The 140,295-nt window shown below is 31.1% G+C and overlaps 20 protein-coding genes and 1 non-coding gene across 33 annotated transcripts; 10 read left to right on the plus strand and 11 right to left on the minus strand.

The window, feature by feature from the left end:
- The first annotated feature begins 7,307 nt into the window (after positions 1-7,307).
- Positions 7,308-7,962, plus strand: LOC126657777 (uncharacterized). The gene has a single exon (XM_050352550.2). It carries the CDS (start codon positions 7,509-7,511, stop codon positions 7,941-7,943), a length of 435 nt encoding a protein of 144 aa, XP_050208507.1. The 5' UTR covers positions 7,308-7,508; the 3' UTR covers positions 7,944-7,962.
- Positions 7,963-11,605: 3,643 nt separating this feature from the next.
- LOC126654636 (uncharacterized) lies at positions 11,606-12,679 on the plus strand. The gene has a single exon (XM_050348565.1). It carries the CDS (start codon positions 11,938-11,940, stop codon positions 12,433-12,435), a length of 498 nt encoding a protein of 165 aa, XP_050204522.1. The 5' UTR covers positions 11,606-11,937; the 3' UTR covers positions 12,436-12,679.
- Positions 12,680-19,791: 7,112 nt separating this feature from the next.
- Positions 19,792-23,925, plus strand: LOC126655899 (mannan endo-1,4-beta-mannosidase 2-like). 4 transcript variants are annotated; one of them, XM_050350249.2, is made up of 6 exons: positions 19,792-19,862; positions 20,384-20,765; positions 21,644-21,841; positions 22,359-22,481; positions 22,930-23,141; positions 23,257-23,925. In XM_050350249.2, exons 1-6 carry the CDS (start codon positions 19,819-19,821, stop codon positions 23,660-23,662), a joined length of 1,365 nt encoding a protein of 454 aa, XP_050206206.1. In that variant the 5' UTR covers positions 19,792-19,818; the 3' UTR covers positions 23,663-23,925. The 4 variants fall into 4 exon arrangements, with proteins under 4 accessions (XP_050206206.1, XP_050206208.1, XP_050206207.1 ...); XM_050350251.2 differs by lacking the exon at positions 19,792-19,862 and adding an exon at positions 19,933-20,284; XM_050350250.2 differs by lacking the exon at positions 19,792-19,862 and adding an exon at positions 19,933-20,212.
- Positions 23,926-24,256: 331 nt separating this feature from the next.
- On the minus strand, positions 24,257-25,151 carry LOC126654584 (uncharacterized). The gene has a single exon (XM_050348499.2). The coding sequence runs from the start codon at positions 25,083-25,085 to the stop codon at positions 24,423-24,425; it is 663 nt and encodes a 220-aa protein (XP_050204456.1). The 5' UTR covers positions 25,086-25,151; the 3' UTR covers positions 24,257-24,422.
- Positions 25,152-26,041: 890 nt separating this feature from the next.
- LOC126656502 (putative ubiquitin-conjugating enzyme E2 38) lies at positions 26,042-29,238 on the plus strand. Of its 3 annotated transcripts, XM_050351081.2 has the most exons (7): positions 26,042-26,215; positions 26,467-26,569; positions 26,663-27,271; positions 27,383-27,452; positions 27,546-27,685; positions 27,766-28,077; positions 28,683-29,238. In XM_050351081.2, the coding sequence occupies exons 2-7, from the start codon at positions 26,486-26,488 to the stop codon at positions 28,932-28,934; spliced, it is 1,467 nt and encodes a 488-aa protein (XP_050207038.1). In that variant the 5' UTR covers positions 26,042-26,215; positions 26,467-26,485; the 3' UTR covers positions 28,935-29,238. The 3 variants fall into 3 exon arrangements, with proteins under 3 accessions (XP_050207038.1, XP_055959649.1, XP_050207040.1); XM_056103674.1 differs by lacking the exon at positions 26,042-26,215 and having other exon boundaries at positions 26,252-26,569; XM_050351083.2 differs by lacking the exon at positions 26,042-26,215 and having other exon boundaries at positions 26,478-26,569; positions 26,668-27,271.
- A 978-nt stretch (positions 29,239-30,216) lies between these two features.
- On the minus strand, positions 30,217-45,975 carry LOC126655399 (two pore calcium channel protein 1). Its single transcript, XM_050349579.2, has 24 exons — positions 45,717-45,975; positions 45,488-45,631; positions 45,280-45,390; positions 44,232-44,327; positions 44,017-44,147; positions 43,608-43,668; positions 43,202-43,368; positions 41,745-41,850; positions 41,497-41,574; positions 40,075-40,136; positions 39,572-39,644; positions 37,975-38,040; positions 37,736-37,879; positions 37,462-37,519; positions 36,512-36,619; positions 34,759-34,822; positions 33,655-33,823; positions 33,023-33,087; positions 32,695-32,785; positions 31,870-31,956; positions 31,569-31,640; positions 30,835-30,869; positions 30,644-30,746; positions 30,217-30,491 (listed from the first exon to the last, which is right to left on the minus strand). Exons 1-23 carry the CDS (start codon positions 45,864-45,866, stop codon positions 30,662-30,664), a joined length of 2,223 nt encoding a protein of 740 aa, XP_050205536.1. The 5' UTR covers positions 45,867-45,975; the 3' UTR covers positions 30,217-30,491; positions 30,644-30,661.
- A 3,139-nt stretch (positions 45,976-49,114) lies between these two features.
- On the minus strand, positions 49,115-57,340 carry LOC126657436 (callose synthase 12). 2 transcript variants are annotated; one of them, XM_050352123.2, is made up of 2 exons: positions 51,851-57,340; positions 49,115-49,555 (listed from the first exon to the last, which is right to left on the minus strand). In XM_050352123.2, the coding sequence occupies exon 1, from the start codon at positions 57,170-57,172 to the stop codon at positions 51,857-51,859; it is 5,316 nt and encodes a 1,771-aa protein (XP_050208080.1). In that variant the 5' UTR covers positions 57,173-57,340; the 3' UTR covers positions 49,115-49,555; positions 51,851-51,856. The 2 variants fall into 2 exon arrangements, with proteins under 2 accessions (XP_050208080.1, XP_050208081.1); XM_050352124.2 differs by having other exon boundaries at positions 49,115-49,575.
- LOC126658954 (small nucleolar RNA J33) lies at positions 54,139-54,219 on the minus strand. The gene has a single exon (XR_007634519.1). It is a non-coding gene; the product is annotated as a small nucleolar RNA J33 (small nucleolar RNA).
- Positions 57,341-62,595: 5,255 nt separating the features above from the next.
- On the minus strand, positions 62,596-66,262 carry LOC126655880 (uncharacterized). 2 transcript variants are annotated; one of them, XM_050350220.2, is made up of 3 exons: positions 65,978-66,262; positions 64,654-64,944; positions 62,596-64,084 (listed from the first exon to the last, which is right to left on the minus strand). In XM_050350220.2, exons 1-3 carry the CDS (start codon positions 66,128-66,130, stop codon positions 62,927-62,929), a joined length of 1,602 nt encoding a protein of 533 aa, XP_050206177.1. In that variant the 5' UTR covers positions 66,131-66,262; the 3' UTR covers positions 62,596-62,926. The 2 variants fall into 2 exon arrangements, with proteins under 2 accessions (XP_050206177.1, XP_050206179.1); XM_050350222.2 differs by having other exon boundaries at positions 64,654-64,941; positions 65,978-66,261.
- A 2,483-nt stretch (positions 66,263-68,745) lies between these two features.
- Positions 68,746-70,665, minus strand: LOC126656257 (CASP-like protein 1C1). The gene is made up of 3 exons (XM_050350773.2): positions 70,319-70,665; positions 70,127-70,229; positions 68,746-69,112 (listed from the first exon to the last, which is right to left on the minus strand). The coding sequence occupies exons 1-3, from the start codon at positions 70,471-70,473 to the stop codon at positions 68,879-68,881; spliced, it is 492 nt and encodes a 163-aa protein (XP_050206730.1). The 5' UTR covers positions 70,474-70,665; the 3' UTR covers positions 68,746-68,878.
- Positions 70,666-71,729: 1,064 nt separating this feature from the next.
- Positions 71,730-72,821, plus strand: LOC126655573 (uncharacterized). The gene is made up of 2 exons (XM_050349806.2): positions 71,730-72,248; positions 72,725-72,821. The coding sequence occupies exons 1-2, from the start codon at positions 72,019-72,021 to the stop codon at positions 72,819-72,821; spliced, it is 327 nt and encodes a 108-aa protein (XP_050205763.1). The 5' UTR covers positions 71,730-72,018.
- LOC126655110 (uncharacterized) lies at positions 72,815-77,371 on the plus strand. 2 transcript variants are annotated; one of them, XM_050349110.2, is made up of 12 exons: positions 72,815-73,582; positions 73,797-74,078; positions 74,174-74,680; positions 74,760-74,903; positions 75,004-75,096; positions 75,173-75,352; positions 75,495-75,704; positions 75,775-75,828; positions 75,961-76,151; positions 76,233-76,356; positions 76,435-76,958; positions 77,055-77,371. In XM_050349110.2, the coding sequence occupies exons 1-12, from the start codon at positions 72,875-72,877 to the stop codon at positions 77,275-77,277; spliced, it is 3,240 nt and encodes a 1,079-aa protein (XP_050205067.1). In that variant the 5' UTR covers positions 72,815-72,874; the 3' UTR covers positions 77,278-77,371. The 2 variants fall into 2 exon arrangements, with proteins under 2 accessions (XP_050205067.1, XP_050205068.1); XM_050349111.2 differs by having other exon boundaries at positions 75,498-75,704.
- Positions 77,372-78,489: 1,118 nt separating this feature from the next.
- On the minus strand, positions 78,490-80,945 carry LOC126655577 (uncharacterized). Its single transcript, XM_050349808.1, has 2 exons — positions 79,281-80,945; positions 78,490-78,915 (listed from the first exon to the last, which is right to left on the minus strand). The coding sequence occupies exons 1-2, from the start codon at positions 80,943-80,945 to the stop codon at positions 78,490-78,492; spliced, it is 2,091 nt and encodes a 696-aa protein (XP_050205765.1).
- A 4,089-nt stretch (positions 80,946-85,034) lies between these two features.
- Positions 85,035-87,882, plus strand: LOC126656216 (zinc finger protein GAI-ASSOCIATED FACTOR 1-like). Of its 2 annotated transcripts, XR_007633177.2 has the most exons (5): positions 85,035-85,382; positions 85,501-85,897; positions 85,980-86,209; positions 86,654-87,552; positions 87,636-87,882. XR_007633177.2 is itself a non-coding variant. In XM_050350730.2 (4 exons), the coding sequence occupies exons 1-4, from the start codon at positions 85,238-85,240 to the stop codon at positions 87,433-87,435; spliced, it is 1,554 nt and encodes a 517-aa protein (XP_050206687.1). In that variant the 5' UTR covers positions 85,035-85,237; the 3' UTR covers positions 87,436-87,882. The 2 variants fall into 2 exon arrangements, 1 of the variants encoding a protein (XP_050206687.1); XM_050350730.2 differs by having other exon boundaries at positions 86,654-87,882.
- Positions 87,883-91,412: 3,530 nt separating this feature from the next.
- Positions 91,413-94,278, plus strand: LOC126655719 (probable protein phosphatase 2C 55). The gene is made up of 5 exons (XM_050349984.2): positions 91,413-91,513; positions 91,623-92,181; positions 92,507-92,813; positions 93,371-93,520; positions 93,852-94,278. The coding sequence occupies exons 2-5, from the start codon at positions 91,691-91,693 to the stop codon at positions 94,137-94,139; spliced, it is 1,236 nt and encodes a 411-aa protein (XP_050205941.1). The 5' UTR covers positions 91,413-91,513; positions 91,623-91,690; the 3' UTR covers positions 94,140-94,278.
- A 70-nt stretch (positions 94,279-94,348) lies between these two features.
- On the minus strand, positions 94,349-98,620 carry LOC126655717 (vicilin-like seed storage protein At2g18540). The gene is made up of 4 exons (XM_050349982.2): positions 98,316-98,620; positions 96,769-96,947; positions 96,008-96,403; positions 94,349-95,604 (listed from the first exon to the last, which is right to left on the minus strand). The coding sequence occupies exons 1-4, from the start codon at positions 98,581-98,583 to the stop codon at positions 94,582-94,584; spliced, it is 1,866 nt and encodes a 621-aa protein (XP_050205939.1). The 5' UTR covers positions 98,584-98,620; the 3' UTR covers positions 94,349-94,581.
- Positions 98,621-114,614: 15,994 nt separating this feature from the next.
- LOC126655718 (scarecrow-like protein 15) lies at positions 114,615-116,620 on the plus strand. The gene has a single exon (XM_050349983.2). It carries the CDS (start codon positions 114,756-114,758, stop codon positions 116,349-116,351), a length of 1,596 nt encoding a protein of 531 aa, XP_050205940.1. The 5' UTR covers positions 114,615-114,755; the 3' UTR covers positions 116,352-116,620.
- Positions 116,621-118,643: 2,023 nt separating this feature from the next.
- Positions 118,644-120,590, plus strand: LOC126655724 (HVA22-like protein k). The gene is made up of 8 exons (XM_050349992.2): positions 118,644-118,801; positions 119,034-119,092; positions 119,244-119,341; positions 119,460-119,511; positions 119,750-119,813; positions 119,902-119,997; positions 120,207-120,279; positions 120,370-120,590. Exons 1-8 carry the CDS (start codon positions 118,769-118,771, stop codon positions 120,468-120,470), a joined length of 576 nt encoding a protein of 191 aa, XP_050205949.1. The 5' UTR covers positions 118,644-118,768; the 3' UTR covers positions 120,471-120,590.
- A 124-nt stretch (positions 120,591-120,714) lies between these two features.
- On the minus strand, positions 120,715-124,779 carry LOC126655722 (G-box-binding factor 1). 4 transcript variants are annotated; one of them, XM_050349990.2, is made up of 12 exons: positions 124,457-124,779; positions 123,159-123,208; positions 123,008-123,055; positions 122,836-122,925; positions 122,631-122,720; positions 122,371-122,528; positions 122,185-122,242; positions 121,908-121,956; positions 121,635-121,705; positions 121,387-121,464; positions 121,181-121,306; positions 120,715-121,065 (listed from the first exon to the last, which is right to left on the minus strand). In XM_050349990.2, exons 1-12 carry the CDS (start codon positions 124,470-124,472, stop codon positions 120,964-120,966), a joined length of 936 nt encoding a protein of 311 aa, XP_050205947.1. In that variant the 5' UTR covers positions 124,473-124,779; the 3' UTR covers positions 120,715-120,963. The 4 variants fall into 4 exon arrangements, with proteins under 4 accessions (XP_050205947.1, XP_050205943.1, XP_055962445.1 ...); XM_050349986.2 differs by having other exon boundaries at positions 121,635-121,822; XM_056106470.1 differs by having other exon boundaries at positions 121,635-121,822; positions 123,159-123,300; positions 124,457-124,776.
- A 1,156-nt stretch (positions 124,780-125,935) lies between these two features.
- Positions 125,936-131,082, minus strand: LOC126655721 (serine/threonine/tyrosine-protein kinase HT1). Its single transcript, XM_050349985.2, has 6 exons — positions 130,782-131,082; positions 128,551-128,683; positions 127,748-127,943; positions 127,158-127,279; positions 126,743-126,901; positions 125,936-126,531 (listed from the first exon to the last, which is right to left on the minus strand). Exons 1-6 carry the CDS (start codon positions 130,943-130,945, stop codon positions 126,235-126,237), a joined length of 1,071 nt encoding a protein of 356 aa, XP_050205942.1. The 5' UTR covers positions 130,946-131,082; the 3' UTR covers positions 125,936-126,234.
- Positions 131,083-137,795: 6,713 nt separating this feature from the next.
- Positions 137,796-139,841, minus strand: LOC126655723 (homeobox-leucine zipper protein ATHB-40). The gene is made up of 3 exons (XM_050349991.2): positions 139,681-139,841; positions 139,068-139,375; positions 137,796-138,147 (listed from the first exon to the last, which is right to left on the minus strand). The coding sequence occupies exons 1-3, from the start codon at positions 139,778-139,780 to the stop codon at positions 137,926-137,928; spliced, it is 630 nt and encodes a 209-aa protein (XP_050205948.1). The 5' UTR covers positions 139,781-139,841; the 3' UTR covers positions 137,796-137,925.
- Between the last annotated feature and the right edge of the window lie 454 nt (positions 139,842-140,295).

Below are 140,295 nucleotides of genomic sequence, written 5' to 3' on the forward strand. Positions count from 1 at the left end.
AATTGGCGCTTCAGTATTAAAGTCTATTTTTTTTTATAACCTTCATTAATTAAGAACATCGGAGCTTAAGGTTGAGTATTTTGGTAAACTATCAGCTGTACTATCTGTTTCTGTTTTTGTTTTTGGGTTAAAACTGAACTATTTGTTAATTACAAATATAAAAGGCTTAATTTCTTAAAAAAACCCCACCTTGCACTTTTTTTTCGTTTATACCCTGCTCTTGTAAAAACACCATTTGTACTCAATTTTGGGTTTTTATGTTTCATCCCTACCCAAAAGCATTAAATTGTACTCTTTTCATTTAGAAAAGAGTTAAAACATACTTTTTTCTATTTTTAAAAATACAAATCAATCCTTAAACTTAAAAAATGATCAAATATATCCAAATAATTAATTAATTTTTTTAATTATATAAAATAATAAAAAAATTAAAAAAATTATTATTATTTTTAATTTTTTTGTCAGAAATATTTTTTAAAAAAATAAAAAAAAATTAAAAAAATAAACAAAAAATTCGGAATTATTTTTTAAAAAAATTAAAAAAAATTATTATTATTTTTAATTTTTTGAAGAAGATGGTATTTTTATACTATTAATAACTTTAATATCTAATTAGTATATAAGTTAAAAATGAAGGATTGTTTTAAACTCTTTTTCAAATGAAATGAGTACAATTTAATGCTTTTGGGTAGAGATGAAACATAAAAACTCAAAATTGGGTATAAATGGTGTTTTTAAAGTTCAGGGTATAGACGAAAAAAAAATGCAAGGTGGGGGTTTTTTAAGAAATTAAGCCAATATAAAATGTAAAGTAAGTTTGGTAAATTAGACAATAACGATTTACAGTTTAAGATAACAGTCCAAAATACAACGTGGTCTCTGATATGAAATTAAATTTTAAATTTATTAATCTATTTTAGTAAGTAAAATGTTTTCTAAACAAATAACATAATTCAACTAAATAATTGGAAATTAATTCAATTGAAAAAAAAAAGAATTTGATTGACTAAAAATTAATTCTATTTACGCCGACTAGTCAAGTGCATATTGATTTTAAATCTAATAAGTGGCGGAACTATTCACATGCGGGTCCGTGAGCCCACCAGATGATGGTAATTATAACTTTTTTTTTACAAAAAAAGTCTTAGTTTGAAGTTCTGCTTTGATTGATATGAAAATTCGCGGTAAATTTTTCCGACATTTTGCCGTTATTGACAATATTTTCTCAATATACTAAGTAAAAGGTTAATAATTGATGAATAAAGGGAAAATCATTTGAATGTGCATTTATTTGTAATATTTTGCAGTTAATATTTTTCTTATTGTGTATATTATTTGATGAAATGCAAGTGCATGCAAAACATCATAATTAAGTGCTTGCTTTTCAACCTAACCTCTCATCCCCACTAATAGGGATAGGAATTAACAAGGTAGGTCGGTAGAAAGTTGGAACCAAGCCATTATAATCTTTAGCATATCATTTTTAAGCATTGGATTTTAGAGTACTTTGAACAATTGGTAATGGACCTTCATCAATATTATTATATAAAAAATAATTGAACCTACCGATCAGTTATAACTCAAATAGTAAAAATACATTACAACAAAAGCAGTTTATTTTTTTACAATAGTACTTTTCTATGCCTGTAGTACATGAAATATAGAGAAATGGAAGGATTGCAATAGTATATATTTAAGCCTAATACTAAAAAAAAATCCAAAATTCATTTTGCTATCGACTAAATCAATTGCGACGATTTTAGTTCAATTTAAAAAAATTATAGTAATTGTAGCTTGATTTTATTAATTATTTAATTTGATATGTTTTTATTTGGTAATTTAATTATGGGCCAAACGTATAAAAAATACTTGAATTTTTTCAGAAAGAGCACATAAGCCTCTACAGTTCTTTATTGGCCCCTTGAGTTCTTATTGTTTTTAAATGTTGCAAAGAAATCCTTTGATTTTTTTTTGTTTGGAAAGAGCATGTAAAATCTTCTAGTTTATTTTTTGACACTTAACCCCTCACATTTTTAGTTATATTTATGATTTTTTAAAATGCGTTGGTTCATTTGTACCATTTAAAATCATTAAGGGCTTAAATGGCCAAACAGAATTAGAAACATTTACATGATCTTTTTGAATAATTTGAAGGATTTTCCGTACCTTCTACATTAATTATGAGTTGAAAAGAAATTATAGAACGCACACTTTAAATTTTAAAGAGAAAGTTTTAAGTAATTATTTAAAATTCTATTGTATTCTCACAGTTTTACATGCATGGCTTCTAAAAGAAAAATCTTGTATACATCATATCACATATTTAATTACATAATTTACAAGATTGTTATTAATTTTTAAAATTAGATTAAAATTACATAATTAAGTTTTTAGCTAGAATTATAAAAAAAAATTATATTTTATATTCATTGGGTCCATACATTTTATAGATTTTTTATACCTTGTTCCCACTTTGAGTGGAATACAAAGAGTGCGGTCCATCAATTGGAAATCCAAAATTATAATAATGCAGAAGGCATAAGAAATATAATAATTGACCCAAACTTAATCTTAAATTTTTTAATTGTATTGGTTTTGTAATTTCCAAAGCTACTATGTAAGTATGCCCTTCTTATAGTATTATTTTTTAGGCCTGCAATGCTATACATTCATTTTAAAGTTTAGTACTTCAATTTTGTCATCTTGACCATTTTCATGTCCTTTTTTTCTATCAAAATATTTTATTAGATGATAATTTAGTTCATGAATAATGGACACATTCCACTGTCATATATCTGTATCTAATTTATAGAGTCATGTATTAAAAAATGGATTCTATATATGTATCTAATTTATAGTATTCATTTGAATGATTCTCATTTATTATTAACCGGCATGTATATATGTTGTTTTATACAATGATGTGGACAGTCAAATACTTAAAAAATAGTCATCAACATCAATCTATATTTTATTAGCATTTAATTTAATAATATTTTTTGAAATATCAAAGAAATTAATAATTTTCTCTTAAAGATTTATAGTGTATATTGTCTGAAGATAAATAAAGGTAGAAGGCACAAAAAATTATTTAAGTTATTCAAAGAAAGTGTGTGAAATACTTAAAAAATAGTCATCAACATCAATGTATATTTTCTTAGCATTTAAATTAATAATACTTTTTGAAATATTAAAAAAATTAGTAATTTTCTTTAAAGATGTATGATGTATATGCGCACCATCTGAAGATAAATGGAAGTAGAAGGCACAAAAAGATCATTTGAATTATCTAAATTAAGTACATAAATCTTTTTAGTTTTTTAGTTATTTGGACCTTCAATTTTTTTAAAAGGTACAAATAAACTTCTATACTTGAAAAAAAAATCACCGAAATAATTAAAAATATGTCAAACAAAATAAACTAACAAGAGTTTATTGCTATTTTTAAAAATTAAAAAGTTATTTTAATGTTTAAAATGTTGATAGTTCAAATGGTTAAGAAAAAATTAGGAAGATTCGAATAATTTAAAATATATTTTTTATTATCTTTGGATATTAATTAAGTGAATGAAACCAATTTAAAAGTGAGAAATTGTTTACTCAACTTTCTAGCATTGAACATTATTACCAATTGTAAGTAGGCCTAATACCTCAAAAAATTCCGACTTTTTATGTAATACCCCAAAATATTTTAAGATAATTACGTCGTGCCACGTGTCGTGATTTCCGATAAATTAAATTAAGGAGGATTTAATTTAATTATATCGGGAATTTAGAATAAATTTTAATAATTTAATTAGCGGGATTTGGGGATTTGACTTCAGAAATTACTATAAAATAATTTATAAATCCCGTAATGGATTTTATTTCACCAAAGTCCGCGAAATAATTTATAGTATTTATGGTAAAAAATTTAAATCGATCGGAGATAGTTTAAAATTTGGACGCGAATAGGTTATGGGCTAAATTGAAACTTTTGAAAAGTTTCAAGGACGAAAGTGCAAATTAGCCAGGTTATATATCATTTCCTTCAGATGAAGGAATCACCAGATTCTTCTTCTTCTTCTTCGTTCATTTCTTTCAAACGGCGATAACGTACGGTTCGTCGCGCGATTTCCGTTTCTCGTCCGTTTCCGACGTTCTATAACTCCAAACGATCGTATTTCGACGGGTAATTACGGTAAGCTTGACGTTTTACCGTTTCGTTGATTATATTTTGAGTTATATCGATTTAAAGTTTTAGGCCACGAAAAGATTTTATCGTTTATTTGATTATAGGATCGTATTTGGGTGTTTTGAAGTTAGAAATAGCGTTTTGGATACGTTTTGAGCGTTTTGGCGCGTTGAAGCTCGTCGGAAATCGATTCCCGGACAAAAACTCGTGGCTGTGCGTCGCACAGCAGGACTGTGCGAACGCACAGTCAGGTGACCGTGCGAACGCACAGTCAGGTGACCGTGCGAACGCACAGTCATGGACTGTGCGAACGCACAGTCTGCTAGGACTGTGCGAACGCACAGTCACACCGTGCAGACGCACAGTCCCCTGTGCGATCGCACAAGCAGACGTGCGTACGCACAATGTTTTCGCCAATCGACCTGGTTTTTCGAGAAAATTATATACACGCATATCGAAATTTGAAATGGATTAGTAATTGATTAATGTGAGACATTAATCTAATGAGGTTAAAGGAAAATTGAGTTAAAAGTGATATTTTATCCATAAACGAGTTTGATACCGTTTATCGGGATAATCACATGAGAGGCACGACGGTTAATGAGAGTTCAGTGTGTCGAGTCTCGAGTCTAGAGTCAATCTTAGAATAGGATTCTAATACAAGTGAAATGTTTTGAAATTGTTTTAGATCCAGCGAGGCAAGAAGGAGCTGGACCAGGAGCTCGGGAAGCTTGACGTTTCTAAAGCCCCGACGTATTTTTGGATAAGCGTTTTCAGTGAGTTTATACGATTTGCTTTTGAAGTATTTATTCAAGCAACTATTTTATATTGCTTTCTATATGAATTGCACATATGCTTGATTTGAAACCAGTATTGATCTGATGGAACGTGCTACCTATTGAGCGGCAATAGGACTGTGTGATCACCAGTTTTGATTTGATACAGCTGTGAATACGATTAAGTACATGAATTCTGAAGGTAGATGTATGATTGTGATACGAGAGTGAACTCGGTTACAGTGTAACCTGAGCCCCGTATCTAGTGGGTTAGACCCACCACTGGGATTAAGAGAATTGTCGCGAATGACGTGGTAGAGTGTGAATACTCCCGGGTCGGACTATTGGATAAGTTTTCCTCTGAGTATATACGGTTAACATATTCGAGGATTAGGGTTTCAATCGGATCCTGTACTTGGCTGCATATGATTGATTACGGTTTTATGTTTTATTTAAATACTTATTAGTAAATGTATGAACTCACTCAGTATATCCCAATATACTGACCCCTCACAGATTTCCTTTCAGGATAAAGACGCTTTGAGGCAACGGACTTCTATCCTACTTCCAGAAGTCTGTATTTTTGAGTATGTAAAGAAACAGTACTTTACTCTTAGAGCTGCAGTAGATAAGTATTTTGTCAGTCAGTTTGTATGTAAAGTTTTCTGTAAATATTACTTTAACGTTTTAAAGTTTTAAACGTTTTACGCTTGCTGCGTTATATATTTTGTGACTGCCAGAGGATATGTGTGCCTGGCATGTGTGCTTCTGCATGACACGTGTTTACTTATGTCATGCATGACGTTTATGTTTCGCGAAAAATTATTTTACGTTTTTAGGCTTGCTACCGGTTTCGGAGCAATCACTCCCATTCCCTAGCGCCGGTCTCGGCCCTGAGATTGGGTCGTGACATTTTAGTCCTTTTTCAATTCTACCCTGACGTTGAAAACCGGTCAATTTTATCCTATTTCGTATTTTCTCGTTTCAATTGTACCCTGATTTTTTATTTTTTCACAATTTTTTTATTTAAATGATGAATCATTTTATTAACTAAGTTTAAAGATAAAATTAAATTTATTTCCATCCAAAAAGGTACATATAAGTCTTTTATTTTTAAAAACTAACTAAAAACCATAATTAAATTAAAACTAATTTAAATTCTTAATTAATTTAACTAAATCTAAATAAATTTTCAACATATACAATTAATATATGCTAGATATGGAGAAAGTTTTTAAATTTTTTCCAAACGAAAAAAACGTCAATTTAATATTTAAGGGTACAATTGAAACACAAAAATGTAAAATAGAGTAAAATTGATCAATTTTTAACATTAAGATAGAATTGAAAAGGGATTAAAAGATCGGGGTTTTTTAGGCATTAGGCCTTGTAATTAATTTACATATTCAAATTTTCATCGATTTGCTTACATGGGTTTGAGGTTTTTTAATTAAAATAGTAACCTCAACTCAACTCAATTTCAAGCACAAAGTTTTTCTTATCATTCACTCCACCACTAAGTTGTAATCATGGCATGATTTTTGTATTGAAGCCATTATATTAGTGGACAAAAACAAAGGATTCTGAAAACAGTGGACGGGAAAATTAATATAAGTAATATGGAAGCAAGTCCAATAATGTTGCATGATTACATTTTATATTGTAAATTCCTTTGAATTCAGCAATGATTATTATGATAAATCATTAATCTGAACTTTTATCAGATAGAATTGTATAAATAAAAAAAAAATTCTATCATAAATTTAATAAATTTGCATATTTAAAATTCTAATTTAATTTTTCTAATATATGTCCTTTTTTTCCTATTAATTTAAGACATCATATTGTTACACAAATAGATAGTTTTTTTCTTTATTCTCTCGTCAAACGGAGCTAAAAAAAGTTCATCCTTTAGTTTCTTTTTTTATTTTCACCATCGATCATTTCTCTCAGGTAATAAAATGGTGGTTTACGGTCTAGGTCGGACACATTCATTTTTCTGGATGTATAATAATTACATGTTGAATAAAATACATAAAAATTATAAATTTATTTTGTAATTCTCTCCTTTTTCTATAGTGATATATTCTTAAACTCGTTATTAGTGTAATACGATCTAATGAAAAATTTATATGAAAAAATAATACGTCGTAAAAGAAAAAAAAACAAAAAAAAACACGCATAAAGTTCGAATTAAACCAAGTTCAATTGATACTAAGAACTATTGTATTAATTCAATTCAGTTCGGTTATTCGGTTTGGTTAATGTTTATTTTTGGCTACTCATAGCAGTAAGAGCTAATAGTAGTTTTGTTGACATCCCAAATAGCAGACAAAACCAAAGATTAACCCGCCAAAGCCAACGGCCATTTCACTTGCACACATCTCAATAACCCCCGCCAGTTTGTTCTCACCACATTGAAACTCTCAAATACTCTCATATTTCCTATAAACCATCTCAAATCTACAAAATTCTCCACGCCAATTACTTCAAATACAAGTCACAAATGAATCACTCAATTTATTTGGAGATTATATGATGCAAATCCGTTCAAATTGATGGGTTACTCAATGTTTTCAATGGTATGTATTCTTCATTCTACCATTGCAATTTTATGCGGGGCTTCAATTATGTTCTATCATTACGAAATATCGGTTCTTGGTCACGGTCTAGAAACCGCACAAAAACTTATAGGTTCGACACCGAATGACCAATTATTGATCCAAATATCCGCTTCATTTTCAGGTTTGCTTCTGTTTGTAATTGGTTTTTTAGTGTTGATGGTGGCATTTGTTAGAAATGGAAAATTTCAAAGTTTTTTTGCTAAAGGGTGTGTGGTTTTACATTTTGTTATGGCTATTTGGAGGTTTAGTTTTGAGAGGAGGGTTGAGGATTTAGCTTGGCATTGGCCTAAGCAAGTGATTGGAGATTTGATGTTGGCACTTTCTTGGGTATTCTTTTTGGTGTATAGTTGGAGAGAAAAGTATGATTAATTAAAGTCTCTTTCCGTGATAGTCTATGTTGTGCTGAAACTTCTCGAATTATATATTTTGATATTTTATATTTAAATTCAGAAATATTTCTAAATTTTTGAAACCCTATATTTATAATAATATAAAAAAAATATTTCACTAATTTATGTGTTGGTATTTTTTTTAATTAAAAAGTATATTAATAATTCATGTATAAAACAATTACATTTGTAATATATTCAGAGAAATTTAAAAACTAATCATGATAACTTGATCATATATAAACTTCATCACTGTCGGAACACAGGTTTCTATTATCAGATATAACATCTATTTTGACATTTCTATTGATGTGCTACATAAGCGGACTATGACTACTGATGAGCTATGTTATAACGAAAATTCATCGAATCGTATATTTAGGTGTCTATTCTCGTAAAGAATATCATTCGTCCATTTTCTATTTTAGCATTGTCTATTTCAACATTTTCATTTACGGGCCACGATTTTAGTTCTCGTTGACCACGATCTATAGAAGCGAAGCAATCTACTACTTCTAACTATGTTTGCATAAGCTTGTGCACAGATTTAAGTTAAAACTAGAATGTGGGTCTAATTGTCCATCTAGAATTATAATTGCTTCAATAAACCTTAACCTAACTCTAATTGGTGATATATTTATAAAAATTTCTTGGCATTCAATTAGTATCTTCATGTAATAACTGTGAAATTGAAGAAGACACGTCTCTATCTTGCGGTATTCTGTTGTTGGTTACATTAATGGTTAACAATAAATATCATAAATTCTTCAGCTTCTAGACATAAATTTGAAACTTTACCGACCAGAACTGTATAACTCATTGTTTTAAGACTTGGAATGGACCAGTCGGTTGAACCAGTTCGAACGTGAACCAGAGGCCCATTCGGTTTGTTTTTTTTTTTTTTAAGACAAATAATGTGGTTTAATCGTATTAACCCGGAAAAATCATATGAACCGGTTGAATCATAAAAACTGGTTCGGCAGCGGTACAATTTTTAAAACACTGTTTAACTACTTTCAAATTTTCAATATAAGAAGATTTGGTGTCGACATTAATGTTACTGAGACTAATTCGTTGATGCTATTATTATTCCCAACATCCATAAGAAGAAGCAGAAGAATAACAAGAAAATAATTGCATGTTTGATTAAAAATATCAGTTGCCAAAGAAGAAAAAAAATATCATCCATAATAATTTCTTAGAAATTTCAATCAGTTGACTTCAATAGCATTCCAATAGAACAATTCAAACTAAGTAGTTATATTTATAGGGTATCATTTTGCCCCCTCAATTTGTATGCTAATACAAAAATAACTTTTTATTAAATTGATCAAAAACTTTTCTATTGTTGTCAATTTAATCTGAAATATCCAAGTCATGCAAGAAGTTTAGGGGGGAAATTTATATAAGTTCACAATTTTTTTCGCTAATTTTATAACGCAGACTAATACATATAATTAAGGGGGTAAATTAATATATAATTATCGTGTGAATACACTACTGATTCATGATAAATATTCCCTTATATCTTTTTTTTAACAAAAACTAAAATTTCCATTAATAATAACGAAAACTACATGAACGGTTTCTCAATATACTGAATCAACTATTAATAATAACGAATACACTACTAATTCATGATAAATATTCCCTTAATCTTACTAAATTAATATCGCATCTTACTCTATTCTAAAAACAGATCCTTTCCATTAAACTAGTATACTTGCTAGCCAATCAAACTATGTGTTTTTCTTGTTAATTAGAACAATTAATATGAGATAATTATTTGTCCCTATTAACAGTAATTATAAGGGCGTGCAATCGATTTTTAATTCGGTTTTAAAAGTGATTTTTTTTTTGAAAATGACCGATTTCACAAAAATAGAAATCTTGCTGGATTAAAGAGATAATTTATTCGGTTTTACTATAAAAAAGTAGTAATCCATTTTGATTTTTTAAAAAGAAAATTAAAAAGTAAGAACGGTTAAATTAAAATTTAACCTTGACCAACTAATTATATTTTACTTTTAACTACTTATATAATAAAAAATAAATTTTTTTATAGAAAATTTTATAGATTGACAATTTTTTTTGTTTAATAAAATCAAACTAAATCAAACTTTGTTAAATAAAATGAATCACTTATTTGATTCGAGATGATTGACGCGGATCATAAATGGATTGTGTCTATCTAGACACTAAATACGATTACATTATATTCAAATACGATATAACCAGGGACGAAGCTATAACTCGTGTAGATATGTGTTCGCAAGAAAATACTTCCAAATTCAAATATTTGAATTTATAATGAGAACTGTTTTGATTTGATGTTTTAATCTAAATAAAAATTCAATTATGTCTCACTAAAGAACAAAAAGTAACCAATTATACTAAAATTATCATTATCGCTCCGGAGGTTAAAAAAACTAAGCGGGATTGATTTCCAACTACTCATAAATTAAGTTTTAATGCAGAGATTAAGATAAAAAGCCTGAACTTAAGTTGTGTTTGTTTGACGAATAATGTGTAAACTGTATTAAATTAAAACTAATCTATTTATAGGAACTAGTTTCGCATTACGTACTATGCACGTGGCTCGTAACGTAACTCCTCAATGAACATATTAGTAAATTTATTATAATTATATCAAATTTTTATTTATAATTAATAGTAAAAATAAATATAATATATTCGGTTATTAAATTTTTCTCCATACTGAATTTATTCTTCTTTTGGTTTTATAATAACCATAATTAAATAATTAACTTAATTTTATTAATAATATCTTTAAAAATATAAGATAGAGTTTTAAATATAATATATTGACCAAATACAGTATTTTAATTTTGTAGTTCAATCAAACTAAAAGATAGGTATTCCTACTCATTTGGAGACACTTTAGTTATTACATACTAAAAATTAAATTTGAGATAATTTAGCTACCTATTCTATTAGGAATTTAATTATAATAGTGATTAATTAAATAACTAATTAGTTAATGACTATAAAACCTTTATTTAGTAGTAAAATAAAAAGGATTATTCAGTAAATTTGCATGTTTCCTCCCATCCGTATTTTTATATACACTATAGATAGATATAAATAAATCCCCTAATAATAGGAAAAAGAAAACAACTAAAACTAAATAATTTGAAGAAATTCTAATCTAATAAAACTAAAAAGTCTTTCACCTCGACTCAGCTAATTATTAAAAAAATAAAAATAAAAAATGGTTATTATGGATCCAATCCAAATTCAGCTCACTTTTCTTCAAATTTATCAACAACCCATAATCTTTAATTCCATTTTAGGCCGATATCAACAATATAAAATCTAAACGTGCTATAAACGAATTGATCCACTTATAACTCAAACCTATTGACATTGTACCTAAAATTGTTTAATTGCATATGGCATTGAATCATTTAATCGGCTCGTGTCTAAAATTATTATTTCCATCCCTTGGTATAAGTCCAACATAAGAAGAAGAAGCAGCTAGTAAAGTTGACATAGAACTCTGTAGATTCTGTTAGGTGTAAAGTTGAGCCTTAGGCTCTTAACAAACTCTACCAAGAAACCTACACTTGCAAAAAGGGCAAACAAAAGAATCAAACAATTACCCAAATCCCACTTTTACTCCAAACCTAACATATGCTTAAAGCCCAAATACTTCTCCCCTCACTCATATTAAACCCATATTTTACACAAGCAGTATCAATCACTCCCAATATCAAGCACGTGAACACCACGTACCAATCACATCTCACTAACCAGGCCAGTGCTCTCCACAGCCAACAACTGAAGATATTTCTCAATCTGTCCATTACACAAAATTAGGCATCCAAAAACTTACCCAAAACCCAGAAACCAATAGACAAAGACACACAAAGAAAAATCAAACATCAAACCAAAGAAAATTCAAAGACTTTGAAAAACAAAACAAACCAAATCAAAATCTTTACTTCAAAACCATGAAAAATCAAGAACAAGAACAAGCTACTTACACACCATCATCTTCATACAAAATATTCATCACAATTATGAGCAAAAGAAGAACATGGGCATGTCTATTCATATTAGTATACGCAACCCTTTTATCATTCTCATGGAACTTACTCAAATCAATACTCTCATGGTACCAAGAACACTCCCAGGTGGCTGAAAATTCTTCAGGCTGGCCAGCTTTATATGCATCAGTTCTTTTAGGGGCGGTGTTTGGATTGCTTTCGATGGCTGCTGCTCTAGCAGTGGCTGTGCCTGCCACTTTAGTTATATGGATCACTGTGGTTGTGTTGTTGGCTTTCTTTGGGAAGCCGAGAAGGGCTTTGGTTGTTGAAGCAAGGAAGATTACGAGGGAGATTATTGGGTTTGTTTTTAAGATTCTGTTGAAAGAAGGGAATTTTGTTGCTGCTGTTTGTGCTGTTCTTGGTTATTTTGCTCTTGTTAGAAGGAGTTATGATGTTGATTGAGTTGGTTTTGCTTTTTTTTTTTTATTGTTTCTTGATGATGGGTATTGTTGATTTCTTGAAAATTTTGATTTTTAGGTTTATTTTGGTATTCTATGGTTAGTATTAGGGATAAGAAATTGGGAAAGTTTGAAGCTTTTTCTGTTTTATGGAATGAAAGCTTTGAGCATGATCTATAACAATTTTACTAGATTTGTGAATCTGCTGTAATTACTGTTATCAAAACCTTACGATTTGCAGCTCGAAACTTACGATTCTTTACAATCTAGATAGCACGAACACGGAGAAACGGAACACTCTCGGATATAGACACGGCGAAACATTGTTATTTTAAGGCTTTTTATGTAAACAAAATGAAATTTCGTCCGAAATGTTAAGTGCACAGAATACTTTGATTAAATAAAGGGTTTGTGCCGCCAAGGTTACAATTCATTCATATTTTAAAGAGCTCCTCCGATCTTTTTTCACACCGTTAACAAAATCGTGGGAGTCGTTATTCGAATCATATGATATATTCATTGCTGAAAGGATTCGTAACTCTCCGGGAATCGGTAGCTAATCAGAATTGCTAATTGAATTGAAGGGCTCCTTGAGTATTTTATTTACTTACCAAGATATGAATTATGTTGGATTACTATATTTATTGAGCATGTGAAAAATGTCCATAGAATCAAATAGGAGGTTATGACAAATTGAGAAATTGAAATATAGTTCTATATTTGGAAGGTGAAGTTCTGAAGATTTGGAATTGATAAATTTTGTAGAACATGTTATTTACTATGTAAAGATGTTCTCCAATTATCTACCCAATTTCATGTACAAAATTGTCAGGATTGTTATGTTACATGAATATGAGTCTTCTTCTACAAAAATGTGAGGACCATATATATATTATGACGTATCTTTGCCTTAAAGACATGCCATTGCTTTGAAGCTAAAGGAGGAGTCAGTTTCTGTATAAAGAAAAGATAATATCTTCAATGGGCCTTTTGTTTTTCATTTTTGCAGGTTGTGGACCTGAAAACTGGTCTCCTATCATGATGCTTTGGAGTGAGTAAAGATTTGGTTAAACCGAATTAATTGATCTATTTCGGTTCGAGGTTTTAGTCAGTTTAATTTTCTCGATCGGCTTGGTTGATAAAAATATTTGGTTTAGTTGCGGTTAAGTGCTTTCAAATTTCGCTGGTCAAATTAACTACTAATTTAGTCGATTTGGTTTTGTATTTTTAAGATTTTGGTTAATTTGGTTAACATGGATGCGTTTGATTCAGCTAAATAAACAAATAATTTAATTTTAGTTGAATCGGTAATTTTTTAATCAAACTAACCGTTAGCTCACCCTTATTGTTGCCGCTTGACCAGAAGCCTATACAGCACAACGAACATTAGAACGGGAAAATACCGAAATGACAAATGATTAAACAATTTCTTTATAAGAATATGTTAGTGTTGAAATCAAATTTTTGTTGTACAACATAGATGAAACAATTGCAGAGCATAGCATACTAAATTAATTTTTTAGACCTACATTTGAGTAACACAATCAATTTCATTTTGATGAATAATGAGATTTTCCTTCTAGCAATAGATCACTTAACTAGAAAAGAGATTAACTGGGATTTATTTAGTCCATAACAATTCAACAAATGACCTAAAAAGGCTCAAGTTTATAGGGGGGACGTCGAGATTATATTTTAATTCCCTTAAATGTTAAGCCTAAAATGTCAAGTTAATCTCATGACTGTGATAGCAATTTTTAGGAAATCGTTTTTGTGTTAGAAAATATTGATTTTTTGAACTTTTGACACAAAATTATGGAAACAAAATGCATCAAATATTGATATTTCACATTTTCTTCCAAGTCTTTCAAATAGAACCCATGGAGACCTTTTTGCATTGGGCCGAACATAAAGAAGAGTCTGATGCACAATGTGAGATCCTAGAGATTTTTCAATGATAAAAAATTATGTATTTAAATAAAATTGTTCATTCAGTAAGATAAATGTTAGAGAATTTAATTTTTTTTATAAATTTATCATTGATTTTTTTAATATTTATTATTTAAAATTTCATTTTATATTAAAAAATTAAAATTATTTATCTTTTATATGGATTGTGAATTGTTTAAATATGAAATTTGAATCTTTAAAATTACATAGGAATTTAAAAATCTTCTTCTAATTATGGATAAATATATAATTTTATTTTATTTTTCGACTATAAAAAGTATTCTATAATTTGGAACATCCAAAATAATAGAGTAACCTATCAGTTCATGACATAGGAAGTATTTAATTTTAGGCAAAATATTTTTATATATCCAAATAATTATTAAACAGACAGTCTGATCCATCAATTTAATAAGTTGAAATAGTTATATTCAAACCTTAAATCAGCCAAAATTGTAAAATTTATATTTACTAATTAAATAAATTTATATAAGCATTCTACGACAGATCAGACATGTTCTGAATATAATTATTACAATTCATTAAATTAACATATCAAAATATTATTTAAAAAATACACCAAAACAGTGAAAGTTGTGAATATATTCAATTATTTTGAATTAATTTTATCTAACTCATAATTATAATAACAACAATTGAACCAAACATGTTTTATTAGTTGTTAAAACAATTCAACAATCTTCTCATTTCACATGAGATATTCTTATTTTCTTGTACTTCAAGCTCATTATCGAGTAGGACCATGTCATGTTATTATTATTTTTAAGACCAGGAGATCATCAATAAGGTCAAGTGTTTTAATCTCACTGTATTACTAATCTGCATCTTATGTTAAGCTTCAGTGTTAATCATTACTAATCCTAAGGCGCAGGTGAGTGGTAAAGCACTCTATTAACTTAAATGTGACCGCGGATTTGAACCGTACTCATGTATGCAGCCGTTTAAACTTTGGGTCAGAGTTTTCTCTCGCATAAGGGACCTATCTAACTCGAATGACGATTAGTTTGAATATATATGGAAAATTTAAAGATACCGTTTCATAATTGAAACTCGTTCAGAACACCTCATAGAATAAAAAAAGGTTAATCATTACTATATTTTTTTAGTAAAATCACTCTAATGAATCTTTAATCTATTTTAATTTTTTCATCCATCAATTTCCATGAATTGGTGTAACTAACAAGTTAATGAAGGAGATTATCACACGGATGGAAAATTTATTAAGACTAGGCCTAATAAATAAATACTACTATATTTATATCTCTTATTATTGCTAATTAATATAAATTTGAGTATAAAATAATGAAATTAAACACATAATACCAAAGAGATAAAGAGTACTTGTAATTTTTAAAGTGCCTTGAGTATCAAGTATTCTACAAAGTGTCGGTGGCTTTTTTTTGGATGCTTTAACCCATTTTGGTCCTTTGGAATCTTTTCTTATTTTATGCAAACCATGTTTTCTTTGTGAAATTAAAGCTTTAACGTATTTTAGTATATTTTTTTTCTTTCTAAAACGATTTTAGAGTTCATCCGATCCAGTCCAATCAAGGGATTGATTTGGAATTATTGGTTTAACCGGTGACAAACAATTGGTTCGATTAAGAATTTATCGATTTGATTAAAACCAATTTAGCTTAATCATCTTATATTTTAAATAGACTGATCAAATTATCGATTTTAATCGAAACCAATTTAATCAATTGATCAAAACCTAGATAATATAAAACCGAACTAAACAAATTAGGTTGATTCATTTTGGTTATATCAATAAAAACAAAAGAATTATTAAATGTTTAATTAATATCCGTTAACTTAATTTAAAATACTTAACCATAATGAATAATCAACCCTAGTGACAATATACTATATTATATGCAACAATATATAATACAGACTTTTTAAGAGAATTACCACAAGATTTGCTCCATTTCTGAACTGAATAATTCAATGACTCGTTGAGTGACGCCAAAAAGTAGTTATTTGCTTAATTAATTATTGCATAGATTGCGCCCATATAACTGCAGAATTGATGCAAATGTTTTACAAGTCAACAGACTTCACTAAATTAATCAATCAAAGCACTACTTCAACAACTCCGGTATTATGTACTTTTTTAGTCAAATATTTTGCAAATATGTAACATATATATAGCTTTTAAGATAAAATAAATATTGAAAGAAAAAAATAATGAAATTATTCACAAAGTTATTGTTATTATTTTTTGTTTTATTTTTTTGTCAAAGATTGTTTTTGTTTTAGGATATAGAGACGTCGGCAGTGTAATGCACAAATCCCACCTTGGACCTTCACAAACAGTCAGATTATCAGACAATCTGAGTGAATCGAGAGATAAGGGTCATTTATGCCTCTAAGGTTTGACTCGAGAATTAAGTAAGCTTTCAATGTTAAAAAAAGTTCAAATATGCCCCTAACATCTTAAAAAGTAAACAACCAGACCTTCCGATTTCGACAACCAGCCTCCTAACGTCTCATTTATGAGTCAAAATTAGGGTCTGTTTGTACACTTTTTAAAACATTAAGGGTAAATTTGAACCTTTTCGGATGTTAGGGTCTCACTTTATCCTATAGACAAACGTTAGGACATATGTGACCCTTTTCCGTGAATTAATGGTAAATATATAGTGTTACCCATTTTCACTGGTGGAAATGCATAAATGTATAGTAAATAATTATCCATTATAAATTTAACTTTTTAAGTAATACTTTTAATATAAAACTTAATAGTAATAGTAAATAGGCTTAATGTCTTAAAAAACCCTGACCTTTCATCTCCTTTTCCATCCTACCCTGACGTTGCAAATCTGTCAATTTTACCCTATTTTGCATTTTTTTTCATTTCGATTGTACTCTAAAGCATAAAATTGACCTTTATTTATTTGTCAAAATTTTTCTAAATTGACCCTTTTTGCATTAGATTAATTTTTTATATTAAATTGACCATTTTAAAAAAAAATTATCGAACTTTTGTCAAATAAATAAAGGTCAATTTTATGCTTTAGGGTACAATTGAAATGAAAAAATACAAACTGGGATAAAATTGACAATTTTTCAACGTCAGGGTAGGATTGAAAAGGAGATGAAAGGTCGGGTTTTTTTTTAAAGCATTAAGCCTAGTAAATAATTATCATGAATTTGTATTTGACCATATTCTACCCTATATAATAATAAGGCTTAATCATCTAAAAACATCTCACTTTTTTTATTTTTTGTTTGTGGCCTCATCTTTTAAAATTTTTAATTTTAACTTTTTTTAGTTTTAATTGTAACCATTTGTTCAAATTGAAGTAAAAAAATTTCAAATACGTTGTTTATATTATTTCATATTATTCCAATTCACACTTTTATCGTAATTTTTTAATATGAAACAACATGAAGAGTAGATTTAAACTTTTTACACCCCAATTTAAACAAATAACTGTAATTGAAACTAAAAATTAAAAAGTACGCTAAAAATGAAAGATTTTAAAATGTGGAGCTATACAAATATAAAGTATTTTTGAATGATTAAATCCAATTAATTTTTTGTGTGGAAAGCTTAGAATCATTAAATCTTCATTGATAAAATTACAAACATGAATCAATTTTACATATGATTACAGAAATAGATGACAAAAGATAAAGACGAAAAGGAGAATAATCATTCAAAATTTGGTAAGCTATGGAATGAGCAACATTGAAGTATTTTAGTTGGCTTTCTACTTGAAAAGGACTCTTACTATACCCCATTTTCATTCAATATCATCATCATCAATCATATATATATTTCGACAAAAAAAATTATACACACACACACACAACAATAACAATTTTTCATACATCGCCACGATACCCCATCCCCATTTTCTGCCAAAATAAAATTAAATAACTATGAATTCAGGAGTGAGCAGAAAATAAATAAATAAATAAAGCCGAAAAACGGGAGAAGAAAAAAAGCAAGATGAGATGATTAAAATAAAAATAATATCTATGACTGATGGATAAGGTAGATAACCTATCGAGATGTGTTGTTAGAGGTGGAGTTGGAAATTAATATAGTTTGGAAGGGCTGAATTGTACAAGAAAAAAGTTGGAGGAGCTAATTGTAACAAATTACCAACTACATTTGAAAAAATAAAAATTGATAACTGTATTCAGAAAAATAAAAAATTGATAACTGTATTCAAATAAATAAATAAATTAAAAGAATACGTATCAAAAAAGAAATTGGGAGGCGGCCGTCCTCTCCTCCTAAAAGAGTGGTTTTCAATTTGTATGTTGTTGTACTATTTTTTTGTTGATGTTATTCATATTCTATCAATTTCAAACCGTGCTGTTATGATACGATTAATAAATAATTTACGATACTGTTGTTTTTAATTTTATTAATATATTTAATAGATTGGTATGATACAAATAAGATCTGCCAATCTGTTTTAACATTTCTAAGATGTAATCATGTAAGTGGATTTCTTTTTAATTAACTTGTTAGATTAGGAATTCGTATTTAATAAAGAATATTGATAGACAACTATGCTTAATTATATTTTGATGTTTATGTTATAGTAATGAAGATCTCCCTATCTTAGTAAATGAATGATATTTAGACATAGAAGATCATATAAGAAAATTATTTGTGTTCAATAATAGTAAGAGTTATACAATTAGGAAGAGACTGCCGACAAAATAAACATCACTCATTATTGCCCAAAGAGGTATGCAAATTAGCACTAAAAATTATTGACCTGAAGTCACCCAATTTGCTGGCTTGTTCTTGCATCAGTCAAGCCTAAAAACAAATAGGTCCAATTTTTTTTTCAATTATTCAATACAATAATAGTATTAAACAAATATTTTTATTAGTTATACTATAATTCTAAGAAAGTATATTAATTATAATCAAATTCAGTAAATTATCATTTCATTGAGATATTATTAAGTGGCAATATATGTTTTTTTTATATTTATATTTTTAATTAATTGTATGAGCTTAATAATTATAAGTAACTATCCAATGGTTCCATATGAGTGAATTAGACTCAGTTAATTTTATTAATAAATCTAATAATAATTAAAATAACAATTTTAAATTAAATTGCAATTAAATAATTTATTTTTTAATTAATATTGATAAAATTTCTGATTTTATGTATCATTAACCCTTAAAGTGACAAATTAAATAAAAGCATAAAGTGAGTAATGAAGAGTGACGGTGGCAACACTTGTCTGGCTATTCACATGGGATGGGAGCAATTTTCTAAAAAAACAAGATCTCGAAATAAATAAATAAAAAAACAATTATCTACCAAAAATGGTAAGTATTTAACTAACAATGGCAAGTAATAAACTTTTAATTACCAAAAATAAAACTTTAAAAAACACTTGTTCAGAATTAAATCATTAAACAGACAAGCACATGCACATGAGAGGTCTGAGATTTTTCAAGTTTTATTCAAAAAAGTTAGTACAATTAATAATCTTTCTAATTTTTTCTTAAAATCTCCATTGTTTATTCGCTAGCAAGCTAAATTTTGGTAGGGTAAATTGAGAGATCGCAATCAGAAAAAATGGGGCCATGAGAGTTGAATGTGGTTGGAAACTTGTCTTTGTATAATACTGAAAATATTATTAAAATTTGAAGCAAACTCTATAAACAAAATTTAGATCTTTGTAGATCTAAATTTTATTCCACCACACAACCACCCCCACCCCCATCACCGCCACTGCCACTGCCACCGTCATTTTCAGGCAATGACATGTTAAGTGTAGTTTGATGTTGTCTGTCTGAACCTTAAAATTTAAGGTTTGAGGTATTCTTAAAAATTGGTTCTTACATATATTTCTTGATTTGAAGCTGATAAAGTTTCAATCTTTGCATCTGGGTATTACAAATTATTGATTTTTTTTTGTTATAGAGGCAAAAGGGTATTCGAAAATATAATTACATTTTGATTATTTGCTTGTTTTTGCCATTTTTTCAGATTTTCAAACTGTGCATACAATATAATGGTGGCTGCAAATGGGCTAGTTCTTCCAATTCTAGGGTTTGCTTCATGTATAGCATTCATTTACATGTCTTTTGGAGATTTTAAACTTAGTTATCGTCGCGGCCCGCATTTAGACTTTGTGACCAGGAATGGAACTCAGTTTATGGTGGATGGTAGACCTTTTTATATCAATGGGTGGAATTCTTTTTGGTTTATGGATCATTCTGCTGAAGGAGATAGGAAACCTAGAGTGAGTGCAATGTTGCAAGCTGGTGCAAAGATGGGTCTTACTGTTTGTAGAACATGGGCCTTTAATGATGGTGATTATAATGCTCTTCAAATCTCCCCTGGAAAATTCGATGAGCGTGTCTTTCAGGTATGACGAGTGCATTTCTTTGAACTAGTTTCGTAGTTTTCTTGTTGTTGATTACTTGATTGTTTGAGTAGAAATTGATTTGAATTTATTTCATGAGCTTGTTTTCATGATTAAGTTATGATTTGAGTCTTTTCTATGAATTGATTTAAGTATTTATTTGTTTGTTTCCTCTTTAATTAAGATGCCTTACAAAGGCATGGATTGGCACTAATGATTAGTACTGTTCAGTTGTAAATAACTCAAAACAGGACGCCTGTGTGCCAATGTCACAAATGAGATGCAGAAGCATAGCTCTAAAATGAATAATTTCATAGCAAAATTGTAATGTTCATAGGCAAATATTAAATGCTCACACATTTGTTCTGAGTTAATTAGGTGTGTACTTTAAGCCTTTCCAATCGAATATGACTACAAAAATGGGTATTTTAAGCTGCTAAATGAGCAATGACGATAAGGAACCGAGACAAAGAACCGTCCTGAGTGTTTTAATGCCTGAAAAATGTTGGTAGGGTGCAAATAAATCTTTTTATTGTTTGCTATTTTCTCTTCTTTCTATTATGTATGAGAGAAGAGCAAAAGAAAAATTTATACAGCGTCTTCATTTAATAACTTTATCTCCATATTTCATCGACATTTGTAGTTCCATTCATGATTCTTCCATTCCATGTAATAACTGTACTATTTTCCCCCTAAGACAAGCGTTAATTTTTTATACTAGAGCTTTCTTCTTTGTGTGTTTATATATTGGGGCTAATCATACTTCAAGCTGTCTGCAGTACTACCTCATTGAAAATGTCCAAATATGTTACGGTATCATAAGAATGATCATGTTACTTCTCAATCTGTTTTTTTGATTTTAATGACATTTATTGTGGTAGGCATTGGATCATGTCATTGCAGAAGCAGGACAACATCGAGTCAGGCTGCTTCTAAGTTTAGTCAACAATTTAAAAGCATATGGTGGAAAAACTCAGTATGTGAAGTGGGCATGGGAAGAAGGCATTGGCATGAGCTCATCAAATGATTCCTTCTTCTATGATCCAACCATCAAAAAATACTTCAAGAACTATATAAAGGTAAATGGGCATCTAGCTTTCAAAACAAATCTATTGGGCGTAAAACTTTGCTGATGTACTTGAGCTCATCAAATGGTTCTCTATTTCGGTCACCAAAACTATGCCACTAGCACACATATATCACATTGCTGAAACAATTGACTCCCAAATTTTAAATGCCTGTACTAGGACAGTCCATTATTCTGCTTAAATTGAAGGTCCAACTCTTTGCTATCTGAAGGCCCTACGCGTTTCTCTCTCATTCTGTAACTGATACAGGATTATAATTTTATAACTTGTGTCATGTTGGATTGTATGCACATATTATGATATTAAGGAGCTATAGGCTAATTCATTCTTGTGGTTGATAACATAAGTTCTCCATGCCTATATTGTCATGCGGTTGATTATATAAGCTGTTAACAAACATTAAAATTTCATGTTTTCTCATTTTGAGAAGCAGATTGAGATATCTTGAAGCAAACCATCTCTATTCCTGTGAGTGTTTGATCAATTCTAATTAAATCTCTATTTCCAGACTATGCTGACCAGGAAAAACACCATAACGGGGATTGAGTATAGAAATGATCCAACCATCTTTGGATGGGAGCTGATAAATGAACCTCGTTGCATGACTGATCCTTCAGGTGACACACTTCAAGTAAGTTCTGAACTCCTTATAAGCGGGATAAAGTTTTCATTAGAGACTACATCGTTATGTCGCTAAACTATGTTGAGTGCCTAGAATCTTCACTGAAAATTGCTACAATATGACCAATTTTAAATTTCATTTGGAATTCAATTCTTAGAAACACCTTTTACATTTTAAAGTTGCTTGCTTTGTACATAAAGCTCATATGTGCATAATATTTTGACAAATCAGAGGCAGCCGAGACCAGCTTCTCCTAATCATAATAGGGTATCTATTTAATTTGATCTTAGACCTTTTCTTTTCACTGTATTGGAATTTTAATCCAAAAAGAAAATTAAAAGAAAATTTACCCCTCTTATGCATCCTTTGCTGATGTGCTGAAAATCATGATTTAAAGTTTCATTAGCATAACTAGTTGATCTCTGTTCATATGCTGACTTTATGAAATGGTTTGTAGACTTGGATAGAGGAAATGTCACGTTTTGTTAAATCAATTGACAAGAAACATCTACTGACTGTCGGGTTGGAAGGATTTTATGGTCCTAAGAACCCCAAGAGATTAACTGTCAATCCAGAAGATTGGGCGTCTACACTCGGATCTGATTTTATTCGCAATTCCAAGGTCCCAGAAATTGATTTTGCCTCCGTTCATGTATATCCTGATCATTGGTAAGTATTGCATTTTACTTCACCCTACATTGCACTTCCTCGAGCAATATAAATATATGAGTTTGTGTTTCTTTGTATCATCACTTACACATCGAATTAACCATTTGTTTACTAGGATTCAAAATCAAGGATTTGAAGAAAAACTGGCATTTGTCCAGAAGTGGATGCAATCGCACATTGAAGATGGTCATTATGAACTCAATAAGCCAGTTTTTTTCACCGAATACGGATTCTCTAACCTGAACAAGGACTTTCGGCCAGATCAACGTGATCGGTTCTACAAAACTGTGTTAGACATTGTCTATAAATCAGCAAAGAAAAATCGAGCTGGGGCAGGCGCATTGGTGTGGCAATTGTTCATCGAAGGAATGGACGAGTTTAATGACGATTTCGGGATTGTGCTGTGGGAGAGGCCATCGACATACAGATTTGTAACCGAGCAATCATGCAGACTGGCTAGACTCCAAAGGAACCCCCAACCAAATAAATATCTGAAAGAGCTCTGTTTGCAGAGAGAGTAGAATTGTATTTCTTCTGTAGGGAATGTGTTTGTGGTGCCAGATTGCCGACGAACGGATGCGAGTCATCATCATTTTGTACCATATTCTTCTCAGTTCCACACAAAATATGTAATTCATATTAGATTACGCGAGTATAGGTGATATTGCAAGAGAGATTATATACATCTGCACAATTCTGTTGTTAGAAACTTATAAGAGATAATATGCGTTTATTGCCTGTCGTCAAAGAAAGATAAAATATGGTGCAATTCATTTGTAGAGTTTCTTTTTGAGCAAAGGGTCATATTTTAGCACTCTGAAAACTCTAAAAATATATAAATGGGTGTGATTGATTTTATTGGTAAAAAACTATGAATTCAATTGTTAAATTTGTATGAATTTGGCTTACAAGGTCAGTGCTGGATGGGTCCAACTATGAGACCGCGCTTTTTCCCTTTCGAGATTTAAACTTATCACTACTCAATCCGGGTAAATTTCTTATGGGTGGAAAAGCTCTAACTCCAAATTTTTTGAACGGCTGCATACTTACAACCTCACTTGTGCTCGGAGGTACAAAATTTAGATAAAGTTTCTTAAATAAAAAGGAAACATACATTCAAGAAAAATGAAGCCATTTCATGAACATTAATAGATCACAACTTAAATCAGAAACAAGATCAAAAAACAGAAACTATAGGATTAGATTTATATGACATAAGAGTCGGAATCAACAGACATTTCATCGAACACCTACACCCAAAAATTAAAATCACAAAAAGATCTAATTACTTGATCTTTGCTTAGCCAATCTTGGCGAAGTTCTAACTCTGCTCACAGGACTCGATCCATTTTTCTCAACATTTTTCGCCTTCTTCCCGGAATTCTCCCTGTTCACCTCCTCAACAATCTTCATCACATCACCACCAACACCACCTCTCCTTGTTCTGACTCCACCACCATCACTACCCGCCGTAGCCACCGTTGCCACTTTGTCAAATTCCCCCACCAGCTTCCTTGCAGGCCTCTTCTTGATCATCTTCTCAGCAACTTCATTTCCTTCCTCTTCACTATCTTCGTCAAAAATCGCCAGAAATTTCCGCCTCTTTGTCACTTTTGAAGCAGGCGGGGGCGAAACCGAACACGCCCTCTTCCCATTATCATTTCTATGATCAGATTTAGGGCTATTTTTCGCCTCCATTTTTGCTTCTTTTTCTCTAAATTTACGGAGCTTCATAGCATTGCCTTCGATATGGCCTTGGAAACGGAGGCGCTGGAAGCTAAGGCCACCCATCGACCAATGAGCCTCCTGAGCCCAGGAAAGAAACGGATCGGAGACAGAAACCGGCGGGTCGACCCGATCTGTGTTGAATTTCACATCGGTGTAGATGCGCGGACGGGGGAGGCTGCTGCCGTAGAATTTTCCGGGACCCAAAGGATAAACCATGATTGATCAAGGATTAAGAGAGAAAATTTATGAGTGAGATTTTATTTTATTTTGATTTGTTTGTGATTAGGGTTTAGGTTTTTATATACAGAGGGGAAGAAGATGGCGCGGGTAAATGTGGTAATGGCGGGAGGAATTTTGGCGCCTGAAATTGGCGCCTTTTGGTTTGGGGAATTTTGGTATTGCTGGGCTTTTTATGGGCTGGACTATTATGAAATTTTGGACTTTCAGATGATTTTAAAAGTAATTACTTGCAAATTTAAGTTTTCATTAAGGGGAATATTAGGGTTAATTTGTTTTTAATGTACTTTGTTGATTTAATTATTGGATAAAAGTAATGATTATTTATTTAAGTGTAATAAATGGATAGAATAGTAATTACTTTGTAAAATAAAATGAAAGGAAAAGCCCTTTCATTAATACATGTATAAGCCAATAACTTAAAAAAGAAACTCGACCGATCAATTTAATTAATTTAATTAAAAATTAGTGTTAAATCTCAAATTTTTATAAAAGAAACAAGTCATTGGGGGATTAAATTTTCAAATTTTTATTTTAATTTATTAATTATTTTATTATAAAAGAAAAGACGTTTGTAGAAAAAAATAAACTCGTAACTATAACATTTTAAAAAAAAAAAAAAACTTATAACCTTAACATAATAATACAAAACACTTATATATAGTTTAAGCCATAGCTCATTGGTTGTTTATTAGTTATAATATATCCATTTCAGTTTTTAATTGTCTCTAAGCTATACAGTGATTGACTAATAATCTACCAAAAATAGGTATTTTTACAAAAAAAAATGAAAGAAAATACATTTTTGAAAAAAGCCCCAGAAAAAATTCCCACCACACGATTAATCACCCACACAACACTAGCATTCATAACTCATAAGTCAATCTAAAGAACAAATCTCAGTACAAAAACACTTCATCCTAAAATAAAATCAATCGCACTGAATAAAACCGTTTCGATTACTTCCAACGTACGATATAAAAAAATAAAATCATAAGACGATCATATTTCTATCAAGAACCCTCTCGCTTTCACTGTGTGTTGTTCATCACGTCACGTCACTCAGTAATATTTTCTCTTGTTTTGATTCATAGTTAGAAACTGTTCAGGTAATTAATTTTCTCGCCCAGTTTTTTTTTTCTACTGTTTTTGCGTTTAAAATTCAACAGTCTGTATGTAAAATTAATAACAGAGGAATTAAAATTAAGTTAACGATCGATCTTCATATTAACGATCAGGCTGATTCTTTTAATGTGTTTTTGTCTGGAATTTAGTTGAATTGCTCTACTCATGCTTAATTTTCTTTAAATTATTTTTTGTGTGTGAAAATTGTGATTAATTTTATAATTTTTGTGATTAGGTTTGTTCGATTTGATGTGATGGATATCGATAAAATTGAGTCGTATTCGAAGGGGAAAACAAAAGTGGACGACTATAACGCGTTGCAGCAACAAATTGTTAAGGTAGGTGTAGGTTTTAAGTCTTACTTATGTTATTATATATAGGGAAATAATTGTGAACCGTTGTTTGTTTGCGTGTTTGTGTGTTTGTTTCAGGATAGTTTATCTTGTGATAGTGGAGTTTCGGTTAGTGTGGAGGGATCAGTTGATAGTAATGATCATATGAAGGTTGACTTGAACAATGTTAATAGTTCCAATTCTGATATTTCGTATCGTGATAATGATGATGTGACTTTTGATGGCGGTGATGATTACGCTGATGAGGATGATGTTGATGAGGAGGATTGTGAGGATGACGATGATTTTGAGTACTTATATGAAGAAGAAGAGGATGATTATTTGGCTATTCAGTCTCAATTTGATAATGTGGATCTTCCGACTGGAGTTGAGGCATCAATTGATTGGCTGAAGGAACCTGCTACTTCCACGTCTGGTACAGGCATTTTAACTGCTGCAGATTCCTCTGATGGCAAGCGGAAGTCTACTATTCTTGATGTTGTCGAAACAAAAAGGAAGGCAACTGAAGGTCAAGGAGCTACTACATCGTGTAATAGTGCAGCTACTGCAGAATCAAGCTCTAATAGTGAACCAGTTGGTAACAATGAAAATGTGATCATTCGAAAATTTAAGAACTTTAAACAATTTGATACGGTGGAAGACGTCTCAGATCATCACTTTAGCAAAATGGACTTGTCCAATAAACAGGTATTTGAGTTGCAGATAAACAATCTATCTCTGTATCACCCTGTTTTTTTTTTTTCAAATTGTTTTGTTAATCATTGAACTTAGTATTAATTTGTTTTCTCTTTTTATTAGTCCCCTAATCCTAAGAATTGGGCAAAGATAATTCAAGAGGAATGGAAGATTCTGGAGAAGGACCTACCTGGTTAGTTCGAGTTCTGTTTTATTTTATTGGTATATACCTATTTCTGGTTTGCCTATTTACTATTCCTCACTGTTCTCTGCCTATGCATTCTAGATACAATATCTGTTAGAGTATATGAATCAAGGATGGATCTTTTGAGGGCTGTTATAGTAGGACCTGCCGGTACTCCTTATCACGATGGCCTTTTTGTCTTCGACTGTCTCTTCCCATCTACTTATCCCAATACATCACCTGTACGTATGTTTGCACTCTGCTCTTTACAATATTATTAAATGTATCCCACATTTTGTTAATTTTGAACTTTTTCTGTCAGACTGTGTATTATTATTCTGGTGGACTTCGCTTAAATCCAAATTTATATGAATGTGGGAAAGTTTGTCTTAGTCTATTGGGGACATGGAGCGGACAGCAAAATGAGATGTGGATTCCAGGGACATCAACAATGCTTCAAGTATTGGTATCTATTCAAGCTCTCATTTTGAATGCAAAACCCTTCTTCAACGAGCCCGGGCATGAATCAAGTTTTCAAGGTAAGAATGGCGATAGGCGATCCAGGGAATATAGTGAGAATGCGTTTATCTTATCTTTGAAGACAATGATGTACACAATCCGACGACCACCTAAGGTACTGTACAATCTCTGAAATTGTCTTTAATATGATAGTATCAATACTGAAGTTCATGCTTTGAGTTAGTAGATTCTTTCTCTGGTATTAGTCCGTATTTGGGAAAATCTATATTAGTTTCATTACTATAGTGAATGTCTGAACTTCTATTTTTTCAAAATTGGTGTTTTAACTTGTTAAAATTATATCAAAGGCGTGCTTCTAGGCTCTACCCATTCAATCACCGGAACAAGGTCATAAACTAATTTTAAATTAGTTGTTGTGATTTGACACTTTTTGATTTCACATAGCCAAGTATATCATTGGCATACACTGCCATCATTTTTTTCATTGATATTATAGTGAATCTTAAGCAAACGTGAGATTTATTTTTGGCTTTTTAGTATGGTGAGCGGAAAACGTCTAACAGTTTAGACACCACTAGTGTAATTTTCTTTATTTTTTTTATTGAGAATCTTGTCTTGCTTTTATTCACATTGAAGGTTAATTTTACTCTATTCTTCCACAAGCACATATAGAACTAGTAATATATAACATTTTCGCTGCTCCGAAAAATATTTATCTAACACATAGAGAGAATCTAACGAAATTGAATTGGCTCGCAGTATTTTGAAGACTATGTCATTGGTCACTTCCACATCCGTGCTCATGATATTCTGGTAGCATGCAAAGCCTATTTGGATGGTGCTACAGTCGGTACTGTTACAGTTAGAGACGGAGTAGCTATTATCGATGAAGCAGAAAGGAGTGGCTCTGATGATTTTAAAGTAACTCTAAAGAAGATATTAAATTCTATTATCACAAACTTTACTAGATTTGGGGAAATAGATTGCGAGAAGTTTCGGGTCCATGACTGAAAAATAACAGTGAACAAACTGACAGCAGATGAAGAAGGGTGCGCTGGTGTCTCAAAGCCAACTGTAAGTATGATCATCGTTTCTCATCAAACAATAACAGATCTTACTGGATTGCCAGTTTAAGAATAATTTTTGCTTTTTAATTTTTTTAGATTCTAGGGCGATGTTGATATTACAGTGTTAATGACTTGAGGGGTCGTAAATTCTGCTTACTTTTAAATAAATTCTTTTGGCTGTCTTGTGTATATATATACCGGAAAAAATTCAACATAAACAGTAGAGAGTATGCTTGTTTTTTGGTTTACCTTTTGACTGATCATGAAGATTCCGGTTTTGATGGCAACATATATGTTTTATTTCTTAAAATGAATCTTAGCAGGAACTGTGTAGCTATGTAACATTGTTCTTTATCTACATTTGCTTCAGCTGGTTACATGGATCAATCTTATTATTATGTACTCCCTCCCTTCAATTTAAGAAGGCACAAATGCATTTTGCTCATAGGTTAAGAATACAATAAATACTAGTTTTTTTCTTATTTTCTTCCTATTAATAGCGTCTTGTAATTTGTGTATAGAATATTGGTCATTAATTTTAGAAAAAGAAAGGAGGGTAAAAGAGAATTCCATATAAATGGCACAAAAGTAATGATATGGCCTTATATGGAACATAAAATATAAATGTCTCTTCTTAACAAGTAGCAGTGTTTTAAAAATCGAGTCGGCATAACTGCTGATTTACAGTTCAATCCGTTGAATAAATAAATAAATATATATATATATATATATATATATATATATATATATTATTACAAAATAAGTTTACATTGTAAATTTAAATACATACACATAAATTTATTAAAAAATTACCTTCTATTTAATAAATAAATAACTAGTCTAGATGACTTTTACATATTAATAGATTCTAAATTTATTTTTTTTATTCAAGAGGTTGAACCATGTTATATTCTTTTTTAAAAAACCTATCTTATTTTTGTTTCTCCATCGAATGATCTACTAAATCGTGAAATCGATTTCTCCAATAAGTGCACCCCATCCCCCCAATTATAAAAAAATATATATTATATTTCTGGCCGGATGGATGCAGTGCATGATCCGTAGAGTTGGAGAGTTGATTATCAATAAAATTTCTGCCAACCAATTCCTCTTCCTCTGTTCATATTAAAGAAGTAAATACAAATATCATTATGTTTCAGTTTACTATCCAACCAAATTAAAAAAATGATTACGCAAATCTGCTAATTTTTCATGACAAATATTAATTGATAAATTTAGCATGCCACATTGATTTGCTATATAAATCAACAAAACATAAAAGATATTTCAGAAAACCACGTCATATACATATCCCAGGTATATCACCTAATTGCTTTGGGATTTAAAAGTGCATATTATACACACAACACAACACAAACAAAAAGAGACCCTAAATAAACCGAGTATGTACACCATGCTAATGCAAGAATAAAACTTTCTCTGCACTTCCTTTCAGTGTTTCCATAATTAAATGGGATGAACCCTATTAACCAACCAAAACCTGCAATCCCCAGCAATTAAGAATTTATTAACCCTTCGGATACGTAATAATCGTATATCAGCAATATATATGTATATATCATTATAATGCTTGTATATCAGCAATATATATGTATATATCATCATAATGCTCGTGATAATTAGTTTGCCTACCAGAAAATATAAGATGATTTATGGTTCAGGGTGACTGTGATCCAGCTCAGAGCTCAGCATATGGTGGAGAAGAGCATCAACTCTTTGACTGCGAGTTTTTGTGCTGCACAAACCAATACAATGTTTTATTGTAACCACTTAACATCTAGATTAATAATTATTACATTTTAATATTCAGCTTAAAAGCGTACCCAAAGCTTCGAGGCTTCTTTGCACGTCTCGCATCCTTGATTAAGAAAAAACAAATATATATATCAGATGCAATAATAAATGTAAGCTGTGAATAGAGCTTATAGAACTATTGATATAAAATGATATAGTAAAGGTTATAATGGTAGAACAGAAAATTAGGTAAGAATAATGAATATTGTCAAAACTCGGAAGCAAGGTCAACTTGGTCTAGTAGGTTATTATATAAGCTCACTCTCGCAGAGTTCTGAAAAAATTCAAAATCTTACAATAGAAAAGATGAGTTATCCTAAGGACAACAACTGAATGCTTCCTATAAGGTTCACTCTCTAATTGCTTCCTTCTTGTGACTGCAAATGATCATTTACTTGAGAAAACTATTTCAAGAAAAAGGAATCGGGAATTGAATAAAAATGATTTTTGCATTACACGATGTGGTGTGCCAACACCATTTATAAATTAATAAATAAACACCCTTCAAAAAATATCATTGAACTACAAATCAAATAATAGGGACACATTTGAAACTCAAAACCATAATTTTCTATGGCGTCATTTAACAGGCATAGGAAAATTTGAACGCAACTTGGGAATGTTCATCTAAACTGCACAGCAGTCTTAATAAGGCTATGCACCAGCCTGCATCATGATCTACTTTTTTTTTTTGATTAAAAATTGGAAGTTATGACTTTTCTTAAAATAAACATACAACTATATAAGTATAACTGGTACACACCCTGTTTTCATCTTGCTCTGATGTCTCAAGTTCCATTTCAGAAAAGAAAGCTTCCAAGACAAATGCAACAACCTGAAATACATTGGAATGAACAGTTGTTAGGTTTTGCAACAATAGATGCATCTAAAGTACTAGAACTTTGCATTTCTACAGGTGTGTTAGACAGGAATTAGCACGGAAGTATACGTGGATAAATACTAGTCCTTAATGGGTACCAGGCTAATTCTTTCATTTTTTTCCCGCTATTTTTAGGCAAAAGAGCAGAACTCTGTTTACACTACTGTTGCAGTACATTACTTACCAAATTCAAAAGCAATAGAACACTTATAAGGTAGAAGCTGATGAAATATGCAAAGCTCCATGAAGTTCCAGTCAAATCTCTGTAGCTCTGAAATAGTACGATATAAATCCATGATGCTTCAAGTAATTGCAAAAATAAACAAGTAAAAAAAGAATCTAAATTCAGCGCCAAAACAGGTAAACAATACTTCTATAAAGTTTCTAAATGACCCATACAGCATACAATTATCCCGATCATGTAATAAATACTTGTCAAGAGCATTTTCCATGCTACTAGAGTTCCATAAACTGTATGACATGCATAGCTTGAGCACTCTTATTATCTTAATTATGAAAAGAGAGCAGCAATAGGGAGGATCCCACACTGGCATGATCCAGTTGTTTTCGAGTCTTGTATGATGATATAAAACATATTAGCAGCAACTAATGACATATTTTAGAGATTTCTCATAAGGGCTCTCAGCCATATGAAGAATCTCACTGGAGATATTGCCTTATTGGCTTTGGGAGAAGTGGTCTTATTCTCGGTATGGTCTCAATCAGTTTGCTCTCTTTAGGTTGGAAGATAAACTTTAGATAAATCAATCACCCTCTCTATTCCAAGGGTGCTGAATCTTCTGTTGCCGTCATGGAAGAAACAAAGTAGCTCCTAAATTATACGTGAGAGACATGCAATAAATGGGAATATAACTGCTACTCTGCTAAGGATACTACATGGAAGGAGAGATTGGAAGAAGTATGTTCTCACCATACACATAATTTACGATAATAACAATACAGCATAAAATAGACAAACATGCAGAAGATCTTAGCTTAACAGTGTTACCTGCATCCAGATTTGCCAATTCCCCATCACCAGCAAATTGAAAAGTGTCACCATTCCATTTGGATAGTCATTAAAATTGAAAAGTAAATAACTGAAGTTGTCAAGGAAATTGATCCATAAGACTTTATCAGTACAATCAATTCCAGGGGAAGTATGCAAACATGTACCTGATTCTGTACGTCATGACCACATGGCAGGACATTACCCCATAATTATACTTTAGCAATCTAAAGGGAGAATAGAAGCTATATGTAGTACCATTATATACATAGATAGTTACTGGTTTATGAAAAAAAAGGATTTCATCATGAATTAAGATAAAGGATACTCAGCTTCAGCAAGATCTGTGCCCTCCACATTGGGGTTCCCAGCATTGACAATTCCACCAAAGATCTACAATTTTAAATGAGCAGAGAATGTTATCACTGTAAATAATTGGGCAATGCCAAGGGGAATGAACGCCAATTTGGTGTCCCAAAGATGCACGATTCCAAGAAAAGATAATTGTGTTTATTGAGTAATGAGTCATGAGCAAGATGGAAACTCTGGCTAAGGACGAAAACATAATCAAGCATACAAATAGCATAATATCCAACTTTCACTAATATAATTTTTTAGTTATAACTGCACAAAAATATTTTCTGCCCAAAAGACTAATTACCAGCTTTGAGGCAAAAGAACAAAGTCATGCGTACCAATAGAATACTATCCACGAAGCTTCATTATTATAAATTAATAAGTTATAACTGCACAAAAATATTCTCTGCCCAGAAGACTAATTACCAGCTTTCAGGCAAAAGGTAACTAAGTAAGTTTTTGACACTGAAAACAATATTAATGAACCCAATACACGCTATAAGATACTCCGCATTCCAGTTTACTATTACACAGCAACACTATGAAAAAGGAGATTTAGTTTAACTAATCTGATACATAGGCAGGAAAAGAGGCACAAAATACCTGTACACCAAGAGAGCAATATATACAAAGGACACAAAATATTGTGCCCAGATATGGCATCAGGCTTGGTATGAGGGTTAAGAAAGTGGCAACAAAAGCTCGATAACTTTTGACATGCATCAACAACCTTATTAATCTTAGCATTCTTGCCAAGAGGAGGTAACGAATCCTGTAAAGAAGAAAGAAGAATTGAAGATTCATGACAAAAGTATTCGTAGTTACATCTAATTAAACCTAAGGTTATAATTAGAGAACTATTGTTGATGGGATTCAGATGACAAAAGAATGTCAATGAGAAATGTTTAAATTTAAAATCACCTTTCATTTGATGTGAACAATGATCAAGCATACGACCTTATTATAACAAAATAAATGAGCAGATGACGAACAAAATGTTAAATTCGCTTGATGACAAAGCAAAGTTATCCGACTTTCCACAATATGGACTAATTCTGTTGGCGTTAGCAACTAGGCCACTAGATCACATCAGCAGATATAATAGCAAGCAAAATCAATTTCAAACAAAATATAGCCCCATGACTAGCTTATAATTGTTCCATTAAGCTTGCAAAGAATGATCCAATAACTGGTTTCAAATTCAAGATCCTTAATAAAAGCTGGTTAATTCCATGATAATTTAAAGATGAATTCACACCAGGTTAACATGTAAATCTATTATGTGTTCGGGCGCAACAGATATTCCATGGAGAGACATTATGCAATTCAACAAATTTATGCTTTCCCGTACACTTTCAGAGATCTTCTTCACAGTATCATATTACATTGTCTAGTTGATAAAATTCAATCCTTGGATAGTGCAGGCCAATCAGGGATATACCCTTAAAACCTAAGTACTTGGCCACTGATGTCAGAAGGTTTCGATAAGAATTTCCTTCATTGCATAATCAGTTTGTTCAATACTATTCAGGTAAGTAAAACACAACAAAGTCACCCTAACATTCTTACTCATTCTGTCATTCATCAAATTCCCAAATTAAAAATTCCATGAAACATTGGTCGAAAAGAAGTAGTAAAGAGGAATAAAGAGTATACGTATAAAATTAGATATACATCTTAGAAAGTGATAGAAGAGTAAGACTATACCATTCTCCATTTGAAAGAAAAGTCAGATCAGTTGGAGATGCAAATGTTATAGTTTCTCCAATAACTGCAAACATGGAATCAGACTGACGTTAAGGTTCCCCTAGATTATCATTGGTGGTCATAATTTTACAAAGAATAAAGGATCATTTTACCTCTTAACTTGGCTTAAAATATCAAAAAAGTCATCATAGCAATCAAGATCATCTATTTATCATCACTATCACTACCATCGAGAGCATAACGATAAAAAAAAGAACCAAAGTATTTAACCCAAAGAAAAGTTACAAATGAAAACAAAATCCATCTAAACCAAAAAAAGTAGCAAACAGACGACATTCTATATAATGGGTAGCTTTATTAGTGTTGGCTTAGAAAAAGATGAAAGTTCATCATGAACAATAATTTCTTCAAACTCATGACCAAAATATAAAGATAGAAAAAAGCAAATTAAAAAGTATACTAATGAAATTAAATACTCATATATCATAATAAAACATAAAGATAGGCGATTTTTGACAAAAATAATACTCCCTCCGTCCCACAAAGATAGGCCACCTTTCTATTTTTTGCGTCCCAAATTATAGGCCACCTTCTAAATTTGGTAAGCAACTTAAAAACTCAAAGTCTTATATACCCCTAATAAATATGCCTAGTTATCCTCAAATGAATTAATGACTTCATGTTCCAATACAAAACTCACCAATAAACAAATTAATCATTAATTATTATTTATATATCTAAATATTATAAAAGGATAAAATTGAAAAGTTCAATAAAAAAACCTAATTTTAACAAATTTAACTATATTTTTCTTAAATCTTGTGTTTGTCTAAATGGCCTATCTTTGTGGGACGGAGGGAGTAAAAAAATAAAATAGATCTAATCATCAGAAAAGAAGCAGGGAATAATTGTTATCGCAACGGTAAAAAAAACAAAGATTTGTTTTTAAAAAAATAAATTGAATGCTTGTTTTCTTATTAATTTAAGGAAAAAGCATAATGATAACAAAATTTGAATTAGATGGAGATAAAACCAGATGCTTACATTTTTTCTTTTAAACGCATATAAGATAAAGTTAAGGAAAAATATTTGGAAAAGTTGAAGAAGACGGCCATGGGCAATGGCAGCAGTAATAAGAGCTATGTAGTTGTGTTTTTGGCCATTTGACTTTTAATCAAAGATAGAGTTCTGTTTTAAAAATTAGGGAAATTCTATAACTACTTGTTTTTAATGTACTTTGTTCATTTTATCATTAGATAGAAAGTGATAATTATTCATCCAAGGGTGACAAGTGAACAAAGTAGTGTTTACTTTGTAAAAAACAAAGTAAACATAGAAAGACCCTAAAAATTGTTGTGCACAAAAACTTAAATTGTTGTGCACAAAAACTTAAATTGTTATGCACAAAAACTTAAAACTGTCCTTCACTCGAGTGTGATGTTTAAATAACAGCGAAGGGGTTTAAATGGCCTAAAATATACTGGGGCTTCTATGTTTTTACTATTTTAGCTGAAAAAGACGGTTTTAATCCTCTGTGCCAAGTTGAGGGGTACGTTGATCCTTTGTTCACTTTACAGAAAATAATAAAGAATGTAAAATGATTGCAGCTGACACTTTTTTGTGCAACCATCACAAAAATACAAAGGAATAACAGAAGGAAACGAATAACAAGGGAAAACATGTGTATATTCTAATTATTGCATTAACTAGGAAAACCAATTAACTTTTGAGAAATATTATACAAAGAAATTACCTATTACCCAAGTGATCACAAAATCAAAGCGGTTTTGGCCATCCCTCCAATAGTTCTCAAATCCAAAAGCATATACTTTGAGTGCCATTTCCAGAACATATAGCCACCCTGATGGACAACAGACAGCAACGAACCCAAACCCATGAGCATTTTAGAATCGTATAACATGAACAATTACAGAACACCAAGATAGAAATAAATAAAAGAAATTTGAAATTTGGAAATACTAAGAAGTTATCGCCGGATACAATCAACTTCCACTTCATATTTCTGTTATAATCATGACTGAAATGCATAACTAATTTGAATAAATAATGAAAAGCTGGTTTATTACTATCTCATCCTCAGCTTGACTAATTCATGGACTGCCCATGGTTAGCAATCCAATCATTGCTACCAGCTTGCGGTTTACGAAACCCTTAGAGGAGTGGTTCCAGGTACCTCAGGTTCCACTTTTGGTTCCAATTCGGGTTACATTACAGTTCTTAACTAAGTTCCAATGATAATTTTTTTTTCTTTTAAGATTTTTTTAAGTTGAATCACAATGTCCTACTACTACAAATCCGTGTTCATTCATAGCACTGAATATCATGGTATCAGCATATCTCATTAAATTCTCATGATCTAACTTAATAACAAGATGCTAGATGAATTCATTATCATATATAATTTAATTGCTATTGTTTCAATATCACAAAAGGAAAAAAATAAAGGGTTCAAACTTAAAATAATGTTGGTAACTACTTGCTGCTAATTCAAACACATTTTTTCATAAAAATCTTTTTGCAAATCTCGGCTGAGAACTGCCGTGGTGCAGTTTCTGCACAATTCAAAGCCAAAACATGAGCAGGTTCAAAGCATGACATTTAGTATAGCATCATGTAAACAATATACTCTACTGACAGAGATGAAAATATAATAGAACAATAACAATTTAGCAAGGGCCTTACCAAAGACAAATTCTACATTTTGCCACACTTTTTGACCAGAATTATTTTCAATATCAAGCTGCAAATGCACAGAAATGATAAGCTTAGCAAAACTGAATCAGCAATTAGATGTTCACAGTTATAAAAGTAACTAACACTGTTCTATGTTTCAATTTATTGGTTATGCGAGCAGGACAACTCTCTCTGTTAGCATATGGATGGTAAAGTCTACCAGTATGCCAATCATTAGGAAAAAAGATTGTTCAAACATTGCTCTGTTAAGCTATTTCCATACCGTTGTTTCAACTATAACAGCAGTCAAATTGACAAGAAGAATGAAGGATACTATGTAGCCAAATCTGGGGCTCTTCACGAAGGCTTTCAATTTTTGAGAGAATGGAGAACGATATATTGATGGAAAACACTCAAGGCAAGATGGCTGCAATCGGAAACCACAATGTCAAAGATGCAATTGAAAAGAGGACACTTTACAATTCTGAAGGTTTCTTCAAATTTAGGTTCAGGGTAACTTACAACATCCTCCTTCTCAAATCTTAGGGCAATTGCATTACATAGGTCAGAAAATTCATCCAAATCAATCTGCAAAGCTATATAAGTCAGAAAAAGAGGAATACAAGCAACCAAAACATGATAACAGATATATCTTTCTCATGAATAGCAGTTCACACCGTCGACCTCTAATAATTAATATACATGGTGGATTAAAAATTTATTAATTACAGTATTATAATTATTAATTAATTGAATATTACATAAGACGTGATATTGAAGTTGGTTCCTTGAAATTTTATTAATTATTAGAATTATTAATTTATTGAATATCAATTATTAGAGGGTCAACTATAGTGCGCAAGCCAAAACATATATGAAGTTTTGGAACATGTCTTTTTATAAGTGGTGATGAAGCGTTGCTCGTAGTTCACAAGAAATAATTTAAACTAATAGGATGTACACTACAAGCATGCACACTTCACTCACATCCATCAGCATGCCTGCATACCGTAGTCAGTCTTCAAAACTATCTCCTGTACCGAATTAGTTATTCAATTCACTACATACTACCCCTCCCAGCGATTTTACATCCTATAACTTCTAGTGCTACTTACATATTGCAGATGATAGATTACTTCATCACTGGCATTATGAATACATTTAATCAGTGTTAAAGTGGGAAATCCCACATTGGTTGTGTGTGTGAGTGGACATGTGTTTATATATTGGTTGGGCACCTCCACTTAATACCAATTGGTTTTGTTAGATTCCATCTTAAAACCAATTGGTATTAAGTGGAGGTGCCCAACTAATATATAAACACAAGTCCATTCACACACACAACCAATGTGGGATTTCCCACTTTAACACTCCCCCTCACGCGTAGCGTGTACGGGCCGAGCAACAAAGTCCCCCCTCACGCACATCTTACGTGGGCCGGGCCAAACTCAAATTGTGTGAATGGACAAAGCTTTGATACCATGTTAGATTCCATCTTAAAACCAATTGGTATTAAGTGGAGGTGCCCAACCAATATATAAACACAAGTCCATTCACACACACAACCAATGTGGGATTTCCCACTTTAACACTCCCCCTCACGCGTAGCGTGTACGGGCCGAGCAACAAAGTCCCCCCTCACGCACATCTTACGTGGGCCGGGCCAAACTCAAATTGTGTGAATGGACAAGGCTTTGATACCATGTTAGATTCCATCTTAAAACCAATTGGTATTAAGTGGAGGTGCCCAACTAATATATAAACACAAGTCCATTCACACACACAACCAATGTGGGATTTCCCACTTTAACAAGTTTTAAGATGGAATCTAACATGGTATCAGGGCCTTGTCCATTCACACAATTTGAGTTTGGCCCGGCCCACGTGAGATTTACGTGAGGGGGGACTTTGTTGCTTGGCCTGTACACGCTACGCGTGAGGGGGAGTGTTAAAGTGGGAAATCCCACATTGGTTGTGTGTGTGAGTGGACATGTGTTTATATATTGGTTGGACACCTCCACTTAATACCAATTGGTTTTAAGATGGAATCTAACAGTCAGAATGATGTCATATAAAAGATTGTAGTTTTTCAAACAGGAAATGAAAGGTAAGAACCTACCCTAAAATCACGTATATCATCCAGCTCATTAAATATTAATTCAAATTCTTCCATGGATATTTTTGGCAGAGTCCTACACAGAACACATTTAAGATCAGTTTCTACTTTTAATGCACATAATTACCAGTATTAAAAGAATAAAATATGATAAACAAACCATTGATTACATAAAAGCCTTCGATATCACATAGAAACCTGCCAACCAAATATCCTAGTCTATTCATAATTACTAATGCACATTAGGCAACAGTGTTAGGTGATGAGTCTATCTTACCAGGATTGACCAACTCTTTATTTCATTTCACAAATTATTCAAGAAAAATTATACAAGAAACTGTCTAATGCTTTTGGTATTTAGCTTTAAGATTCCTCCAGTTAACATGTGTTCTCTCATCCATCCTTGGGCATTGTGTAGGACAGGCTAGAGTTCTTAACATATCCTACAAAACCTAGGTAAGGATATTGAGGCATGCTTTAGAAGTGCATTGCAGATAGAGCAATACCTATATCTGTTTAATTCTTCAAACAAACGAACACATTGATCCTTATTAAGATATCCAACATCCTGCAATACAAAAAGTTCATTTCCATTAGCAAACATGCAACAACCAATAAACCAAGTATAGTAAGAGTCATAGTAAAGGAAAACCTCGACCATGCTTCAGATATTCAAAAATTAAAACTGGTACGAAAATTCAAAAAAGTAAAACTGATACCAGCAAAGTATAGGAAACCATTTCCTTGTGAATGGAGAAAAGAAAATAGGTATATGATAGTGCTGGAATATAACACAGTATCATGCACACTGAACCCACATTAACACTGTCTAGAAAATGAAACTATGACCGTGCTGGAATATGTCACAGTATCATGCACACTAAATTATACATAAACACTGTCTAGAAGATCTATGCATTTGCATCAGATTTGATAATACATCTAGCTGATTACTAGACACATGAATCAGAGTTTTGTACTATGTTCACACACCGTTGTAGAAATCCAGGACAGCAAAACAAAAAGAAAGAAAAGAAAAGAACAAAATGGAATCTTTTCATCAAAATGTTTGCCATTCAAATCAGTAGAGATAGAAACACTACAAGCAATCATTGTAATTCAAAATTGACTAAGGTATCCTATCTATTAGAAGCTTGGTAAATCTTCACAATAAAAGCTTTTTTGTCTGGCATCTTCTAAAAGCTAACTTGTTGTCTCTTGGTTCCAGTCACAAGAGTATAACATAATGATTTTGAGACTTGAGTCCTATTTCATGAGATGAAATTCATCTTGGAGCCAAGAAAAGGTTCTTCTCTATTTGTTCACACCATCACTGTGTGCAGTGCCTTAATAATTAGGGTTAATTACATATAAAATCACCACCTTTACACGGATTTTCAAATATAACACGACCTTTAAAACGTGTCAATTTAGGGCATCACCTTTCATTTCTTTTCAAAAACAACATGGGCACGTTTTTTGATAAAATTTTGCTGATTTGGACAGCCGATGAGAGTGCCACGTCAGCAAAAATGCCACTAAAAATGTGCCCGTGTTATTTTTGAAAAGAAATGAAAGGTGGTGCCCTGAATTGCCACGTTTTAAAGGTCGTGTTATTTTTGCAATTTTGTGTAAAGGTGGTGATTTTATATGTAATTAACCCTAATAATTATGTATGAGCAGCTGCATTTCTGCTGAACATCTAAAAGGGACCAAGGGGATAATATTCATTTCTGAAGCACTTTTAGGATTTTATGCTGATAGTTAAGTGTTATTTAAATGTTGATAATCACAGACTTATTTATTTTACTACTAATGAGCACAGTTAAGCATAGAGATGAAGGCTACGCAATATGCATGTCTGGATGCATATCAAATAACACTACACTTGCCTATTTATTGATGTAACAAAGTGATGCTATACTTACATGCTTATCAATGAGGTTGAAGGCTTTCACCAACATTCTTTTCCTTATGCTGTCTGCCTCAGAAACTTGTTTTACAAGCTAAAATAAAACGAAGACAATCATTGAACACAAAAATAATCTTATAAGAATTAGTAGTGTCTTAGTGAGGTAAAGATACATTAAAGAAAACATCATCAAAGTTCAAAATAGATGAAGACCACATGCATAATAGTTAATTTCGTGCCAATCAATTACACTTCCAGCTATACCTGGCCTTTGAAGCTGTCATATACAACAGCAAGAATCAAGTTGGTGACAAAATATACGCCGAGTAGCACATAGAGGACAAAAAATAGAGAATACCACCGCGAAGCCCTGAGAGAGGAAATGAGAAGATAAACAATGCAATCCAGTTTTTGAAATACATTTTTAGTAATTCACAAGGCATTGGTCAACAGATAGAATCAAAATGATCACAGCATGGTTTCCACTACATAAACAAATTGTTGGACATAATTACAAATCTATTGTTGATGTCTCACCTAAAGTTTGAACTTTTAGATGAATTGATAATTTAACATGATATCTGAACCTATATGATTGATTGATATTACATCCTTAGGTATTGTTTGCATCTGGCATTTGTTAACATATAGAATCAAAATGATCACAATATGGTTTCTACCACATCAAAATTTTGTTGGAGATGATTACAAAACTTTTGTTGAAGTCCCGCTTTACAATCTGAACTTTTAGATGTATTAGTTATTTGACATGGTATAGGATCCTGTATGATTGATTGAGAGATCTATAGTTCAATCCGTAGCAACTCACATTTGATTAATGGCCTAATGGTAAAAAAAATCCAAACCTTTACGATTTGTTGCAATTATATCCAAACCTTTTAATTTTTGCAATAATATCCAAATTGCATTTTTGTTGTTGCAATAATATCCAAATTGCATTTTTTGTAGCAATAATAGTCAAATTGATGGCTAAACTTATTGTTTTCAATTAAGATATTAGGCTATTATTATGTTTTGATGTATAATAATATAGTAAAAGTCCCAAAAATTGACAAAAAACTCAAAAAAATTCATATAAAAAGTGCAATTTGGATATTATTGCAACAAAATAATGCAATTTGGATATTATTGCAACAAATTAATGCAATTTGGATATTATTGCAAAAATTAAAAGGTTTGGATATAATTGCAACAAGTCGTAAAGGTTTGGGAATTTTTTGCCATTAAGCCTTGATTAATTAAATATGTATGGTAATATAGTCATATTCACTCCTCAAGTCCGATGGACATTCTCGTGCAGGGGTACAATAGAGATTGTAATAAAATCATACTTTTGATACCCCTACTTTTAGGTGAATTGGTTATTTAACACAACCAAACAGGACAAGAATCTATACTTCCAGTTGTTTTAAAAGGCTATTATTCAAAACATTCAATTTGATGGCACCTCCAAAACCAAATTGTCCTATAATTATGCAAAATAAGGTCATAATTTACGAACTAATCAATTGCTTTACATAAATCCTCATGTTTCCTACTGGTTGTACTTTTTTTAAGATGTTTTACTAAACCTATCTCTTCTGTATTAACACACGCAATTAACATCCTCATCCTTCATAACCTGTTTACCTAAGGCACAAGTAATTTGATTTGAGAAGATTTAAAACAACTATAATAGAAGAAAAAAATTGCAAGCTTACTTGTATGCTGGTATCCATACATCTGGATTGTTGGATGTCGTGAATAAAACAAACATCTGGTACAATGTAATACCATATGAGGTAAAAACTAGTTTCCCCTGTTGTGTATCTTCAAACATCACATAGGCTAGCCAACTTGAAAACAGAAGAAACAATAGCCAGAGTGCCTGCAATTTCAGGAATAAGATTGCAATAAGCGATAAAAGAAATTCAAAACTTCACAATCTGTACTTAGAGAATATCACAATTAAATAACGCTGCACAGAACTGTAAGCAAGATCTACAGCAATATGAATGTTGTTTAAAGGCAGCTTAGAATGCGATAATTACGAACTGAAATGAATAAGAGTAGCACAAATCTGGCAAGTATAATGACAAAGAGAAGATGACAGGGTAGTGAACAAACCAAGACATTTAAATATGTTCCAAGCATTCCAGCCAGAATGACTATCCCCTTCTGCAAATCCCTAAGATCATTAAACCGATATACACGTTAGATAAAGAAGCTTAAGTTGTTTGACAACCCAAAGGTGCAAGTAATGACCTCTGCACAAATAGCATAAAGACAAAGTTTAAGTCGATGAACACCTTAACCAAGAGATGTAAAACATAAAATGCTATGGAGGTAAGATGAATTTTTCGCAAAATTAAAGAAAAACAGATATTATGAGCGGAGGGAGATGGAGTCCATAAGTTCAAGCTAGCCTACAGTTTAATTGTTGGATTTTAATTTGTGAGTACAAGTTGATGCATGATACACTAGAAATAGCATAAATGGGTAAGTTTGACCGCATAAATTTATTATCATGTAATACCTGATGTACAAGATAAAAAGGAAAACTCTGATATACGGAGCAATCCTGGCAGGAAGGTACTCAACCGCAACAGGAGACAAGTAGAGAGTATAAACCAGTAAATCAGCAATCAAAATTGACAAGCAAATGACCTGAAACTCCAAATGGCCACCAAAAATAAGCAGAATAAGACAAAAATAGAAAGCTCTTATCATAATGAATCTATAGTCAAGTACCTTCAACAGATTCAAAGGATTTTTCCAAAATAAACGAGACCCCTCATATGAAATTGGAAAGAAGATATGAGCTATGAGTATAACAAGAGTAATTCCCTGCAAACAAAAACAGAATTCGTGTAACTCAAAGAGAACTATATCTGACGAGGACTCATCAACATTACTGAATGATAATGCTAAAGTGCTCAGCAACTTCTTCCGCACATGATACTATACTATGCATTGTAATGAATGTTTTGCGGCACTAAATGTTATCTAGCCCATGCATTCAACGCCTCTTTGAAACCAGGATATCTGAGAAATTTTCAGCATAAAATCATAATCTCAGGTGCTAATCAGTTCTCCCAATTATTAGGATTATTTCAAGAAACTTCCAATACCGTTATTGCATACAATATTCTATATAAACCTAAATTTCATGGGATGATACAAACTCCAAGGTTGACATTTGAAATATCTAACCAACTAATACTCGTAACACATGTTGAAAATGACTTCAAAGCTCATCCAGCTCAGTACCAATTTTTAAAAAGAAAACTCCCATCCTTCCTTTCAAATTGGTAAATGTTATTGTGACTTCAGTGAAAGCATAATATAAAATCTTGAAAGTTCTTCTCGAAAGAGATTAGATGAAAATGGCACAAAATACTATAAGTAAACAAGAATATCGACTATCACAGAACCCCATTGTTCTTTTTTGTTTTTCCCAGCTCTATTGCCACAAACAAATCATTCCCATCACTACTGCCAGTATGTTTCCAACTCAGTATTTGATTTCTATTTGCTTTACATTTGTATGTTAAATGCACTTGCAGGCTTATGAAAAGATTCAACTACGACAGTCCTAGGAGAACACATATCTTGATAAATTAAAATCAACCACCTCAAATTCATCTAATGGAAAATGCTATATCAGGCTACATCATTTTAGCTGATCAAACCTAAGAAAATTATTAAAAATACCTAACCAAAAACATTAAAAAACATATATCACAATAAATTTCAGTTTTAAAACTAATAAGACTTGATATATATATATATAATATACCTCATAGATGAGAGACTCTGCTGCTGTTAAATAAGGCAACTGTCCAAGAAAATAATATTCCCTATCTGTGCAAGAATGTACAGTATTTTTACTAGAACACCATAACGGTTTCTGCAACAACAACAAAATCGCCAAATAATTAATTAGCGTTCTTGTTTTGCCTAAGAATAAATAAAATAGCTAAAAACATATGGAATCAACAGCTAACCTCCAAGAAATTAAGGATAATAATAGCAAAGTAATTAAGAGTCCAAAGAATATCAAACTGAATATAGACGAAATAGAATTTAGCAACACTTTCAAAGCTTGATTGATCAAGTATTTGCTCCGGTAAACCAACTCCGTCCTCAGCCTGCACATTGAAAATCACTTAAAATTTAAAAAATCAACACATTACGCATTAATCATTAATATAAGATCGTAATTAAGTTATTAACCAGATCGACGAGAGCAGCTGCTTTCTGATAAGGAGAACCGTAAGCGATGGCATCGGAGCGGCGATTAAACTTGGAAGTTTGATCTCTGTCACTGAAACTTCTACTTGTTTCTCCGAGTAACGGCGACTTCTTCTCCTCCTCCACCGCCATTTTCTCCGTTTGTTCCGGCGACGGATGACAGGCGAATCTTTTTAGTGTTTTTCAAAGAGAGAATCGATTGACTGTTTTTTTGTTATTAATGGAGGGAAATAATGATCGGTGTGAGACGAGTGAGTTTATGATCTGTGTGACACGTGGATGATCGAGTGGCTGGAGATTAGTGTAGAGTCAAATGGCGGGACCGTAATATTAGTTATGTGGGGCATAGTTTTAAGAGGCTTAGATGAATAACGAACGGATCATCATGGACAGCACATCTATCTTAATTGCTGGAATGGATTTTTGCTTTTGGATTATGATGCTTGACTTTGAGTCTCATATATGGAAAAAGCATTATTTATGCTCTTAAAATTTAACTTCAGAATCAAATAAAATCTCCACATTCAAAAAGGTTGAAATATGCTCACAAAGTAGTGAACAACGGACCCCATTTTAATTTATAAATGAAACGTTGGAGATATGGTTGTCGAAATTAGTGGCTTAGTTGTTCATTTTTCAAAATGTTAGGAACATATTTAATCATTTCAGAACATTGAATGCTTAATTGATTCTGAAGTCAAATTTTACAAGTATAAATGACTCATTTTCCCTCTTTTATTAAAGACTAGTTTCGCATTACGTGCTATGCATGTGGCTCGTAACGTAACTCGTGAATGAACATATTAGTAGATTTATTATAATTATATTAATTTTTTATTTATTATTAATATTAAATTAGTTAAAAAAATTTGTAAAAATAAATATAAAATATTCGGTTATTAAATTTTTTTCCATAGTGAATTTATTCTTCTTTTGGTTTTATAATAACCATAATTAAATAATTGACTTAATTTTATTAATAATATCTTTAAAAATAATAAAATAAAAATTTAAATAATATTATATTGACCAAATACGGTATTTTAATTTTGTAGTTCAATCAAACTAAAAGATAGGTATTTCTACTAATTTGGACACAATTTAGTTATTTTTTACATACTAAATTGGAGATAATTTAGCTACCTATTCTAAATAGGACTTTAATGACAATAGTGATTAATTAAAAAAACTAATTAGTTAATGATTATAAAACTTTTATTTAGTAGTAAACTGAAAAAGGATTATTCAGTAAATTTGCATGTCCCCCCTCCCCCATCCGTGTTTTTATATATAGTAGACATTAGTGGATTTTTACATGTCCACAAAAATTATTAAATTTCAATTGAAAATGTAATTAATTGTAAATTTTTAAATTTTACTGAAGCTGTTGTGAAGTGTATATGATGGTGCATGAGGGTAACTTGATTGTTACGGCTAACAGGCTCAGTGTTGTCCGATTTCTTCACTTCATTTCAGTTATCTTTGCTCTATAATAAGCTGGGAATGATTGGATTTTTGTGTTGCATTACCGGTGCAAGTGGAATTTAAAGGGAAAGTTTAGATATTTACTCCAAAAATAAAAATATTTGCACATTATATCTCAACACAGAAAAGTTACAGAAAATACCTCATGTTTTTTTTCAGATTTATGTTTTTACTCTGGGAATTAAAATATTTATGATTTTACTCCGTTATCATCTGGTTATCATAAATATTTATATAATTTATTTTTTTCGTAGGTTATTTACAATTATCATAACCTTATCATACTTCATTATCATCTAGTTATCATACTGTAATGTTATGATAATGACATGATAATGTAGTGATACTGACATGATAATTAGACATTATTTTATCATAACATAATCATAGATATTATCATAACATTATCATATAGGTACCATAAATATTATTATCTCAGTATCATATGATAACGAGATGATAATATTATGATAACGATATGATAATCAAACATTATTTTCTCCAGAAAATCATTTTTTTCTTGCAGTGTCATGATAACAACATGATAATATAGTGATACTCATATGATAATTAGACATTGTCTTTTAAAAAAAAATCATTTTTTTATGTAGTGTTATGATAATACAGTGATACTCATATGATAATCAGATGCTGTTTTTGTGCAGAAAATCGTTTTTTGTGCAGAAAATCGTTTTTTTCAGCATAAAATTGTTTTTCATGCAGATTTTTAGATCAAAAATTGAGAAAATCAAAGAGTAATTTATTTAGATATAAAAGTTAATATAAATCGTATTAATCACCACGAATTTAAAAAAAAATAAAATCAAATAGGAAAAGAACGGTGGAGCGACGGTTAAATGATGGCGGAGCGACGGTTGAGTGATTGCAGAGCGACGACGACTGTTGAAGTAACAGCGAAGAAGAAGAGAAGACATAAAAAAGAAGAGAAAAAAATGGCGAAGAAAACAGAAAATAAGAGAAGAAGGGGAAGAAAAAGAGAGAGGAGAGAGGAGAGAGAAAAAAGAGAGAAAGAAAAAAAAAATGACAGTTGTCATTAGTTGTCACTTGAGAGAAAAAATTATGATTAGAGTAAAATAATAATAAAACCTAGATATAACTATAATATAAACATTTGTTAGAGTAAAAAAATAAAAACAATAAAAATATGAGGTATTTTCTTTAACTTTTCCTTATTGAGGTAGGAAATCAAATTATTTTTAAAAATGGAGTATTTATCCTAATTTACCCACATTAAAGTTATTGTTGTAAAGCCAACTATCAACATTTACAAGAGCAACTGTACACAGAATAACTCATTAGAAATGGGTGTCGGCAAGAGCAGAAAGAAAAACAATAAACTAGGTGGCCCTGTTATTTGGTCCCATACTGGTAACTCAATTCAGTGTTTTAAGAATAAAACCAAACTGGCTAATTTAACTAATTCAAATATACAACCACAAATTAAACATCAGTTCAATTTGATTCTTTTCTAAAAATAAAATTTAAGTTCAGCTTTAAACCGCGTAAAATATAAATTAATTAGACTAGAAAAAAAGCCTATTTCTTTGTATAGTTAAAAAAATATGATTCATTTAATAATTTTTCAATCTGTTCACTACTAAATATTATATAAGTGAACCACTAAATATTATATAAGTGAACCAGGGTCGTTCGATTTTTAAAACACTGCTTCTCTCGCTAGTTGCCGAAGCTTTATTCCCAGATAAAGATGAACTAAACAGCCAACTATAAACCTATCAATGTTGCCCCATTTTGTCATCAATAATAATAGATTTATTGCCTCAGGAACTACATAGATTCCTCTGTCAACAGATTTTGACCCATTCGATTTACCAGTTTCACAAATAAGCTCATAAAATAGAAGAAAAATAAAGTAGGAGCCATATAAAATCACCATCTTTGCATCTATGAGCTGAAGCATAATCAGTGTTCTAAACCAGCCAGAGTGGCCAATACATGAAAAATGAGAAGACAAACTATGGTCAAAACTCAGAAACAAATTAGTTACACATCTAGCAAAAAGAATAACTAATACTCTATCAACCTCAGACTATCACACTATTCTCTTACTATGAACACTATGTGAAAAAGCTAAACTTTCAGAAATGAACATCAATAGGAGCATGATATATCTCATTAATTACATCGCTGTAAAAGATGAATCTCAAATCGAACAATAAAATAGAATTTTCCTCCAACACAATGACTGAAATTTCTTTACCAGCATTACTCGCAATCCACGTCAGAGACTCGCCCACGAGACATCTACAAAGATCTAGCTGATCCATTAGTCGCCATCATTCCTCACCTCCAAACTGCATTGCATAACTTGGTCCTATTAGTACCAGTCAATTATGAAAATTCAGCAGTCATTCAGATAAGACCAAAGATAAATGACCATCTTTACATGAACGGGACAAAAGCAGCCAACTGATAGCAACTGCCGAGTAAAAATACATGCATATAACAACAATAAGTAAACTGATCACTGCACCAAACAAAATCCTCTTAGGCATATGTAATAGCTATTCCTTGCTTTGTTTCAAATTTTCGATAAAGAATTTGAACAAACAGTCATCACGGTTCCATAACTTGCGAGTCAAGATCAATTAACTCACAGTTAACAATTTTAATCAATTAGGCTAATACTCTCTAATATTAAGTCACTTAACCCCCAAATTAGGTCATCGGGGCGACGCGGCCTGTGAACATGTTCATTTTGTACAATTAGGAGCTTAGTTGACCTAAAATTAGAGAGTATTGTCCCTAATTGATTAAAATTGCTAAGTGTGAATTAATTGACCCCGACTCACAAGTTTAGGGACCGCGATGACCCTTTGCTCATAGCTATTCTATTCTGTATATATTCTATTCCGCAAATCAAATATAACATTAGGGTCACAAGACCAGTACAAAATATCTAACTTATTAGCTACAAAGGTGGCCATTACTGTTTCTTGTTCTAATTATTGCCTGAAAATTATAGAAGACTGGGTTTAACCAATTTATATGCACTTGCAATATCACCATCAACGGTAAGACAAATAAAAGAGTAATAAACTACTCACGAGTGAGCATTTACTATGGCATCTTTATAATGCAAGGACCAAGGCTAGGCACTTTGTTTACATTTTATTCAGCCATCCAAGTCATCATTCAGCCAAACAGTGCCAGCTAAAACATAAAAATCCTAGAAGAGGGTGAAAATATGGGACAAGCACACTCCAAATTACTTAGACTAGGAAATAGGAATAACTAAAGGTCATGTTAGCACAAAATGGCAGCAGCAGCTGAGGGAAACTGGAGATATTAGGGGTGTGCACGGTTCGGTTCGGTTCGGTCTGGAGTTGGAATTGCCATAACCGAACCAAACCATTCCTAAATACTGAAAACCAAACCTCCACTTTCGGTCAGCGGTTTTGTCGGTTCGGTGCACCGAATTTTCGGTTTTAACCGACCGAACCGGGTCATTAAACCGAAATAAATGAAAAATTACTTTATTACATAAACTGATATTTTGATATTGTTTAACATTTTCTAATTTACATCTTAAAATTAAGAAATAAAATTAGCTTGATTAATTTCCATTTCTACTTTGCTCCAGATGCAGATGATGGTCCTGCAAAAACATACATGTCCACCAAATCAGCAATAAACTGAAGAAAAAAAATTAGATCCAAAAGAACCAAATTGATAAAATTTACTTACCTTGTTAATCTCATATTTTTCTTCAAAGGAATCACTATAGCATCGGTTACATCTCTGTGAATTAGCATTAAGAATCGGCTAGGGAAATAAGGGAAGATGATAAGATTGAGAAACAAAACAAAACCCATCTCAGTGTTAGGGTTTTAGGCTTAATTTGGGTTAATAATTAAGAAGATCGATGGAAAAGAGAAAAGAAAATAAGAGAAAAAGGGGGAAAAAGAAAGAGTTTGGGTGAGGGTGAGAGTTTGAGTGAGCGGCAGATAATGACATTAGGGTTTTTGCTTAAAAAGAGTATATATACTATCTTACTTAAATGACCAAGATAACCCTTCTTTATTATTTCGGTTTTTTCGGTTCGGTTCGGTGACCGAGCCTTAAAACCAAACCGAAACCGAAAACCGTAATTTTTATATATTCTAAACCAAACCAAACCATATAAACCGCTTTTCTGTTCGGTTTGACTTTTACGGTTCGGTTTGACTCGGTTTTTCGGTTCGACTCGGTTTTTGCTCACCCCTAGGAGATATAACCAGCCCAAAGCATGGAATAAATGTATATCAGACAAGTTTAATAGTCAACAAAATGGGGGAAGTAAGGACTAAACATTATATAAATATATCAAGTGAAGATGAAGAGAAAGAGATTCATCATGTAAAAATGACAGAAAACATCTATACAATGCTGGCATTGTCAAAGACTTCAACGAATCCCTTTGCAAAAAAGGCACAGATAGAGGAAACATTAAATGCAGAACTTAATTCCAGGTACAATTTTTCAGTTGCCTGCTGATATTGCCAACTTTTTTTTCAAATAAACAGAGAACAAAACAATTGCAAAGGAAAAAAAAACTGTTGGAGACAAATAAATTTATCCCTGAAAAGAAAACACGGGATGAAAATTACCTCTACTCACACATCAACCTTGGATTTTTTCCCTGTAACAATCTGGAAGATCCTAAGGCCCCTACTGAATGCTTCGTTGAATAGGATCCTTGTCTGCATTGATTGGAAGCCCGGCAACCATGATAGAAGTGCCACAGGCACCATCACTATCACTCCCAACATTATATCGTAGAGACGAGCCACCGCAACCACAGCACCCCAAAGTGAAGTGGACTGCAGAAAGGGACGGAGTACTTGGGCAATCAACAACAAGCCCCATCCAGTGGGGACAAAAGCCAACAAACTGGTAAAAATATCTACAAATTTGAAAGGTGTGAACTCAAGCAAGGCTACTATCACAATTATTGCAAGAACAATAACGAGAAACTGGACTAAGCGATAATAAACGTGTTCTTTGGCCGAATATTTTTCCCGAGCATATGCTATCACCCAATATACGCCAAGAGCGACAACAACATAAATCCAAGACAGCAAGTAAACAGCTATGCTAGTATTCCCATCAGCAATGCCTAACTGGTAGACAATCCCAAATTGGAAAAAGAAGAACCGTAGGTCCAAAACTATCTCCAATAACTTTCCCCAAAGCCCAGTTGTCCTCAAATGATCCTGCTCCTCAAGCCACCATCTTTCCCAGCTTTGCTCAGCTTTTGCATACACCCCACCTTGATACCAGATCCAGTTCATAAAATCATCAAAGTCATAAACTGTTTTCAACCAGTCAAAACCAGATGGATTGAAAACAAATGGAGCCATTATCCACGACATAACCAGGAACCAACTAGTGAAGGTCAAGGCTATGTAAACAAATGTAGACTTAGCAAGAGCGCTGTGTGTAGCATAAACTGTAAGTATCAGCCCAAGCTCGATTGCCTTCACGAAATGGCTGCGGGCATAAAGCCTATAATTCTCCGCAAAACTCTTGTGCTCCACAACAAAACCACGCCCAGTTGCCCTATATTTTGCACCACCATGAAGGATAGTTCGACCAAAAAAGTGAGTTTTCGTACCCATGGAAAACGTATAGAAGACAGATGAGAGCTGAAGCTGCATCGTCAAGAAATCCCAAATAGCTTGGAGGAACCCATGCTCAAGAGAATTCTCTACAATCATCGGCAGAGCAGTGAAAAGACCAAGTTGAATTATAAACTGCTGATTCAAAATAGCACCAAGGGCTTTGTTATTACTGCTGTCATTAGCCATAGCGGAAGCCTCAACTCCACTGAGAGCAAAATAAAGCCGACCCCATAAAAAGGCATACACTGTCATGACAACCATCATAGTGTTAAAATAGAATCCCACAGTGGTATAAAAGAACGATAGCATCCGGAAGAAGTCCAGCCTATGTCCCAACCTATAAACATCTCTGCTAAGAATTTGCTCTCCATTTCCACTAGCAACCTTTGCTTCAAACATGGAAACTTGATTAAACCCAACATCCCTTCCCTTGCCAACTTGAATGTATTCATGGTGAGTGACATTGCCTCCTCGTAAAGTGCAGTTAAAACCAGCAAAAATGTCTTCACTAATGTTAATCACCCTTGAAGCTTTACTGATGCCACCACGAGTCAAGAACCAAAACCGGTCAAAAACATCCGGATGGCCATAATGCATCCTAACTTTCAGAGGGTTTGCCAAAACACGCTGGCCTAAGGTGACGAAGCTTGTTTCCTGAGCCGACATAAACCACGCCAATGACGACACAGAACCGGTAAAGATATGCTCTCTTACTCCCAAAATAGTGGGTTTTCGAATACCATAATAGCGACTGTATTCTTCCAACAGATTTCTCATTTTGAGCGCCTCTTCAAAGTAATTGTCTTGGTTCATATCAATCGTCTGCACTGCATCACCGCGGGTAAATATAAGAGCATGATTTTGATTTTCTGGTTTACCCTCTCCAAGTTTCAAAGGACCTGGTAACTTGACCCTGTAAATCTCCACTTCCTTCTCTAACTGTTGATCATACTTCACAAGCACGGAGTAATATTCTGTCTCATCTCTTCCTGTGTTCACCTCATCAACATAGGCAACTCGAAGGGCCTCATTGTTTTTCATCAAATATAATATCTCCTCAGCACGGGGATCCTTCTTTGCCTTTTGAGTCCCGTATATTTGACAGGCGACCACATAAGTGTATTTCATCAAAGCCGTACCATACTCATGACCTTTGAACAACATACTCACTGAACTGCCATTTCTGCTTAAACTCTTGGAAGAAGGCGATTTTTCGGAATTAAAGCTACTCAAACGATCATCACGCCTCATTGAACCAAGCTCCCGAGAACCTTCCCTGATGTCCATCTCTGAGGCAGAATCAAGAAAAGCCAGCATCTTAAGTGCACGATAATAATACATCATTCCTCTCACCGTACGGGATAACGTCTGTCCTCTGTAAGATGCCCAAAGCCTCAGATCTCTCAACCTGTCTGACCATATCTCATGATCATTCACCATTCCTTCCCTACGCATCCTTTCCATAAAGTTTGTCCACTCATCATCATAAATTGTCTGCAGATAATACAATATGGAAATCCCATCTTCATTCTCTGTTCGAAGCTGTTCTCTGCTGTACAGGACTTCTTCATTATAGTAAGGGGTCAAAACACTAAAAGCCATCATTTTCTCAACTTGGGGAGCATGGGGCATGTTCATAAACAGGGAATTACTAAAAAAGGCAATTCTACGTCTGGCCTCAAGATTCTTTGGGATGTTGAGCATTGAATCCCTAGAGGTGAGAATTGTATGCAAGCGCCGTACCTGACGATAGAAGATTTCATTACTGGCATCAGGCAATTCAACTGCATTCTGGAAAAGCAGTCCAGCCATGGCAGCAGGATCACGAGGAGCCAAGCCATCCTCCCTTAGTTGTTCTGTATCCCTCTTCTCTTTAAAAAAATCCCTCACAGCAATTTCATAAAGAGCCTGAAGGGTATTCACCACCTGATTAAAATCCTTCTTCGGTTTACTCAACAACTGGACAAGTTTTATCAATCTTGTGTGGAAATTAGGCAGAGCATTCATGTTAAAAGTCTTGGTGAACTTCTCAATCTGCAGTGAGTGATCAATTTCCTGAAACAAGACAGTGAAAATTGAATGTTCTTCAGTGTTTACCTTGATGATCTCAAGCAATAAGTGCTTGACGCTGTCATAAGCTTCTATAACAGCACAGCGCCTATACTCATTCTTACATATCTTGTACCAGAGCCACTTGTCAGGAGCATCCACCAACTCTTTGGCCTGGCTAAGAGCAAGTAGCAGTTCATTGCAAAGTAGAAAACATGGCCAGCGAACAACTGTCACATTCCAGGAATTTTGCGGCAGTTCCAACAACTCAAACTCGCAATCAGAGATAATGTCCTCTTCTCTAAAAGTCGATACAATTTCATTCCATAACAAAGCAAACTTGTTTGCCTCGATCTGATTAGACTCCAGCTTCTTATAGGGCCGGCCAAGCCCGTACCTCAACTTCAACCGATGAATCGCATCTTTAAATTTGCTCTTGAAAGTCCCCCTTGCATTCAGTAGCTGCTCTTCCGGCATGAGATTGAACTGAAGTGCACTTGCAAAGAACTGAAATCTCAATCTCAGTTGTTGGATGTTTCGAATTTCACCCAAATGGTCAAATAGCCCCACTGCCGCGCCTGCAAACGAGGAATAAATGGCATACCAAATCTGCAAGTCCATCAGGTAAATAAACACCACAGGAAGCCACAGCAACCCTACTGCAAACCGGTTGCTGTTCTGGAAAAACTCGTGCCATTCGTACCTCACATCCTTAAAATCCAGCAGCTCCCTCGATGGCTTAATCATGGGTTTAATCTGCAGAAAGTAACTGAAAGCAAACTTGGTAGCTAAAACCAGAATCCAAAACAGAGTATACCTGATGTTATCAAAAAGCCCCTCCCTCAATCCGCGACCAACAAAACTCCTACTCTGGAACCACCACGAGAGCAAGTAAAAGATTCTCCAATTTGTATTCTCAAGAAAATTCCTAATCCATGGGATTATAAAGAGAGCCACTGCCAACAACTCAGGCAACACAAACACAAAACCAGCCTCAAGAAAATTCACTACCCTCTTGTTAGCTGCACTGGACCAACCCCTATCACTATTCTTTTGACTCCAAATCCTCCCATAAAGAACACCAAATACAATAATCCACGCAGCAGCAACTACACTTTTCAACACCATTCTAACCCCGGATCCCATAGTCTCCCTTGAAACCAAACTATACTGCATCCCAGCATCCAGCAAAGACTGCAAAAACCTCAACCCACTCCAAGTAAAGAACACAGTCAAAACCCTAACTTGAACACCCCTATCCTCCAATGCCTGCCATGGATACTCTGTCTGCTCCCAAGCAACCAAAATCGCAGCCTGTAAAAACAATATCAACATAACCCACAGCCTATCAAAACTCCTGAGCAAGTTCCAAAACGACCTCTGCTCAACAAACCCCGTCTTCCCGACATGCTTCTTCCTCGTGGCAATCACGAAAAAGTTACTCCCAACATCAATAGGCCACTTGAGTTTATCAAAACATCTCTTAGTCCAAAAATACTCGTTCAAATCATCATAATTTCGCCAAGCACTATGCGGCGCAGTCCCGTTCTTACTACTCTCTACCTCAGCTTGAATCGTTTTATAAATAGGCTTAACAACAAAATTTAAAAACGCATTCTCGCCAGAAATTGAAGGCATCACAGGCTGACCTGTATTCTCATCAATATAATCTTCTAATATTTTATTCAATTCCATAGCCATATTATGAAATATATAACTAATACACTCCGGCATAAACCGGAGATTCGCCGATTCTCCCCAAATTAACAAATAAAGCGACACGTATAACAACTCACGCCGGTTATCACTGTTGGACCGGTCGGAGATCCAGATATTCGACTTCTTATTCAAATAAGAACACCAGGTCGTGTAGTTTTTCAGTAATTTTCGCCGGAATCGACGGAGAACGGCGGAGTCCAGCGTGTCGATATTATCCGGCGGCGGAGTTAACCGCATCTGAGCGTTTGCAAGGTGAAGGACGAGATGTTCTCTCTGATTCTTTACGTTGTCGTTTTGGAAACCGAAGAATAAAGCTAACCAGTCTAGGAGATCCATAGAGGAGTGCCATTGTGCGTACGGTGGCTTTCGGAGGTTTCCGACAGTGCGGAGAGCGGCGGCGGCGGCGCGCACTTCTGGATAGCGGAGAGAAGGGTGGTCAGCTAAGAGGTTGTGGACGGGGATTATGTTGTAAGGCTCATCTTCTGGCTCTTGGTCCCTGGCGGAGCCGGGGAGTCGGGCCCGGTGACGGAGAGTGGTCATCGCATGTGAACGGCGAGTGTGGTGCACGAGCTAACGGTGGGATTTGGGGAAGTGATTGAGAGGGGATGTGAAATGGCGTGGAAAAAGGAGGGAATTGGGGGAGTTGTTTTAGTTTTATCTGAGCGCGTAGAAGCGCGTATATTGGTTGTAACGGGGTGTGTTGAAATTTGAAAAGAAATGAGATTAATTTCCTGTTTAGATCCTTAATTTTTTATTTTTATTTTGATAATTAGATCCTTAATTGTTACTACTATAATTACGTGTCTTCTTTTCTTAATTTGTTCTAGCCCTAGTTGGTGGACGTACGTATTGACTTTGACTTTGGCATGGAGAAGAAAATGAAATGTGTAATATACTCCTAATCGGGAAAATATATTAAGATAAGTCCGAAACAGCTACAATCGTAAATTATTAGACTTTTCCGATCATCTGAAATAAAATTAGCACTATATGCTAAAATATGCACAATCTGATTCACGAATCTTTCAATAAAAAACCGTTTTTATTTATTTGTTCATTTAGTTAAAATTGTACGTATTAAGATAATGAGTGTTTTGTCTCAAATTATAAAAATAAATACAAATATAATCCTATTAATTAATAAATGCATTTTAATTAATTCATAAAGTCATTTATTGAGAAGGGAGATACATTTGAAAGATAATAGATAAAGTCATACTAAAATTTTAAATTGACAACTAATTAGAGACAAATATATTTTGCTAAATGGACAACTAAAAAAGAACGAAAGGAGTATAAATTAAACATCTATTTTAATGAAAAAATTATGTTCCGTACGTTTTTTTTTTTAAATGTTTGTAAAAATATGTTCTAACATTTTGCTATTGTAAAAATATTTATTTTTTAATTTTTGTTGTAAAGTATGTTGTTCTTTTTCAATCTATCAATAATCTACCAATAATTAATAAAAGAGCGTATTTTGCAACAGAAAAGACTATAACTTATTTTTCTAAATGTTTAGCTGAAAATATGTATTTTTATAGTAAAATTCATTTTAATATTAATGTTATAACCAATGAACAATAGCTCAAATAGTATACACGCTATGCAGTAAACTACTAGTTGTGGATTCGTTTTTTCCCTCAAGCGCTTCCCTCTTTTCAATTATATTTAAAAAAAAAATTGTTGTAATTCAATTTGAGAGTGGGTACAATTATAAAGTAAAAGTTAGAGATTATGTAATATTTGTCAAAAAAAAATTCTCTCTTTATAGTTGGTAAAAAAAACAGCTGAAATTCATTAATTAAGATATAACAAATTGTATATGTTAATCATTTTATTGAATAAAGTCAACAATTTTTAATTCATAAATAAATGCAACTGGATACTATTCGAATACAAACAAATCATGTCTGTTGAGAATTTAAATAATTTGATAAAATGGATTGCAAGAGTAATTACATAGTACTTTCTGAAGAATTTTAATTAGAACAAAAGAAGAATCTCAATTGTAAAGAAACATTCATAGTATGTATCTGCCTTTCAGAAATCAAATTGAATGACTAGTGTTTGCGAAGCCAGAAATTAATTTAAAAGTGGGCAAAAATTTAATATACCATAAATGTAAAATAATAGTATCATATAATTATAAAAATAGGTGGACAATTTATCTAAAAAATAGTTAAATAATCATATTTTTACTAGTTTATATAAAAAAATTCACCTAAGAATCTAAGACATTAAAAATAAAGGTGGTCAATTGACCATCTTCATTTGGCTATACCATCAGTTCATGTTTTACTCAATTCAATTGTCAATTTAACTTGCTAATAAAAATAAATATTAATAAAAACTCTCCATTTTAAGAAAGTGCAAGCATAAATTTAAATTTTTATGAAAAAATCAAATCAAATTGATCTGAATTTTGTATTTAACCGGTAGGATCGAATTGGTTCTTAAAACAGTGATTAGGAATGTTGTATCTGAATGAAATTTGGACATAAGTTTAGGGGTGTAAATGTAAAATATTTCACTTCAACATTAAAAGACGGCATTGATAAATTTCGCTATCGAAACTTTGAATATTTCCTTTATGCCTAAGTTTCTTCTTTTTCTTAAACAAAATAGACAGATTTAGATATAATTGAACGGATCTACCCAGAAAAAGTTGATTCTATTTTATACTAATGTTTATTTTAATACTTATTGCAATAATTATATCCAAATGGACCGTCTCCATTAGCTGCTGTTGCTTTTTATAGTTGAAAGTGTCCGTTACGCGCTATTTTTGAAATCCAACCTTTCAAATTTGAATTTTCTGGCTGGCCCATAGTATCTGTGGACCATCAAGCTGTTGGTTTCTTCAATTCTTTGTCTCGATGATTATGATTCTTTTTGCCCATATTCCATTTTTACAAAGGAGAAATTAGTTTATATACTAGTGGTATTTATATTACGGGGAAAATAAATGCTAACGTTTCATATTTTTAGCGATTTAAATTAAATATTAGAATGTTATAAAATAAATTCTAATTTTTTTAATTTTTATATTTTGTGGAGCAAACTGTTTTTCGGCCATTATTTGCATATGTGGTAGCCATATTATTGACATATTAAATTTCAACGTTTACAAATTTTGTAAATAAATTCCAACTTTTTGCAATTTGCACTATGTAATCTAAAAAAGATAACAAACTAGCCGGAATTCTGAATGAGATTACAAAATGCAAAAAATGAAAAATATTAGAATTTGTTTTATAACGTTTTAAATATTAAGTTTATATCGCTAAAAGAAATGAAATTTTATAATTTGTTTTGTAATACTCCTTTATATTATGAATACAAATAATATTTTGATGCCGTAATTTTATAATTTATATTAATTATATTTAGACTTTTAAATTTTCTATTCATGATACATATTCAATTCTATTATAGTTGTGAAAAAATGAATTATTATACCTTTTTATAAGCTATTCTCACCTCAATCTATTTATAAATATATTCATAAGTATTTGAATTAATTAAAAAAATTATTATTTATAATTATATCTCATTTTTAAAGTTCATTAAAACATAATATTATATTTTTATTAAATTTGAATGAAATGGTTGTAATTTAAACTCAAGACTTAATACCATAACACTTTTTCTATTCAATAATTTCGTATGGGAAACCTTGTAATTAGCGTGAGCTTTCCCTTGAAACTTCATATTTGACAAAGGTTGCTAATATTTTCTTTTTAACTTCTTCTACATCCACCAAAATATGGAGTTTATAATAAACACGTCATCCTAATTTTACAAAAAATGTTTCATTAAAAGAAAATGAAAGTTGACAATAAATATTTAATAAATAATAATATTAAATATCCAAAACTAAACCCTAACTGCAACAGCGAAAGAGAAGGACTTTCTTTTTCTCGTTAAGGTTAGTGTTTAGGTGAAAAAAGAAAAGAAATTAAAAGAAGAACAACATTTGTTACGGAATGAGGTTTTTTCTGTTAGCTTCATCGTGTTTTTTTCTAAGTGAGGAGTTGAGAAGATGAAATATTTTGCCCTAGATCTAATTCGATGGAAATGGAATAAGGGAAACGAAACGCACCGTTTCTTTTAAAAAAAAATAAGAATTGAAACGGCAGCGTTATGCTGACAAGGATGGAGTCATCGGAGTGTCTGACGCGGTTGCGGCAGCATGGAAATGTGCGATGCCACTTAGGCGGATTGAAGCCGAAATTCCCATCGGTATCATTATTGCAAAAATTGGATAATTGGTGTATTTTTAAACTAAAATTAAAATTCTCAAATACCAAAAAAACACCAGTTCATTTAAGCCTTTTTTTTACCAAAGTACTTTATAACTTTAAATCAAAGGAAAAAGTTGGAATTGGGACTCACATGTCTTGCACATGTAGCCATGCTCAAGAGACGAAGAGAACCCTTTATTAAAATAGGAATAGGAGTGAAAATGCCAAGTCGATAGATGAATGAGTAAAAAATATTCTCGATCCGAATTTATAGGCTAAATTTATATACATTGAATTATTTTAATACTAGTTTAATTTGTAACTTTAAACTAAATTAAAATATAACAATTTTTAATATAATCAAAGCACGTAATTTTTTTTTGTAAAAATATTATAATATAAATATATCTAAAGTTATACAAAACATTTAAAGAAGAAAAATTTACAATTGTTTTTTATTTGAGTATATGTTATCTAAAAATACATAAATAGTTTATTATCTAATTGATCTAGAGGTAATTGTTAAAAATTACCAAGTTTAAGTCTCATAAATTCAAGAATGAAAATTATTTGTACTCGTATATACAAGCGTTTAAAATTTTAAATCAAAGTTTATCTTTCACAAAAAATTTATACGGCTCGAATAGAGATTAGTCTAAATGTGAAATGTTTAAAGATGACATCTTATAACTTTCGATCTCTAAAAAAAATCTGCTTGAAAATGAATTTGTTATATAAGACAAGATTTTTTTTGAAAACCATCTATACTTTTATAAAAGACCTCTCTTATTGTAAAAATATATATCGACTTTTTTTATTGTTAAACTATTATTTAACTTATAAAAGACCAATAAACTGTTCTCATTACTATTTTTTTTCTAAAATACCCTTTCTGCAGAAACTAATGCTACCGCCACTGTAGCAGCAGTGATTACCTTTGTTGATGACTGCTTTCAACTTGCCAGAAATTTAAGACCCACAGAAACACCATTGGTGAGCTGAAATGAAAAAAACAAAACAAAATAGATCAACATACACAAAGTTATAAATGAATTAAGTCAGGTAGGATTTTGAAGTATTCATATTTGTTTTAATTTTAAACGGAATGTTCATGTTTGGTTCATTAGAAATATATAGTGTTCATTTATAATTTAAAGCGTGTGTTCGACTCATGTCCTGCTCGTGTTAGTTCTTTTATTTATCTGCCAATAAACGAGTTCGCGGAAGTACTTAACAATTTCGTCCATAAGCTTGTTCATTTAACTTGTTCGTTTAGCGAATAAACAAATGAATACGAGATCAGCTCGTTTGATAGCTAAACAAATGAAGTGAAACAACCGAACACATGTTTTTCTATATCAAAACTATGCAATTTTAATAAATTTAAAAAATTATTCTTAATTTAAATACGAACTAATTCACAAATTCTTAGCCAATTTGCAAACTCTTTTTCAAACTAATATATGAACCAATTCACGAACTCTTAATTAAACTTAGCTCGCTTACAAAAAATAAAACAAGCTCATATATGAACTGTTTGTGAATATAAACGAGTCGAACACTACTATTTTCATATTTAGCTTGTTTAAATAAATAAACATAAAATCTAATTCTAGCTCGGTTCATTTAGAATATGAATAAATATGAACCGAACTCTTATCGATCCAAAGCTCCAGTTCGTTCGCAGCCCTAAGCATACAAAACAAGTGCAGCCTATAACAGAGAACGCAAAGATTTGCATGGATCACAATAGGGGAAATATTATTCCAAACGGTTAGACATGACATGATGCAAAGCCTGGTAAAAATGCATGTTTCATCCTTCAAAAATCAAAAGGCTTAAAACTGCAACTGGATTTCTCCCTTCTAAAAAAACCATGGAGAGAACACCCATTACACTCAGTAAGACGAGGAATTAAAGATTACATGATATACAAACTACTCCATTAAAATACCGTCCATCATTGTCTGCCTTTATTTAAATGTAACATAACTTAATACCCCACTCTTCACTGGTTCGATGTTTGATGCCTGATAATTTACCCGCTTCATCCTGACCAACCTCTTTGAGAACCACCGGAAGAATTGCTCAACCTATCAAGCACGGCATTGAAATCCAAAGGCTGACCACTCTCTTCCATCCTCTGTATCACAGCAACAATATGCTCTGTCCTAAAACCCATGCTTACCAGCTTGTCGATCAATTCACTGTAAGGATGGTTACGTGCAAAGTGCGAGTGGCTTGGATTACGACTCATCATGTTCGGGCCGGAAGCTGGCTGCGAGTTTTGGAGACCAATATTGTTAGGAGGATATCCACCCTGGGTAAAGTGAGGTTGTTGAGGTGGATGATGTGTTCTTCCCCCTTCAGTCTCATACATCATGTATGGACTCCCAGGGGGAAGTGCAGAATGGGGTCCACCAGTTGTATATCCATCGCCCGGTTGACCTCCATACGGACCCTTAACTTGCTGAGCCGGAGGCTGCTGAGGAACTGGTCTACCAGCTCCATACCCGTAAGGTAGAGTATCGGCACCACTGGATATGGGTTGAGGAATTGCCGTATATGACAACTGCAAAGGCATGCTGTTCTGCATCGTCTCCGGCGGAGATGAATTTGCTTGTTGACTAGGTGGTGGATAGGTAGGATAGACAGCTGGCGACGAGGGCCTGATCGAGGGCTGTTGTGGTGCTTGCACCTGCTGAGGTAACTGCTGGGGCCACTGCTGCTGATACTGGGTATACTGTGGACCTGGTGGCGTTTGATTTACTTGTGTCTGTGCTGGCTGTGGTGCTACCCGAGTCATGTCTTGCATTTGGGGGTTCCCGTATTGAGAATCAGCAGGCATATATTGGCCCTGCGGGTGTTGAGCCTGGACTGGCGGATTTGGTAGTTGGCCTGAAGGTAAATAATAAGATTGCTGTTGTCTCACATTCTGAGGAGGAGCTTGACTCGGTGGAGGCACAGGTGCAGGTTGTTGCTGGGGTACTATTTGGTGGGGCAGAGCAAGTGCCAACTGTTGGTTACGAATTTCGGGCGAGTTATCAGTTTTCTTGGGATCAGAGGCACGTGGTGAAGCTTTTTCGTCAGATTGAGAATGGTTTGACGAAGAGGGCTCTTTCTGCACAAGCTGAAGCTTGGCCAATTCTTTCTGAGTCTCGGCAAGTTCTTGTTTGTCTCTTAGGATCTGGATGGACCTATGAACCTGCATGAAGCATAATAAACAACTGATGCTCTTGCATCTCACAGCTCAAGGAATCCAAACTATAAGAAATCAAGATCAGCTAAATAGGAAAAACGAGTACTTTCATGGTCCGCAATTGCATATAAAAAGAAACTTGCATTACCGCCAAAACTTGCAATTTTCCTAACTTAAAGCTCCAGCTAGTTCAATTGAACAGCAGAGAAACTTTTTTCCTTTGACTCTTCAATTAAGGATGCTACAAACCATAATTTGATAATTTCAATCCTAACTAATTTTCTATTATATCAAACATTACCTGTATATAATCTAATTGTCAACATCATCTGTTACTGATTCTCATTATGTGAACCTAAACCTAAATGCAAATGCTAAATATTAAGCAAATCATCCATTATTTGATAGGTGAAAGACTAACTTCTTTATGCGGAACTTTCTGGCGGATAGGATAATCAAATGATAATGAGGGTAATCTACGAACATATAGTGCTACGTTTCACATCTAATAGCAAATAAGTAAAATAAAAGCTTCCCATAAATGAATGCACAAAAAATTCATAGTCCTAACTCACTTCTTGAAGATGTTTCTCCAAAGATTTAAGCTTTGAATCGCCATCTGCTCGGTGCTGAACTAAATCAGACCGCATGTCCCCAATTGATTTGTCAAGGTTGTAACAATTTAGTTCCAACTGGGAAAGCCGTGAACTGACCCCCTCCAGAAAACGCATCAGACTATCAGTATGCTTTTTCATGCTTCTCTCGATAACAGAGAGAACATCTGGACTGAATGAATCTTCTGGCTGGCTGTAGGACGACACAGGGAACACAGAAGACCTCGACATTCTGCTTTTGTGATAATCCTGCTTATAGAATAGAGCAACATTCTTGAGCTAGTGAATCTCATAGTTATATCCACATGCTTCATAGGAATAATGTGTTAAGCACGTACTACATCCGACATTCAAACTACAAATGAAAAGTCTTCTCCCATATATTGATCCCAATTCAAGTTTCAAAACTTGAATCCTAATAAACCTCTAAGATACTAGAGGAGCCATAAAGAACACTTCTCATTAAGATTACATCATAAAATAAATCTCATGTCGTGAAGGAGCCATAAAGAACACTTCTCATTAAGATTACATCATAAAATAAATCTCATGTCGTGAAATTCATCAAACAAACTCATGATAAATATTCCAAAATGCTTGACCAATTAAAGTCACCGGAAAATTCTAAATTTGCAAAAAAAAAAAATTGCTTTGATATATAAAACATTCAGTAGAAGCTACGACTAAACAAAAGCACATCTTCATCCAATTTCCAGTACGATTTTTCACAGGACCATCACCGAAAGAAAACTAAAATTCTTTTACACTTCTCCAGCAAATCCAAGCATTCTTCACAAGATATCACAACATTCTACCTCAAATTTCATTACTACCGGCATATAGTACACAACTAAAACCACCGGCATGTTCTGCGCTATAATTTCAATAATCTCAATTCACTTATCTATAATCCAGCTGCACATAAGTTAAACTAGCAAATATTTGCATTACACTTATTTAATTTTATCTAATTCACCCTATTCAATTTCACAACTTCAACAAAAAAAGTGTAAATTCCTTCTCCTAATATACAGTCAACAACTAAAATATACCCAAAACCCAACACCAATAAACTCAAACCCTAATTAATCTAACCTCCCAAATAAACAGCAAAAATCTTTAATCGCTTTAATTCAAATTCAAAGTCAAATAACCCAAACAAACCCAATCAAACAAAAACAAACAGACTATTTTTCAACTCAGTAAGCTACAAAAGCTCAATTTTTTAAAAAAAAATTAGCAGTTGAATCCTAAGAAATTAAAAGTTTAAAAACAAAAAAATTACCTTGGAAGAGTTAGACCCGATTACAGGATCCGAATGGATACCATTAGAAGAATCTTTGTTATTGAAATCGTCATAAGAGCAAAGAATATCATCAGTTCCGAAATCAAATCCTTTAGAACCCGAATTTGAGCGATCAGATGACCCAGATGCCATTTTGGGAACTGAGACTCAAGATTTTGATCAAAGAATAAATCTTTATTTAAATTTTTTGAAGGGTTTTTTAATTTTAATGATCAATGAAAGAGAAAATTATCTTATTAAGGCGTGGCTTCGAAGGAAGAGAAGGAGTGATGAATATTTTTTATATGACTTTTTTTTTTGAAAGAAACGTTTTTTATGTGGCAGATAAGGATGAGAGACCGACCTTTTAATAAAAACAAATTAGAAAAATTATGTATTTACGTGTAACTCTTCTGTTGGTGGATAACATATTTTAATATTATTTTTATTAAATAAGACATAAATTGGAACTCATATATGATTATTTTTGTATTAGTGGCGGAATAATTATGATTGAGGGGTTGTGAATGATTATGATTTATTTATTTTTCATAATTGATGTTATGTGGACTAAACAACTTTTTTTAAAATATTTGGGTTAGAGAGAATGGTTGTATGAGAAATCGAATGTGTGATGACCTAGTACCTTAAGAATATTATTATTTAATTAGAAATAAATTTGAAAGGAAATTTAAAAAAAAATTAGAGTGCACTATTTTTAATCTAATATTGATAGAAACAAATAAAAAATATTTAATCATTATTTCTCTTTTGATCACAACCAATTTATTTATTTTCAATAACAAATAAACAAAATAATGTAACTATAAAATGTTAAGAAAATAGTACTACTCATAAACTTACAACGTAATTAAATTTATATATTGTTATGGTTTTTTATAAATATCATATTATGTCGAAATTATAGTTTTAGTTAATTTGGATCGAGCAGAATAAAATATATAAAAAAATTCAAAAGGTTTTTATAATTACTCTAAATTTACAATTCAAATACAAAATTTATGGTTAAGAAAAAGGAATTCTTCAAACTCTTTGTTCTTCATATATGATTTTTGTTTAGGGGATATTTTGTGAATTTTGTTGGTGTGTTCAATAATTTTGACATAGCAAACTATATAGGAAGCATCTAGGAAATTAGAAGATGTAAAGAATAATATAATTTGTTAAATTATACAATCAAATATGTGTATGTGATAGATACCTACCTTTCTAAAGAAGAAAGGGGGCATGAAATACCTATAATTCCTTGTGGGAAATGAAACAATGGCTAATGAAATTCGTCATACATGGACCTTTGACTTTAATGGTTGGGCATAATAATTAGATCAATAGTAAGTAGTTTCTGTTTTGATCATGTGATATGCATTTTAATATGCAATGTTATTAGTTTTTATCATGTGTATAAGCTTTTTATTTTATTATAATAACAAGTGAATGAAAAATTAAGTGTAAGATTTTACTCTCAAGAAATGTAAGACTTTCAAGTGTAATTATAATTTTTTATTGTTAAACTATGTTTGTCAAAAAATATAATTGTCAATCACATTCAGATGAATATATCATAATAAAAAAGGGTTTTACTATTCGCTGCCCCTAATTATTTGATACCGCCCCTACAAAATACCTTTTTATCCTTCTTCCAAAAAAAAACTATTAACATGCGAATACGTCGATTAAAATGACGGATAACGATTACAATTTGTCGAGTAACGAGTATCGACTTTCCGAAACAAGTTTTTTCGAGGTAAAATTGTTTTTTTTTTTCGTTTTTTTTTGCAGTGGGCCGACGCCAATTGGGGGTGTCGGCCCACTGGGGAGACGTCCCAAAAGGATGTCTCTCATCTGGGGGAACGTCCTTTTGGGATGTTTTCCCTGTTTGACGTCCCCTTTCCGGACATACGTCCCCTGTTGGCGTCAGCCCGGAGGACAGACGCCGCGTGGAGAAGTTCGTCCTCCGGGCTGACGCCAACAGGGGACGTCCCGCCCGGAATTTTAAAAAAAAAAATTAAAACATTAAAACAACTAAAAAATTTAAAATAGAATACTTACCGGCGGTTTCCGACCTACGTCTCGCTCGAAATTTGACATTTTAACCGTAGAATATGGTTTTCATTTGATAGTTTGAGAGGATTTTTTTTTTAAATAGAGAAAGGGTGAAATAATAAAATTAGAGGCGGTACCTAGTAAGCCATCAAGCACAATATAATTTAGATAGCCTGAATTTCCTTATTATGTTCATGTGTCTTATTGTTTTTAAGTAAAGAGTCAATTCGGTTCCTAAATTTATAACTCAAAATTAAATAAATTACTTTCTATTATTTTGACAATTAATGCCAATTTTTCAATTTGTAAGTTAATTCATACAATTTTCTCTATTTTTAGGCCAATTAAGAATAGAATTGGGTTATTCTAATCCATACACTTGTTCATATTATATAATTTTATTCATAATTGACTCAAAAATAAAAAATAATTGTTCTTTTTCTTTGATGAAAAAAATTTTTTGTTCTTAATTGATAAAAATGATCGAAAGTGAGTTATTTTATTTGATTCGCAAATTCAGGAACCGGATCGATCCTTTACTCTATTACTTTCACTCTATTGCAATTTGCATGTGTTAGCTTTTCTCAATCTTATAGTTATGATCCTTCATTAGCTCATTCCATTTAGATGTTAGTATATGATTACTACATTTTCTAATTAGCTCACGTAGTTAGATATTATAATCTCCAATCATGGAAACAACATCAAAACCACAATATGTACTCAATATATATAATTAAAAAAGAAACAAAAATTACATTCTCAAGTCACTTCTCCAATAAAAAAAAGTAAATAAAAAATAATTCTAATAAAAACTTGATAACTTATTAATTGTTTTTAAGTTTTCTGAAGTTGAAGAGGATGAAGAATAGTGTGAATAGAATATAGAAGCAAAATTGCATAAGTAATGAGAGCAATAAAAGCAGCAGCTAATGATCCTGTAATTTGGTCACAATATTTAGGAACTTGACCACAGATGGGTAACCAGCCTGCATGCGAATTGCCTTTTTTTCCAACTTGAGCTACGGCTAGTGCTGCTGATATGCTTGAACTCACCAACATTGTAAATACCTATACATTTTTCCAAAACAAAAAAAAAATACACTTGTGTATAATATAAGGTCTAATTGTCAAAAGAATGCTAAACTTTTACTTTTCTTTTTATTTTAACATCAGTTTTTGTAAAATTAATGTTTATTTTTAAAAATAGCATGTATAGTTAAAATTATAGATAATCAATAAATCAAAAACCTTTATTAAAAAATAGGAAGAATGTAGAAAAAAGACCATTCAAGTTATTCAGAAAGAGCACACAATTCTTTTTAGTTTTTTCTTAGACACTTAGGTCCTTAATATTTTTAAATGATACAAATAAACCTCCATACTTGAAAAAAAAAACCATATAAATAATTAAATATATGAAGGGTTAAGTGTCCAAAAAAATAAATTAAAAGAGCTTTAGTGCTCTTTTCAAAAAGTCAAAGGGTCTTTTTGCAACATTAAAAAACGGTAAGAGCCTAAATGACAAAAAAAAAACTAAAATACTTATGTACTCTTTTTAAATAACTTGAAAGGTTTTTTTTCTTCATCTTTATATGATTATAGAAAAATGCAGTGATGGAATAAATTGATGAAATGAGAAGGAAATATGCAGAAAATAAAATAATCATTTATATTATCGAATCTTTTATTTATTTATTTTTCTTAAAATACTACTCTTGTACCATCGTATGTTTTTATATAATGAATAAACAAAATTGAAATCTAAATATTTAGTGAGAATCTCAATTCCATCTAATTTTTTTAGTTAATTATAAAAAAATTCATTTTTTTTAATTTAATTAAATATAATCTATTTTGATTATCGTACTAAGTTGGAACGAAATAAAATCAATATATTTGAAAAACTTTCCCAATGAATATAATCCGTCGCAATCCGTCGATGATGCACATTAATCATCAACGACGGATATATATCGGTCCATTGGTGATGCACATTACCGACGAATTCGATCAATTTATATGTTTTATAATAGTAATTTACTAGCAATAAAATCATTTCTTCATAAGTATGAATAACATTACCACATCAGTTGCCACAACTAATTGCCAAAGCTTATTTTCCGAAGGGAGAAACAGAATAACGAAACCATAGATGCTTACGATCGAATTTACAGCCACAAAGTATCTGAAAATTAAAATAAAAACAAATGTTTTCATTTTAATCTCCAATAATAATATTTATCAAGCAAAATTAACATAAAAAAAAAAACTTACTTGAAAGCTGGTGTATCAGTATACTTAGCTTCATAAGAAATAGTGAAAAAAGAACCCGACTCATGACTGGTAGCCATAACAATTGCTGCTGCTAATGTACTACTGAATGCAATTAGCCTCAACAAAAGTGTACAAATTCTCTTAATTTTGGCCATGAAATTAAAATTATTTGCAATTTACTCCAAAATGTTGAAATTAATGGTATGAAATTTGAGAAGGTAGCTAAGCTAATGGGATTTGGTATATAAAGGCAGATGAAGGATGGTGAAGTTTTTGAAATTAGTTTCTGCTTTGTTAGTTGAATTGTCTATCTGCCTACACTATATACCACCGTCCACTACTAAAATAAATCTATTTTTTTCTAATTTTTCTGCTACATAGACATTTTATTTTTAATAATGCATGCATTTCCGATTTACTTATTTTTAGCAGCTATTTGGGATCATGTATCTCTTACTTTGTGCATGGTAAATTATCTAATTCTGATTTTTTCACATGAAGAAAGTAAAATTGTTCGTTTTGGTACTCTTACCGGAAATAAAATTGATTATAAATTTAAGTCATAACACGGTGTTTTATAGAGACGTGTGATTGTATAGATCTCTTTAAATGTAACACAAAAAAAACTGAATAAGGTCAAGTTTGTAATTTTTAATAAAAGCACTCTTCTTATAAAAAAATAAAATAAAAGCACTCTTAAAATAAATATTTTGTCTCATTTTACCCCTCAACTCTAATTTATACATCCCGCTTCAATTATTTTCTGTCATCTCAACTAGTAACTTTTAAATAACTCTTCAATAATTTTTTGTTAGTTCAACTGAGAAAGTAAAACGAGTTAAAATATCTATTTTAAGGGTGGTTCTTTTTCTTTTTTATCTAAAATCATAAACTTAACTTAACTTTATTTGATTATTTATACTAAATTTTGAGGAGCAAAATGAAATTTTATTCAAAAAAAAATCAAAAGCTTTCCTTCACATCTCTATGCTTGTCAGTGATGTATTTATGAAACCACACACACATACACACATTAAATTTTGAAAAATATAAACAAAAGCTTACACTTTTATTTAATTAATGTGAACAAACTTAGCATTAGTTATAATTTTTCAAATCTCTTTAGTTTAGGGAACAAATAGATAGAATTAAATTGAAAATGATTGAATTAGACTAGAGAGTTTTGCTTAATGTATAGAATTAAATTGAGAATGACTGGTTTAAACTAGAGAGTTTTGCTATTATTATTCTATCTTAAATTCGTGCACCATCAAAAAAGTACAGTTGAAAAAGAATTGCAAATTTTGTAACAATTGCATTATTTGATCAAAATTAAAGTACATATTTAATATATGAAATATAATGTTGATGTTTTTACATCTCATATATCAAATATAATAGAGGAAATTAGGCCCAGCACCACCAAAGGCCTAATTATTCTCACTTTTACAGCCCGGTCCAGTTCATTAGAAATATACGATTCATACCTTCTTCTCTTCTTTTTACCGTTAAACATTTAGAGGATTACATTTTCTATCAAAACTCTGATTTCCCCACTACATTTAAGCATTCATGTCTGCATGTGTTTGAAATTCGAATCCCACACACTTCTTTTTCAACCGCTCCAATTTTCTCAACTGTTTCTCCACACTTAATCATCGTGTTCTTCATTTTTCAATTTTATTAGTTTTCTCTATACTATGGTGATTACTAGGTCTGTTTCCAAAAAATCTCCTAAATCTACGGCTGTAATGCCTAAAATTAAGAATCCTTCAAGCAAACGAAAGATTGAGTTTGCTGAGAGTAGTGGTCACAAAAGGAGAGTTGTTGTTGAAGACGACGATGATGATTTCGAAAATGTTATAGTTTCGAAAAAAAAATTGCTAAATCTGTTCTTCCTTCTAGTTCAAAGGCTGTGCGTACCGTTAAGGTGACTTTTTCTTTTTATAGTTTTAATTTTTTTGCATTTTCATGTATTTTGTTAGTTATTTAATAATTATGATATTTTATTTATTTTTGATTTGTGTTTTTATTTTTATTAATGATTATTGTTATGTGTATTTGTTGATTTTAGCAATAATTTTTAAAAATAAAATTTTATTTCAGGATTTAGGAATTTTTAATTTTCATATATCGCAATTTTTTTCTGATTTAATTGTTTTGGTTATGATTAATTTTGAATAGCTAATTTTACAATTTATTAACCTATTTTATAGTTTACTTAATGTTAGTTAACGGTTTTCTATTGAGTTTTGTGGTTTTTCTGTGTTTGTATTTGCTATGTTTGGTTTTTCTTATTTTCCAAATTTAAGATAGGTTTACTAACTAGTTTCTTTCAGTCTACTATTTTTTTGTTCTTTTATGTTTTTTGTAATATATTGTATTCTTTTATTTGCATTTGTCCAGGAATGGGATTTTTTCATCAGGCCTGAAGATCATTTTCATTCAAAGGTTTCTCATAATGAGGGTGTTGATGTCATTTCTAATATTAAAAAGAATTTAACCCCTGAAACTTTGGAGAGATTTTCACAAACTTGTTTTGGAAAGTTTTTAAATATGCAAGAATTTTTAATTCAAGGCCAATTGATCCACTGTTTGCTTCTTAGAGAGGTAAAACAGCCTGTGTTTTATGAGTTATGGATCAAAGTTTCTGGTCAGTTGTTAAAATTTTCTATTGATGAATTTGCTTTAATAACTGGACTGAAATGTGTTGGTAGTGTTGATCTCAAGTTGTACAAAAATGAGACTTCTGATTTTAAAACTAACTGTTTTGGAAATATAAAGAAAGTTTCAAAAAAGTTTTTGGAATATAGTTTTCTTTCGAAGCGTTGGAGTAACGAGGAAGAGGCTTTTCAAATGGCTGTCTTGTATTTCATTGAAATATTTTTATATAATAACAAAAGTGAGTCAAATGTTCGTGATGCACATTTTAACCTTGTTTGTAGTGGTGACTTTGAAAATTTCCCATGGGGAAAAGATTTGTTTCATGCTACTTTGGAGTTTTTAAAAAGTAAACTCAGTTTATGGAAAAACTGTGATTTTTTAAAGAAAAAATCACGATCTTCTGATACCCGACCTTCAAGCCGATATGACGGATTCCCTTTGGCCTTCCAAACTTGGTTTTTCGAGTGTTGCCCTGCTCTCGAAGGTGGAATAGCTTCTTGTTGTGGAACTGAAATTCCTCGCATTTTGCGTTGGAAGGTTACAACTCTTCAGAGTTGGTCTTATTTGTGCCGAAACCTCTTTGATCAATCTGCTGAACAGGTTTATATTTTATATACTTTAATTAAATTATATAGAGTTTGTTTATAAACCCTGGTTTTATATATTTATGTTAATAAACACTCATACACTGTTGGAACACTGTTGGAACACTATTGGTATACTATTTAATAGAATTTGTTTAACAGTATGTATATTATCACGTAGCTGAGTTTATTTAACTGTTTTTTTATGTTGTTTGTCTTTTTTTGTTCAGTTAAAATTATGCAATATTACACCAACCGTTGAGGAGAGGACGTTGTTGAACTTAGAGGGGCTGTTTTTAAAAGGAAAGCGTAAAGTCGAAATGGAGCTAGAGGATAGTGAAGGAGTTAATTTTAAAACCAAAATTAATAAATTGGTTTTGAATCAGTCGAAGATGTTCAATGAGTTTGCTGCTATCAAGACATTCATAGAGACTGAATTCTTTGATGTCAAGAATCAATTGGTTGAATTGAAAAGTCTAATCACTGCGGCTGCTCGTCGAGATACTGTCGAGGTAAACATTTAGTAATCCTTTGTTTTATAGTTAGTAAACTTTTTATGTAATTCATTATTTACCTTGTTATATTTTGTTTTTGATCTTTTGTGTAGGTGGATGCTCGTGGTCTTGTTTCTTCTTCAGAAGAAACTGTTAGTGAACATTCGATGAGAGTGAATCAAGAAAGCATTGATAACAAGGGTGATGAGAATGAGCAGAATAAGAAAGTGGAAAGTAATGCGAACGATCCTACTGACATACCGAAAAGCGATGACGTCGGTGATTCTAAGGATCATATGAATGACCATACTGATGACAGCGATGATAGCGGCAGTGAGGATAAGGTTGATCCGAATGAGACTCGCGATAGAGAGGAAAGTGATGATAGCGAAAATAGTGATGATGACATGACAGATGATAAGAGTGAAAGAGATGACAGAGCAGGTGATATAAAAAAGGACGATGAGAGAAGGGATGGCTCAAGCTATGGGAATGCAGTTGACGAGAGGTTCAATTATGCGTACAAAGATCGTGAGGATGGTGAAAGTTCTGAAAAGAAAGTTGATGAGGGTAATGATGTATCAAAAGAGAATGAAAAAGTTAGACAACGTAGCAAAAAGGTAATTTTTTCTAGGTATTTTTTATTAAATTATTTACTGGCTTTATATGGTTATTAACTTCTTTTTTTTTTTATGTAAGGCTGATTCTGTTGATAGTCGTCCTACTTTCAATCTTCTAGAATCAAGTACTCAAGGGACTCCTAGTACATTTGATTCAGTTGAAATAATGGGTCTTACCAAAGCTGTTGATCTTGCTGAAATAGAAGCCGGTCTTGTTTCTAATGTAATTATTTTTATTTTCCTGTTTCAATAATTATTATTTTTTTATTTAATGGTGTACTTATGGTTTACTAATAGTTTGCTAATTGAATTTTTTTTTTAAGGTTAATGCCGTTGATTCTTTTTTTGAAAAGAAAGTTGATGAGGGGATTAATGTGATGCAAAAGGGTGAAAATGATATCAAAGATAGCGAAAAGGTAGAATTGATTATCCTTACACTTTTTAATTAATTAACTTGTGCTTTTGTCATTCTTATTAATTTTTTTTTTTAAGGTTGATTTAGTTGATAGTCGTCCTACTCTCAATACTTTTGAAGCAAGTACACAAGGGACTTCTAGTACATTTGACTCAGTTGAAATACGTGCTATCGATAAAGCTGAAAGAGACGCTATCAATAAAGCTCAAATAGACGCTGTTGATAAAGCTGAAAGAGACGCTGGTCTTCTTGGCAAGGTAATTTGTTTATTACTTTTATTCTGATTTAAAGTAAGTTTTTTGACAAATTACTAACAGTATACCAATAGTTTACCAATAGTTTACCAATATATATTTTTTTTTGTTTTTTGACTGTTATTAATATATAGTTTTTATTTAGAAGGTTTATGAAGTTGATGAGGGATTAGAGGATGAATCTATATTTGATGAAGCTTGTCTCAATGATCTTGCTTATGTTTGTGATCGTATTGAAAAACAAGCTGCTGATCGTATTGAACAACAAGCTGCTGATCAAGTTGCAAAAGAAGCTTCCGCTGGTCAAGTTGCAAAAGAAGCTTCCGCTGGTCAAGTTGCAAAAGAAGCTTCTGAGGTATTTATTAAAATTTAATAGTGAATAATAATTTATTGTTGTTTTTTTATAAATTAATTTTTTTAAATAGTTGCAGAAGGCTTCTTTGAAAGAAATTACTGTGTATCGAGGCAGTCCATCAGAGGTAGTATTTCAATTATATTTACTGTTTTTTTGTTATAGTAAGTAGGTTCTAAATAGTTACTAATAGTCTACTAATTAGTTTTTACAGTTATTTTTGTGATTTTATTTGATATAATAATAATAATAATGGCAGCAAATTTCAAAGATTGCCTCTGAGTTCAAAATTCCTTATGCAAAGCCACTAGCATTTATCAAGGCTAAAGAGAACGTAAAATGTGTGAAGAAACTGAATCCTCTTGACGACAATGTTGATGGAGATATCCAATGTGCAGAACTACAAGATTTTGTTGATTGGATTCAGTGTGGCCTGAGGCCTGATCTTAAGTACGTTTTTCTATTTTTAAGTTTTATTATTTTAATGCATTATAAATATATTTTAACTGTTTTTTGTTTTGATATTTGTAGGAAAAAGTTTTATCTAGATAATGACAACATGATTCGACCAAGAATGGATTTTGGAGTGGAACATATTTGGAAAAAATCATGGTTTTATGCGATTAAGTGTAGTGGTCAATTTTTGACGTCATCTGTAAGTATTTTTACTTGTTTTATTATTGTGTTTAAGTACTACATTTGGTTTTAATTTCCATTTAACTTTTATTTACAGCATATCAATGTGGTTATGTATTACATCCGCAAGAAAGCCAAGTATAAGCTGTTAGATGGTTTGCGAATTACCACAACTGACTGTCTGTTTGACGATAGAATGTGTGCAACGTATGTGGCATATACAAAAAAGAAGAAGCATGATGTATCAACTGTCAGTGAGCGTGGTACTGTAGCTGATTTTATTCGTGGAGATAAGGTTCTTTGCAATACTCATTGGAAGGAAGTGGATGAGGTTCTTTTTCCCATACACGTGAACAGTCAGAAACATTGGATTTTGGGACGTTTGGTCTTTAAAGAGAGATGCATATATGTCTATAATTCCATGCAATCAGCTTTGTCGAGGGCTCTTGGAATCGAAGCAGCCACGAAATATTCAGTTCTCATTCCTCTGTTTTTAACTCGTATGAATATTTATCAAATGAGGAGCGACATTGATTTCAACTCTCCTGCTTATCAGAATAAGGATTTTTGTGATCCTTTCAATATTGTATCTGTTTCCAGCCTTCCAGAGCAACAAGAAACGTAAGTATTTATATATTTATAGTTTTATATACATCTGCGTTTTTGTGCATTAAATAGGTCATTTGTTGATTATTAATTAAGTCTTTTTTTAAACAGTGATTGTGGAGTGTTCACTCTCGCGTTTGCAGAGCATTTGATTCATAATAAACCTATTCCGTTGACTCTGGATATTAATCGCTATCGGATGCGTCTCTCATATCTGTTGTACCGATATGGCATGATGAAGAATGCAGAAAATATTTTTAGTGATGAAGAGATTGAATCGAAGAAGAACGATGAAAAAGCAACAAAAAAAGGGAAGAAAAAGGTGTCAGATTAGTAAATGTTTAGTATAGTATGGATTTTTAATGGTATGTTTGAATCAGTAAAAGTTTAGTATAGCATGGATTTTAGTTAAACTAGTGTTTTTGGATTATTATGGGTTTTTTTTTGTATATAGGTTTTTTAAACCTATGAATGCTTTTACTTTAAACTAATGTTGTTCTAAATTTTTCTCTCTTTTAGCAACCTTTTAGTTTTCTTTTAGAAAACAATATGTGATATTTAATTTTTGCCTTTTCTTATATGTTTCGATTATTTTATGTTTTTTTTTTCTATATAGATTTTCTAAAATTATGAATGCTTTTTTACTTTAACTAATGTTTTTTCAAATGTTTTTTAAAATTTTAGAAACTTGTTAGTTTGAATGTTTGTATTATTGTGTTTTATCTCTTTTATGATGGAAAGATCAAAATAGTGTTAAAAGAGTATAAATTTTTGTTAGTTAACACTTAGTAAACAGTCAGTTACCATTTAACTTTTATATATATATATATTCACTCTTTTAGTAATATATTAGTTAACCTTTAGTAAATTGTTAGCTACCACTTTGATTTCCTGACTATATTTAAGGATAAAGAAGTAACTAAGATTTAACTAAAAAATTGCTAAAGAGTATAAAAATTAATAAAAGAACATTAATTATTATAAATTTTTAACACTATAGATAATAGTTAGTTAATCATTAGTAAACTATTAGTTACCATTTAACTTTTTTGTATATAATATTCACTCTTTTAGTAATATGTTAGTTAACCCTTAACTAACTATTATCTATAGTTATATATATATATATATATATATATATATATATATATATATATATATATATATATATATAAAAAAAAAAACTTAAGATAATAGTTAGTTAACGTTTAGTAAACTGTTAGTGACCATTTAATTTTTTTGTATATATAATGTTAGTTAACCCTTAACTCACTGAAATATATATAAAAACTATAGATAATAGTTATTTAACCTTTAGTAAACTGTTAGTGACCATTTATATATACATGCAAATTGTTAAAGAGTATAAAAATTAATAAAAGAACATTACTTAGTATATTTTTAAAATACTTAGTAAATTAGTATTCAGATGCAAAATCAGTTTTTTATTAGTAAACATATGTAACTTGTTCACAAACAAACAATAATAGTGTCTAAAAAATTTCAATGATGTTTTATTACAAATCAATTACTGAAAAATAACATTCTACTTTGGTAGATTTCGACATGTCTTTCGGTTATGTCCTCTTTGATCACATCTTCCACACTTACTTGGATTAACTGTCTCCGCTGGTCCATTTATTCTTCTTTTTTTTGGTCTTCCAGCTGGTATCTTTCCTATTGTTGGAAGTATTTCAATCCTTTCAATTTCAGTAGGTATATCCCAATTGTTTTGACTTGGCATTGGATACACAACTCCATCATACATTGCAAGCAGATTCTCTTTGGTGAAGAATTTAGAGCAGTATTGATAAGGATCTAGGTGTAGTGAGGATAATATTGCAAGTGTATGTGGACATGGCATCTCATCAATTTGAAATCTGCCACATGTACAGTTCTTTTCTCTCAGTTTCACTATAAATGTCTTTTCACCATCTTGCACATCATGCACATTAGTAACTGATGTTGAAGCCTGTGTTATAAAAAAACATGTTATAACTTAATTATAGAATACATTAGAAATTATAAATAGAACACTGTCAGTAAAAGAGTGAAAAATAATAAAACATTTAGTCCTCTAATTAGTAACTAACAGTTTACTAAAAGAGTGAAAACTGATAATAACAGCATTAATAGGTTTAGAAAACATACATACAAAAAAATAAAACATAAAACACAATAATTAAAAACATAGAAGCAAAGATAAAAAAGTCAAAGATATATATATATATATATATATATATATATATATATATATATATATATATATATATATATATATATATATAGTCTATTAAGGTTTAACTAACATATTGCTAAAAGAGTGAAAAAATGTACCTTCATTCTCAAAGAAATTGCATAGTTATCTCTGAGATCATTTTCTGCTTTGCTTGTCAACTTAGTCATTGTACAGATTGCGGCATTTCTATTCGTGTAAGTCCATTTTTGCGTCAAGAATCTCAAATATTCAAGAAGTGTCGCTACTGGTAACTCCCTAGCTGCTTTGATAGCTGCATTCATAGATTCGGCTATATTTGAAGTCATTGTTGAGAACCTATTGTCTTTGCAATGTGATCTTGCCCATTTTTTGACCCCAATTTTTTCCAGATAGGGTCGAATTGCAACATTTATAGCATCTAGTTGTCCCATGAAATAGTCAAAAGACTGAACTGAGTAAGACTTTGCAGCTCCATAGAAACACTCTCTCAACGCTTTTGCATTTGTTTTCTTTCCGAACTTTAGTTTAACATTGTTTAGTAAATGGTATGCACAAATTCCATGACTTGCTTCTGGAAAAATGTTTTTGACTGCCTCAGATATGCTATCGTGCCTATCTGATACTATACACAATCCAGCCCTCCGACCAAAAGTTTCCAGTAATTTTGCAAAAAAGTATTCCCAAGAAGCATGATTTTCAGAATCAACAACAGCAAATGCTAGTGGAAAAATCTTACCATTCCCATCTTGGGTGGATGATGTCAATAGCATTCCACGATAGGTTGATTTTAAAAATGTCGCATCGACTACAATCACTGGCCTACAGTACTTCCAACCTTTTATGGATGCATCGAGAGCCATAAAAACATATTCAAATTTTCCATCGGTTGTCTGTATATCTACTACTGACCCCGGATTAGTTTGTAAAAGCATGTGTTGAAATTTTGGCAAAATAGAATATGAGTCACATGGATTACCTCTAATCTGATCTAGCGCCTTTCCTTTTGATCTCCATGCCCTATTGTAACTCAAAATCACCCCAAAATCTTTTTGTATGTCTGCAATTATGTCTGATGGGGTATAAATTGTTTTAACATCCAAAAACTTTGTTTTTATATATTCCCCAATTATTGATGATGTAGCTTGCCGTTTGTCTTCCATTCTAATTTCTGGTGGACAGATGTGGATGTTATTCACTCTTCTAACAATAAACATACTTGTCTTTCCATCTCTTGAGGCTCTTACAGTCCACTTGCAATTGTCGTCTAAGCAATTGACTATATATTCCTTCGGGCATGATTTACTCACTTTATATTGAAAGTGGTTAGCAATTGTGTAAAAACAAAAACTAGTTATCATGATCTTTTTATCCTTAAAGATCTGCCCGACATATATATCCTTTATACTAGGTTCAGTGACCATTGAGATGTCTTCTGGTGTTCTCTCAGCTTTTTCTTCTTCTTTGCTATTCTGTTCTCCCAAAATTTCAGCATATTTGACAATATCCATTGTTGTTTCACTGGAGATCATATTTTCTGACTGTCCTTCAATCATTGTGGCAGAATTGAAGCTTTCAGGTTCCGGTGATTGCCACTGTTCTTCGCATACTTTGTTAGTAACACACAAAGGAAATTTGGTTACTCGCATTTCCTTTTTTTTTAGTTCAATGTAGAATTGTAGGCTGTCATTGTCTTCAACTTCTAAAATCTGGTAGCTGTCTTCTAAGCGATATTTCATTTCCAGCTCTGTTTCCCAGTGGTTTACCTTCAGTATTCCAGCTATCATTTCCTTCAGTTTTTGAAAGTTTATGTCTTCCTTTATTATTATTCCTTTCACCTTATAGTTGGAGTAATTTAAATCTTTATCCCATACTCCATTGTAGTATACAAGACCTTGAAGTGTTGCTTTTACTGCATCATATTTATATAAAATCAATAAACTTATAAAAATAGCATTAGTTATCTAAAAATAAAATAAACACTTAATTTATTATAAAACTATTAAACTGTTGAAATCCAGTGGTAATCTATGAGTTTACTAACTGTTTACTAGCACTTAATTTATTATAAAAGTTCTCGTAATCTATAAACAGAATACCTAAACTAAGAAATGTACATTAAAATAAATGAAAAATACAGTGATAATTATAATTGTTGAAAACTTATAAAAAAATATTGTAAGTTTAATTTTTCTAAATTTTCAAAAGCTGAAATTCACTCATGCACATACACGTTGTAACACATTCACTCAGTACACATACACATTGTAACATATTCAAACGCATAGAACACTTTTAGTAAACTAACAATACTAAAAGTGTTTAACTGATTATTAAACAATTTACATAACTTAACTTAACTCATAATACATAACTTAACTCATAATTTTAACAATTTACACAGCTTTCAGCTAAATAAACACATCTAAACATTTTGAGAATCATTCAAAACCTAAATTTAGTTTGATTTGAGCTGTTTAACTGATTATTATCTGTTTTTAGTTAAATTTGTATGATATTTCAGCTCGTTTAAAAATCACGATTAAGATTGAAAGTTAGCACAAATGTGATTGATCAAACTCGCCGAAATCGTTTGGTAAACACATGTCGTCGTGATTCATCGCTTTTTCTCCAATTTTTTGATTGATTATCCTTCTTCTGTTGAACTGTGATTGATCGCGATGATCAATTTTGTAATTGATCGTGTTCTAATCAGTGATTAATCGAAGCTCTGTTTTGAATTTTGAGAGAATTTGTTGTTTGAGTTTAACAGAATCTCTTAACTTTTTGAATGATTGATTTTGCATGGGTTTTGTTTCCTATTTATATTGAATCGTATATATGCGAAAGAGGAAACATAGTTTTGCTAGATTTTAAAGTCAACCTGTAAATTTCTATAAGTCCTGGTCAATTTGTATTTGTGAGATTCTTTTTCTATTTTATATATATTTGTCTAAAAATCCCTTATATGTACGAAGTATAAAAGCCGGATTTAAATGTATAAAATTCAAACCAGACTTAAACCGAGCTTGTATTTATATAAAAAGTAGTAAAGTTCGATCCACAAATAAGTATATTAAACAAGCAAAAGAAATGAAAATTGAAATATTCGGGGACCCATGAACTGCCCAAAATAATGGAGGATTTGAATTAGAAAACAGAGAAAAAGAAAAGAAAGGGGAAGTGCCATGCCAAGTCAATGTAAGTGATTGCAATAAAATATAGTAGTAGTTAGTAGAAAATAATAAAAGTTACATGCCGGCCTTTTGGTTGTATTTGTATCTATAATTTATAATAATCCTCTTAATTTATGTACTTTATTAAACCTAATCGTCATTTGTATTTATATAATCAAGGGTTATAAAGTATATTCACTATGCTTTTAGAGGATCAAGTGACATAATTAGCTTCCTCATACTCCAATAATATTGCATTATTAGTAATATAAAAACTGTTTAGTTAACATGTCCCCGGCCAAAACCACTTCCTTTAGAAATGATATGCTTACTCATAAGATATTATGTTAAATTTCTTTTATAATAACAAATATTTTTAATGAAATATAAAAATATAATTTAACTCCTTTCAAAATAATTTGATGAAAAATTAAAGAAATAAACACAATAAAAAGTATAAATAGAACATTTTAATAATAAAATAAAAAATGTATTTATATTTTTCAACCATATCTGAATTAATAATATTACTTGATTTAGTCAAATGATAAAATTGTTAAAGATAATTTTTAATGTGAATCATGGTTTATTTTTCTTTTCCTAGAATTCATCAAATTAAAAATGATCAAGTAAAGTTGTAAACATGGTTTATAGTTATTTATAAAATTATATTTTATTTATAATTGGATCAAAAATATCATTTAATTCATCGATCTCATTATTTTTATTTCAAAATTAACAATTTTATAAATAATAATAATAATAATAATAATTAAAATATCTATAAAACTAGTATACCGATTTAAAGAAAATACAATATTTTTAATTTTTTAGTGAAAATACATAAATTTACTTTTAGTATACAGTTAATATATTATTGGATTTTAATTATATAATTCATAATTGAAAATACAAAAATTTATGGAAAATAATAAAACTAGAATATGTGCATATATAAAAAAAAAATTTAAAAAAATTGTACTGTAAATATATAAAGAAAAAGAGAATAATATTTTAAGGAATTAAAACAGAAAGACTTTGAAATGTGCCTTTATATTCTCTCAAACACTTAAACTTTTAAGCTAGTGACCATAACATTATTGTCTACTCTTATAAAAATAAAAGATAAAATCAAGAGTTTTAATTATAAATATTAAATTAACAATGAAATTATTTTTCTATTTAACTTACTGTTCTTATATATAACAAACATATAAATAAATATATAGTTAAGAGAGTTCAAAAAAAATATAGTTAAGAATTTAATAAATATTAAATTTTTTTAAAAATTTGAAAAGATAAATTCCATTTTGAAGATTTATATAAGGCCTGATCTTTTTAAAAAAACCCCACCTTTAGCCCTTTTTTATAAATATATTCCGACGTAGAAATTTTTCCAATTTTATACTAATTTGCCCTTTTATGTTTCAATTGTACCCTAAAGCATTAAATGGATCTCTTTTCACTTGAAAAAAAGTTTAAAATAATCCTCTATTTTTAACCTATATTTCAATTAGACCCTAATATTATTAATAATATAAAAAATAAAAGATTATTTTAAACTTTTTTTATAAGTAAAAATAGGTCAATTTAATGATTTGCGGTACAATTGAAATATAAAAGGGCAAATTAGGATAACATTGGAAAAAAAAATTACGTCTGAGTATATTTGTAAACGGGACTAAAAATTAGGGGGTTTTGAGTGATTACGCCTTTATATAAAAAGAATTTAGAAATTGTAAGAAATTTTATTTTGACTAAATAAGTTGATCTAATGGAAATATTATTAGGCCTCATTTGATTTATTTCATAATATTTTATAGTAAGTTAAAATTAAGTTTTTAATTAAAGACATCGAACTTATAATTGTTCGAGAAATGGATTACAAAAATTAAATCAAATAAAAAAAATCACCATATTTTGAAAAGTTTTATTTTTTGAATCTAAATTTTAATTCCAATACTATGATTATTTTTTATATTTTTTAAAACATAGAGAAGGATTTAATAATTTAATCTAATTTCGTGGGGTTTAAGTAGTTATCCATCCTAATACATTTTTTAATTTCCACAACCTGCCTTAGCCTTGTTTTTGTCCTAAACCTAAACATACACGAACAAGGAAGAAAAAACGAATTCAGACAATCAACTAAACGACAAACCACCGAACACACATGTCTGTCTGAAAACGACAAGTGCGCGGTTAGTCCTCTAGCCGAGTGTAAAGTGTAATCCAAAACTTGTACACTATGCAACAAGCCAAAAATTAATCAATTACTTAAAAATTTAACTTTTTCAAATTTCAAATTTCAATATAAAAACTCTAACCAAAGCTACTCAACATACTATTTTTCAAAAATTTGATTCATAGTACATGAAAACTGGTTTCAACTACGAAATTATATTTTTTAATTTTTTTATATAAATATTATGGAGGAAGCTAAAATTTTAGTTTCAAATATAAATATGATTCGAATCCGAACCTGCGACATAAATGGCTATAATTAAATGGCTAAAGCGTTCCTGTACATTTTTAAGATCGATCTCAATTTAAACTTTCAATAAAGCTAGTGTTTAGTGTCGATTTAAAAAATAAAATTGTATCTACTAACCATTAATATAATTAAATTCTACTTAATAAAAAAATTAATTTTTTAAAATTTAATGAGTAGTATTAAAAAAATCTTATTTTCTCTCTGAAAAGTAAGAACAAAGACCAAAGACTTGGCCTTTTTGCTCTCAGAAAAAGCTTTTACACACCAAAGTCTCAATCTCTATCTAAATATCTATCTCATTTTTTGTTCTGTTTTGCACGTTTTCTTCAAAAAGTTGACTGTTTGATCGGAAAACATACACTCACCGCCGGCCGGCGATCATCACTCACTCCCATATGCTAAACTTAACATGAAGTTAAACTCTGTTGATTTAGATAATTCCTCCACCGCTTCAGGTGAAGCCAGTGTCATGTCCTCCGCCGACAACAACCAACCTCCACCGTCGCCGCCTAAATCCACCGCCAAGAAAAAGAGAAACCTCCCCGGAATGCCAGGTAATGTTAAACACCTCAAAAAACTAAAAAAATAGTAATCTTGGTATATTTATATATCTTGAGAAAAAGGTTATTAATTTATGTTTTTTTTGTGTTCTTGATTTACTTGTTGTTGTAGATCCAGATGCTGAGGTGTTAGCTTTGTCACCCAAAACCCTAATGGCAACTAATAGATTTGTATGTGAAATTTGTAATAAAGGGTTTCAAAGAGATCAGAATTTGCAGCTTCATAGGCGTGGGCATAATTTGCCATGGAAGTTAAGGCAGAGAACTAGTACAGAAGTTAAGAAGAGAGTTTATGTATGTCCCGAACCGAGCTGTGTTCATCACGATCCGTCGCGGGCTTTAGGTGATCTTACGGGTATTAAGAAGCATTTCTGTAGGAAACATGGTGAGAAGAAATGGAAATGTGATAAGTGTTCTAAGAAATATGCTGTTCAGTCTGATTGGAAAGCTCATTCAAAGATTTGCGGTACGAGAGAGTATAAATGCGATTGCGGAACCTTGTTTTCGAGGTTTGATTGTTGTTGGTTTTTTATGAGTTTAATTGGTTATTGTTGATGGAATTGGATGATTGAAACTGGTTTGTTTTTGTAGGAGAGATAGCTTTATCACACATAGAGCTTTTTGTGATGCTTTAGCAGAAGAGAGTGCTAGAGGTGAACCTACAGTTGCTGCCAATTCGAATCCGGAATCCAAGAAGAAACTGCTCGTTGATCCGCCGCCACCTCAACAATCACCTCCGCCGCCACCTCCAGCTCCACCAGCTTTATCTCAGTCAGCTGGTGGTGTTGCATCTGCTTCAGTATCTCCTGCTCATAGTCCAGGTATGAAGTTGACCACAATTTGGAAGAAAGTTCTAAATTTTTTTATTCTTGGATGTTTTTTGTCAGTTTATTTATGTTGTCTTAATAAAGAATGAATCTTTGTTATTTTGTCTTTCTCTTTCTCTAGATCTTGGAGTTTAGTAGCTTTTGTCTGATATTGATCTTTGTATTTATTGAACTAAATAGCATGTTATGTTTTTGCTGTAGAGCTAAAGAAAGTAAGAAATGTTTATTTCCTTCCAAACTTGTGAGATTCAGTTTACACAATCTTTGATAATTGATACCATAAAGAACACTAGTGATTCAAAAGCTAGAAAATAAAATAAAATAGAAATACACATAGTTTATAGAAAGGGAACCATTAGCTCTTGCTTATTTTTTAATCTAAAGTTCTTCATAAGTTTAAGTAATCCTATAAGTTTCTTTTTTGCTTTATTAATGCAGATGTGGTCATGCCCGCAACAGTTGTAGAATTGGCACCCGCACAGGCTCCAGCTCCGGCACCTGCGCCAGCTTGTTTAAATGGAAGCTGTAGCAGCAGCACCAGCTCAAGCAGCAATGGAAGTACGAGTAGTGGTGTATTTGCTAGTTTATTTGCTTCGTCAACTGCATCCGGTAGCTTACAGCCTCCTCAACCTCCTGCTTTTACGGACCTCATACGGGCCATGTCTCACCCTGAGCGTCCAACGGATCTTGCTCAAACCACTATGGAGCCAATTGCTCTTTGTCTCTCAACCAATCACGGGTCATCAATCTTTGGTACATCAGGACAAGAGCATAGACAGTATGGACCTCCGCGTCAACCAGCAATGTCTGCCACTGCACTATTACAAAAAGCAGCTCAGATGGGGCCTGCGGCTACGAATGCATCATTACTTCGTGGTTTGGGGATTGTGTCGTCTTCTTCTACGTCGTCCTCTCAGCAAGACAATATGCCTTGGGGACACAGGCAAGTGGAGCCTGATAATAGCTCAGTTACTGCCGCGCTAGGACTTGGCTTACCTTATGATGGAGGTTCCGGATTAAAAGAACTGATGATGGCCACTCCTTCTGTCTTTGGTCCTAAGCAAACAACACTCGATTTTCTTGGATTGGGAATGGCAGCCGGTGGAAGCCCAAGCGGTGGCCTGTCGGCTCTAATTACTTCAATCAGTAGCGGTCTTGACGTGGCTGCCTCATTCGGAGGTGGAGAATATTCTGGAAAAGACCTTGGAAGGAGTTTATGACCGCCCACATCTTTACTTTCGGACATAATGTTGTACATTGGACGTGATTTCCGGTTTAGCAAAATCGATTTGCGGAAGAAACAAGCATGAAGATATACGAAAATTGCCCTAATGAAGGTAAGCATCAGGACATCCGAAGCAGTCGGATATTTTTTTAAATTATCGTTCTGCCTTGGTGATGCAGAGCTGTGATGTAACAGGGTATGTAAAACTCGGACAGCCACATCTTTCTTCACTACGTGGACTCGGTCTAGATCAGCTGCAGTTTGATTGAGATAAACCATGAGATTACTTGCAGATGAAGGTTCATGAAAATGATAAACTGTAAAAAAATTGTTGCTGTAGGGTTGAAATCAAATTGTGTTAGAACTTGTAAGCTGTCTATATTCAAATGTTGCTCCAGCAATTTGTTTTAAATTGTTAATTAAATGCATAATTATTGTACCATTTTGTACTTTTGTAATCTTACAAGTTCAAACACAAAATGATTGAAGAGTTATTAGTGTTTGAAAAAAATGGAGATAAAAGTGATTGATTCGACTCAACATCAACTATTTGTAGTTGCACTATAGCCCTGCAATTATAACCTTTTTACAAAATTTCTTTCAAATCCATCATTGTTCACGGTTTCATAGTGAATCTTTCCAATAATATGGTTCTTTGTAAATACTTCCAATATGATCCAATAATTTCACCCACGAGTAAGAAAGTATAGTAATTTTTCAAGAATTAAGTTTCATTTCGGGTAAAGGGTCATTATTTTTTTTATGATTATTCCTATTTATTTTATTTAACCGAACCGGCTGAATTAACCGACTTATTATGTCGGTTCCGTTTTGCATTGTTGAAAGTTTGGTTGGTTCGATATGTTTTGTTTTGGTTAATGTTGCTTATTTGATCGGTTCTGTTTAGATGGTTTGGTTGATCGATGTTCAAGTTTGGGTTTTTAGTTCGGTTTTAGCCAAACCGACTGGATGCTCACACCTAGTTCTTATGTTTTTAGAGTGTATGAAAACTGAAAAGCACTCCTGAATATTTTTATTAAATATCTTATGTCAATTTTTGTGTTTAATATTTTCATGGATGTTTTTTATGCGCTATGAAAACGCATGATTTATTTTGAACCTACTTCGAAGAGTTATGAATTAAATTTTCAAATTATAATAAGTTTGATTTATATGAATCTATCTCAGAAATTAAGGAAATGTGAATGTTATATATTACAAGAAAAATGAAAATGCTTTTTAATATTAGTATTATTAATAATTTTTAAAAGTTCAATTTCAAAATCTGAGAATTTTAAAATATTTTACGAGAAATCTTAGTTAGACTCAGTTTACCACGTCATCCGTAAACTAGTCTATCACATTATGACACGTCATTAAAATAATGGTACTGTTGTAATTTTGTTTTAATTTTTTACACATTTGAATAGTAAAATTCAGGTAGTGCCACTAGTTTAATGATGTGTTATAATGTGATTGGTTTAATTTTGTTCATATTTTACATAATTGGAGTGAGTGAATTTCGAGGAATTTCATTTCCAAATTGAACTCGATAATTGGTAATTTGGTAGTATGTCAAAAAATTCTTTTTAATGCTTATCATGATATTAATTCGACAGCATAATTGACTGTTCCTTTAAATTACTGTGCAAATGAGGGACCTTACTTTAGTGCTTAAACTGTATATCTTTTTAATTTTGGAAAAAGGGTCATTTATACCCCTAAAGTTTATTTATAGGATTAAGTGAGTCCCTAACGTCCGGAAAATTTCAAATATACTCCTAACCTCTTTAAAAATGAACAACCAGATCCCGATTTTGACTCAAATGAAATGTTGGGGTCCTAGTTGTCAAAACCGGGAGGCCTGATTGTTTATTTTTTAAATTGTCGGGGGCATATATTTAAACCTTTTCGAACAGTGAGGGCTTATTTGATCATCGAATTAAACGTTAAGAGTATAAATGACCATTTTTCCCTTTAATTTTAGATATGAAAAAAAAGTAGCTGAAAAAAATACTATTTTATATTGGCTTAATTATTTAAAAACCACCCACCTTGTAATATTTTTTCATTTATACCACGACCTAGGAAAATTTTCAATTGTACCCTATTTTTGATTTTTATGTTTCATCTCTACCCTAATGAGTTGAATTGACCTATTTTCTTTTGAAAAAAAGTTTAAATTAGTCCTTCATTTTTAACCTATATTCTAATAAAATGTTAACGATAATCATTAATGTATCTTGTTTTTAATATTTTTATCTTTAAATTAATTAAATTATCAAAAAAATTACTCTTGGGGTACAAACGAAACATAAAAATCAAAAATAGGGTACAAATGAAAATTTTCCTAGGTCGTGATAAATGAAAAAAAATTATAAGGTGGGTGGTTTTTAAATAATTAGGCCTTTTATATTTTAGCCAGTAAAGAATGATGGAAATGGAGCCATAATTGGTCCCAAAGAGAAGTAGTAGTAGCATACTAGCATTACAACAGCCTTAAAACAGTGTTTCAAAAACTGAATAACTTGTGGCCGACTGGTGTGGCCAGCTATTAAACCAGCTTAATTACAGGTTAAATAAAAGTAAATACTTTTTTATATAAAAAAAAATCAGTTGAATTTGCATTCAACGGGTTCAATAATTTATCAGTTCATACGACTTATTTAATACAAATTGATTAAGTCATATTTGTTATTTTAAAGAAAAATAAAATAAGATTGGCTCTCGGTTCACGATTGACTTAGTTGAACAATACTGATTCGGTCTGATTTAAATGGTAAGAATTTCATTTTAGTTTTATTGTCATTTTGTCAACTTGGATGAGAAATTAATTTGAAGCTCAAAAGTTGTCAATCTCAAAGGTGGTGGTTGGGCAAAGATAACATCATTTTAGCATACAAAGAAAATACTATCATTTTAGTTTCGACTAAATGTGCAATAATATTAGATCATAAAATAATTATAATGTATATTCTATAATTGAATCAAAAAAATAAATTTATCAAAAAATGTCCAACTCTTTGGCTTGTCTTTTCTTCTTGTCCTTTTTCACTTTCTTAGATGTCTCCATGAAGTTTATTTTTGCCATTTAGCTTTTCAATTCCAAGCTGTTCTTTAAGATAAAATTGTCATTTGTCTCATTTCATTTTTGGAGGGAGATGATCATATTACAATACAATTTAGAGCAAAGGGTGATATCGGTCCCTAAATTTATGTGCTTATATTAATTAATTCACCTTCTGTTATTTTAATCAATTAAAAGTGCAAATTTTTATTTTTATATCTATTAACTCTCAAATTATATACGATGAACGTCTTCATCGATCATAATAACTTGTTTGAGAGTTAATTGACGTTATATGGAAAATATTGTATCTAATTGACCTAAAAATAAAGAGTTGTTCTTAATTTATCTAAATTATTAAATGCGAATTAATTGACTATGATATATAAATTCAAAAACCGTATTGACCCTTTTATTTATATTATTTAAAAACAAATATTGATGTAGTAGAACCTTCTAAAAAAACTCATTAAAAAAGCATATATCAATTTTATTTAAATTTTCGAGTGATAATTTAGAGCAATTATATTTTTTCTTAAACATTTACAAATAAACAAATTACTCACTTTTATATTAAATTTTCATGTTTTTTAAGTAAACTAATTGTAGTGGTAAAATCAGATTTTTAGAAATATTAAAACTACTTAGTTAGTGATATGAGTTTAATATATTTTTCTGTAATAATTGAAAAGTACTTCATTCATGAACTCATTGAGTCGTTATAACATTTTTATCAACGAGTTATGCCTCAAAATTAGAGAGAAACTAAATTTTATTTGAGATATTCAATTTGATTTGTTTAATTTGATTTTGACAAACACATCCCTGGATTTATTTGCTTTACTTTCCTCAAGCCACCAGCCCAGTAATTATAGTAAAGCCCTATTACTACAATTTGGCCCTTCATGACCTTCAAGAATCCAATTTTTGGAACCATTCAATAAAATTTGTATCCCAAAGTCTCAACTTTTATCTCCATCAATAATTCACAAACCCCTCAAAAAAGGTTCGTTTTTTATTTTAAATTTCAAATTTTTTATGGGTTTTTCCCCAAGAATATTAGTTTGCTTATCACCCATTTGAATAAAGTTTCTAACTTTGTGTTCTAATTTCAGGTCGACAATGCAAATTTTTATGGTGATTGATTCAAGAAACTGAGGTATATGTGTTTTTAGTGGCTAAAATGCCAACTGGGTTATTTGTGAAGTTGAATTTAGGATTTGCTAGAAATTCAGCTTCTTTATTGTCAAATTGTTCTCATTTTTCACCAAGGCGTTATCTTTCTAGTTATTCTATGGCTGCTTCTAGTTCTAAAGCTGTTTTTGGTAATGGTGATGTTTATTTTGATGATATGGTGACTACTTGTGGTAATGGATTGGAGGGTTCAAAACCTAGTAGTGTGTTTTTTGTTGATAGAAGTCGAGCTAGTTGCGGAAAAGTTGGCATGAGAATGAGAAATCGGCAGGTTTCTGATAGTCGTTTGGTTTGCGGGTACTCGAGTTTTGATGCTATACGGAGGAGTGGTAGTTCGGATAGTTTTGTTGTTGCGCCATTGTCGAGAAATTTGTACACATTGTGTTCTATGCAATTATCTGTGAAAGCTGCTCGCGATGTGTCCTTTGATGGGGTTTCACGTGAGGAACAGTTGACGAACTCTACTATGGTATCTGGCCAGTACGTGCTCTTTAATTCTGTCTGTTATGATGATCTTATTTTTGGTGGTCTGTTTTAGAAATGCTGATATGGTTTCTAAGTAGAAGGAGGCTTACTTTAGCCACCATATTTACGTTTACATTCACGTAAATAGTTGCTTTGTCGATGCTCTTGGTGTTTGCTTTATGGTGGAATTGGCTTTTATAGCATTCAAGCAAAATTAGTATCATTGTATTTATGCTAAACTCTGCAAATGAAATCTGGTTTTAGATTGCAAATTAGATGTACTAGTAATTTGGTTTCTTGCGTGGTACTGAGTTTAAGGGGAAACTATTCTTGGTGACAGAACCTTGAAGCTGGTCTCAGGATCATGTTATATGCCACATCCTGATAAAGAAGCAACTGGTGGGGAGGATGCTCACTTTATTTGCGAAGAGCAACAAATTATTGGTGTGGCAGATGGAGTCGGCGGTTGGGCAGAAGTGGGAGTTAATGCAGGAGAATATTCTCGTGAGCTTATGTCTAACTCAGTAAGCGCAATCAAAGATGAGCCTGAGGGTTCAATTGACCCAGCGAGAGTGCTAGAGAAGGCACACTCTAGAACAAAAGCTCAGGGTTCATCCACGGCCTGCATCATCGCCCTTACAGATGAGGTCTGTTTTCTTCTTTTGACTTGGTTCAGTGGGTAATTTTTTTTAATACAAAATATGACATATTTTTGGAGCTGGATGAAATTGCATATCTTAAGTAACAGTCTGATAACTCTGCTAGATGTATGTGTGAACATGCATTGGTGGAATATAGGTCTTTTGTTGCCGTACTTTGGTGGAATACTAGAATGAGCAAGTTCCTGCCATTTGAAAACATAAGCTGGTTAAAATTGTTTATTAAAGGGAATGGTTGTATTACGGAACATAGAATTTTCAATCTGCTTCCACAGTGATATGATATTAGCAGTTTGTGTTGCTAGAATCCTGAATTAGGTTCTGAACTAAATGATTCTGTATCAGAAATGGATCCTTTGTATATCTATTAGGCGCATATAGTGTACTGTTTTCGTTAATATCGTAGTGTTTGCCGCAGATGTAAATTGATTCAAGTTTGTCTTTGGAGTGCTCCTTGGTTTTTCTTCTATAAGTATAACTTAACACGTAATTATTTCTGTTTGAAGCCATGTAGTTTAAATGGATCGTTTTTTTTTCTGTGTTAGGGAATACATGCTATAAATTTAGGAGACAGTGGATTCATGGTGGTTAGAGATGGATGGACTGTGTTTCAATCCCCAGTGCAGCAACATGGCTTCAATTTTACCTTCCAGCTGGAAAATAGTGGCAATAGTGATCTACCTAGCTCTGGCCAGGTCAGATAACTTAGTTCTTCAACTATTGTGCAAAGAAACTTATTGAGTTTTATGTTCGATGTTTTATTTCCAATTCTGAAAACGCTTTCAAAATCTTGAACTTCAAATTTATGATCTATTCTTACATAAAAAAAGTCATCATTCATTTCTTGTTTCAGCATTGCTCATTTCAACGAACGTAGGTGTCGAACAATGAATTTAAACTCTTGAATATATGCTTTTTCTTTTCACATTTGAAGTATTATTTCTCGCTGTAGTTTATTATTGGACGAGTGGGCAATTTAGAACTTTGAAAACAACTGAAATATCTGTTTCGGTTCAATGGCCTTAGGTTTTCACTTTTCCAGTTTCTCCCGGTGACGTAGTAATTGCCGGGACAGATGGATTGTTCGACAACTTGTACAAGAATGAGGTTAGTACTGCCGTTGTTCATGCCCTAAAAGATGGCTTAGGCCCTCAAGCAACAGCTCAGAAGATTGCAGCTTTGGCGCGCCAACGAGCACTGGATAAGAATCGGCAATCACCTTTCTCGGCTGCTGCTCAAGAAGCTGGGTACCGCTACTACGGAGGCAAACTGGACGATATCACTGTAATTGTTTCATTTATAACAAGCTCTTAACAATGTCTGACAGTTTTGATAACCAGTTATTTGTCTTGAATCATTCTTTAACTGGCTGATAAAATCCCTAGAGCTGTCTTTGTGCCCGAGTACCTTCGGAAGCAAGTTATTGATTGATGCCTACTTGTTTCTTTGTTCACTTCTTTCTGATTAATAAAAATTCTGCATTGTTAGTTCCTAATTTCAATCATGCCAAACAGAAACAAAAGTACATAAAAGAGAACTAAACATTCGATTCCAAAACGTGTGATACAAGAAAGAACTACCGAACTCAGAACTCAAAACAAAAAAACAATCTAATGCTCATTACAATATGCAAAAGGTAGATCTCAGAGCTTATTATTCAAAGGTTCAAAACAGGACAAAGCATGCGCATCAAGAGCTCGGTCTTATTCACATATACAAAACTCAGGACCTACTGGTGCAAGTTGTAGGAGAGAGTTCAGAGCTTCCAGTCCCAGAATTTTCTTGAAATTCTCATTTTCTTCTCACCACCACCACCTTCGTGCTCTTCTTCACCCTCCTCTCTCCTTTTCCTTTCTTCTTCTTCTTGCCTCTCGGCCTCTTCTTGTTCCCTTTGCGCTTCTTCTTCTTGCCGCTTCTGCTCTTTCTTTTGTTCCTTTTCCCTTCTTCTAGCCGCTTCTTCTTCTTCTTGCTTTTGTCGTCTTTTTCTTTCTTCTTCCTGTCTTCTCGCCTCTTCTTGCTCTCTTCTAGCCGCTTCTTCTTGCCTTTGCTGCTCTTCTTCTTGCTTCTTTTCTGCTTCTCTTTGTTCTCTTTCCCTTCTTTCCATTTCTTCCTTCTCCCTTGCTTGTCTCTCTTCTTCTTCTCGTTTCTTTTCTTCCTCCTCCATCCGCTCACGCTCTTCTTCTTCTTGCTTCTTCTTTTCTTCCTTCTCCTGTTCACGCTCTTCTTCTTCCCGCCTCTTCTTTTCTTCCTCCTCTCGTTCACGCTCTTCTTCTTCTTGTTGTCTTTTTCTTTCTTTCTCCCGTTTGTGCTCCTCTTCTTTCGCTCTAGCTTCCTCTTCTCGCCTTTCTTGTTCCTTTTCTTCCACCATCACTCTTTGTTCTTCCTCGGCACAAGAAGTACAATCTAATATAATAGCTTCATTTTGAGGAGCCAATAGCTCGTGAATTGTAGAGTTGGTCACGTTAAACGACAAGGCCAAGACGTCTCTGTTCAACGTTTGGAGCACCGATCTCGTCCCGGCTAAGAATTGAGGATAGTTTCTTCTTGTTGAAGTACTAAATCCCATGAAAACAAATGAATCATTGTTGAATGACATTTGAGCCATTGGATGGAACCTTGGCACAGCAAATACATCTCCTTCCTCAACCATAAACCTCTTGTTTACACAATCTGTTTCATTTGCATTGCTTGAACAAACCACCTTCACCATTCCCTGTCCTTGTAACACTATTGCTATTTCCGTAGCCATCGGATTCCAATGCGGTCCCATCATCGATCCCTACAATTAAAAACCATAATCAGTAAAAACTCCATATCACTTCCATTTCTTTTACCACTCGAAACCTTACTGTTATATTGTGCTGCATGAAAACGAAAACGCTAAAATAGTAAAAAATATATTTTTTTTAAAAGTATATTCTAAACAAAAGGCCTTCAAGAGTTTTAAAAGAGACCCTGTCTCTGAAAATACAACACCAGATAAAACTTTACAAGTTCTTATGCAACATCGATTCTACAAGTTTTGGTGCAACATGGACTCTACAGTTTCGGTGCAACATCCGCTCTACAAGTTTTATTTCGTGCAATATAGATCACGGGCATGCTAGTGAAAAAAATACTACTATCGAAGAGCAACTGTAAACAATATAACAAATTGTATTAAAAAGTAATTATAAACATACCTTGGTCAAGTTCACCATGAAAAGACCAATATTGGAACCTCTTAAAGATTTCAAATCACCTCTGCCTACAGTCACACTCCATCCATTACAATTTTCGAAATCCGGATCAGCTTCATAAATGTTAAATATTTTCGTTTTCTTTTTCTTCTTGCCATTATTGATGTCATAAAAGGCACCATCTTGATTTCCAATAAGTACATTCAGAAATCTGTCCTCTAGTTCCTTGAATATAGATTTCTTCTCCTCCGGAATTGTATGCACTATCGCAGGCGGCCTAATCGCACTTGTCATCTCTGCTATTACATCTTCAGATGCCATAAAAGCTGATTGCAGAAGCTTCTTATCAAATCCAAGAACCAAGTCACTTATGCTAGAATAAGCTCCGAGAGACGGTTCCTGCACAAAAAATGCCCATATGAATACATTAATGATCTAATTTAGCAATTAACAAACAACAAAGATGAAATAAATTTACCTATCTAATACTATATCACAACTATATCACATTTTCCACATATATATTCATATTATTTAAACTTTGCCTGAGCTTTACCAAATTTTAGTACGACTTGTTTGAAACGCGGCCAAATCTGACGTAGGATGTCTATGCATTGCATACAACATAACGCCAAATCAGATTGGCCACGCTCCAAACGAGCCGTGGAAACTCGAAAAAAAATGCTATATTGTTAGTTAATTCATTCATTTTGTAAATAAAGTAGCTAATTAAGGGAAATAAATAGAGTGAATAAGAAATGTACATAGAAATCTTCATCTGTATTGGAATAGATAGCATAAATCCTTAGCTTTTGTCTTTCTGATACTAAATCACTTTGCACAAAGAAAACTGAGCCTGCACTTAGCCTATAAACATCTCCTCTTTTTATATTTTCCCTCTTCATTTCTTTACCATCTTCACTCCAACTCAGCTTCCCACTCCCTATAAATCAACATAAAAAATACATATCACAACATTAAATTTATGGCTTAATTTCTTAAAAAACCCCCACCTTGCATTTTTTTTTCGTTTATACCCTGACCTTGTAAAAACACCATTTGTACCCAATTTTGAGTTTTTATGTTTCATCTCTACCCAAAAGCATTAAATTGTACTCTTTTCATTTGAAAAAAAGTTTAAAACAATCCTTCATTTTTAACTTATATATGAATTAGATATTAATGTTATTAATAGTACAAAAATACCATCTTTTTCAAAAAATTAAAAATAATAATAATTTTTTTTTAATTTTTTAAAAAATATTTCGAATTTTTTTTAATTTTTTCAACTTTTTTAAAAAAATTCCGACAAAAAAAATTAAAAATAATAATAATTTTTTTTTTTTTTATTATTTTATCAAATTAAAAAAATTAATTAATTATTTGGATGTATTTGATTATTTTTTAAGTTTAAGGATTTATTTGTATATTTTAAAATAAAAAAAAGTATGTTTTAAACTCTTTTCCAAATGAAAAAAGTACAATTTAATGCTTTTGGGTAGAGATGAAACATAAAAACCCAAAATTGGGTACAAATGGTGTTTTTACAAGGTCAGGGTATAAACGAAGAAAAAGTGCAAGGTGGGGGTTTTTTAAGGAATTAAGCCTAAATTTATTTGTAAATCGGAAAATTATTCAATACAACCGTTATACCATGTCATCCGTGCAACAAACCAAATCGTAAAGGAAGTAGTAATTGAAAAATTTCCTATCACAAACGCTTATTGATTTGTTGTAAATATGGCATGGCACAATCTATCGTCATTTTAAATTCTGGTAAATTTATATTGATGTGGAAATCAAAATAGTCAACATCAGCATAAATGTCATATTGCCACATTAGCACAAGTTCACTAAATAGCCTAGTCGCCACATCAGCATAAACTCACCTATCATAGGATTGCCACATTGGCATAAATTCACTAAAATAAAACTAATTGGTGAATGAAATGAAAATCATTGGTTCTCTAATTCTATTTAAAAGAGATACCACGCGACAACTAATAAGTGTATAGTTTTCCAAATTCATAAACGTATAATTAAAAGTAAATAAATTGTAAAATAAATCACGGAATTTATCATATTTTATGATTACAAAATTGCAATTTGAAATATTAATCACTATTATCAAAAAATTGCTAGGTGTTCGTATTATAATTGCAAAATACGCTAAATTTCATGATTTAACTTTTTAAAAAATATTAAAAATAACAAACAACACAAATGTAGAAATTTAGTTGGATTTCTTCTATTTGTTAGATTCAAACATTGCTAATTACAAGAATAATTAAAAAGAAAACTAATTAATTACCTGTGTTGACATAAAAGACCATATCAGCATGAAGAACAACAGGAAGAAACAAAGCATTAGGCTCCAATGTCATAAACTCAATATGATAATCTCCTTTTTTCCCACTACAAACATCAACCGCTGATATTTCTCCAAACTCACTCACCACCAAAGACTTTCTGTACTCCTTCTTCACCATCGTCGGCCTCATTGCACCGCCGCCAAATCCATCGGAAACCACCGCCAAAGAAACCAGAACAAACACTGATAAAACCAGCTGAAATATCATTTTCAAAGCTTTTGGTAACGTATTTTTCAAAGTGTTGGTTCATTGGTGTCGGTGTTATAAGGAAGAAGATGAAGATGGGGAGTACGTGTCATTTTGCTGTGGACACGTGCATGTTCAACACGTAGCGGTTTGATGAGATTTGTTCTTCCCGCTATATTACAAAGTTGTTATTATAACCTTTGAATTTTCTTATGGCTTGATTTTCGAATATGTTAATTGACTTTCTTTTCTATTTATGGACATTTTTAAGGTATAGGCTTTCTCGAGATTTACTATTAGGGTTCTTCTTGTCATAGATGTTCATTTAATCAAGCATATTAAATTGAATAATTAAATTAAAAAATGGAAAATTGTGCAAAGTATTTTATTAATTTTATTTTCAAATGTAAATATTAAAATATTATAAAATATTTGTTACATAAAATTTATTTTTTTTAAACAAAAATAAAAAATAAAAGGCAGTCTGAAATTATTTTAACTTTATAACCACTTTATATTTAAATATTTATTTAACTTGTATTTATGAAAGTTTTTTTGAAGGCCTAATGTCTTAAAAAAACCTCGACCTTTTAGCCCCTTTTCAATCATACCCTGACGTTGAAAATTTGTCAATTTTGCCCTATTTTGTATTTTTATGTTTCAATTGTACCCTGAAAAATTAAATTAACGTCTTTTGCGTTTGGAAATTTGTTTAAAACATTCTCCATGTTTCGCATATATTAATTGTATATTTTTAAAATTTATTTAAATTTAGTTAAATTAATTAAGAATTTATATTAGTGTTATTTTGATTATGGTTTTTAGTTAGTTTTTAAAAATAAAGGACTTATTTTTACTTTTTTGAATAAAAAAAAATTTAATTTCATGTTTAGACTTAATTAATTGAATGATTTCATTATTTAAGTAAAAAAATTAACAAAAATTAAAATATTGGGGTACAATTGAAAATGGAAAATTCAAAAGTGGGTAAAATTGACAAATTTTCAACGTCGGGGTGAAATTGAAAAAAAGTTTAAAAGTGAGGGGTTTTTGAGTGATTAGGCCTTTTTTGAATATCCAATCAATATAATTTTTTTAACTTATTATATTATATTACTTTGAATTTTAAATTTACACTCTTTTAATTATACCATTTATTTTATAATGATAGTGTAAATTGATTAAAAATGATAAGTCATATTCAAATAATTTTAGAAAATTTTAATTCGTTATATTGAAAGAAAGTATGTTACACGTTAAATTAAATATCTATAAGGTACTATTTTTTTTATTAGAGATAAGTCTAATTTAAGTTAATTATTAATAAAAATTTTATTTTTTGATCTTCTTATAGACTTTCAGAACAATTTTTGGTCGAGCAAACCAAAGAAATGGAATAAACGGACGATATACTGGTAGAACTTTTCTTTGGATAATAGATACTGTAGCTGGTATTCTTGTAATTGGTTTAATAGATATTAATTTTTTTATGGTTCATTAAACGAAGGTTGATTAATAATGAGAAATTGAGCTATTGGTTGAGGACAAAGAGGAGGATAGGAAAGAACAATATTTCAGTGGATAGAGGAAGCAGATGATGATAAGGGGGAGGAATGGAAGATCATAAGACTGCATATAGCTCATTGAAAAATGTGACACGGGATAAGGAGAAGATGATGATGATGATGATGATGAAACCAACATCAAAAGAGGACACAAAAATTCCCATACTAATAAGAAAATGTCTTTGTGATTTGAATTAAATTTTGATGAAGAAAACACTCAATTAAAGATGTATATTTAATAAGGAATAAAGGATCAACACGCCCCCTAAATTTTATAACACGAAGTCATCTAATCTAATTTATACTTTTTTTTAGCAACTAACCCCAAAACTCTTCAATTTTGGGTCAAATAACCCATAATTATATTTTTAAAATGTGTAAAATATAAATCGGAGGCGATGGATGTAAAAACGTAATCAGATATTTCTTTAATTGTTTCGATAGAATTATTCTAAATCTATTTTTTAAAATAAAAATATAAATTATGAGGTTATTTGACCCAAAAATGAAAAGTTTTGGGGTTAATTGCTTAAAAAAATATAAATTGGGTAAGATGACCCCGTGTCACAAGTTCAGGGGGCGCGTTGCCTTTTTGTTCATTTAATAAGTTTAATAAGACATATTATGTATTTTAGTTATTCAATTAAAAATAATTTAAATGTGGTGAGTCGACAACATGCATTAAACCAAAAACACATAAGAACGTAATAGATTGACATCGTTGAGTATGTGATATGCTTAATTTGTTAGTACATATTCTAAGTATAATGTGTGAATTTTATATTATTTTGAGGATATTATACTTGGATAGGTGTTGTTTTGTAGGCCATTTATACAAGAAATTCATGAACCGGGAATTGAAGGAATTTGCAAAGAAACGAAGATATTATATAAAATTGATCCTTGTTCATGAATTGATGTTTTTGTCCTTCTTCAAGATCTCAAATGGAAAAGTGTTCTTCAAATGAATTGTTATAGACATCCTGACCTTTCCAAAACATCAAGATTTTTATCATTCGGAGTTGTCTAGCTCAACTTATAGTACCCAAAGCACTGGAGCGATCCAGTAGCCGGGAAGGGGCCTAGAAGTGCATACTTGAAGTTTTAAAGATTGACAAACTGCGCTTCATATTTTACTACTTGCATATTTGGCATTTCTCCATTGATTGACTATTTAGTAATACTTAAATATCTCCGATGAATTTCTGTTCTGCATATAAAATAAAGTAGACATCTCAATTTTTCTAATGAATCAAAAACCAAGTCATTTAGAGGTGTGTGCAGAGAGTTATGACTTTTCGAAATTGATGGTTACACAGAAGATCTTGCAGAGCGGCAAGAATGGAGAACTCAGCAGGGATGCATTCTGGAAACACATTGTGCCGAGTTCACCAAGTCTTGCCGAGCGAAAAAAGTGGGGAACTCGCCATGAATACATGTGAATGGAAAATTGATGAAAAACTCATTTGGAACGCTCTAAACTCATCGGGATCAATCCTAATTCGACTCGGACTTGTTTTACAACATAATAGATGGAATCTTCTACTTCCAGAAGATTGAGAGCATCAAAGATCAAAATCTAAATTGGATTAGGAGTGTTTCTCTACACATTCAACACTTAATCTTAATCCTAAAAGGAGATTGACTTAGGTCAAAACTCAAGTTTCAAGACCTCTATAACTAGAGCTCAGCTCAAGGCTATTCAATTATTCAATTCATTATGTAAATACATTCATATTCTATTATTAATTTAGTTTAGTTTTTAGTTTTTAGATTAGTTGTTATTTATCTTAACTTGTAAAATCATACAAGCACAATTTGAATTTCAAGATTTCATTGAAGAGGATTATTTTCAAGTCAAATCATTTGATTTATTCTCCCTTCTCTAAAGTTATGTGATTCTTTATTGTTTGTTTGTTTGTTTTTAGTATATCTAGCTAAATTTATTAACTTGGAATATTGTGAGTAGTATGGATAATAGGTTTAAAAATTGAAAACTAAATTACATATTTTTCTTTGTTATATGCAATCTTCATTATTGAGTTTAATGCTTGTGATTGAGTAGCTAACAATTGCATGAACTTAGATTGAATTATGAGGAGGGGACTTAAGCAATTTAATCGGAAGAGGTAACCGAGAAAGTCCCACAAAGGAATCGCTTTCTTTGCCGCTGAAGAGTCTGATCCATCTCCTATCCTTCTTGGGAAAGCTGTGGGACTAATGGCTGGCCTAGTTGCCCTTTCTCTTGTTCGGATACAGCTACTGCGGAATAAGTATAAAGCATGGTTCGCCATCAAATTTGTGTTAAGCGGTGTGTGTGGATAACTTGTTCTTGCTTTGGTTATAAATTGTTGTTTATTTTCTATCGTTCTGTAAGACGTAACAGTAATAAGAATGATTCGGGGAAACGAGTTATAATCAATAGGCTAGCAATAAATATGAATATAGAGCTAGCAACTCTTGATTTATCCGCCGTCGCATGTTACAATTAAAATTGATTGATATGATTTAGATTTGTAAGGCATCAATAGTTCATGCGAAAGCAATATTTTAGGTTGTTTATTATCATTGCTTTTATTTAGTATTTTCTGCTTTCATTAGTTTAATTTAAAATACAAAAACACCTCAACTTTGATTGCTCAAATAATAGTTTAGCTAACTATTTTAGTACTAGATTCATTTCTCGTGGATTTTACACTCTACTTTTTATTAGTCATGATATTGTATACTTGCAATTTGGTGCATTAGTATGCCCAGCATAAATTTATGACAGACAAAGTTTTGTGATAGCAAAGTCTGTCATTAATTGTGACGAAAATTGTACATCACCAATTCTCATCCGTCACAAATATTCACAAATTTGTGATGAATTTTGCTGTCACCAATTGTCATCCATTAAAAATCTGTCCAAATTGTGACAGATATATATATATAGTCTTCACAAAGTTAAATCTGTAATAATCGGACGAAATTTTGTCATAAATTTATGACGATTAAGTAACCGAATACAATGTGTGACAACAAAATCACAAATTTGTGACAAACATAATATTCCGTCACAAATTATTTGCCACACTCTCTATAATAACAGCCTAATTCTGTCATAAATTATTATTTGTGATGGATGCCGCGGTCATACATTTCATATTCTTTTTTAGTGTATTATTTTAATATAATTATTAATTTTACCGTGTAAATCCAAATTCATTACAATTGTTCTCTTTCACCCAAATCATGCGAATTTCATCATTTAGGTATATGTTTGTATGATTAATTTGATAGTGGGTATGTACCTAGCAAATTATATTTGTTTGGTACATACCAGACTCTGCTCCCTTTGAAATTCTATAATCAAGTGGCCAAACAAATCTAATCAAAATGGGCAAAGAAATAAAATACCAAATATCTTCCTTTAGCAGCCACATATAACTATATGTAGTAGCTAATGCATGGTCCCCATTATATATAGCAAAATGTTGGCTTAATATATAGTTTGACTTTTGAATTTATATTTTTTAATCCATCTAACCTCTAAATTCAACATCTCACCTATCGAACATTTAAACTTGTATCTTTTTACCCATCTAACCTCTAAATTTAACATCTCATCTATCGAACCTCTGAACTTGCTAAATAATTCGATTTGATCATGAACTTGATAAATACATAAATACTAAACCTCTCTGTGTTCACCTTGTCACTTGAAACATTATAAAAGAAATTGTGTAGGGAGGAGTTCAATGTTTACGTATTTATCAAATTCAGGGGTCAAATCGAATTATTTAATAAATTCAGAGGTTCGATAGGTGAGACGTTAAGTTTAAGAGTTAAATGAAAAATGGGTACACAAAAAGTTAGAGCCTTGCACATACAAATATATATATGGGTAGATTATATAATGGACAATTCACTTTATTAATATAAATTTATAAATTATGTAGTTAAAAAGTTGATAATATAATTTTATTAAATTTTGCTCTTAATTAATATATCTTTCTTCGGTCAAAAATAATAATATAATTTTATTAATTCAAAAAAAATTATTTTAACTATTTTTATAAAACTAAAATAACAAACACTCTTCCTCCGCTCCGCCTTGAATTGATAAATCACTTTTTTATATATTTAGTAAATAATTTAAAGATCGAAAGTTTTATTAACCCTAATGATCATGTATAATTATCCCAAATAAATTAATTGTTTCATAATCTAATATAAAAACTCCAATAAATAAACTAGTTATTAATATACTACTTATATGTCTAGAAAATTATACAATGATAAACATGAAATGAAAAGAAAACTAATTTTAATGGATTTAATTTTTTTTTTTAATTTTCATATTGGCCTATCATTTTAGAACGGAACCAATATCTTGTCTATCCTACTAATATGAATTGCAAATATCTATAATAAAATTGTGTAAGGAATCCACGTGATGAAAGTATATGAATTATTGTGATCATAAAGAAACATATAATTGAATCAAAAAGGGCATTTTTATTTCCTTTCTCACAAAGCAAATCCAATAACAAATATCCTAAAGGATCCTTCTACATATTATTATTGTATAATATAGTATAAGGTTTACTTGTAAAAAAACAAAAAAAAAAAAGAGGAAGAAGATCCTTTTTGACGTCCACTATGGTTTTTTCTTTTCCCTTTACATGAAATCATTTTGCTTTCCAAGAATCTCAAACCCTAACTTTTGTGTTCTACAAGCTCTCTTTTATTTCTTTTCCACCCCGTTTCTACCGTGTATATCTCATCCTTAAGCCCTAAGTATTTGACTTTTAAAAACACTTTTAAATAATTTAAATAAAAATATATCAAGAATTATACATTTAAATAGTTAGATATTAGATATTTTATTTGTATGAAGTGACCAAAATATATTAATATATCTATACTATATATAAAAGCACGGATGGGGGGGGACAGACAAATTTACTGAATAATCCTTTTCAGTTTACAACTAAATAAAGGTTTTATAGTCATTAACTAATTAGTTATTTAATTAATCACTATTGTAATTAAAGTCCTAATTAGAATAGGTAGCTAAATTATCTCTAATTTAGTTTTTAGTATATAAAAAATAACTAAATTGTCTCCAAATTAGTAGGAATACCTATCTTTTAGTTTGATTGAACTACAAAATTAAAATACTGTATTTAATCAATATATTATTAATTAAATTTCTATTTTATTATTTTTAAAGATAGAAATTAATAAAATTAAGTTAATTATTTAATTATGGTTATTATAAAACCAAAAGAAGAATAAATTCAGTATGAAAAAAAATTAATAACCGAATATATTATATTTATTTTTACAAAAATTCTTAACTAATTTAATATTAATTATAAATAAAAAATTAATATAATTATACTAAATTTACTATTATATTCATTGGCGAGTTACGTTACGAGCCACGTGCATAGCACGTAATGCGAAACTAGTATATGTAAATAAGTGAAGGTGTGACTCATGAAGATGCATGTTAATTAATTATTCATTATAGAGAATCAATGAGTTTTTGTTTCGCATTGTCTTTTAAGGTATTGTCGTTTTCACAATGATAAGAATATGCTAAGACCTTCTTATAATACTCTTTGATTTGATTACCTTATGATTTGCTACATCAAAAAATTATTGAACTTTTACTTTAATAATCTCACTGATCAGTAACAGAACAACTTACAAGAATAAATTTCCAAATTTTGCTCATCTTTCCTTTATAATTTTTAAGCTTAACCATAAAAAATACTCCATCTTTTTAACATTTTTTGTTTATGGCTTAGATTTTTAAAATTGTCAATTGTATCTCATCATCATTGTAATTAGTTATTAGCAATGAATTGATCAACTTTTCTAATAACTAAACTGCCTAAATAAACATGTATGTGGTTATAAGCATTGGATCCTCTTAACATGTGAATATATAAGCTTGATTACGACACAAGTGCCTACATCAAATAATAGACTATGAGATTAAAGTTATTACTTTTTATTTTATTTTTTTAAAAGACTGACTAGTTATTTTTTTTTAATTTTATATAACTATATAATAAATTCTCATTTAATTTTCTTAAGCTATCCGGATATTAAATATTGTAAATCACCAAACTTTTCTTAAATTACAGAAAGGTCACTAAACAAACTTTTCTACAAAATAGTCACTGAACTATATATTTTATTACAAAAAGGTACACCCATAAAAAACGGACCGTTTTCACACAAAAAACACAACATTTTTGCTTACGTGGCAAGCCAAAATTACAAAAAGGAACATAGTTCAATAATCTTTTTGTAATAAAAGATATAACACAATGATTTTATTGTAATTCACAAAAAGTTTAGTGATCTTTTCGTAACAACAGAAATATTTTTATTACAAAAGGTATAATTTAGTGACCATTTTGTAAGAAAAATTTATTTAGTGACATTTCTATAATTTAAGAAAATATTAGTGATTTACGGAGTTTAATATCCTAAGGTATCCCTTCTAATTAAATATGATGGCAAAAGTTTTTCATTTTTCATAGGGATCCGGCACAAATGGAAACAAAAATTTCTATTAATTAGCCCTGTAGATACATAATAAAGAAAGTTCATTTTTTTTGTCAAAAATAGCAATCGATTCTTCCAAATTTCAATTATTAGTTGTTAAATACGGAAGCGTGATTCAAATACACAATTTCTTGATGTATTTGAAGGTGATTCAGGCATACAAACTAGGTCCACATTTGTAAGAAAGTTCATTTTCATACACAAAAATGAGAAGGCTACGCCTGATGTTAGAGTTTACTTTATTTCCATTCAGCGAACAATGTTGCTCCCTTTTTTTTTCTCTTTTGCCGCTAAATGATGAACCTGGAAAGTTAGGCCTACTGACCACACATGTTACTGTATACAAAATCTACAAAACAAAAATAGTGTAAATTTCACATTAAATTACACAGCTATAGTATATCATCTTCAACAACTAATTATACTTTTCCCTAATTATAGGGTTAATTCCTAAAAAAATCACGAATTTTACACGAAATTTCATTTTAATCACGAACTTTAAAAGTTGTCATTTAAAGGCACGAACTTTCATTTTGTTTCAAATCTATCGCCAAAGTAAAATCCGATATATTTTATCGAACCAAAAATTCCTAATCCTATATACTCTAACTAAAAGATAATAAGATTTAATGTCGATTTATAATTTGGGTCTTTCATTAATAGTTTATTGAAGAATTTAGTCAACAGAAATACTCTGAAATGATAGATTTGAAACAAAATGAAAGTTCGTGCCTTTAAATGGCAACTTTTAAAGGTCATTATTAAAATGAAACTTCGTGTAAAGTTCGTGATTTTTTTAGGAATTAACCCAAAATTATATTCAGCATATTTTTATCCAATAAAATTTTAAATATTTTACACTTAAACGGTTAAACCCATAAATTTTCAATACTTACAAAATTTATTGTAAATTTATTTCTCAACGTCTCATAATAATAAACTTGTAATAAAGTTTATACGCATTAAGAAAATATAATTTCTATAATTTTAGTTAATGCTGTAATGTTTTAGGACTTAATAGTAAATATTTCTTTTAAAATTTAAAATTTTATTAAATAATTATATAATCCAATGCAGAATTGATTGGCAAAAGTATAATATAAAACCTTGATAATTATATTGAAAGGAATGATAAAAATATTGGAAAAAGGTATAAAAATGACTCTCATATACATTTTGTGCCTCTTGCTGGCACTTAATGTATTTCAGATCTCAAATATGATTTTAACGTTATGAAAAAATATTAAAAAAACACGACATAAGTAATTTTTTTATTATTATAAAACAAAATATTAATTATAATTGTTTAATATAATAGCAATATACCATAAGTACACATAGCAAAAAATTCCTTTTTACTTTTTTCTTTCCGCGTCCACGATAAAAAAATATGTAAAAACAAAATTTTCTTTTCCAATTCCATTAATATTAAAAGATCTGAATTTATAGTATATTTTTTTATTTTGTCTTTTATTTATAAAAAAATTGTTGTTTTTTTTTATAAAAATATTATTATCCTTTTTCTCAAATAGTATGTTAGGTGATATTATGGCTGTAATTTCTGTTATCAAAAATCAATTAGCAGGCATTAAAGAAGTTTAATAGAAGGCTTGGCGAAATAATTGATGATTTAGCTTCTGTCTTTATAAGTAGATCTACATGAATCAGACAACGTATGTTAGCGTAATTGTTGTAGATTTGACTTAATAAGATTAATTTGAGGTAATCAAAAGACAAATATTCCATTCGATTATTAGGCGGTTAAAAAGGTATGTGAAATGTAAAGGAAGATAAATCAGTGAAATATATTTTTTCTATGTGTAAAGTATATAATAAACTTAATTACACGACTTTAATTTTAAAGTTGTAAAGTACTTTATCAATTATATGGTTCTCTTTTCCTAATTTGATGTGACAATTAGAGCTTATTGGAGTTAGATTTTGGCTTTGTGAGGACTCTAAAATAAATATGGAACTTTATTACTCCAAACTGATCAAATTAATTAGCTAAAGCGAGACAGAAAAAAATGACTACTCATGTTTAAGAGTTAGGGTTTAATTTTGATATCTCTTAATTTTATGGATAATAATTTAGATTTTGATTTGAAATTTTATAAATAGTGGTTAAGTGATTATCGTGTTTAGAAATAATTTTTTATGTATGTATTAAAAAGTTTAAAATAAAATACATTTTTTATTTTCTATTTTTAGTTGTTATTATAATAGAATAGTATTCTACTTTAGCATTAGACTACATCTAAATGAAATTTGATTCAATAAATTTTATATTTTATTTTTATTTTTTTATAATTATATAGTTGAAAACCGTAAAACTAAAAATTTAGATCATTCTAAATGATTAACCGCGTTAAATAGTTAATCATTTTAAATTTTTAGTTTAAATTTTTGATTTTAAAAATTATAGATACTATGAACTAGTTTATAAATGGATTAGCTCATGGACTAGTTAATTGTCGGGCTTATTAGGTGTTTACCTAAAATAAAAGAATAATAGGAAATACTACCTCAGTATTGAAAAGATATTAAAAATACCTCAAGATTTTTGTCTAATTACTTTTGTACTCTCCATGTCAAAATATTGAGAATTTTACTCTCACATATGACAGCTCTCTCTCTCTCTCTCTCCTATTTTTTATGTGGTTCTTTTTTCTCCATTTTTTCCCCTCTTTCTTCATTATTTCTCCGCCATCACCTCCGCCATCGCTTCGCCATCACCTTCGACGTCTCTCCACCATCGCTCCGTCGTCGTATTACCGTTGTATTACTGTCGTTTCAATATTATTTGAAATTTAAATTATCGATTCTGTAATTTTTATGGTTTATTTAAACTTACAAACCTAAAAAATATCAATCTTACAATTTTTCAGTTCCAGATCTAAAAATCTGTAGAAAAAATGATTTTCATCTGAAAAAAAATAATTTTCTGCAAAAAAAAAACGATTTTCTGCGAAAAAACAGCGTCTGATTAATTATCATATCATTATCACGATATTATCATGTCGTTATCATAATACAGCAAAAAATAAAAAAAATCTATAAAAAATAATATTTGATTATCATACTGCTATCATAACATTATCATGACGTATTTTGTCATAACACTATATTATCATAATATTATCATGACGTACTTTATCATAACAGTATATTATCATAACATTATCATGACCTACTTTATCATAATAGTATATTATCATAACATTATCATAACGTACTTTATCATAATTTTATCATAATATTTTATTAACCTTATCATATTATTATCAAACGGTATCATATTATTATCATCAAATTTATCATACTGTTATCATAACGTTATTTATCTTTTATCATAACTATATCATATTATTATCATAATATTATCATGACGTACTTTTATCATAACTATATTGTAACTTTTTATCATAAATTTATCATAACATTATCACAATATACTTTATCATAACAGTATCATAAAATATTATCATAACATTATCATGACGTACTTTATCATAACTATATCATAACTTTATCATACTATTATCATAATCTTATCATACTATTATCATAACCGTATAACATTATGATATTGATATGATAACGTTAATGATATAGATATGCTGACGTTAATGATACCGAAATGATAATCAAGCACTTTTCTTGATAAAAAAATCGTTTTTCGCTGCAATGTTATGATAATGATATGATAACGTCATAGTGATAACGATATGATAATCAGACGCTGTTTTCTGCAGAAAATCATTTTTTCCATCATAAAATCATTATTAATGCAGATTTTCAGATCTTAAACTGAACAAATTCAAGAATAATTTTTTAAGATCTGAGAGTTAAAATAATCGTAATAATCATCACGAATTAAGAAAAAAATCTCTAAAATATGAAAGAATGGCGAATCGACGGCGGAGTGAAGACGAAGCAAAGGCGGAGTAACGACGGAGTAATAATGGATCGTTGAAGAAACAGCGGCGGCGTGATAAAGAAGAAAAAAATAAATGAAGAAGAAGAAAAGAAATGGAAGAAGAAGAAAAATGGAAAAGAGAGAGAGATAGAGAGAGAGAAGAAAATCTGGAAAATAAAAAAGAGAGTAATATTAAAATGTTTAGAGTAAAAAATAATAAAAATAAGCATTCTTATAATAAAAAAAAACTTTAGAGTAAAAAAATAAAAATATTAAAAAGGTGAAGTATTTTCTCTATTTTTTCCTTGTTGAGGTATAATTTACTATTATTTTAAAAAATGGAGTATATTCCGTAATTTTCTCTTAATTGTCCACGCTTCCCCCCGATTCTCGCCTTCTTATTTAATTTGGAGGCCTCGTTGTATTCTATGTAAGATTAAGAAAATATTTATTATTATTATTATTATTACATAATTCCTTTAAAATTTTCAAATTTAAATTTCATTATATAAAACAGTAAGTATTAAGTGGAAATAAGAAAGTCAGTTGACAATTTAAATATTTTTTATTAATTAGAGGCCATCACTACATGATTACTGAATACAAAAAGTACAACACGTGATATATTCTTGTGGCAACTTTGACTTACGTCTTGACCTTTCTATGAATTCTTTCTCTAAATGTTTCCACATTACATATGTCATTGACAAGAACTGGTGTGTAGTTCAATTTACTGATTTAGCTATGAAACCATTATTAATTCGTCTTATCTTGTTTTGTTCTTAATGAATGGGAGATCATATTAAAAATTAGGGTTAATTACTATTACTTCCAAAGATTTGTCTAATAAACTACTTTCCTCATGGATTTTTAAAAAATAATTATTTCTCCCTTCAATTGTATGTTTCAACTAACTAAAAATCCTTAAAAAAAGGAGTTTTTAATTAAAGAAAACAGAAATGTGAGAGGAAATAGTTGTTTTTATAAATTTTGTAGAGGAAATAGTATTTCGGATCAAATCACATGAGATAATAGTAGTTATTTTTAAAAAATTACAAGAATTCAAAAAAAGAAAAAGCAACCAATCCAAAACAGCCGAAGTTAAAATAAATGCTCAAACTACGACATTGAGAATCCAAAATTCCTATAAAACCTTGGGTATGTATGTTTAATAGAGTGAAATGAAGTAACTATTTTGCATGGAATGACTAATTTTTTTTTTAATTTTCATATAATATTATTCTATAACTTTGTAAAGTAAATACTCATTTCAAAAAATATAGAATGACTATTCTATTTTTTATGAATAATTATTTTATTTTATACTGTCCCATTTTATGAACCAAATATAATATAAATAATAGAAATTCTAATTATAAAACTATCAAACTACCTTTGATATAAGATTAACATAACTATCAAATAATTATTATGATAAAAATAACATCAACACAAATATAATTAATTAAGACAAAATAACATCAATAAAATTGTTTTAGATTTTGTAAAAACAATTTTTGATGCATTAAGGATGAATTTAAATACAATTTCTTGTGGGAATTATGTGATTAATTTTATTTATGGAGGATCAAATTATTATTTTCCAGTATTTAGATACCTATATATAATAAAAAAAATTAATAAATATTTTTATTTAATTTTAATCGCCTATGCTGCATAATCTAAAATTTAACTCAAAACTCGAAACTATTCCAAATGTCTATTTATCTAGAAGGGTGATGTGCAAAAAACTAAAATTTTAGAGTCAATCAAATAAAAAAAGACTCAAAAATGATTTTTTAAAGTTACCTTGTTCTTTTATATTGCTAATGTGAAGTGTGAACGTATAAATAAGCATGATTCATTAGTACGTTTATGTTTGTGGCTCCATTGGTAGAATACCTTTTTCTTTAAGTTCAAAATATTACTTTAATTCGACTTAGCTATTTGCTATCTCTTTTATGGTTTGCAATTGGTAGGATTTTCTATTTCCAAATTAATTACCAATCTTTTTAGTTTTGTTGAGTCAATGGCCTAGAATATCGCTGGTAAAAGAAAAAAAATTAGCGATGACATCGATTTGTTATCATCGATAAATAATTTTTTTCGAACAAAATTAAATTTATAACAAATTTAAAATGTTAAGTTGAATCCAAAACACTTGAACATATATCAGGAATGCTATCATTATATATATTTAATTATCTAAAATACTATAGAAAAATATTTCTAATCGTTACTAAAAGAGTATAAAGGTTAATTAGAAAACAAAATTTATTTAGGATGGGGTCCATCATTTTCATTTGGGGACATCATTTGGCTTTGTATTTAGGATGGGGTCCATCATTTATTTTGGCTTTGTATTTAGGATGGAGTCCAGCATTTTCATCTGAAACTATAAATGATAAAAAAATCATGATTACTTTAACTTATATATCTGATATCTCGACCTTTAACTGGTGTGTAGTTAATTAGTTCAGTGATTAACTTAATTAGAAACCATGATTTTGTCCTGTCTTGTTTAGAAACTTATAAATAACGAGTCATAAAATTATAGCTAGAAACCCTAATTATATAAAACTATCAAACTACCTAATCAAAGATTTGCACTTATATTACTAGGACAGTTGATTTCAGGGTTGCTATACTTTTTTTCATCTGTACCGAACTTCAAAATAAATTGGTCGTCGTACTGTGTTTTTAGCGACTCTGACAAATTTTGAATAAAATTCAACACAGTTTAGACCAACATGGCGACCGATTTATATTTTATTTTTTTCTTATCTATCAGTCACGTACAAACATGAGACACCTCACATTTCATAAAATCAAAGTGCCATACAGATATAAAGATTGAATTTCATCTAAAGATCTATAGGAGTTACTAAAAACATAATGCACTAATTTGATAAAAAAAACTGCAAATTATAGGAAAATAGTATAATCTTCAAAATCGATAACCTTAATTAAATCTTGATAAATAAATCTTGATAAATCTTAACTAAATTATGTTACCTTAATTAGTGATCACTCTAACCAAACTCATTAATTAACAGAAGTCATGCATGATTATAAAATAATTAAAGTACCTAATAAAAAGTTTACACATTTAATATCAACTTGCAGAAGTGACCATACCTATGTAGGGCTGGCCGACACTAAAACAATTGCATGGCATGAATGAGTGAATGAAATAGACTAAAGCAAGACATACAATACACAAGGTGAGCTAACAAAGAATCCCAAAAAGGAAGGCAAAGTGACCAAAACTTGAGCTTGAAGCTTCTAAAGAGATAGCCTGACTCATGTCGAATATGTTATGTATATAATTATATTTACAGACTCACTCACCCATAGGGACATGTATCGGTTAGTTTAGTTCGGTTTGGTTTTAAAACTATTAAAAATGATTGTGTTTTGATGAAGAAAAACCAAATTGAATTGAAGAATAAAATTTGAAATGGTTCAGTTTGATTCTCAATATTCAACCGAAATATAAAAACAATTTTTCGTTTTAAAAATTTAAAGATAAAAATAAGAATTTATCCATAATTCTAATTATTTTATCAAAATACATTACTAAAAAATTAGACAATTAGATCCGTTAATTTTATAAATTCAAATAAATATATCTAAAATGTGTCTAGTTCGATATAGTTTTACATGATTGGTCTGGTCAAGAATAAAAAAGACAACCCGAGAAATTCTATAACTGTAGTTGAATTGCAATTTGAATATAATTATCTCAATTCATAAAGTTGTCTAAATCATTAAAGAAAACATATTTAGTAAAGTTTAGAAATATTAAATTCACCATATTCTTTTAAAAACTTTATAATATTTGGTTTTCAAATTTAAAAATATTTACCATATTTAAAAGAATTTAAAAATTTATAGATAATTTGACCGATTATTTTGATTTGATTCGATTCGATTTTGTAGTCGGTTCGGTTGGGTGCACATTACTACAAAGTACAAACCCATGCACACGCAAAGATAAAAAGGCAGCAATCATAACCATCAAAAGCCCTCTCCTCTCCTCCAATTCCCTCTTACTTTCCAAAAACACTTAAAACCAAACCCTACAAACCAAAATAAAACAGATTTCGTCGCTATAGCTTTAAGCTTTCTTTTTAGCGATGAAAATTCCCCTTCACCACCTGAAAAACAACACCAACACTCGAGACAACGGATTCCACACCAGCAACAGTGCTCCAAATCTCTGCTACGAGCCCACCTCCGTTCTTGATCTCCGGCGAAGCCCAAGTCCTGGTTCCGGCCACCCAGTCTCGTCGTCTTTGACTGATCCTTCTCTTGATCAGTGGGATGAACACGTCTTACAGAATTTCGACTGGGATTCCATCATGAAAGAATTGGATTTTCACGACGATTCTGCTCCTCAGCTCAAGAATTTTCATCAAGTTACTTACCCTAATAATAATAGTAATCTCTCGTCGGAGTTTCTCGCGACGCCCACCAACGGCGACGCTCCTCCGTTGCTGCTTAATCATCCTGATTTTAGTGATGTATGCTTCAACGTACCAAATTTTCAGAATTCGAATTCCCTTGATTTGTCTCATAATATTGGAAACTGGAATAAAGTTGGATTCGATCTTATTCAAGAACTTATACGAGCAGCGGATTGTATAGACTCCAACGAGTTACACCTCTCCAACGTTATACTAGAACGTCTCAATCTCCGGCTACAATCCCCCGTCGGAAAACCTCTACAACGAGCCGCTTTCTTCTTCAAAGAAGCTCTTCAGAATCTCCTCACCGGTAACTCAACTCAAATCCAAACTCGCTTAACTTCGTGGCCGGAAGTTGTTCAAACCATAAAAGCTTATAAAGCCTTCTCAGGTATTTCTCCGATTCCGATGTTCAATCACTTTACAGTTAACCAAGCACTACTTGAAACCTTAGAAGACTCGCCGCCGTTCATTCATGTGATCGATTTCGATATCGGACTCGGTTGTCAGTACGCTTCGTTCATGAGAGAACTCGTGGAGAAAACCGAGAGCTTTTGTAATAAAATTACGTCTCCGGTTCTTAGAATTACTGCTATAGTTACTGAAGATTACGCAATCCAGACACAGTTGATTAAACAGTGTCTGTACAATCTTGCAGTTGAGTTAAAGATTAGGTTTCAGATTGAGTTTGTTCTTGATCGTACGTTTGAAATGGTGTCGTTTAAGTCAGTTAAGTTCATTGAAGGAGAGAACGTTGCTGTTATTTTATCTTCAGCTTTTTTCCGACGTCTGGGATCAAGTAATAATATCATTGACTCGTTTGTGTCTGATCTCCGGCGAGTTTCGCCGGCGGTTGTAGTTGTGGTAGATAATGAAGGGTTTGGAGAAGCGGGAACAGCGTCGTTTAGGAGGAATTTTGTTAATGCTCTCGAGTTTTATTCTATGATATTTGAGTCACTTGATGCCGCGACGGCAGGTGGCGGTGGTGGTGGAGATTGGGCAAGAAAAATAGAGATGCTTTTGTTGAAACCGAGAATATTTGACGCCGTTGAAGGTTGCCGGAGAAGAGTGTCACCGCCGTGGAAGGAGGTGTTTTATGGAGCGGGAATGAGGATGGCGGCGTTTAGTCAGTTTGCTGATTTTCAAGCTGAGTGTTTGCTTGGCAAGGTTCAGGTTAGAGGATTCTACGTGGCGAAACGACAGGCTGAGTTGGTGCTTTGTTGGCATGAGAGGTCCTTAATCGCCACGTCAGCTTGGAAATGTTAGAGCTTAATTAACATTGGTTGGGGTTTATCTGTGTTAATCATGATAATTAATTAATTAATAGGTCTAGGGGTATTTTTGGGATATGATAATGTGTCATTCCAAAATAACCTAAAGTTTTTATTTTAGTTGGTAGCTCTATTTTTTGGGTTGGTGTGGCGCTACAAAGAAAGTGAGGCTAGGAGGTTTTTAGCAACTCTTCTTTGCCTGTCTTAATGTGTAATTTACATGCAAGTACTTTTGCATGCAATCTACATAAATATTTAAAGCAAGATTTGAAAGGATAATTATTATTATACAAATTATGAAAATCATATTTTGCCTTTTTCTTTTCTTCAGAAATTGGCATTAATTAGTTTGGTCAGATGTTATTTGTTAGTTTATGAAAAGGTTGGGATTAAACCCACATCTTTAAAAATACATTTGGAGAGTATATGACTACTTTACTTGCATCTTGCTATTTTGTTCGCATAAGAGATTGGATAATAGGTCAATTCTTGAATTATTAAAAAAATTAACATTTATTCTTTCTTTTTAGAAACATTTACTCATATTCATTTAAATTTTTTATGATTAAAGTTATTTTGTGCTTAATTGGACTATATGATAAAAAAAACACAAAGGACGTCGTGAAAATTTACATAAATAGCACGCAAGATTTTCTTGATAATTATTATTGTGTCGATCAAAAAATTTCAATTAAATTGTTTCATTTATATAGTAAAGAATATTCAAAAAAATTATATTTTTTGTGTGGTCCAACTTCTAAAATTGCTATTTTAGTCTATTGCTAATTTCCAATTCAATTATAGTCATTTGTTTAAATTGGAGTAAAAAAAATCAAATAGTATAACATTCATGTTTGAAATTTTTTATGGTAAAAAACAAATTGAATATTTGAGCTTTTTTCCACTATAACTTGAACAAATGACTACAATTTAAACCGAGAAAAATGAGTAAAAACTGATAATTTTGTAAGAAACAAAATCAAAAAAATTGAATATTTTAAGATGATTAAACCTATAAGTAAACATCAATTAAGGATTTTGAGATCCAATTTTATCAAATTAATTAGTTTTTTCATATTAAATCGGTTAAACATACCACATTAATAATTGTTTTTAAATCAGCGATTATATTAGCCAAAAATTCATTTACACACTAAATTAATATATATCTATATCTATACTATATATAAAAGCACGGATGAGGGAGGGGACAAGCACATTTACGTTAATGTCCTCAAAACTATTTTAATTATCATTAAATAATAATTATTCTATCTAAATATTAGCTAACTTAAATGACTTTTAATTCAATTAAAATACTCTTCTATCTTATTCTATCTAAATATTAGCTAATTTAAATAATTTTTAATTCAATTAAAATACTCTCCTATTTTATAGAATTGTCAATCATATCTACCACTGCAATATTTAGATTCAATTTTCTAATTCCATCTCTTATATCTCTAATACTTTCTACCTCTTCGTCCCTAATACTCTCTACGGTGGTGGTTGATTTTTGGAGCTACTATCTAAAACAACTTAATTGATACATATACATAGTATTAGTATAGATTATACTTTAGCAGAATTGTAACTAATATAATTAATATAATACTATACATACTTCTATAATAAATTACAAATAATTAATTTTAAAAATTAATAAATTGAAATATTAACAAATTTTTTAATTAATTTACTATTAATTATAATAAAATAAATTGTTATAATATTAATGAACTTACTTAATACTCCCTCCGTCCCATAAAGATAGAAAAAGTACCATCTTTTTTTGTCCCATAAAAATAGAAAAGTAGAGTTAGTTAGGTCAAAAATTATCAAAATATCCCTACATGCTTATCATAAAACATTAAATGCATATTTTGAAAAGATAAACAAATGAGTTGTAAGTGCTATAATTAGTAGAATGACTTTGGAAATGTATATAACTAATAAAGTACAAAGGGTAATTTAGACAAATTATCACAAATTACCTATAAATAACTACTTTCTTAATTCTTGTAAAATGGGTACTTTTTCTATCTTTACGGGACGGAGGGAGTATATAAATTGACGAGTTACATTACGAGCCACGTGCGTAGCACGTAATGCGAACCTAGTAGAGTTAAAAGAATTCAAACACAGGAGGATCAATCATTTACTCAGAATATCATCAGTAGCGAAATAAATTTATTGACCCAATAAAAAAATAAAAAAATACTAACTTCACCGTTAAAATTCGATTGTAATTAATTACGTTGCGTAATGTTGAGCCAAGAAGCGCGAAATTTCCCTGCGAGACGAAGATTCAGCCAAATGAATTGATCGGATTAATAATTAATTTAATTCATTCACAATCATAAATACACTGATACGCAGTTTCTCTTGGCTGCTGATTTTTGTTTTGGAAAAATGGCTTTACTCGGATCTAATTTACCCGGCGAGGTTACCAGATTCTCCTTGTTAGATTGGTTTCTGATTAATTTTCGAGATTTCTTTTTTCATTTGAGAATTAGATTAGTTTTTGCCCAATTTTGTTTTGATAATTAGCTTAGGTTTTGCTCAACTTTATTGCATCTGTTTTGAGTTAAATGAAAATTCATAGCAGAACCTTAGAATTTTTTAACAAATTTGTCATGTTAGTTTAACTTTAATGCTGTATGATTGTATGGAACAGATGGGATTGCGGCTGCTGCTTAGCCCACTTGGTTCTAACATTGTGATTCGAACCGCATGGTGAGAGCTTTTGTTTGATTCATAAATGTATTCTTATGTTTTTGTTTTGTAGAAGTAGCTTAAATCTGTCGGTTCTGCATATTTGAAGCAATCTGATGGAGGTCTGATTGGCATGATTTATTTTTTTGGAAATCTTTTTTTAATTATGCAGTTGCTCGGTGGGGGTTGTATTACCTGTCTACTCCACATTCAAGGCTATCGAGAGAAAAGATCAAAACGAGCAAAAGAAGTGGTTAGTATATTGGGCAGGTGATAATCAATTACCATCGTCCGTTTATTTTCGAGTGTGTGATTGGTAGTTTGAATGATATAGATATTGGTTGACATTTGTCGGTCGTTTTTCTTGACTTTATTCATGTTTTTGCAGCGTATGGTGCTTTCAGCCTTGTGGAAGTGTTCACAGATAAATTTCTCCGTTGGTATGGCTTTCAAACTAAGAAATTATGTAATATGTCAGTTTTGAGGATTGTTATCACATAGGCATGCTTAAGACGGATTCTATCTTCTCCTATAAAAGTCATATATGAACTTTGGAAAAACTCCAGGCTGCACCGAAAAAACTAGAAGCTCTCAAGTGCATTCTGCTTATAGACTTTAGTCATAGATCATGAATTCAATTACCCTTTGATCATTCTTTTATACTTTTTACTTGTGCAGGGTTCCAATGTATTATCATGTGAAATTTGCATTTCTAGTCTGGCTTCAACTTCCCTCTACTGATGTAATTGTCAATACTGCATATTTTTTTTTTCCGATCATTTTTCATAGTTGAATAACGAGTTGGATTCATTTGTTGTCTTGCTGCTCAGGGAGCAAAGAAATTATATGGGAATCATTTGCGTCCATTTCTAATGAGACATCAAGCCAGAGTCGATATGCTTATGGGCATTGCATATGACGAAGTGGTATATTTCCATACTCTTATAATATATAGATTGCTGTATAAACGGCGAACCCAGGACACTCATATGTGGATAATGAAATAACATTGTAATTTATGATCAATTGCTTGTGTTAATGTTGAGAAACTTTATTTGGGGTCATTGGCCCATTGTTTTCTATCTTGTTGGTTAAATGCAGTTACTTTAGTACCCTTGTTTTTTCAATTTTGCAGGCTAAAATTTACAGCACACACCAAACAGAAATTGAATATGCTAAGACTATACTCTTGAAGATTATGGGGCCAGGTCAGTATGCTCTATGTTCAGCTATGCAATGTTAATGTAACCAGCCCTTTTGAGCCAGTGTTAAAATTTCATTGTCTTGTTCTGGAGCAGCTGATGAAACTAGGAATGGACACAGGAGCTCAATTGAGGTCCCTGCTATTGAACACGAGATACAAAGAAGCACCGATGATGAATCTGATCAGGACACTTGATTCGTTTCCATTGTCGTGATGGCCATGCGGTTCATATTTGTAATTGTTTTGTAAGAATTGGAGAATTGCTTTGCTTGTAACAAAACAGAGCAAGAGTAGTTTATGCTTTGATTTCAAACATGATAGAGTCTTGAAGAGTTTTTTTTTTTTTTTTTTTACAAGCTTGAACAAATGTCTCGAGAAAAATGATCATGTGTAATTACAGCTAGTAAATGATCAACAATGTTCTTATCTTTGAAACACGAACAGAAAACTATGCTTTTATATTCTCAACCAAATTGATCACAAATAATACATGCGAATAAACTCATTTGAGGTTCGCAACTCTGGTAAAAATTGTGTGGAATAAGTTATAAATGATACAGTTAAACTAAAGGGTTAAGCGTGTAGATCAGTAAGAAAAATTAATGTTCTATACTCAGTTATACCTACTCATAACCTATAGCGAATGTCGAGAAAAATTACTCTGCGCTTCTCTTTTGCGACTTTGCTACTATTTGTTACCCTCGTCATCATGAGATTGAACAACTGAGGAGTGGTTGTTTTGTTCAAGGTTAGCTACTGCATCTGGCCCGTATAGCCGTGTCAGTTCTTCCTGTTATTGATGAACAAGATTTAGAAATTGCAGAAGACATAGCTATCACGGTGGAAAAAGAAAAAACCACGCCAATGATCTATGTCTAAGACAGAAGATAGGGGTATGATTAAACCTTAATAGACTCGTTTTCAGATTTGAGTTTATCGCATTGATCAGAGATCCTCTGTAGTTCATCTCTAAGATTGCGATTGTCAGTGTTCAAAGTCTCTACCCTTGCTTGTAGCTCTTCACACTCCGCCTGGTACAGATAAATCAAATTGTTAAATTTCTTCATAGTTTGAACGGAGGGGCAATAACATCTATTTTCTAGATTGATACCTGCTTGCGTAATCTTGATCTTCGAGCTGATTCCCTGTTAGATTGCTTTCTCTTTTGTCTTTTCAGTTCTCGTTCATCCTATCATGAAACAAATCCATATGATTAAGTCGAAGAGAGGGACATTTCAGAAGGAAAAAATACACTAATTTCTTTCCGTACAAATAAAGGAGTAATATGCAAAGAAAAAGAAAAAAAAAACAAACATCGTGCACATGCTAGTGAAACCACAAGGATGGCAAGTTACATACTTGAACCCACTGTTCGGGCATTATTGCTGACGGGGCACCAATTGCACCAGGCCTAATTTTCGAAGCTCCAGCTGCAGCAGCAGGAGAAGCATTCCATAAGTCCATACCGATATTTAAATTAGTACCAGGCATTGACCCGACAGGTTTCCCAGATACTGCAGCCCCAGCAGTGTTATTTTGTGCATTGGCTGCAGTGAAGTCAAAGTGGTCGGTCACTAGAATTATTACAGAACATAGAGACGGAACCATTTGGGATAAAGATGAACAACATACCATCAGCAAGCATCTGATCAAAACTTCCCTTCTTATTTCCAGCAAAATCCTAAAGAAATGAGAGCCAATATTCATTGAATAATGTAAGAACATTGTACTAATTTGTCGTACTTCTCAACAGGCCAGCATATAAAAATAATTGTATTTCCAACATTAGCATATCTGATTTTTTATTGTGTACATCAATTAAATAAAATCAATTATCAAGATTTGGAACTTAGGTAGATACAGTCATACAAACCGAAATTATGGCAAGAAAGAACAGAATGACATATACCTGAGGGTTAGCATTGTCGTCACTTCCATCTGAGGAGCCATCACTGCCACTTTCAGCACTGCAAGCATTTTATTATCAGACAAAAGCAAAAGTCCCGTGACATGGAGAAGTATAAATATAACCACTTATACGATAATCGAGGCATATCATATAAAACGTTTACGAAAAAAGCTTAGCTAGACCAACCTTGGGGAGGCACCATCATTTCCGGAACCTGAAGCTGCTTTTGCAGTCTCTCCTGTTTTGCCTGCTGAAGTTCCCTTAGATTTTTTGCCTGAAACTTTGTCCCTTCCATCAGCGCCCTTACCTTCATACTCAGTATTTGCATGTACTAAATTTGGCGCCTACAAAACGGATGATACGAATAAATCAGAGAGCCAGATTAAAACCATTACACATGCCAAATGCTGTATACATAATATATGACAGTAAAAATTTAATATTACCATGGCCATACTAGGATGGGCATATACTCCTCCAGCAGGATACAAAGCCGGGTAAGGAACAGGGGTCCCATATGGTGGCATTAAGTGATGCTGAAAATTTGTCAACGGAAAGGCAATTAAAAGATTCCGCTTTGTAAAGGAGTTGAGAAAGAGAAACTGTTTCCAAATGTCACACTGTATTTTTGTTAAAAATATGGATATTTACCTGACCTCCCCAAAGATAAGGATGGGGAGTTGGAGACGGAACTGTTGATGCAAAAAAGGGAGGAGGAGTGGCTCCGGCACCATAATAAGCCTAAACAAGTAACCGGCATGTTAGAATTTGAGTTTTACACATATATGAATTAAAGTAATTTAAAGACTACATAAGCATAAACCTGCATAGAATTTTGCCAATCAGGATAAGAGGGTGTTGTTGGAATTTCCTGCAAACAGCAAAAGAGGTTAGTATACTGCACAAAGCATTTTGTTTGTAGCAGGCAAGCGTTCTCACAAACACGAGGGGGGAAAAGAGAGAGAGGATTGAACCTGAGCTGATGATGCTGGTTTTGAAGGCTTAGGAGGTGTGCTCTCTTCCCCTGTCCCCATTGAAATCAATTCAACGATAGCCCTTAAATTCTATATTTTGTTATTGGTATCTGGAGTATCCCGAGCAATATTTATGAAGTGTCTGAATAGACACAAACATAAACATAACCACATGTTTCATAAATCAAACAATTTAATTATAAAAATTGTTCATTACTGTCATTGTTGATGAGAACATAAAATCGGTGGTCTTAATATTTATTTAAAAAGGAAGATAAAAGTGTTAAAGACCAAGCCACATCTACAAAAACAATATAAGAAAGACTTCCACATGGAGCTGAGCCATTGAGCTGTTTCACCACAAGCAAAAGATACAAAAAGATTGACACAGCCCCAAGTAACAAAGAATGGACCACACTTTTGTAATCTAAATTTAAAATCAACATGAATTTGCCAAGTGCGAAGTAATATTTTAAAGACTCATAATATCTCATAAGCTTCCTCACAATATCTCATAAGCTTCCTTACAAACTCGTATTGGCAACAGCCCCTTAACATCTCTGTTCAATGGCAAGTAACTTTCAATTGACTAATCAACATGCTACTATACTGCTCAAGCCTCTTTTATTCAAACTAGCTTGTGATATTCGAGGAAAATGGCAACTTCGCAAACAGACTGATAGCATATTAATTCTCATTTAAATAAACATAGTTAAGATGAACCTAAGTCCAAATCAGTTTTTTTTACTCTCGGGTGCAAAATCAAAGCCAACCTAGACATGTCATCATTAAATAACAGCAATAACAATCATCCCTAGACTTCAAATATAAGATATTTCAGTGAGCTTATGGTATGAAATAAGAAAAATTAGCTAAAACCAACTTGACCATGCCCAAATACATAGCAACTCAACACCAAACCAAAATTCCAAAAATTTACACACACAAAACAAAAACTTCAGCTAAAGCTTGAAGGAAATAAAAGCAAAACAGTATGCTAATGACTAATCTCCAAATTTACCATTCAATTGCCAAAATTTAACACCAAACCAGAACTCCAAACATTTACACACACAAGCTAAGCTTCAGAAAAGTAAAAACAGTATGCTAATTAGGACTACCCCAACTTATTTCCAATTCCCTAACCTCAATACACAAAACAAAAGGAACCCAATTTCTTAAAACCACCAAAACATCCAACCCAACAAAAAATATTTAAGCTTTTTAATTAAACCATTAGATCCATAAAACATAAACATAAGCAGAATTAAGTAAGCTAAAGAAATTTAGAGAGAGACCTGGTTTCATTGCCATGAAGAGTGATGTGGAAGTCCAACTTGGAAAATAATTTAAATAAAACCAAAACAAAAATACAAAAGAAATGAGCTTTCTTTTATATTGTTTGTTTCCTGAGAAACCCAAACTTTCCCCTGCTTTTTCTCTGATCCAACGGCTGAGAATTGTGGATAAAGCAACAATCTTTGCAAAGAATATGCAAACGTTGTCTGAGGCTGATGTGGGTGGGTGGGTGGGGCGGTGGCCAATGGGAGTGGAGGAGAGAGGAGGAGTGAGCGGTGGAGAGAGATTAGGGTTAGAGAGAGGTGGTGGCGGTGGTGACACGTGCCATCATGAGGAATACAGCTGTTCATGTCTTATTGGATTAGGTTTTATATGTACTTTCAGCTGACTCATCATTCATAACCCACCACCTCTTTTGGATAATCTTATTTCTTTTTTATTTTTAAACAAAATATCATCAAATTATAGAAAACGAGTCATCTATGCCCTTAAAATTTCACTCCATAATCAAATAAGATCTCAACGTCCACAAAAATTCAAATACGCCCCTAACATCTTAAAAAGTGAACAATCAAGCCTTCCAATTTTGACAACTAAATACCCAATATCTCATTTATGCGTTCAAATTGGGGTCCAATTGTTCACTTTTTAAGACATTAAAAGTATATCCGAATATTTTGGAATGTTAATGACTTATTTGATCCTAAATATAATCTTTTACCTTAAATAATTGGCAAAATTCATTTTAAAATCCTTGTATTTCATCAGTTTTATTGCAAACGATTTATATTCTAAAAATTTATCTTTTTATTTTTCATACTTGTCTAATTTTGATTTTCATGTGTTTTTATGTGGACTGGATAAACAAAAATACCAGCAAATATATAACCAACAAAAATTAAAATTTTCGATATAAGGGCATGAAAAAATTAAATTTAGCAAATATAGGGATTGAAAATATAACCTTTTTGAGATAAGAGTTTTTTTGAATAAAAGTGGTAAAATATAGGGGTTTTCGAAGGCTTTTAGCCTTTAATTGTTACATTATTACAAAACTGAAACTTATTTGACTATCCCCACTTAAATTAAGTACTCAACTACTCTTCCAATCTTATTGTCTTGTTGGTTGCCACGTCATCACTTGCAATTTTTGGGGTACAGGGTTATTATTGTTTGGATATTGGAAGCTTCATTTTGGCAGAACTGGAATAAGTCATAGATTTACAAAAAAAATTGGCTTCATGTCTTTTTTATTATTGGTCATTATAGACCCACTTTGTTAAAAAAATATACATTTCTTAGACAATTCACATAAAGTTAAAAAAATCAATTAATACTTAAATGAGGAAAGACAGCTAGTAGTAAATTAATTGAGCTGTTATTTAATGATAAGAATAATTAAAAAATTCACTGTTGCACATGCCCATCGATTTATTGTAAAAATGATAGGATGCAACGATTATATGAGATAAACACTCTTCAAAATAATTTTTTTGATTATATTCGGTTATGCTCATCCCTAATTAAAAATCAAATCAATGCAACATCTATGATACAAATAAAAATAGAAAAAACACTATAGAAATAAACTTTTTTTTTTCTTTCATTTCCTATTCTATCCACTATAAGTTGAGTTCTGTTGTATGGGTTCTAAGTAAAGAACCTGTCTGCTAACTGAACTATCTACTGACAAACAATTGATTATGTACATCAAATTCAAATCCTAATCTGAACCCTTATAGCTATCAAAATATGACTTTCTCATGCCACAGTATTTTTATTCAGATAAGCAGCTATCGAAACATATAAGAAAATCGTGCTTTCTCACCCTTCCATCGGATGTTTTCGTCACATTACTAGTGTCCTCGAGATCTTCTCCTATGTCGTTTTCGTCGTCTTGGATAGCCACCACCTTGGGAGGTGTCAACTCTGTAGGCCGAAGGCACTGCACGTAGTTTTTGAGATATTTCGTGATTTCCACAAATTCTGGCCGGAGAGCTGGGTCCTCTGACCAACACGATTGCAAGAGAGTAGCCAACTCCTCTGGTATATTCTCCAAGCTCGGCCTTTCATTCTGTACAGTAAACGAACAACCATTCAAATATTTCAAAGTTCGAGAAAAATAGATTTTCAGAGTTTCAGAAGCATTTTCGACAATGGATAAGAAAAGCTGAAACATAGGATTCGAGAAACTGGAATGCAACATAGAAAAACAATACTATGTGAAGGCACGAGTACATGTTACGATTAGTAGTTTCTCTTTACGAAGTGGTTGAACAACGTACATTCGCTGCAGCAGCATATGCGACGGTTATGTTATCCCTTCCCTTAAATGGAGCTTTGTTTGTGAGCAACTCCCAAAGAACTATTGAGAAGCTGTAGACATCCACCTTGTGGTCATAATGTTTCTTCATTCCAATTAGAAGTGCTTCTTTGCTGAAAAGCTAAATTGGAAAATAGATAAAGTTAGACATAGTATTAAGAATATGTGGTATGATAAACTTGAAAGCAAGAATGGTAAGCTACATAGCACAGAAATGGATCAAACGATGATCCACGAAACACCAAAATGAAAAATGGGGAAACAATATCTTTTACAAAAATAAATTATAAATATAAAGCTCCGGAATTTTAGAAGTATTTCCAGAAATGAAAAAAGAAGTGTGAAAACCTAATGTTTAAGCATAGATTGTAAGATACCTCGGGAGCCATCCACCGGTAAGTGCCGGCTTCACAAGTCATTTCATTTGATACCTCCTCTCTTGCTAGGCCAAAGTCGGCCACCTTAATTTGTTTTCTATCATTAGTTAGAAGTAGATTGCCTACACATAGCCGCAAAGAATTCGTAACTAACTAATAAAAGAAAAAAATTGGTAGCTGTTCAAAGATTAACTGAAGGCACCGTCTCATAAAAAAAAGTTATAACATTAGAATTAACCCAGCACTATTGGACATATTGGAATAGATGTTCGTTGATCATGCTAAAACTCTAGGCATAAACTCATTCCACGTAGTCAATCTAGGCATTTTGTTTTGCTAACCCTAAATTGTTAGCCCACATATGAAAAACAAAACACACATTCAGAATCAGTTCAACGGTAATCTTAATTTCTCACTAGCTCACATAAGTTTCTTATTTATGTGAATAAAAAAAGAGTAAGTAGATAGACTAACTCAAATAATAAAAAACACAATTAGTCCGGATTAAAATTCATTGATGTGATACCATTATCAATCAATTGCTATGTGAAATGAATGAAACTGCTGAGAAGAAAAGAAATTGGAAATACTAGGCTTCAGGTCTCGATGAATGATTCCATATTCGTGCACATATGCCATAGCCCTGCAAACATCCAGCGCAAAACTTATAGAAAGTTTAAGATCCAAACGCTTAGGCCGAATGCTCCACAAATACTTCTGTAGCGTATCACCTCCCATAAGTTCGGTGATTAAGAACATAGCTGGTTCCACTGATGCACCGATCAACTACTTGTGCAAAACAAATCTTTTTTAGGAGAAGAGAGATTGGTGATGAAAAAATATACTGAAGAAATAATAGAGTAAATTAACGGCATGTTAATTCATCTAAGAAAATGTAAATATACTTCGGTAGAGTATGCTAAGAGATAATTTAACTCGGTAAACCCATAGCTGAAGAAGATCAGAGATATTGATGGCGAGAAAGTAAAAATTACAAGGTTTTTGCATAACAATATAATAAGAATCTCTTTCTCACGTAAAGGGTAATCATGCTTATTCATAAAAGTTAATCATCAATTAGATAATGTACTCGTTTCGGATTTGAGTTAATGATATAATTTTTGAGATAAAAAAAAAACACATGCAAATAATTACTGACCAGATAATGAATTTATAGACTATCTAGGCTATAGCTTAAATTTACCTTTGCTCCATCGAGCCATTGGAACATAAAATAGGAACCTTAAACAGTGATTAGACGTAACTTACTATTTAACTAGAAGAGCGTAATAAAAAAGAAAACTGATGTGCAAAAATTGGATAATGCAATGCCCCAACAAGTGAAATGAAAAAGAAACACACACATGCAATAAGTGTTGATACAATGAAATACCTTGAGAACATTTTCATGGTTCAATCTAGATTGCAGCATAACCTCTCTCTGAAATTTTTCTTTGTGATCAAGAATTACAGCTGACGTTTTCATTGGCTGAATTATCTTCACTGCAACAGGTTTAGATTCAAACCTAAAAGCATGTTCCGAAAAATGTTAGCAATAGATCAAAATTATATGCATGTTCTTCAACTAACGCTTAGTGCAATAACCAACGATCAAAAGAATGCTCAGCAAATTTATACAAATAAATACATGCACATGTTACATGTTCTGCTATATGTATTTTAACTGTTATGAGACAGCCAGATATGGTAACCAAAGAATTATTCAGTATCCAATCATAATTAACTGCAAGAATTCTTCTCCAAACATCTACTGTTTTAACCCAAAATGTTCCTTTCAATCAAAATAAACAATCCATTTCTGATACTTTGCTCCTAAGAACCCATATACATATCATCAGACGGACTTATTATAAACATTTACCTTGCTTTCTTTTGCACATTCAAAAAGGCATTTGCTCATTTTTAACCTCACTAATAACATAATTCGCTTTGTTACATATAAACCTTGTCAAGATTTACTCATTACTTTCCTTTCAGAAGCAATTTCAAATATCTAGCCTCTCATGTGTAAGTCTACTAGAGACCATTCTTACATGTCAACAAACTAATATCAACCTATAATCATCCTTTAAACGCATAATCAGCTACCAGGCATGCATAACAATCACATAACTAGCCTTAATGCCATGATCATTCTTTGATTAGATATTACTCATAACAAAACAATTACTTCCCCAAACCCAAACCCTATAAAAGTAGCAGGCACAGGGTTAAAGGGAACGTATTTCTTTCACATGCATTACACATTGATGTCAACATATACTTGATTTTAGCTCCTCTTATTATAGTACATACCTACCATGTTACATGTAGAAACATCTAGTGACTTATATTGACATTTTTATACCAAGAATGATTTAAATTAGATAAATTTTGTCATTTACTAATTGACAGGTAAATCATTCAAAACGCCATTATTTTGTGTTGATTTATCTTATAGATTACTTTACTGAAACTTTATCATAAGCTTGGCGACACGATATTGCCACTTATTTCGTGTTGATTTATCTTATAGATTACTTTACTTTACAGAATAATGTTTCCTGAAAGCTGGGACTTTAAATGGCAGTGATTATTTTGCCAACTTTATAAAGGGTCAAATAACATGAAAGATATATTGGCAGTTTGCTTAAAGACAACAAAAGAACTTCTAGCAAGTAGCAACTAAGAAACTAAAAAAGAACTTGAGAAAATCCAAAATAGCCAAGTAAAAAAGTATAAATATACTATTGACAAAAAAACAAAAGTTAGAATCAACAGCCTGAAATTTCCGAAAAACCAACATATGGATTGAAAGCATTGAAAGTAACTCCCATATGCAAAGTTTAACCAAACTGTTCATTATCACATATATGATAATGCTCCCGACAAATCCAAATCATGTTGGGAATAATGGATTAATTTTTTTTATGCGCACGCATCAACAAGCGCATAGCCTGAATTGCATGAACTCATAAATTTCAGATCCATATTTAACGACCAAGCTTAAAGACAATCAGTTTATACAAATCTAAGAAAGCAATAGCAAGTGTAGTCCCCAGTTTATACAAGTTGGTCCATAGCTATAGCAATTTCTTAACTATTCCTAATCAGTGAAGAAATGATATAAGAAAACAACAGAACAAAGGGAACAGAACATCAAATATTATTTCTGCATGAAAAACAAGGAAACAACCCTAGAACATGGGGAAATCTAATAGAGACCCAAGAACCGGAAAAACAATCACGAAAGAACACGAAATCATCACTAAAAAATCAAAATTCAGCATCCTAAACACAATCCTAAACTGTAAAAATCAATTCTTTTCAAACAACAATCAACATACAGCATCCTAAACACAATCCTAAACTGTAATATCCATTATTTCAAAGAACAATCAAAATGCAGCATCCTAAACACAATCCTAAATTATAAAAATCAAACCTTTTCAAACAAAAATCACAATTCCTGAAATTTCTCAACTACCAACACAATCAAAATTCACAAAAACAATTTTAAACCCACTAATATTTACCATCACAACAAAAAAACCCAGAATTCAAATTTCAAGAAAACTAACAAAAATAACCATGCAAACAATGTAATTATAAAAAAGAACATACACTCCTTCATAGACAAGAGAATAAGAGCCTTCAGAGATTAATCTACGAACAAGAACACGACGAGGATCAATTATCAGGCTTCTATCAATGCTGAAAACGTAGTCGTTTTGTACAACACTAGCACTAATATTTTCATCTTCTTCCTCATCAAATGCATTATACATTTTCAAAGCTTTATTCTTTTTCACTCCTTATTTTTCTTCTACCAATTGCATTACACAGTGTTGTATCAAGTTTTCTAATTTAAACATATTTGATTAATTAATTATGTTGCTTTATTATCTAAATGAAATTTGTTTGATTTATTATTGTTAATAATTAAAAAAAAAGGTTTAGGAATTAATGTTGGGATTAAATAGGGGCTGAATACATAGTTTGACCCCTGAACTTGTACCCTTTTACCCATCTAACCTCTAAACTTAACTCTCACCTATCGAACCTCTGAACTTGTTAAATAATCCGATTTGACCCCTGAACTTGATAAAAACGTAAACATTGAACCCCTCCGTACACAATTTCTTCTAGAATGTTTCAAGTGACAGGTGGCACGGAGGGGTTCAATATTTACGTATTTATCAAGTTTAGGGGTTAAATCGGATTATTTAACAAATTCAGAGGTTCGATAGGTGAGACGTTAAGTTTAGAGGTTAGATGGGTAAAAGGGTACAAGTTCAGGGGTCAAACTATGTATTAAGCCATTAAATAGGAGTAATGCTTTATGATCAAGGAAATTTGTTGGCGATTTTGATTTAATTATTGAGGTAAATTTGGACTTTAATAAGTTTGGTGGCTTGCCTTAGTTATCAGATTTTACTTTAAATGGCAATATGTTATAATGTCATCATTTTTCATGTGAAATTCTTAGGTAAATTCGGTTCATCACGTCATACATGGACTAAAATCACTAGATCACTTACATCATAACACCTCATTAAAATAAGAGTATTTTTATAATATCATTATTCAAAAGTGTATGCAAATAATAAACAAAATTATAAGAATACCTACATTTTAATAAAGTGTTGTGATATGATTGGTTTAGTCCACAGATAATGTGATAGACTGAGTCCACATAAAAATTTCTCCATTTTTCATATTAATTTCACCTATTTTTCAGAATATTTTTAGAGAATAAATCTACTTGTTATTTAAATTGCCAACAAACTCCAAATTGATTATTGTTGTTGAATTTGTGCACTTGCGGATTTTATCTACGGTTATCCGATTCGCAAATATTAAGTAGGTAAGTGCACCTGTCTTATTCCGAGCACATTAATGTTTAGGAGTCAATATTAAAATCTCAAAAATAACTTGGATTAATATGTTGTTTAAATAATTAAAAATCAATTAGAGAAAGGATAGAGAGTAGGTTAGGATTTTAGAAATTGACAAAATGATTTTATTAGTTCTTGAAATTAAAACTACGTATATTATTCAGTCAAGGATTGAGATCTAAAAACTCCGTAAAGTTGAACATGTATTACTATGATATTTTTATAAGGTCAACACCCGATTAGTAGTTTTTACAAAATTAAATCCCTAATTCATAGTAAATGACTTTTACCTGGTTTAATCAACAAATATTTCACCTAAAAAAACAAACAATCGATAATCGATGCACAATAAATGTAGAGAATAATAGAGAGATAAAAATGACGACAGTCTATCCTATTTGGATGATTGTTCTTTGGTTTGTTCTTTTGATTGCTGACCTATCATTTGTTGTAGGGTGAAAATCGTTTGGGTTTTCATCATTCAAAATGATCGTTGAAGCACCCAAGTGTTAAGAAATTTCACTTGAGCTTTGACTAAGCTTTTCTCAAAGAAAACGATGCCAAAATCTTGATGTTTGTATACAATTAATCTTAAATGTGTTAAAACACAAATATTTTTCAATTGTTTGCATACATTAAATTTAGGGATAAAAGAAATGTAGCTCCAATAAATAATCATGAGAACTATAATAAGTATAATGTTTCCCTTGTTCCGGGATAAGTTGATTGAACGATTAAAATTGTTCAAAGAGTGATATATAATTTTAGGTTAATGTCATAAATATTCACTAATTTTATATATTTTCTCAATTTAATCACGTTTTTAAAATTTATCATGAATATACACCAACTTTCATTTTTCTCTCCAAATTCATATTGTGTCGACGTGTCATTCATTTATTGGTTAAAAATGACCTCCACCTCCACAAATTACATCAATAAATGAGTGTCATTTCAGCATCATGCATGAATTTGAAAAAAAAAAGTTGGTATATCTTTATAACAAGTTTTTAAAAAAGTGATTAAAATGAGAAAATGTGTAAAATTGGTAAAAAAAAATATGACATAATCCTAAATCTTTTGGCTTGATTCATATTATTTAATCAAGAAAAGTCAACAGTGATTTAGCTGGATAGCCAATTGTTGACCGTAATTAACCACCGCCGAATGCCGATCGACCAAATTTTTAATCAACGTACACCGAATTCTTGCAACCGACCGCCGGTGCCGGCCCACCATTGGAGTTTGAAGGGCCAGACAACTCTTCATTAACCAAAGCCCACCATATGTTTGTTGATACAAATTCAACCGGAATGCTGCTCTTTTTCATTTGGGCAACATTTTTCCAAATACACTTATCTTGTCAAATCAATTTCTTAGTATTTTTTAATTATTATTTATCAGTAAAATGTAACTAGTGATAGTGAGTATAATCTTTTTCTTTAGATTCTTTTTAAATTCCATAATAAACTTTTCAAATTCTATATTATAAACTAGATAGCACAGACACGGAAAAACGGAACACTTGAACACGGCAGAACGATGTTATTTTAAGATTTTCTATATAAAACAAATTTTTATATCCAAAACGCCAAATGTCCAAAACGTTTCCGAAACAGGACACGTCGATTGAATGAAGTGTTCGTGCTACCTAAATTCTAAATATCTCTAATTTAATTTCAAAAAAAATGTCTCTCATTTCTTCTCTTTTAAAATAAAACTAAAACCTTCAGCTAAACAATCTCATTTTAATAATAATCTATTTTTTTTTCAATCGAAGCACTTCCAGTTTTAAGCAATTTTTATTTTTGTGTTTTATTTATAAATCTCAATTTCATTTTATGTATTTATTTAATAATTATATTAAATAATACTTTTAGGTTATTCAAATTAGTTTATCCGTGAAAAATGTTGGAATTGATTAGACTATGACAAGTATTTTTTAAAGATTTTTTTAATTTATTTAGTTTATTGACAAAATTCTAATTCATTTATAGTTGATTTTATTTTGTTGATAATGAAATGTTATTTTATGAATTTACTTGTGAATTCTTTAAATAAATAAGTTAACGAAAACTAATTAAAATAAATTAATTGAAATTGTGGATACATTTGTCATTAAAATGTCAAAAATGTAAACTCTTATTGTAAAAAGGATAATATCATTTATTATTTTTATTAATATAAAATTTATATACATGATATTATATATTTATTATCGACATGCTGTATAGCCAGAACTAGTAAAAAAATTTGGATCCGCCACTGCGGACCACCATATGCCTATTTGTAAAGAAAACAGTACATTAATATAGTTTAAGTGGTAAAATACGAAGAATAATTTCTGAAAATTTAAAGTATTATTGTAAATAAATAATATGTGAAACAATTACTTCCCTCAATAATTAAATTAAACGAATTTTAATAATAATATTTGATTAGTGTTTACAATTGAAAGATTTAACTAGTAGATTTTTATGATCTTTCAATTATAAATTAATTTGCTAAAATAATTTACGAAGTTAAATTATATTTGCCTTATTTGTTTTAGGTATATCATTTATTTAAAATGACGACCGGATATAATTGACATCTACTTAGAAAATATTTAAGTAAATTAATATAACATTTCAATTTAACAAAATGTTTGGATATATAAATTCATTATCTTGTTTATTGATGGATAGTGATCCCATTATAAGTACAATGGAGTCGAGTCGCACAAGATTCACCCGACAAGATGATATCATACTTCACCCAAAGGGCCTAAAATTAGATAATAGCAAGGACCGAATCCAATAGATTTGTCTTGACTAAATTCACCAAATATACATTCAACTACTATATAAAGAGTTTGAGATATGTCTAGATATGTAATTATATTTATATGCTAAAAATATTGCTCAAAGTCTAAACTGACTTTAGCATCAGATAGTTAATCGAACCACAACTGTTCGGTTAGTTTCTACCCTGTTTTACAGGTTAAATCACCGGATTAGAAATCAGACTTCATCATCTATATATACTCCCTCCATTCTGAATTAGTTGTCGCTTTAGAGAGATTTTTTTGTTCTATAATACTTGTCACTTTAGAATACCAAGAAAGCATTTATTGCTATTTTTCCACATATATCCCTCATTAATTCATTGAAATAATACAAAAATACAAATAAAGAGTCATACTAATTAATGTTAACAAGTTTCAAGAAGGGCTAATTTAGTAAAAATACTTATAATTTTATACATATTTATTGATTTCTTAATTTGTGTGAAAATGGCTAAAACGACAACTATTTCAGAATAGAGGGAGTATATATTAAGGTGTTCTTCCTTAACTAACTTGAAAAGTCATACTATAATTGATGTAATGTTAAAGGGCATTTATATCCTTTCAAAGTGTGTAACCCATGATTTGTTTGAGTGCAAAGGAAATTAATAGTGGGCTGGCTGAATAGTAATAGTCCAATATCAACATCATTGGAAACTACTTAAACCCTCTTTTCATGCAACAAGTATTTCCCATTGTAGTGAAAGAGCCAATAAGCTAACATCTTACGCATACACATCATCACCGATCCACTCTCTCGTACAAATCCACAATTCAACCATCTATCACTCTTCTCTTATGTCATTGATAGGGATTACTAAAATCAACTCAAAAAAAAAAATCAATTGAACCAACTAGCTCGATTTGGTTCGATTTATATTTTTTTTTTTGAAATTTAGACCAATTCGGTTAAAATATAAAAACTTAATTTGGTTTTATTTGAATCTAATTTATCTATAGGAGTGTCCAACAACTCGAACCGAGTCAAATTATCAAAACTAATCAGTAAATTTTGGTTTAGAATTATAAGATTATAACTCTTTTTTGCTTTAGTTTGATTTTAAACAAAAAATAATCCCATTTGGATTTTAGTACACCAAATTGAAATAATAATCAAATGAAACCAAAATAAAATGAAACCAAAACTCAAATTAACCAACAAGTTCAGTCGAGTTCAATTCCTTCTTAGTATTTTTAATTTTTTAGTTCTATTTGATGAAATACTCCATCCATCCTATTTAATAAGGGACAAATGCATTTTTTTACCTCCTATGAATAGTGGCATTGCAATATGTGCATAGAGTAATATTTATTATTTTTAAAAAGAAAAAAGAGGGCATAAGAGAAATTTCTATATAAAATGGCACAAAAATTATGATATAATTTTTTTTTCATACGTGACATCTAAGTATATGATATACCCCTTCTTAAACGGCATGGAAGGAGTGTAAAATTATAAGGTTCGATTTGAATTTCATGCACACTCTAATACTTATTAACTTGAAGATAAGGTACTCCATTAAATGTTTTTCCAGAATTGGTGTGGTCTTATCTTATGCATCCATTTTTATAGTAATGTCTTATCCTCTTTCAGAGCAATGCATTTCTTTAATTTTGTCTGCATAAATGTTTTTTCTTTTTCTTAAAATTGTCTACATAAATGTTTATTTGTTTTGAATAGGTACTTTTTTTTTCTCTCATGCAAATTAACCAATACTATTTCTGTTCATAAAATATAATAGTGCAGCTGTCTTATCAATGAAGTAATCCATTGGTTGTAATAATGCAAAAAATAATTTTCATATAATGCTTATGGTTTGAAAATAAAATCCGTACAATGCTAAATGAAATGGACATTTAAGTGTAGTTAATCATTTTTGTTCTTTTATTTATTTATAAGTTTATGTTCCTAATTCTTGTTTGATAGTGGTAAAGTTTTGCTTGAATAGACATAATTATGCATCTATAATGTCGCATTATATACTTTTGTTTGGTAAATGTTTGTATAATAATTTTTTTTTTCAAATGGTTGTTCCTATTAAAGATGTGTTGACATCAAGTTTTTTTTTTAAAAAAATAGATATTAATGCTATCCGGTACAAATCACTTAATTTTATTATTTATTGCTTGACTCGGCATTCGCAGTAATAGATATTGAATAGTAAAAAACAGTTAAATAATTATAAAGTTAAATATATATTCTTAATTATAATAAGGGAAATGGAAATTCATAACTATAAGTTCGAATTAAAATATTCCTACCAAAACATTATACTGTAATGGTAGTAAAAAAAATTTGATCAAATTGATTAACTGAACTGAAATCTGAAAAACCAAATTAGAAATTGTGGTCAACTAGTTTAAGAATCCAGGTTTTGATTTGCATTTTTAGATTTTACGGTTAATAATTTAAGTTTAGGATCTAAAATTTTACAAACAAAGAATAACTAGTTAACTGTTTTATAAAAAACATATACACACATATATCTATATATTTTTCAAAATAAAATATATTCTATATTCTTTATATGTAAAGAAACCTACAACAAAATAATGTACAAAGAAGATCTTATGATGACATTTTTTACTGATTAAACAAATTAAATGAAATGAAATTTAAGTTTTTTTATTCGCTTATATCTATTTTTAATTTTTATGGTTATTAAAAATTGTAAAATCAAATATTTAGACTGTTATAAATGGTTAACAAATCAAATAGTAAACCATTTTAAATTTTAAGCATAAATTTTAAATTTTTTAAATATTATAGATTGGTTTGTAAATAAAGATTAATGTCCAGCCCTACTACGTTGTGGGGACAAGTTTAAATAAATGTTAAAGTTGCGTGATAATATGTAGTAATTACTATAACTAGCTATTAGTCAAAAGACAAGTGATGAAATCATATAGTAATTTCTAGTTAAAATACAGCCCCTTAATTCCACTAAATAGATAAAGTTAATTTACAATAGATCGTTACTACTTAATTACTATCTACATTACTACAATATACTAATTAAACTACTAAATTATTATTTCATAATTACATATACAGATTAACCCATTCCATGCCATGGTTGTAACTATTTTCTGGCATGTAAAAAACATCTCCATATCCTTCAATAATATTTCCAAATTCTCCAAGAAAAGGTGGCTCCATTGACATTGTTGAACTTGGACTATTGCTCGAAATTCCATCCACACGGTCAGTCAGTCGTTGAATCTCCTTATTTGAATCACATAGTTGCTCTTGAAGCTTCAACACCTTCAAAAATAAAATACAAAAATTTAATTGAATATTTTATATATTTTTATAATTATTATTTATCAATTTAACTGAATTTACTTACTAATTATATCTATTTTTTATATTTAATTTAATTGAGTTAGATTGATTTCTATTAAAGAAATAAAACAATTTTATTTTGAAAAATCAACTCGAACCGACAATATATATATATATAAAATATGTTGAAATCCCCAATGTGGGCCTTGATAGGCCCATGAGCTTCTAACCTTAAACAACAACATTGTACTGGAAAATACAAATGAAATGAGATATTGAATTGAAGTATCAAAATAAGGTCTCTTTATACATTTGTTGTCTACGAAATGACAATAATTATACTGTTTCTAGTCAATTTTGTTCACTTTTATGCTAGCTTTTTTTAATGGCATAAACCCAAAAATTTGGTATAGCTTTACTTAATTTTCCTTTAAGTGTAGATTAAAGTTAAAAATGGTGGGTCATGTTAGTTATTTCCAGTTAAAAAGGATTAAATGTCATTAGATTAATATTTTGGTATGAAAAAAATGGATTAGAGCTCATAAATCCCGGAATTAGACAGCACTATCCTTAGCATTATTATTATTTTACACACATCAAAACAAAGTCAAAAAGAAAACAAAAGTATGTTAATGTGACTAACATATACTTGTCTGTTTGGTTTCCAAGAAACATGAGGAAAATTACTATTAAAATACAAGAAAATTTTAACTTGATTATCCAGATTATTATTATCATAAGCTGGAGCATATCTTTAAGTACTCTCAAAGTTAAAAAATAAAAACTTAAAGTTGACGAATAATCACTCAATTTTCTTGGAAACCAAACATAATATCTTGAACTCAATTAAGTTGTTTAAAAATCTGCAACAATTAAACAAAATACACAAACATAATTACCTCAGATTCAAGCCGACATTTCTCAAGAACATTATTATCATGTGCAGTCTTCAACTTAATATATTCTTCTTCAAGTTTCTTGTTCTTCCAACGAGCTCTCCGGTTCTGAAACCAGACCGCAACTTGACGAGGATCAAGTCCGAGTTCTAAAGCGAGCTTATCTTTTCTTTCAGACTCCAGCTTATGTTCATTACCAAAATTCAATTCTAAGAGATTCACTTGTTCTTCACTTAATTTCCTCTTCTTCAACGCTCCCGCTTCTCCGCCGCCCTTGTTCTTCTTCCTCCTCCTCCGCGGCTTCCCCTCGCCTATAAACATCATAGGATCATGCATTAGATTACTTAAATACCATGCATGAAAAAAAATCACGCAGCACGAAAATAAAAATACTGAAACAAAAAAATTCGCAAAAATAGCAATTTTTAAAAAAGATTCGATAAATTTCCGTGTAGTATTTATATTTTATATTAGCGGAAAACCATGTGGTACGGAAATAAAAACGCTAAAACAGATTAAGTTTGAAAATGAAAATAACATAAAGTTTATGATATATATAAGACTCGATAAATTTTCGCGTAGTATAATATATAACGTATAGATATCGGAAAAAAACCTTGTTGCGGAGGCATTTGTGTATAAACTCCGGGGTACAATTGCGAAAGGAGTAGCATATGATCATCATCAATCTTTGGGTTATTCAAAATATTTTTCATTTTTTGTTATGAAATGAGTAGAAGTAGAAGTAGAGTTGAAAGGAGTGAAAAGGTTGGAGGAAACATGGGAAGAGTTGGAATTTATAGGAAGATTAGTAGGACATGAGATTTTTTTAATTTTAGTTAGTTTAGTGACAATTAAGGACATGGATTTTGATTAAAATTACAAAATTGCCATTCATGGACTTCTGCTACTTTTAATGTGAGACAAACTGAGGCGTCAACGTCTTTTAAGTGTGTCCTCGTTTTATCCACTCTTTTCATTTGGTGGAAATAATTCACACTAATGAATGGTGACAAATTACAGTGCTTGTCAGTAAGTTTTTCCTTAATTCTTTACACTTTTGCCCAGGAAATGATGAATATAGGAAAATTACCCCATGTTCAGATGATAATTGTAAAATGTAATTTCGTATTTATCAATGTAGGATATGATGAATTTATGAAAGTAATAATAGTAAAAGATGGTAAATTCACTTAAGGGTGTGAAGTTTAAACTAGTAAAATAATAAGGA

The sequence above is a fragment of the Mercurialis annua genome, linkage group LG7 (assembly GCF_937616625.2).
Source record: "Mercurialis annua linkage group LG7, ddMerAnnu1.2, whole genome shotgun sequence".
Lineage (NCBI taxonomy): Eukaryota > Viridiplantae > Streptophyta > Magnoliopsida > Malpighiales > Euphorbiaceae > Mercurialis > Mercurialis annua.

What these genes read in the sequence shown, in the direction of transcription:
- LOC126656216 (XM_050350730.2), top strand. Translation starts at nt 85,238, where the DNA reads ATGAAGTTAAACTCTGTTGATTTAGATAATTCCTCCACCGCTTCAGGT. An exon ending in TGCGGAACCTTGTTTTCGAG is followed by an intron (nt 85,898 to 85,979) that starts GTTTGATTGTTG and finishes TTGTTTTTGTAG; the next exon opens with GAGAGATAGCTTTATCACAC. An exon ending in ATCTCCTGCTCATAGTCCAG is followed by an intron (nt 86,210 to 86,653) that starts GTATGAAGTTGA and finishes TTATTAATGCAG; the next exon opens with ATGTGGTCATGCCCGCAACA.
- LOC126657777 (XM_050352550.2), top strand. Translation starts at nt 7,509, where the DNA reads ATGGGTTACTCAATGTTTTCAATGGTATGTATTCTTCATTCTACCATT.
- LOC126655719 (XM_050349984.2), top strand. Translation starts at nt 91,691, where the DNA reads ATGCCAACTGGGTTATTTGTGAAGTTGAATTTAGGATTTGCTAGAAAT. An exon ending in TCTACTATGGTATCTGGCCA is followed by an intron (nt 92,182 to 92,506) that starts GTACGTGCTCTT and finishes TCTTGGTGACAG; the next exon opens with AACCTTGAAGCTGGTCTCAG. An exon ending in ATCTACCTAGCTCTGGCCAG is followed by an intron (nt 93,521 to 93,851) that starts GTCAGATAACTT and finishes CAATGGCCTTAG; the next exon opens with GTTTTCACTTTTCCAGTTTC.
- LOC126655899 (XM_050350249.2), top strand. Translation starts at nt 19,819, where the DNA reads ATGCACATGAGAGGTCTGAGATTTTTCAAGTTTTATTCAAAAAA. An exon ending in ACTTCAAGAACTATATAAAG is followed by an intron (nt 21,842 to 22,358) that starts GTAAATGGGCAT and finishes CTCTATTTCCAG; the next exon opens with ACTATGCTGACCAGGAAAAA. An exon ending in CATGTATATCCTGATCATTG is followed by an intron (nt 23,142 to 23,256) that starts GTAAGTATTGCA and finishes TTTGTTTACTAG; the next exon opens with GATTCAAAATCAAGGATTTG.
- LOC126655110 (XM_050349110.2), top strand. Translation starts at nt 72,875, where the DNA reads ATGCAAGAATTTTTAATTCAAGGCCAATTGATCCACTGTTTGCTTCTT. An exon ending in TTAGACAACGTAGCAAAAAG is followed by an intron (nt 74,681 to 74,759) that starts GTAATTTTTTCT and finishes TTTTTATGTAAG; the next exon opens with GCTGATTCTGTTGATAGTCG. An exon ending in GTCAATTTTTGACGTCATCT is followed by an intron (nt 76,357 to 76,434) that starts GTAAGTATTTTT and finishes TTTTATTTACAG; the next exon opens with CATATCAATGTGGTTATGTA.
- LOC126656502 (XM_050351081.2), top strand. Translation starts at nt 26,486, where the DNA reads ATGGATATCGATAAAATTGAGTCGTATTCGAAGGGGAAAACAAAAGTG. An exon ending in TGCAGCAACAAATTGTTAAG is followed by an intron (nt 26,570 to 26,662) that starts GTAGGTGTAGGT and finishes TGTTTGTTTCAG; the next exon opens with GATAGTTTATCTTGTGATAG. An exon ending in TCTGGAGAAGGACCTACCTG is followed by an intron (nt 27,453 to 27,545) that starts GTTAGTTCGAGT and finishes TATGCATTCTAG; the next exon opens with ATACAATATCTGTTAGAGTA.
- LOC126656257 (XM_050350773.2), bottom strand. Translation starts at nt 70,473, where the DNA reads ATGGCCAAAATTAAGAGAATTTGTACACTTTTGTTGAGGCTAATTGCA. An exon ending in ACTGATACACCAGCTTTCAA is followed by an intron (nt 70,230 to 70,318) that starts GTAAGTTTTTTT and finishes TTTAATTTTCAG; the next exon opens with ATACTTTGTGGCTGTAAATT. An exon ending in TAGTTGTGGCAACTGATGTG is followed by an intron (nt 69,113 to 70,126) that starts GTAATGTTATTC and finishes AAAAATGTATAG; the next exon opens with GTATTTACAATGTTGGTGAG.
- LOC126655577 (XM_050349808.1), bottom strand. Translation starts at nt 80,945, where the DNA reads ATGATAGCTGGAATACTGAAGGTAAACCACTGGGAAACAGAGCTGGAA. An exon ending in CAATTTCTTTGAGAATGAAG is followed by an intron (nt 78,916 to 79,280) that starts GTACATTTTTTC and finishes TTTATAACACAG; the next exon opens with GCTTCAACATCAGTTACTAA.
- LOC126655722 (XM_050349986.2), bottom strand. An exon ending in CTTATCTTTGGGGAGGTCAG is followed by an intron (nt 122,721 to 122,835) that starts GTAAATATCCAT and finishes ACAAATTTTCAG; the next exon opens with CATCACTTAATGCCACCATA. An exon ending in TGCCCGAACAGTGGGTTCAA is followed by an intron (nt 121,465 to 121,634) that starts GTATGTAACTTG and finishes GTTTCATGATAG; the next exon opens with GATGAACGAGAACTGAAAAG.
- LOC126655723 (XM_050349991.2), bottom strand. Translation starts at nt 139,780, where the DNA reads ATGAAAAATATTTTGAATAACCCAAAGATTGATGATGATCATATGCTA. An exon ending in ACAAATGCCTCCGCAACAAG is followed by an intron (nt 139,376 to 139,680) that starts GTTTTTTTCCGA and finishes TGATGTTTATAG; the next exon opens with GCGAGGGGAAGCCGCGGAGG. An exon ending in AATGTCGGCTTGAATCTGAG is followed by an intron (nt 138,148 to 139,067) that starts GTAATTATGTTT and finishes TTATTTTTGAAG; the next exon opens with GTGTTGAAGCTTCAAGAGCA.
- LOC126657436 (XM_050352123.2), bottom strand. Translation starts at nt 57,172, where the DNA reads ATGACCACTCTCCGTCACCGGGCCCGACTCCCCGGCTCCGCCAGGGAC.
- LOC126654584 (XM_050348499.2), bottom strand. Translation starts at nt 25,085, where the DNA reads ATGGTTTATCCTTTGGGTCCCGGAAAATTCTACGGCAGCAGCCTCCCC.
- LOC126654636 (XM_050348565.1), top strand. Translation starts at nt 11,938, where the DNA reads ATGAAAAATCAAGAACAAGAACAAGCTACTTACACACCATCATCTTCA.
- LOC126655721 (XM_050349985.2), bottom strand. Translation starts at nt 130,945, where the DNA reads ATGTATAATGCATTTGATGAGGAAGAAGATGAAAATATTAGTGCTAGT. An exon ending in TCTCTTGTCTATGAAGGAGT is followed by an intron (nt 128,684 to 130,781) that starts GTATGTTCTTTT and finishes ACATGCTTTTAG; the next exon opens with GTTTGAATCTAAACCTGTTG. An exon ending in TCATCGAGACCTGAAGCCTA is followed by an intron (nt 127,280 to 127,747) that starts GTATTTCCAATT and finishes GGCTATGTGTAG; the next exon opens with GCAATCTACTTCTAACTAAT.
- LOC126655399 (XM_050349579.2), bottom strand. Translation starts at nt 45,866, where the DNA reads ATGGCGGTGGAGGAGGAGAAGAAGTCGCCGTTACTCGGAGAAACAAGT. An exon ending in GAAGAATTAAACAGATATAG is followed by an intron (nt 39,645 to 40,074) that starts GTATTGCTCTAT and finishes TGTTCTGTGTAG; the next exon opens with GACTCTGCCAAAAATATCCA. An exon ending in CAGAGCAAGATGAAAACAGG is followed by an intron (nt 30,870 to 31,568) that starts GTGTGTACCAGT and finishes TTCTTAATCAAG; the next exon opens with GATGCGAGACGTGCAAAGAA.
- LOC126655573 (XM_050349806.2), top strand. Translation starts at nt 72,019, where the DNA reads ATGGTGATTACTAGGTCTGTTTCCAAAAAATCTCCTAAATCTACGGCT. An exon ending in AGGCTGTGCGTACCGTTAAG is followed by an intron (nt 72,249 to 72,724) that starts GTGACTTTTTCT and finishes GCATTTGTCCAG; the next exon opens with GAATGGGATTTTTTCATCAG.
- LOC126655880 (XM_050350220.2), bottom strand. Translation starts at nt 66,130, where the DNA reads ATGGCATCTGGGTCATCTGATCGCTCAAATTCGGGTTCTAAAGGATTT. An exon ending in TCGGGTCTAACTCTTCCAAG is followed by an intron (nt 64,945 to 65,977) that starts GTAATTTTTTTG and finishes CTATTCTATAAG; the next exon opens with CAGGATTATCACAAAAGCAG. An exon ending in TGGAGAAACATCTTCAAGAA is followed by an intron (nt 64,085 to 64,653) that starts GTGAGTTAGGAC and finishes TGCTTCATGCAG; the next exon opens with GTTCATAGGTCCATCCAGAT.
- LOC126655718 (XM_050349983.2), top strand. Translation starts at nt 114,756, where the DNA reads ATGAAAATTCCCCTTCACCACCTGAAAAACAACACCAACACTCGAGAC.
- LOC126655724 (XM_050349992.2), top strand. Translation starts at nt 118,769, where the DNA reads ATGGCTTTACTCGGATCTAATTTACCCGGCGAG. An exon ending in GTGGTTAGTATATTGGGCAG is followed by an intron (nt 119,342 to 119,459) that starts GTGATAATCAAT and finishes ATGTTTTTGCAG; the next exon opens with CGTATGGTGCTTTCAGCCTT. An exon ending in GCATTGCATATGACGAAGTG is followed by an intron (nt 119,998 to 120,206) that starts GTATATTTCCAT and finishes TCAATTTTGCAG; the next exon opens with GCTAAAATTTACAGCACACA.
- LOC126655717 (XM_050349982.2), bottom strand. Translation starts at nt 98,583, where the DNA reads ATGATATTTCAGCTGGTTTTATCAGTGTTTGTTCTGGTTTCTTTGGCG. An exon ending in ATACAGATGAAGATTTCTAT is followed by an intron (nt 96,404 to 96,768) that starts GTACATTTCTTA and finishes TTTTTTGTGCAG; the next exon opens with GAACCGTCTCTCGGAGCTTA. An exon ending in TCATGGTGAACTTGACCAAG is followed by an intron (nt 95,605 to 96,007) that starts GTATGTTTATAA and finishes TTTTAATTGTAG; the next exon opens with GGATCGATGATGGGACCGCA.